Consider the following 144,179-nt stretch of genomic DNA (forward strand, 5'->3'; position numbering starts at 1 on the left):
CAAAACATAAATATTTATTTTCTTATTTGTTTTTTGGTTGAAGAAACCGTATTTAAATGCAAGCTTATTCAGCACAAAAGCAATATTTAACTCAAGAGTCTAAAGTAAGGTCTAAAAATGGTATAAATATTTTGGTATAATATTGGAATTAAAATCAGAACGTCAGTTTCAATGCCGGAATATAGCCTAATGGTCATGCTGTAAAAATTCATATAAAAAGTCTTTCTTAGTCTCTTACAGAATGTTTATTTGCTCTTATTACTGCCATTGAAAGTTTGAAATGTGTCTTTCAAACTTATCTCGAGGAAGTTGCCATCTTACGCCAAATTCTTGTGATCGTTTAAAAAATTATTTAGTTTTTTTAGTTGTTGTATTTTATGTATGATTTGCATTTGTAGAACAAATTCAGCAATGCAAGTAAAAAAAACCCAAAATAAATTTACAATTTTTACTACTACAGTACGTATTTGGCAATGGGGGCATGTTCAGTTTGGAAACGTTTTTATGAGGCTGAGCTAAACCATAAAGCCGATTTCATTTAAATAAGAATATCACAAATTACAGTTCACAAACAAACACCAACCATAGACAAGCAAAATATAGACCTACTATACAGTATAACACAGTAGTCCCCGATTAGTCAGCCCATGTCTGAAGGTGGACACGAAAATTGGCTTCCTTGCCTTCTCGTCCACTTAATATAAATGTTCAACCACCAGGTGTTAGCCTGAATACGATAAACAGTAAGCCCACAATTGTCTGGTCCCGAGATGAGCTTAATAAACTGGGTCTACTGAAGTGTATAATAAGCATCACACAAAAATCACTAACTTTGAAAGGTCTTTTAAGGTCGGGTCGTTTATATCGTAGAACTAAAACAGCTGAAGAGCTCATTGCATAAAATGTCCATCCAATGAAACCATATGCTTCTATAAGCGAATTGATGTCTCCAATGAGAATCAAAATGATGGCAAAGAATGCATTGCAGCAAAGCCCTGGAACCGGTGTTTCTCGTTCAGTATGCAGCATGCTGACAATCTAATAATTATACAAGTACAAACATTGCTTGCTGTATTAAATTAACCAAAAAGAGAATGTTATTTTAGAATGGTTTAGCATACAGAGCTTTTGATTATTTGAAAACATAAGTACTTCTTCTTCGTCGTGTGAGTCTCTGGGGCCGATGATCTGCACTATCTTTTTACCACTCTAGATTCACAATGTTCTCGGACTGGGCTACGTTGGAAGACTACTGGAGAGCAGCCAGTCTTCGGTTTTATCATCCAAGAAACGCAGCCTTTCCACTCCGTTAGGTGGCTTGAAGATGGTACAGTCATTGATGATGTGGTCTGCGGTCTGTTCCTCGGCACCACATTTACAAGAGGAGGAAGAGGCTATTCCCTATTGACACATGGTTGAGCGAAAAAGTCTGATGGCCGCGCGAAGACAGTTGAGGTGCACCCATGCCTGACTGCATGTCTTAGTAGTTTCAGGCCGATGGGGCGTGTGTCGACGGCGGGGAATCTGGTGGAATTTAATTCCAATTTAGAATTCCATTTGCGGTGAATTAGCCGCAGATATGTCTTGTCCATCAGTTTCGTTGATCAGAAGTTGAGCCGTTGTCACAAACATATGTAGGTAAGGTACTGTATAAGATTTTATATCAAATACAGTTATCATTCACTAAAAATCTTAACAGGCTGTGTCAATTTTATTGGTATCATCAGAAGGTTCTTGTTCAAATGGAATCTACAGTGTATTATGAGTGAGAAATGTTTTATTTGCCCTTTCAGCACCAGAAAAAAATCGAGTAGGCCTAATTACACAAATAAAACACATAATATATGGCAGAAAGCGTTGGCAGCACCGAACAACCTTACGGTTTCCTAGTCGAGGTGCTGCCTGTCATTAAAGTAACAGCAATAGTATCCTTTCAATAAATTGACAAGCGTTATCAAATTGACAATCACTACATGTAGCACGTATAAAGGTTCATAATCTGCAGTGAATATGCTTTAACTTTTATACAACTAGGCGGACATGATCAGTTGACGAGTAAGATCATTAGAATAAGTGATAAATTTAATCTTAGGCTACTTAGGAAATTCAACAGTTAGCGACATTGTGTGCTTCAAAGTAAACAGCATATCGAATAGCTGTAGGCTACGACACATAGACTACTCCTTATTGGGATGTAGGGCGAAACCAAGCATTATAACAAATGTTACACACACACTTTCTTCCATTTGGAAACGAGAAGGCTATTCATGAGTCAAGTAAAACGTTTTTGTAATGTCGTTGAAGAGTTCACATGCCATTTTTTTATTGTTTGGTTAATTTTAGTCCTAATTTTGATGCCTGGATGAGACAGCAAGTTTTGTGCAAACGCTTTGTTTACTTGTGGAAGAAAAAACACAGCTTTCTAACTGTCTATACTCTATAATGTTGTAAGCGTGTACATTCTGAATTTCGATAAAGAGTTTTTTAAAAACGCGTGGAAGATTGTTGTTGATGAGTTGATGCATGAATTTTGCGAGTTCCAGTTTGTAGATATCTTCCCGTTTTAATAATTGTAATGACTTGTATAGATTATTGAGAAGGTAAAATTTAGAATTTCTTGTTCTCGTGCGAATAACAGTGTTGAATCTAACCTCAACATCATTGAGTAAATTGTTTGTGACTGCTTCCCAGCCAATAATTCCATTTTGTATGCGACTGTAGCCTACAGTGTACACTAAACTGTAATATAACATATACATAATGTATTTATGTACATATATACATCATGTATATACAGTGGCGCCGGCAGGGGGGGGGCAGGCGGGGCAGCTGCCCCCCCAATGTTTTGGGCATCATCTTTTTTTTTTTTTTTATTAATACATATTAATATTTTTTTTTAATATTTGGATCCCAACCTCAAGTAAGTCAACTCAAGTTGCAAGGGGGGGGGGGGGGGGGGGGGGGGAGGTAAAAGCTCTCTCTTAAAAAAAAGTATGGAAAACTGTAAAACCTTGATGACTAAATTGTACAGTAGATAAAAAGGTTTTCTACAGAAGCAAAGATATAGACTTTTTAAAGTTTTAACTAACATCACATTGATGTAGAAAAATAACAACCTGTTAAATTTTTGATACCTCAAACTCCCATGACTTCTTCTGCGCACATTTTGGCATTGGTTGCTTGCAGTGATCCTTTCACTTAAACAAAACGTTTTGTTTCAGCAGTTTTGAGTTGTTCGATTCTTTAGTTGTAAAGGAGACTCAATTTCTCCAATATTTATCATTTATGTTTCTTTTTTAATCTCAGCAGAGTGTAAAACTTGTAAAAGTTTTTCATCCATACGACGTCATGAATGAAATTATATCTCAAATCGGCGTAATGACGTGACATCATCTAAACATTTTACCGAATAATAAATTAACAAATTCGATCGTCAAAAGTGGTTTGGTGGTGGTAAATATTACGTAATGAAAAAAATGTGATAAGGTTGGAAGACATTACGTCATGTATTTTCAATACAAATATGAAGTTTAAAATTTATTCTTTTGTTCATAGTCGTAATCCACCTTCAAAGCGGTACTACAAAGAACAATTTTCGATAAGGGGGGCATCAAGAATAAGTTGACATGACTTTTAACCCTTAGAAGGTTGGGCTTCTGGAGTCTTGCTTAGTTTGGGGGGGGCTGTCAATTCTTCTTATGCTTTAGGAGTGATATCTCTGTTATTTTGGCACGGTTTCAAAATTTGGGATTCACTTTGTAAAATTATTCACGCTGAGCATATCCGAAAATTAAAACTATGTGAATTTTAGAACTGCTCATATACGTTGAAATGTTGAGGTCACTTATGAGTGTAATTTGTAGCGTGAGTTTACACATTATTTTTTGGTAGAGTAATGAAGAACGTGCATAGTAATGTTGTGATTAATTTTTTTTACATTATTTTACATACAGCCAATGCCCTTTACGCTGTTAAACAGTTAGGATTAACGAGACATGGGCCAAATTAATTACTTTCATCCAGCTGATGGGAAAATGTTTTACAATAGAATATGAAATATTTCAGAGGATGTGCTGAGAAATGCCTTAGCCTATATCTTTCAATTTATAACCTTTATTCGCTCAAAATTTCAGCTCAATAAAGGTGAATAAAAGTTAGGAAAAGTCAAGAAATCTCGTAGTCGCAGCCTCAGTGGTTTTAGAGATACAACTGTTGATACAAAAAAGTTGAATTGGCAGCCCCCCCCAACCTTCAAAGGGTTTGCATTGAGTCAACAGATCTATACCTTAAGGTTTACGTCAGCTCCGGAGATCACTAAAATATAAGGTTGTCATTTTCAGTGCAACAAGACCATTGATTGATTGGTTTAGTGAGGATTCGTAGTCCCATTGCTTTCATTTTGAGTGATCATACTGATTTTCAATTTATTCCCACAAGACGTTACGTAATGAAAAAATATATAACTAAGGTTGGAAGACATTACGTCACGTCTTTTCAATTCAAAATGAAGTTTAAAATTTATTCTTTTGTTCATAGTCGTAATCCTCCTTCAAAGCGGTAATACAAAGCACAATTTTCGATAAGGGGGCATCAAGAATATGTCGACATGACTTTTAAGGTTTACGTCAGCTCAGGAGATCAGTAAAATATAAAGTTCTCATTATCGTGATTGAAGCCGCGGGAATTTTTTTCTCTAAAAAACAGATTCCCGGGAAGCTAAATATTTTTTCCAGCCCTGGTAAAAAACAAGAGAAATTAACATGTCTTGCACCAGTGGCGTAGCCAAGGGAGGAGGGTTCGGGGTTTCAACCTTTCAAATTGAATTTACGGATGTTAATTCATTGTTTACAAGAAAAGTTTTAGCCTATGATGTAATTTCTCGTCAAACTGTGCAAGGATGCAAGCCATCTGCAACTGCTGAGATCGCTTGTTCGATCTAGATTAAAATCTAAACAGCTATTCGTTATACAAAACTTGAATATATCAGAAATAGCCTAAAGTAACTTCATTGTCTCAAAGCTTTTTGTTTGACACTCATCAAGATGTATGACCTCTATGACGTTACATTTTCTAAACTTTGGGTTGACTTCAGAGCATAAAAGTTAGTGACTTACCGGAATAAGATCGTTTTTTGAATCAACCAAGGAGAAAATTGATAAATAATAAAACTGTAATAATCTCGCAAAAAAAGCAATCAACCTATGTCTCTAAAACAAAGTTTGCCTAATTTTAAACGAAACTGCATTAAAAGAGCGAGTTTTGCCAATACCAAACATTCAAATATCTCAGTCTGAAATTAGCAACAAGAAAACATAGAGACTTAGCTTTATTTCCGAAAAATGCCGAAGAAAACATGATCTTATCCTTTTGCTATGCCACCGGACAGCACCATTTTACAGAAATATTCATACCCACAATTTTGTTGAAAATGCTCTCAGAATGCACCAAACTGAAAGTAATTTTTCAAAATTTTCTGGGGGAGGCCCCCCAGACCCCCCGCCGCTAAGTGTCGCCTTCGGCGAACACGCCATCGGGCTTCGCCCGCCGGCTGTCAACACCCCCCCTTTCAAAATTTTTGACTATGCTATTGTCTTGCACTGTCAATATTTTGCCCCTCCAATGTTGAAGGTCTGGCGGCGCCACTGTGTATATACATATATATGATGTATTCATGATGATAATAAAACATACTTAGTGTATTTTGCGATAGTCACGTAAACGACATAAAAGTCCGGAATATCTTGCCAACTGGTGCGATGCATCTTTTTGTGTTAGCCGACCAAGTCAGTTGGTCATTTATAAGCAACTTTAAATGAAACTATGTAATAAACAGTAGAAAAAGCTATCTATATAGTATAACATTTTATTCATAATAGCCCACTTGTACAGTACAGTATAGCCTATTTAAGAAAAAATGCAAGAATTGTCAGATTAATTTCGTTTGTAGCCTCGTTTTACTATGATATTGCGTCATGTTACCTTCGGAAAATACCCCCGTCTACCTGCCACAAAACTAAGTCTTCCATATGTGAGATATGAACCCAATTCTCCTCCAAAAGAACATATACAAATCGTCAACGGAGCCAACCAGAACAACTTTCCAAAAGCCTTATTGGCAAATGTTGCTGCTACTAGCTGTGATTGCATCATCTCTTCAGGGGTTATCACTAAAATACATTTGATTAGTTGTTATTACAACTACTAATGCAACACAGACTTATTTCACTCAGATAAAGTGCTGAGATTCCAAATACATTAATTGGTTACATTAAAAACCAACCAATCAAAAGTTTTGAATTTCGTTTTTTCTTCATGGCGTTTGGGTTATATTTCAAGCCATCATCTCCAGCAGAAGACCAAAGTGGGTCATCATATTCCTTTTTTTACTTGCATTTTCTACGATTATAGGCTGAAACGTGTTGTATTTCCTCTAGTCTAACTTCTGTGAGCTATTATGAAATTTACCACACAACCATAAGCTACTTGTAGAAATTAATGCAGGGACGCTACAAGTCATAGCCTCTTGTCAAAATGTGCTTACCCAGTAAATAGGCGACGTTTAAAAGTAAGTATGAAATTGTGACAATGGCAAGAGTCAACAGAGCTGATGACACAATTGTTTTGCTTCCTTTCACTTCTTCAGATATTTGGGTTAAAACTGTCCATCCATCGTAAGACCACATCACCTAAAACATTGCGTAGGTTATCAAGTATTGACGTTCTTGAAATAAAATAATTCTTTATGAGGCCACTGCCAGCAGTGGATCCGCCGTAGAAAAGCATCTTTGGGAGTACCAGAGTGTCAACAAAGTAGCCTAAAATTTGTAGGCTAAGACAATGTGGACATTGGACAACTGAGGTCAAAAAGGCTGATATCAAAAAAGAAAATTGCTCGGTAAGGGGTCTGGGCAGTGCTGTGTCAAGGAGGTTAAAGAGGGCTCGGCCAGTTTACATTTTACCTGTAATACTTATACAGTGTAGATGGATTCGGCTTCCATAAGTAACTACATTTTTTTGTTAGCGTAGTATTCGTGATAAGATATTTTGTCAAAAAAAACAACGTTGCTTCAGTGAAAACTTGCCATAAAGTGATGTTCGTCTCACCTGATAAAAAGCCGAAGACAAAGAAGCGTAAGTTATTCCATTGATGACGTCTTCATCAAATGCGTTTTGAAAATTAGTGATCCCCACTTGGCTTCCTTTGATTTGAGCGATAACTGCGCCCACCAATATCAAGCCCATTGCTACAAATTTGAAAGCTACGAAAACGCTTTGAATCCGAACGGATAACTTCACGCTCCAACAATTCACAAACACAATCAAAAGCAACGTTGCAATGGATAAGAGTTTGACAGCAAATGGAGGGGAGATCAAGCAATTTTCTGGCAAAAACGGAGATAACGCGTACTTTGAAAACATCATAACCTGTGTGGCATCACCGGTAGGTACTAACACATTCATCCAAGGAACAAGAAAAGCAACCGCTGGCCCAAAAGCAAAGTGGAAATAAACAAAATTTCCTCCGGATTCCGGGATGGAAGTAGCTAGTTCTCCGTAACAAAGGGATGATAAAGCCGCGATGCATCCTCCAAACACCCAGATCAGAAGACTGATTCCTACACTCCCATTTGCCGCTTCTAGAAAGAAAACAAGTCAACGAAAGTAGACTATCTTGTATTCTTGTACAAACCCATAGCTAACAATAGCTTTGCACTGACTGAAACATAGCAACGCTAAACTATTTCTGTGAAGTTAAGCATTTTTGAGTGTCACAATCAATATACGAAGCCTCACGGCAGGCTACATTATATGTTTTAATTAACCAAGCGTACTGTTTTATTTGTACAATCCTTACGAAATGTTATTATCGGTTACTGTGCTATTGTGACCTTTGATTGCGAAATTGCAATTTTTCATTGCAATACCATGGGTAACCTCTGCAGATCATAAAAAGTTTCTAGAGAACATAACCAAGCAAAGTTTTCACTTACTAAAAACACCATTAGGTGAGATAAAAATCCCAGATCCGATTATGACGTTTGCTGACACAAACAAACCACTCCAAAAGCCGATGGTACGTTTAAGACCAAAACTTCTTGAAGATTTTTCATCCTCGTTGTCATCTTCGTTAGATGTTGGATCGCTTGTTTCTACTACATCACCAGTGTTGTCAGCTACTAGCCTATCATTTGCACTGAGGCTAGACATGATCGATAGATAACTTGTTTGTCAGTTTATGTCTGCTTATGTAAAGTTCTGTGCAATCATAAAGTTAGCATATATTCAGATGTGTAGCCTACAATCACAGTGGGCTCAAAGACTTGACGTGCAATCGTGCAATGACCACGACATCTCAGTTCTACATCTTGCTTAGTTCAAAATTAAAAAAAAATTCTTTACTTTGTCTAAGATGCAATGTATTAAGTGGTCGTAGCTACGCACGGAAATGAGATTGAAAGAAAAATAACTGGCTATGGCCACCTATCTCTCACTTTTGCAATAGGCCAAGTAGGCCACAGCTAAACTGAGAACAATCTTGTCTTATCCCGATGTTTTTTTTATCAAGTAGGCTATGGTGTTTATGATTTCAATGAATACAGTAGTGGATCTAGTTAGTGGCACTCCGTCACGTGCCTCCTCTTAAAATTAAAATAAAATAAAAAACACGTAAATTTTGTACAATTTTGCAAAATTTTCTCGCTTGTGAGTTTGACTCGCTCTATCCCATGTTATCAACCCAACAGGTGGTCTTGGCGACGCATGGATTTAAAGAACATAACTGGTAAAGTTTCAAGGGCTCCTCAAAATCCATGATAGGACTGCTAGTACTAATAAAATATTCCAAGTACTATTTCTCTGGTAATAGAGGTATGAGATGAAGCACGCCTTGCATAAGTTGTATAGGGAAAGGTGGGGTCATCTCAAACGGGTTTTCAAAAAATTAATGAAAGCTTACGCAATATTATATCTACAAGTGGGCAAAGGAGACAATTCTCTCTCCTCTTCCAAATCATTTTGCATAAACATTTCATCTTCTGTTACAGCATCAGTAAGTAGAGTTTTACAATGTATTAAGGCTGAAAGTACTCTCAAAATAGGCAATTTTTTGGTATTCAAATTTTTTTGGAGGAAGCCCTCCAGACTCCCCTCTGGGTGCTTAGCTCTCACCAACTTGTTGCTGAGCTCACTGTGCAATAATACTTATTTGCCCTTTGCCCCCGCTCCAAAATGTTTTGCTGGTTATTATGTTCCTGTATAGCCTACTATAAGCCTTTAACAAATAAATTAATGAAATCCTTTCACAGTCGTGAAAGAAAATATACTTAAAATGTAACTTCGATTTTAAGTCAAAGCTTAATTGTCACTCAAATTTCTAAACAAATCCAGTTAATATTAATATGATGATAGGCTACTGGTCAAATACAAAGGTGTCCAAACAACGTCAAATTATCAAAAACTTCTAGAGGGCAATCCTTCCAAACCACCCTGCTAAACTAATTTCCTGTTCCGAAATCGACTTTTACATTGTTTATTTCATTTTACAAATATTCCTTAAAATGTCTTTGAACAGCAGCTGTAAAAATTGATTTGTGAGTAGATGTGAAATCGCCAAACTTTCGTTTTTACTATCACCGGTGCTTGAGTCGAGCCTATATTCATTTTAAAACCGGTCGTGTGAGAAAAAAGGTTGAAAATAGCTGCCTTTATCCATCCAAAATTGTTAAAGTGATGTTTCCGTTTGTTGAAGTGTTGTTGGCTGAGAATGAGAACTATTCCATTGACTTGGAAGCGCTGAATGGGGAGGGAAGCAGACCTTGAAATTCGTTTTTCAAGTCCATTCCCAAGAACAGAATTAAAGTTTCCTAATCTTCGTTTCTTTTTTCAGAAACTTGGTTGGAGTTATACAGGGATTATCGGAGCGGACGTGATGTTTAAAGTCAATAATATTGTGGCCTATCAATAATATCTTTTTCCATCATTTAACAATATTTTTTTTCAACAGGAAGATCATAACATGGAGTGTTGACAAAGCTAATTATTCCGATCAATTTCGTTGATTGAAGTATTGTCGGTGATATTGTCATTGTAATGATTGTATCATGACCAAGCAAAAAAGGTTCAAAGAAGGATCAAGCAAAACATATTGAAAACAAAATCGTTTTACAATATCTGTGTCGAATAGCAACAAATATCACTTATGAAGGTTTCTGGCAACAATGAAGTGACTGGATATCCCAGCCACTGATTTTATAATTATCTACACACTTAAAGGCATACTAAAGGAAAATTTCAAACCGGAATTAAGCATTAAAATGAGTAAACTGAACATTCAAGAATACATTTCAAAAACAATTACCCAAAAAAATTTGTTTTCAATGGCGCTGGCAAGGCCCAAAGTCCAGTGTTTCATTTATTTTCATTTTTTTCAAAATGACCAAAACGTGCAAACACAGCTCAAGAATACGTCATAAAGTCCAGCAATAACAAAAGCCACGTTACCAATCTGATGTTTTGAGCAAACTGTCTGCTGTTTTGATGTTAAAATGTGCTGTTTTGATGTAAATACATACATAGCCTACAGTCAAATCGCCCGCAGTAACAATTATTGCGTGATCGGTTGATTGCTAGACTTTATGACGTAGACTTTATGACGTTCTTTACAGTCGCACGCTTCGTTGCTCAGGCCAATCTCGTTTTGAAAGCTCTGACAAAAGCACGCGCACAATGGTGGTCAGACCGCAATGGGGCAAAATTTTATTGAAAATCGTTTTATGGTAGCATGTTAAACACAAAGAACGTGGAAAATCGCCAAGTCAGGTTTTTCCTTTAATACCCCTTTAATTGTTTCCATCTAGTTGTTTCATAAGTTTCTAAACTTATATCTCGGTCTGATAAACATCGCAAACAAATTTTCCGAGTTCAAAAGAGTGCAGTAGCGTTTTGTAGCACATTACAAGATTATTTGCTAACGATGCTGCTAATACACGTAGTTTACAATTTGTTAGCTTCAAAGTTTGCAGCGGCGTTCGTGTTTGTAGACTTAAGTCTTAAGAATTGCCTGTAAATCATTTACAAACTATGGAAGTGAGTGATAAATCTAAAATCTAACCAGGTAAAGCGTTAGCTTGTGATGCATCTTTTATATGTGTGTTTAGTAGCTCTATTGCTGCTTTATTTTCACAATCGATAGGCCTATCTCTCACGTCAAAGTGACAACCATATTATGCAGTGTATAAGTTGTAATTCTCACAGTCGTGCGCAAACTCATAACTCAAAGCCAGTTTAATTTCTGCCACTATGGTTAAAACAACAATATTCTATAAATCACAAAGCTTAAAAAATCATCGTCTTGCTGGAAAAGAAAACTTCTAAAAACAAAAATTATCCTAAGGTTACCTATGACTGCCATTTATTTAGAAATGTAGGCTAAAATGTTAAATGTCGTAGTAGGGTTTCAATCTATTTATGATTAACAAATGTTAATTGCGTTCTAAAATTATTTTTTTTTCAAAATTAAATCATTATTTAAGTCATAAGCTATTAGGTCTTTTTCAAAATTAAATCATCATTTAGATTTTAGATCATAATAGATCTTTTCAAAATTGAATCATCATTTAAATCATATTAGATCTTAGGTTATTCAATTTTTTTTCAGCAGCGTCTGCAGCGGAGTCGAATGGTGAGAACCCTGGCTCGACAAAACGCTCGAAAGGGCACTTTCGCTCGCACACACACTCGTTGGTTCGACACCGCTCAAGAATATGCTGTTTTGTTTTTGGCAAGACACAGGCATGCCTGAAAGAGGACAAGAGGATTGGATTCATTGCCTTCTCAACCTCTGAGTCTAAATTTTTAACTGTTTTCGTTCCTCACAAAGCATGTCTATTGTCTAACAATGTTTACATCTTAAACTTCTGAAAAATAATTTTCCTTTTTTGCTTGGTGAAGAACCATAATAACTAGCAAACCGTATCTCCTCTGTTGCTACACTCCTGCCATAATATTTTATGCCAATTGAGCTTCTAAGCATGTTGCAAGCCAACTAGGATTCTCCACAATCAAAGAAAACATTGGAAGCATAGAGAGCGAACTTTGAACCAAGATTTAATTTGCTGTGCTGTGTAAAATGCAGCTTTAAATTTGCTGAATGATGCAGAATAAGGTTTATTAAGTAGGCTATCGAATTACTACTTTTTTATATTCGGTAAGCAATTTAAGAGTTGACATGCTTTGTAGCTTATATAGCCTATTAATATAAAATTGCTTGTCATCTTTTGTTATATCATCGGCATCACATTAATCTTTGTTTACCATGATTGCATTCCAGTTCTCTCAACAATTTCCTTGAAAGTCACCGTTGTGGTCGGTCTTGGTATAAGTTGGAGACCATGACCAGGCACTTGTCAAGTTGCTTGGAACGGCCGTATCTAGGCCAACTTGAGATCTGCTTATGAAAACATAGTATGTTTGTTCGAAAGAGTTGGAGCGCGTAAAGGCGGGTTGTTTAAACCAGTGCTTCCCAACCTTTTTCAGTTCGCGACCCACTTTTCATGCAAGTTTTATTGTGCGACCCACAATGAGATATGACATCTTTACTACTGGCGTTCGTACTGAAATAGTTAATGCGACACAACACATCTAATTGCTACATATTTGTTACATTGTTGCATAATTCTTACGTAATGATAATGCAATAGTTTTCCGATTTACTAGAAAACACGGTGCACAATTCATGAAAATTGAAAGTCAACAAATGAAGTGAAGATAAGAGTAGCGATGGCGAAGTAGCCTACTGTTCAAGACCAAACTGCGGCTTATGAGATCCATATAGTAATATCAGTATTTTTTTAGAAAAGTTAACATTCGGTAACATTTAAAAATGCTTCGCGACCCACCTGAAATAGCTTCGCGACCCACCAATGGGTCGCGACCCACCGGTTGGGAAGCACTGATTTAAACTATATTACCTAACTATGTAGAGATATTGGGGGCAGCTGACTTTGGTGACCTTTTGGTCTTTTGCCGCCATCCTCGTTGTTCGAATTAATTATTTGTGTTTATTGTGTTTTGAACATTTTTGTTTATTTGTCAACAGAAGAAAATGAACTAAACTGAACAGAACAATTGAACACAGGCTTATGCTAAAAAATTTCACTTTTATTTCCAGTCAAATTTAGACCTCTCATATATATAAATATAGTAGCGGTATTTGCAATTGCATTTGTTGCGACAAGTTCTGGCAAACATTTGTTTGCTCAACTTCGACCATTGGTTTTGTATTCCTAGGGTGACGTTTTTTGTCGTATGCAGACTTTAGCTCGTCGGTTGAAGATTTAAATCAAGTGGATGGGAAGCGTGTTTGGACTTTAAAGGTCGCTGCAGCAGATGAGTAAACAAAAATAATTTAAAAGTAGGCTAAGTATGAAATTGTGACAATGGCAAGAGTCAAAAGAGCTGACGACACAATTGTTTTGCTTCCTTTCACCTCTTCAGATATTTGGGTTAAAACTGCCCATCCATCGTAAGACCACATCACTTAAAATATTGCGTAGGTTATCAGCAGGTATTGACTCTCTCAAAATGGAATAACTCTGTACAAAGTTGGTGTCAGTAGCGCTGTAGCGGATCCAGGTAAAATATTGAGGTGTGCAAGAGTTTTAACAAAGTAGCCTGAAATTTGAAAATTTACAATGCAAAGTTTAATATTCGCAAAATGACTTAGATTGACAGGAAGTCTAACCCTAACCCAGAAATGTTGACAAGTTTTACCTTGTTTTGGTCGTTTTTTTTTGTGCGTATTTTTGGTCAAATATTGTTTTATCAAGATGTGTTTTTGACCATTTTCATCAATTTGAAACTGACTTTCGTAAACATTCCAGTTATAAATTTTGGTTTAATTAATGTTGAAGTTACGTTTTAAATTTTTTTTCTGCGACTATTAAGAAAGATATCAAATAACAAGAAAATAGGCTACAGTTGACAATAATACAATCCACTCGCTTACATGGAAAATGTTTTTCAATAGTTGACTAGGACAATAGAATATGACTTGTCCGAAATTAAAGGCCCATGAAATAGCGACGATGTTGGATATTGGCAGTGATGTACGCGCATACAAAAAATATTGACGCCGTCAGCGTAAACGCAACGTTCGAAAAACCATACGCCGTATGCGTCAACGTAACTTCTAAAAAAAGTTGTCAGCGTCAGCGCATAGACTAGCGTAATCTCATTTTATTTGCTAGGTGCCAAACATTCACACGGTATAAACTACTCGAAACAAACAAGTTATATTTTGAATTTCTACGAAGAAACACAAGCATCTAAAAGTGTTCATCTGACATTTTGCTACGTTTTGGTTTCAATATGTCTTTGCCCATTGAAAACATTCTTTCAACAGTAGCGCTGGAAGGTATTGGCGTGTAGTAGCAAAAAAAAGACATTAAAACGTATGCGTTGACGCTAGCCTATACGCTAAAAAACCGCGAAAACTTTACGGCGTAGCCTCAAGCGACAACTATCCAAAAAAATGTGGCCGTAAGCGTTAGCGTAAACAAAAAGTCTACGCCGCAAGTCTACGGCGTAGAATTTGCGGCGTATACATATTTCTCTGGATATTGGCAACCCAGTAGCGTTGACAGGGATGGTCTTGGGTAGGCTATAGCCTACTTTTAGACCCCTGATGATTTTATTAGCTCAAAGTATTTTTGGAAAGCCTACTATTGGATGGAAGCTCCACAACGCCAAACTGTTTGGAGTAGCCTGATTACGCTGGATTTGCCAATTTTGCAGTCACCCCATCGTCTTAGGCAGGGGCGCGGAACGATTTTTGACTGGGGGGGGGGGGCAGGATTATGGAAAAAGGGCACTTTTGTGGCGGAAAGGCCAATTTTTTTAAGTCTTAAAATAAGATATAGCGATAATGTTGATGTATCAGCTCATTATCGAGTGATGGTATAGGTGTCCGTCGTCCGGTATATAAAGAAAAATGGCACGGAAGGGCATCATGCTATGTTATAATGATGTAACCTACTGTGATATACAAATTTGTGTCGTGAATATTATTTTGAGGCAAAATGAAAGATTTTAATTAGGCTAAAATCGAATAGCAGAAATTGTCATATTGCCAAATATGCAGTAGCTTGCATGACCTCAAAAGGGCACCATTGCCCCTCCTGCCCCCCCATCCACAGAAAAATTGAGCGCCCTTGGTCTTATGTTATTAAAGAGAAACGCCTCCTCATCTTTTTGTACCCCCACCCCTGCCTCTATGCTGGCGATTTTAATTGCCAGCACGTCGACTGGGGATCTTCTTCTTCTCTCGTTTGACTTGTAGTTGCTTAGATTGGCAATGACTCCTCGTGCAGCCAAGATACGGTAGTTGAGTCCAGTTGTCGAATACCAATGATTTCACTTGGGGGGCGTAAGATGGAACATTCGTGGAGTATGTGTTGCATTGTTTGTTCTACCACTCCGCAGACACATATCGGCGTATCATGCAACCCCCACCTAAACAGATTAGCTCCAGTGCAGCTAACGTCACATCTGATTCTGTTCAATGTGACCCATGCCTTTCTTGAGAGGTCTGCTTCATGAGGGATGGAGAGTGCTGGTATAACTGAAAACTGGGGAGGGATATGTGGCAGCTCGTTTCATTCCTGGGCCCATGTCTCCATGCAGCTGAAGTTCTTATCCACAAAGCTATGTAGCATATCGATGGAATGGGCCCTTGATGATAGGCGTTGAGGTCTGACTAGTCCTTTTCTTTGGGAGTGACTGTGGAGAAGGTGTTGAGGATCGAGTCTTGCATGCAAAGCCAGTTTGTGAGAGGCTTCTTCCCTACGGACATGAGCAGGAGCAATGCCAGCCAAAGTTATCAGATAAGCAGTAGGTGTGGGGCGGAGACAGGCAGTGATGATGCGCAAGGTATCGTTAATGCATACATCCATCTTTTTTGTGTGTCTGCTGCGGTTCCACACAGCTGAGGCATATTCGGCTGAGCTGTAGACCAAGGCTAGTGCACTTGTACGCAAGGTTGATGCTCGGGCTTCCCATCCTGTTCCTGCAAGGCTTCTCAATAGGTTATTTCGCGAGGTAACCTTGGCACGGAGTGACTCGATGTGGGGTCTGTAGGTCAACTGCCGGTCAACTGGGGATACTGCATCACCAGTCCTTCTGGTGCATGTCTGGCTAACTGGGCATCAAATAACAACTATGCTCCACTGTATAACCCCAAAGACGAAGCCAGCTTCACATCCGGGCGATGGGGCACTGGAACAAACCCAGACATGACCTTTGCTAGCATTGGCAACGACAATCAGCTTCCGGACAGACGTGTGCTACAGAAGTTCCCTCGGTCCCAACACCGACCTTCTCTCATTACCGCAATACCGCCCAAGACACCAATTCCGAGTGAACCAGTCAAGCGGTGGAACTTCCGTAAAGCCAACTGGAATCGCTTTAGCGTCCTTACCAACAAGTTCACAAATGAGTTACCTCCACCTAATTGTCACAAAGTGGACGAGGCCTACCAGAACTTTTGCAACACCATCTTAACATGTGCCAAACAAGCCATCCCTCGCGGTTGTAGAAGTAATTACACTCCGTGCTGGGATGCAGAGTGCGAGTGCCTCTACCAATCTTTTTTTAGCTCTTTAGATGGTCAAACAACACCCTCAGCCGCCAAGGCTCTTCTGAAAAGACTCGATGCAAAAAGAAAAGAACGCTGGACAAAGACCAACCAATCTCTCGCACTCAAGCCTTACAGCGTGGAGCACACTCAATAACCTTACGGGACGATCAAGACAATCACCCCGACAATGTCCCATTCCTGCTAATAAGATCTCATCGCAGGAAATAAAAAATGGGATATATAAGCCGTGTGACCGTACCTCCGAACGGTTTGTTACCAAAGAAGTGACAAAGCTTTGGAAGATCAACACACCCGACCAGGAGAGTATTTCTAGCTCCTTCTCACGGAGCGAATTAAATGCTGCCCTCAAGCACCTAAAACCTGGTAAGGCCCCTGGTCCAGATAGGATATGTCCAGAGCTTATCATGCACGCTGGTTATGTTCTAAAGTCTTGGTTATACGATTTCCTGTCGTCCTGCGTGCGCCGTCTGAGGATTCCTAAAGTATGGAGAAGATCTCTGGTCGTTGCGATCCCTAAGCTAAACAAACCACTAGACGATGCAAAGAGTGCCCTATCTCCTTGCTCTGCATCCCTTTCAAAATCCTTGAGAGACTGATCTACGCCCGTGTCGAACCAATAATCGACCCACTGCTTCCCAAAGAACAAGCTGGTTTCCGACACGGGAGGTCAACTGTAGACCAAGTCACACTACTAACTCAGGATATTGAGGAGAGTTTCTCGGCAAAAAAGAAAGCGGGTGCTGTTTTTATCGACCTAACAGCAGCCTATACGACACTGTTTGGCACCGTGGCCTAGTCTACAAGCTACTACGCCTACTCCCTGACAGGCACATGGTCAAAATGATCATGGAACTCATTCACAACAGGAGTTTTACCCTTACCACCGGAAGCGGAAAACCAAGTAGACTGTGGCGACTCAAAAACGGTGTCTTACAGAGATCAGTCTTGGCTCCTCTCCTTTTCAACGTCTATACGCACGATCTACCAACAACAACATCATCTGACACATATGCATATGCTGATGACTTGGCCATCTTGTACTCTGCGAAAGACTGGCAATCATTACAAACGACATTGAGCCAATACATGACGACCATATCTCAATACCTTCATCAATGGAAACTAAAGCTCAGCGAAAGTAAAACTGTGACGGCAGCCTTCCATCTCAACAACAGGGAAGCAAAACGTGACCTGAAAGTGACCGTTAACGGCAAAATTCTGCCGCCCTGCCCAGAACCAACATACCTTGGGGTTACACTTGACAGGTCACTCACATACCGTCACCATTTACAGTCACTACGCAAAAAGCTGACATCTCGCGTCGCCCTGCTGAGACGTCTGGCAGGCACAACTCGGGGTGCAGGTTAGGGTGCATCATCTGCCCCTCATTTTTTTCTTTGATTTCTGCAGTGGATTAAAATGTTCCTTTTTATGATTGTTGAAGATGTGCAACTTTTTAGAAGAATTCATTAACATCTAGGGGTACCACAATTGGATTAAGTTATGTCATTTTTTGTTATTTTGGGGTCATTTCATGGCTACTGGTAGCCTACAGTTGTGGAACCATATGTCGTAGGTTTTTATAAAATTTCATATGTAGAAACTCTGTGCAATTCTGAGAAAAGTGATACCAATTTTACCAAAATCGGCCCAGTACTTTTCGAGATATCGATGATTGAAAATTGGCCCTTTTCGTGATCGCTCATGCGTAAAAATTTACTGCAAATTTTGTTTGACTTATTAGGCTATTATGAAGGTGTTTCAAATGGTAACTTGAAAATTCCAATGCATATGAGTTATCCAAAGTAAGGAGGTTCTGAAAAGATATATTTTTTGTTTGTTGTTATATCACTATAGGCCACCAAATGGCTAGTTTCACACATGACTCTTTGTGATCAGTCATGCATGACGAAACTTTGATCGCTTATAGCAAAAAACTCTCTACTTCGATTTTTCTGCAACTTCCTTGGCTTTCTAGCTTCCAAATATGAAGTGGGATAATTGAGTAGAAATGAGGTAGTTTGTTGTAGTAAGTGTACCATGCATTTTTAAAAGTGAAAGAAGGATAGGTAGCACAGTTTAAACAACTGACTGAGGGGAGACGTTAAAACCAATTTCGTGGCCGGTTACAATGTCTTATACAACAGTTACAACGTTAAATTGGGATTCTCATGAATTAGACAAACACAAACTGAATGGGTTCTGGAAGCTCCTGCCAAAACGCACCATTTTGGCCTTAATGTGCAAAATTTTGACAAACCAATCTTCATATCTGGTTGTCTCTTTTTAAACTCCTGATACAACTCATTTAGTGTCACCAAAACCAATCTTCCAAAACCTCAACCTGCCTCAACCACGTCGACAAAGGGCTTTCCCTCAAGAGATTATTGATTCCGTGTTGAAGTTCTATAAAGATGATGAATTTAGTAGGTTACTTCCAGGTCAAAAGGATAAAGTGTCTGTGGGCAAAAAATGCTATCAACAAAACAGATTGGTTTTGGTGACACTAAGTGAATTGTATCAGGAGTTTAAAAAGAGACAACCAGATATCAAGATTGGTTTGTCAAAATTTTGCACATTAAGGCCAAAATGGTGCGTTTTGGCAGGAGCTTCCGGAACCCATTCAGTTTGTGTTTGTCTAATTCATGAGAATCCCAAAGTTACTGATAGAGGCGGGAAATTTGGCAGAATCTTACAGACTTGCATTCTTTAATGGTCTGTGATATTACCTCAAGAGAATGCATGTTTTGCAAGTGTGACCACTGTCCATCTTCAGAAGTTTTGAGAAGCCACCTTAACTCGCTGTTTGAGGATCATGATGAAGACATCACTTTTAACAGTGGACAACAGTTGATAGAGCAGAAATTGTTACGATGATCAGTTGATCACGAGTGTTTCAGATTTCATAGAAACCTTGATTGAGAAGCTGGTCTAACTTCTTTCATATAGTTGTGTGTCCAAAGCACAATCAAATTATTACAAGTCCAGAAAAGAAAATTTGCAAGAAGGTGAAGTTTTGATTGCAATGGACTTTTCAGAGAATTATTCTTTTCATGTGCAAAATGAAATCCAGGGCTTTCACTGGACACATGCCCAAGCAACTGTAGCCTACATCCAGTATTTTGCTATCACAAAAACACCGACTCCGACATGGTTGAACACTTATCCCTTTGCATTCTATCAGACATACTGGTTCATGACGTGCAAATGGTGTATTACATTCAAATTGCAAAGTTTCAGCGTCTTGTCAAATTTATCTTGCCGTGCTATGGCTGGTACTGGTTTTTAGCACCGTGCCAAGTCAACGCACCAACAAACAACTTGCGCTTTATTGAAGTCTTACACCAATACAAAGAAGAAGACAAGCTGGTAGCAGAGGTAGCGCTCAAATATTTCATGCTACACACATGGTACTTGTCTGGAGAACTTGCTCCCTTTGCCCTTTTCAGCACCAAGACACTGCCAGCTGAGAAAGCAGCAATGGCAAGAGCAATACTAAAGAAAATGAAAAGTTTCAGACAGCCATTAAAAAGATTTGTAGAAGGTTTTGGAAAACCAAGGTTGATTCAAATGTTGTCAGCCACCAAGTTGGCTGATCTAATCAATGAAGATTCCTGGTTCCTTTTGGCGGCACTAAAGCTTGGCCATTGTACAAGTTTCATGGACGAAGATGTTCTTCAGTGAGACAGCTGTCCTTCATATGCAGCTTGCTACACAGTTGTAAGGCAGCTGAGAGTAGTGAATGATGCAGCTGAACGGGGCGGCGTCAAGCTGGGATGCGACTATCTTTCATCGGCAAAGTCTGAACAGAGATTCCCAACTGTTCTGCAGACTGTTGAATGCAGCGATCCGCAGTGTCCGAATTTACGGAAGAAGGAAATGAACAACAATGTTTAATGGATACTGCATATTTTGTTGAGCAGGAAACTGTGCCTTTTCTAACTGTGTTATTTCAATTCGGAAAATACATAATTTTGCAAATTCAGCAAAACAATGTGCATTTATTGGTGTTTTGTGACCAAAACAGTAAATGTTAAAGTTTAGATAAAGTTCAGCGAATAATTTTTTGCAATAAAATGATCAAAAGGTGTGCAGTTTAGAGGGAAAAACCCTAAAATGAATGATTTAACGCTTTTGGACTAACGGTAGGCTACATTATGTGCACCACAGACATGCCATCTGAAACTAGGCTTTTTGCATGTTTCGCTTGACGTCTATATGTCAAAAATTCATTTGCGATGTGGTAGGCTACCCCTAGATCCAAATCATTTCGCATAAAACTTCACAGGTGTGTTTACTTTGACAAAAGGAACACTTCTGACAACTGCAGAACAAAATTTAAACGAAAAAGGGCAGATGATGCACCCTAGTGCAGGTGCTGACACCTTGCGCACTGCAACCCTGGGTCTGGTTCACTCCACTGCTGAATACTGCGCTCCTGCCTGGTGCCTCAGTGCCCACACCCGCCTTATCGACAGCCCAATCAACGACGCATTGCGAACTGTGACTGGATGCCTGCACCCAACTCCAACAGAGTAATTACCAATCCTTGCAGGCATCCAACCTGCTGAGCTCCGCCGAAAGGGAGCCATCATACACCTGGCTCGCCGGCGGGGAATCCTAACCACTTGCTTCATGCAAAACTCAACATTCCACCTCAGGAATCCCCCCGGCAACTAAAGTCAAGACACCCCTTTGTGCCAGCTGCTGTTGAATTACTACATCTATTCAGCGATCATGCTATCAGCGCAGCACACTTCATGGAAGATACTTGTAATGCAGCGTGGTGCGCCACCGACACCAAACTACATGGTTTTATACCCCACCCGGTGGCGCGTCCCTCTGGTATGGACCTGCCTCGGCCGACTTGGGTCAAGCTCAACAGAATCCAAACCGGAGTCGGTCGCTTCCATTCCAACATGCACAAGTGGGGTCTGGTTCCCTCATCGGCCTGCGAATGCGGCGCGGAGGAACAAACTGCTGACCATGTCGTTCTCGAATGTCCCATCTACAAGGCACCAAATGGAACGCATGGTATAGCAACGCTGGACGAAGCTACACTCACTTAGCTCTCCACCACCTGCCCTGAAATTTGATCTAGTCTTAAACAAAAGAAGAAGATCTTTTTTCATGTATTTAGCCTATTTTTCGTGTTTCAAAAGTGATGCAATTGCAAGTTTTGGAGACGGCATATTTCATTCGTCACAACCCCAAGTATCCTCTTAAACTGCCCTGTTCACAGCATTATGCTGAAACCAGCCATAGAAGGAAAAAATTTAATTTTTTACTATCCCTGCACTGCACGAGCTTACGCCTTTATGTAATGCTTCCTTATCCCATTTAAAAAGGTACATGCAGTGGCGGCTCGATGATCATTGGTATTGGAAAGACTACCGTCTTGATTCGATATGTGACTAGTTATTGCGCGTCCTGTATGCTAGGTATTGCCAATTGAGCACTTTACTGCTGCAGGTCACATTGCTATTGCATTGTGCATAGCTCGCACTGCTTGAAGTTTGAGCGCTTTGGTGAGGTACTACCGTAGGCAAAAGTAGGACACCATTTTTTGCAGTTATGGCGAAAGTTTCGATGTTTGCAGTTGTATTTTTTATTGTAGGTTATGTGGCTGCAATGCGAAACGATCAGGTCCTATAAACGTCTCCATGTCTAATGCGCTAATGTCATGTGAACAAAGGTTTGCAAACATCTTGTACGATAGCAAAAGATATGAAAGCGTTTAACTTTGACCGGATCCAAATGTCAAAAAACATAGGAAACGGATCGGATCAGGATTTCAAAATTCTTGAATCGGTGCAGGCGCAGGCTTACACTTTTGAAATCTGAATTTGCCTCAGAGAGACATTGAACGCAAACCGCAAGTCTACAGCAGATCCGAAATTTTGTTGAAAAAAAAACAGGATCCAGGAGTGCAAGTTGCTGTTTAAGAGTTTTTTCAAACCAATTTACAAATGACTCAACTGAAAACAACAAAAAGAATTATCATTGACACTTTTTACTTTCACATGATCAATAGACCTTTCCCACAGCCAACCAATGAAGCGTGACGTTGAAAACAAACAACTTCAAGAACTGAAATCGTAGTAGTGAAGCACAGTTTTTGAATGTTTTGATCGAACCATCGCTTATTTTAGTCGTACACTTTGCACTAAAAGTACTTTTTTGACTGAGTACTACAATTAAGTTATTTATTTTCAGAAAAAAATTGAATTTACTGCAGGGCCTTAGCCCATGGGCCTAACTACCGCCGGCACAGCGCTATAGCCTACTGCACGGGACTATTGAACGAAAGGACCTCGCATTGATAAATTTTACTTCAAAAATATTTGAGTTAACAAGTAAAGTAGGTAGCCTAAACGTGTTATCATTTCATTTAGAATGTACACTTATATTTTTTTCATACAGCATTTTCGCTTATTACTTGATATTTTTGTCCTAGCTTATAAGCTTACGTGGGTTCGAATTGCGGTGAGTTCGAAGGCGGTGAGATGGCGCAACGGATAAGGCGTTGGCTTTCCAATTATGCAAACCTGGTTCTACTCCCGGCTTATGCTGGTTGTTGACAAACACCGCTCACCTCTACCCAGGGTGTAATAAATTGGGTGGGCGTAGTTGCTGAAGTAAAGGCGGCCGAGAGAAAGGAACTGGCCACCATACTCTCGTTACTGCCGAAGGCTTAGTACAATGAGAACCTTATCTTCTCATCCCCCGATGCTTGAATCAAGTATGGGACCCACCTTTACCATAAGCTTACCCTATGCTTTTGGTCACTCCAGGTTTCTAGCCACTTATGTTTGTGTTTGGTTTGGCTTCTTTTATTCTTATGGAACTAATATATTGACACAGAATGAGACAGTATAAGCCTATATGTATTTTTGGCAATTATTACTTTCTGTCGAAATAGGAATAATCACATCACAAGTTTGCAACACACACGCATATATTTTAAATTGGACTAGCCTACAGCGCAAGTGGAATCTCCAATACTATACTTTTTGGTTAGACTAATAGAATTTTATTAAATTATTAGTCTACTAACTGTTGTTTAAAATTTTAGTAAACTTTTTAACATTATAAAACTCTAATTAAATACAGACAATTTATAATAATGTAGCAACTGCATGGTTGAGTGGTGAAAAAGTTTGCGTGACGTTCGCAAAGGACGTCGGTTAGACACCGCTCCAGAGTTTGCGGCTGTGTCTCGGCAAAGACACTTAATGGCATGCTAAAATAAGGATAGCAGCTGACTCGACAACTAGGCTATAAGCTATATTTCTTCGTTGCTTCTTATTGTGTTGCAGTTGTTATCGCAGCAAAGGCTACGTAGCCTACTTATCTATAGCCTACCTATGTTGTTGCAATAGGAGCAAAAAAACGTGATTAGGCTCGCCTATTATTGGACTTCATGTCAACTTTACTGGGTGGCTTATATGAAACTGGGTAGGCTAAACAAACAAATAATTGAAATCCTTCTGGGGTCGGAAAAAAAGATTAAAACCGTAGCTTCGATTTCATATCTAAAGTAATCACCAAACTTCTGCGGAAATCCAGTTTTTATTGGATAAGTTTGGGCAAATGCGAAGTGTGTGCCCTTACGTCTTCATCAATAGGTTGACCGTTAGGCAATTGAGCCAGCCAAAATGCGGCCAAAACAAGGTATAAGCCTATAGTAACAATAAATGTTTGTCAACAGCTGATTGTAGCAAGAATTAACAGCAATAGACAGTTAGACACTGGTGTTTCGTGGTCTGCAGCTCGTGCGAGGTTTACATATGTCATTTCTACGTTCTATATAATTGCCTAACCACAGAAACAAATGGAGACCTCATTGTATCGGAGCCCCAACTGACGAAGTTAGGCTACGCAGGGCCCACAAGAGGGGGGGACAACCGGTGCATTGCACCGAGGCCCGGTGAGCTCAGGGGGGCCCGACAACATGTCTAAATTCACGCGCTAAAAATTTCAACAACTTTGCATAAAATATTGTTTTTATATTTGTTCCGTGTTTCGATTGGGCCCCCTCATGGGTGTGCCCTTATTTAAAACTACAGAATTTTCAATTATTTCAGTTCAGGGGAGCCCGACAAAATGTTAAAATTTGCATTGGTTTAAATTGTGCAAAGGTTGATTTTTCATAAAATATTGTTTTTTATGTTACAGTAGTTCCGTGTTTCGATTGGGCCCCCTCTGGAGTATGCCCTTTTTTAAAAATACATATCATAATTTTCAATTTTTTTAGTTCAAGGGGGCCAGCAAAATGTTTAAATTTGCATGCTGAAGTCGATTTTGTATAAAATATTGTTTTTTATATATATTAGTTTTGTATTTCGATTGACCCATCATGGGCATTCCTTTTTAAAAAACTACAGAATTTTCAATTTTTTTAGTTCAGGGGGGCCCGACAAAATGTTTATATTTTAGCGCTAAGGTCTCTGGTCTTGTTGATTTGGCCAGGCTAACCATCGAATCAAAACTAGCCAAAACAATTGATTTTGACACATCAGAAATTTTTCTGGTAGAAAGACTAGCAAAGTTCCTCTAAAAAATATAGGCTTTATGTGAATAGGCTTGTTTCAGAGAGTAGATTTTATGTGATATTTCAGTGTGTGCCGGCCTTAAATTTGCAGTTTTTGTGGAGGTCCAACTGAACTGCCTCCTTCGGCTTGTTAAAAATGCAACACCAAGTCAAATTAAATCATTTGCAGATTTTCATTGTCTATTGTAAACACTTCAAGGCTACTACTGGTAAACAAGCAGTGCTAATGAGCAGGTCAGCACCATCTGCCAGAGAGATACCCTGAGACAACTTCCAAAATGTATAACTGTACATTCTTACTCTACAATTAACACTAGTTAGATCAGATGTGCAGTCACTGCTTTGTAATCCTGTTGGAAGTCTAGGTGTAATCATGACAGAGACTAGCGAACATGTCCACCGGCAAGGCCTGCAAGACCTGCATAGTTGAATGTGGTGGAAATGTCTGTCAAGGATTTGGAGGGCTGTATGTGTGTTTTATTGTGAATATTTCAGTGTTTATGTTTAATGCAAATATTGCAGTGTGAGTGAATATTTCAGTTTATTTCAATGTTTTAATTTCAGTGTTAGTCTGGGTGCTTTAATGTGAATATTTGGGTGTGTATGTTTTAATCAGCAGTTGATTGATCAGGGTAGGTTACAGTAATTACACAGAAAGTATTCCTTGCATGTTTCTGACAAATTGTCAATTTATGACACTTAAGCAAGCAGTGACAGTTATGTGTATTGAAATATTGTCAGAGTTGCTGAGCAAGATGTTCTCACTGTCACTTTTTCAGTACGGTACAAAACTGTTCAAGTGTTTTTTTTGGGTTACAAATTATTGAAGTAGCTATTTTTACCCACTTGTTGCCATGGTTACAATCCGGTGTTACCAGAGTTAAGATTAAAGTCAGGAAGGGTTAAGGTAAAGGTTAGGAATAAGGTTAGGGTTTTGATCTTTGCCCAGGACTAACAAAAATTTCCACAATACAAGTTTTTGTCTTCAACAGCTTTAAACTTTTCTCAAATAAAGGCAGAATTCCTTATCTGGCAACGCTACTGAGGCTATATTTACACTATAGTATATAGTGTAAATATATCTAAACACAGCCTACAATTATATTGAAATCATGAAACTTCTCTGATCTCTGATATACAGTACAATATTTTTGAGTTTTTAGGGTTTGTTGAATCATTTTGCTATATTAATGCAAGCAAGTTTCATAAAAGCAGTGCTGGAAAATAATTTTTGTCCTTGTAGCAGGGCCAAATGTCATAAGAGTCTAACAAAAATTTTAAAAATAAAGGTAAAAGATGAGTGAAAGTGTGATATTTGAGTAAAAATCATAGATCTTCACTTCTGTTGAAGTATATACAAGTACTTTTAACTCTAGACAGAATTAGAAGTGTCCTAGTTGCAGTGCAACCTACTTTTTCCAGCACTGCAGAAAGGTGCTAATTTTCAAAAATATGTTTAGTATATCAACAAATATATATATATTTTTTTCTTAAGTTTTTCTTTTCGTTTGTTTTCACTATTTATTTCTTAGCAGTCTTTTTTGGCCAGGCTATTCCAATCTTATTCTTGAATTTCAGGAACAGTGTCAATATTTACTCAAACAGGCATTCTGTAGTTATGCAAGGTGTCTGTAAAGTCTCGATACATAGTATAGTGATAAATGTAGGTACATCTACATCATTGGTAGATTGAAAATAGAAATATATTCAACTTTGTTTTCTACTGAGTACTGACCACTTGCTGTGGAAATGAAGAGAAAGTGACCTCAAATCCTGCTTAAATGCAATTTTACTCAAACAAGCAAAGAAAACCAAAGGAGTGAAAATAAAAAGCAACAGCCTATTGAGTACTGATCCAGAAATGAACTTGGTATTTCTTAATGTCATGAACCAATAGCAATGCATTCTTCATGTATTTATGAATTTAAAGTTGTAAACACCACTACAATACTGCATTCTTTGTGAAATAATGGAGTGTTAAACCTAATGTATTCTTTGTAGGCTATTATATTTTAAACACAGGCCTTAAAACTCGTTTTTATTTCCGGCAGCCATCGTGGCCTACCGGGAGCTCCTTCTCGGCGGCCAAATCTGCGTGCTTGGAGGCCAAAATACAAATTAAAAATTCGCATTTTGTCCTGCTAGCTGTCTCTGCGCTGCTCAGTAAATTGTTTCAGCTGCAGTGCATACCGCCTTTCATGAAACCTGACCATTTATACCGTTATGATGTCACCATTGAGGGTGTGAAGTCACTAACACACAGCGGGAACATTTCTCAACTATGAAGACACGTGTTTTCCTCTTGGATATCAACTAAACCAGTTCTCCTTTTTAACAACGATTCTATGTCTGACAACATTGAATCAACATAAAAACGACAATATTTTTAGCCGATGTAAAATAGCACTTCGGATTCTTCTTCTTTTCTCGTTTGACTTGTAGTAGCTTAGATTGGCAATGCCTCCTCGTGCAGCCATGATACGGTAGTTGCACGACCTACTAAAACAGTTCTAGTAGGCCGTGGTAGTTGGGTCCAGTTATCGAATACCAATGATTCCACTTGGGGGCCGTAAGATGGGACATTCGTGGAGAATGTGTTGCATTGTTTGTTCTACCGCTCCGCAGACACATACTACCGCTCCGCAGCACTTCGGATTAACACTTCGTTGAAACAAACGTCGGGAATTATAAACAAGACTTACAGCTGGTGATCGCAGCTGGATATATTCCATACAATAGCAAATGTTCCCGCACAACAACAGTGGTGATTATGACGCGCTGACCTAATTCTGCATCACTCTTTGATACTACATATTTTCGACAGTTAATCCACAATCATTCTATTGCAAAATTAAATAATTGGCTAGAACAGACCGGCGGCCAAACTTGGCCGACCGAGGAGGTAGCACCGGCGGTCATTCAAGCACTACCTAGCGGCCATGGCCGCGATGGCCGCCGGCTGCTTAAAGGCTTGTAAACAGATCTGATATTAAAATAGAAACACTGATCAGAACACCATGTGTGCATTGGCCTTGTGGATTAACCCGCACCACAAATTTTGCTTGTGATTTGTGAGATCATGCGACATGTCGCGCTAGGGGGGCCCGGCAGCAACATCTGCACCGGGGCCCGGCAAGGCTCTTGGAGGCCCTGAGGCTACGGCCCTGATTGAATAGCAGTCCAGCTTATTAGCCTACTTCAGTTGATTCATATTAAGTGCAAGTAGGCCATAAGTGATAGGCTGCATTAATTTCACAGGTAAAGAAGCAAAAAAAGGCTACAAACTCAAACCCACTTAGCCTACTTATTGTAGCAAATAAGACAGTAATTCTCACTTATTATTATAAAGACACAGTAGCTAAAGCAGAAAGAAATTTCAAGTCTATCAGAATTGCAGACCAACAGCGTTTTGCTTAGACATTAACACATTACCAGCAGTTCCTTCAAGCGCCATAGCTTATGCGCAGTTACTAGAGCCCATTAAATAAGTGGCTTATCATTGTATCGTTTGGCTTGTTTTTCATATAAAAGTAACTTGAATAAAACTTAAGTCAGATCCTTGTTTTTTAACGTTGATTTCATGTTTTTACGAAGATTCTACTAACTACTCAAGTAACTCAACAAGTTATGAAGTATTCACAAGTAATTTGGTGCTTGACAATGAAGCAGCCACCGTGATTGTTTTCAACGTCACGCTTCATTGCACAGAGCGGAAATAAATTTCCGATTGGCAACTCTATTTTGACTATCCTATCATTTACAAATTCAAATCCATTTGTTTTTGCATTGATTCATTGTGTGCAAACGTAACATTGATTCATCGTTGTGGAAGAAAAACAGAAGTTAAACTCTTGAATCTGACAGTGACATTGCAAAAGAGAAAGAATACTTATGTTCAGTGGTGCCCCTAGTGTTTTTCCACTAGATCTAGTGTTTTTGGGTTGCATCTAGTGTTTTTTAGCGATTTACGGTACCGGTACTGCTATGTTGGTGTGCATAAGTTTGGACAGTGTTCAAAGTAGCCCCCACCTATTTTTTGTTTGGCTGCATCAATGTGTTTGTAGTGCTTTTCAAAGTGGACAGTGAGTTTTTTGTCTGGTTACACCCAATGATGAATATATTTGAGATATTTAGCATAAAAAATACACACAAATGACTGTAAAAAGTGTTCAAACTAGACTAAAGTAGGTAGCGTAGCCTACCATGTGGTAGGCTAGGCTTACACTTGATGAGTGTGAAGTTATTAGATTACCGGTACCTACACTACCTCAGAGATTGTAAGTATAATAATATTGCGTTTTTGACAATAGATATATTTGCAAAGCCCAAATTTGGGGAAAATTTTGTTCGCCCCCCAAAATGTTTTACTCTCCTACGGCTATGACGTCAGGGCTCTCACTTTCAAGGAAATTCAGTTTTATTTTGAAATTTCAAGGACTTTTTACTCTCGCTAACGCCATTAGATGTCATTTTTGTACATTGTGCATGTAAATGATCATGTAGCCTGTTTATGATCCTAGTGTTTTTTTTTGTGAATCTAGTGTTTTTTTCAGTCAAATCTAGTAATTTTCCATGACAAGAGAGTGGCAACATTGCTTATGTTTCGACTGTTGCGAGAATAATACTGTACAATTATACACAATACAAAGCAGCTAAAGACTACATCAGTCATTGAGTCAGCTGCTTTATCACCATTTCTCAAAGGCACAAATTGAATTTCCAAAACAATGCACCCAACGTACACTGGTACACAATATGTTATATCCAGTAATCCATGCCATAAGGTGCATGAATAGGTGAAATACAGACACAAACTATAATTTTAATACCAATTTGTTTTTGACAAAAAATTATTAACAAAAAATTAATGACAAGCTGAAAGTATAACTGAGCATCCTCTATCAATGTTTGCATCAAATCAAGATTTAAGCAAGCTTATGGCAATACAGTTCTGTACTTCTCTAGTAACCTTATTTAAGCTATTTTGATCTGTCTTACATGAATCTTTTGATGTGGCACTGCGTGTATTGGTGGTAAACGGAACATCAGATCTTTCATGTTTGGTAAAAAATATTGAAAAAGTATTTTTGTAGTAATAGCTGAAAAAATCTGATGTGATAGAAGAAAGTTCGTTACAACTTCAGGTTAAAAAAACACAAATTGATATAACCAGTTCTCTAAAAACGATCAAATTACATGTTTTTTAAACGTCTAACAATGTAGTAACAATGAAAAATGATGCACTAAATTAAACTTGGCAAATGCTTTAACCAAACAAAAAGCGCCCTTATGTTGAACGCTGCTTGTCAAATAGTTTCGTATGATTAACAAGGGACCTGGTTAAATTTTATATCTTATGCTCAATTATGATAAGTGACGAGTTTGCACAAAACCTTTATTAATTTTTCAGAAACCCCAATAATGATGTTCTTTTCTTCCCTTTATACCCCAGTTGCCAATCATGGTGGCCTTTTATACCTTGATATAACAATATGGTTGAGATTGGATTGATTTAATCTTTAAAAAGGTATAATGAATCTTTATATATATACTTTAAATTATGCTCGTTCAAAACTTTCCTTAATAGTTTTGTGCTAGAATCGTCTGGCAGAAACTTTCATATTTTGGCCACATAATGAGAAGCAAATCAATGGAAAAGACATCACGCTTGGTTTGGTCAGCAGAGGAAGGGGGCGCCCAAAAACAAGATGGCTTGACACAATCTTAAATGACTGTGGTATGGGATTGCATGAATTGAAGGAGAATGCGTGGGGTCGAGAGATGTGGAGAAAGATGACATATAGAGTGACCGAGAGTCGTAAACGACTGAACAGATGAAGAAAAGAGAGAGCTGGGCCACTAAGAATAATTTAGCCCTGTACCAATGAGACCCTCAGGCCCCGAATCAAGACATTTTAAGAAACACGCGTTATGTCCAAAGAATACATGGTGGTTTTGTCAACTTCTCGGACCAGAATCCAAAAATTTCTTCTGGACCCCCCCTGTCAATGCTACTGGTTTTATGCAGCTAACGTCAAACTTAGCATTCAATTTAACTTTTTAAAAATATCAAAACTGCTTGTTTGTGCAACATGAAAGTATCGGCAGCCTAAAAAAGTGATATCGGTGAAAATATTAGTATTGGTACGTCTCTAGTATTTTGTAAAACTTTCATGGTCAGATTGGAGTCAAAAATATGTAACATTTGTGGCACAAAGCAGCTGAATCTGTTTTCGGGATTTTGCTTTACTTTAGTACCACAAACCTAAGTTGTTTCTAACAAAATGTAGGCTAATGTTTTGTAATATTTAATAGACTGTTTTTTTCTCCAGATTTTACAGGTATAAAACATCATGTCTTCATTACTTAGGCTTTCAGGTAAAATATCTATAATTACTGGAGCTGCCAGTGGCATTGGACTTGCTGCATCCAAAAGATTTGCTGAAGAAGGTTCAAAGATAATGATGGTTGATTCTAATGAGAAAGGCCTAGTTGAAGCATGTAACAGCATTTCTAAGAGCCATGGAGACAAAATATGCTATTATATGAATGGGGATGTTTCCCAAAAAGATTTTGCTTTGAAAACAATGTTGTCAACTACGAATCACTTCGGTAAACCTGCTTCAGTTTTGTTGAATTGTGCCGGAATATTTAGAGAATCCTACATGCTAAACATGACAGAAAAGCAGTATAAAGATATAGTTAATGTAAATCTTGATGGAACTTTTTTTTTTGTTCAAGCATTTCTTCAACAGCTCAAGGAAAAAACCACGGATAGCAAAACTTTCAACTCGAGTATTGTAAATGTATCAAGTTTGGCTGGGAAGCTTGGGATGATCCAAAATGTTCATTATGCAGCATCAAAAGCTGGAGTGATTGGTTTGACTAAAAGTGTTTGCATCGAAATGGGAAAGTATGGTGTTAGATGCAATGCTGTTTTACCTGGTATCATTGAAACACCCATGATGAACTCAGTAGTGGGCTCGAACAAGCTTGAATATTATATCCGTAATAATCCGATGAGACGTCTTGGACAACCTGAAGAGGTTGCAAATGCTTGTTTGTTTTTGGCCTCTGATGAAAGTTCTTATGTTAACGGTGCTTGCTTGGAAGTCGGTGGGGGTACAGGTGCATAACTGTACGAACCTGTATTCTTTCATATTTTTGAATATTATTAATTGTTTCCTCTTGAGATTTTTTCAGATTTATCTGTGTATAACGTTATGAAGACTTAATTTTTAAGACAAAATGAATCATAAATAACAGTTAACCTCTCAAGTACATGTAGCTCCACACAGAGTGAAATTTACATGCCTTTTGACTCTTTTTTATTTCTTTAAAAATATTATTGACTCAAAAAGAATGTCTAAAAAGACATTACGAAAAGTAAGTTACTTTCCGTAGTTACTTTTCGTAATGTCTTTTTAGACATTCTTTTTGAGTCAATAATACTTTTAAAGAAATAGTAAATTTCACTCTGTGTCGAGCTACATGTACTTGAGAGGTTAACTGTTATTTTTTTATTCACTTGTTGATTCATTCATATCAGTTTGTATCCTCTGGGGATCCTTCTCTTGTATCATGGGCCAATCCTATAGATGTTTGCTGGTACACCCCTTCATTTTCTTAAAATGAATCATGTTTGATTATTGTATTGATTTTTAGCTCTTCCATTGAATTTTTCCACTGTTTGCTATCATGCCTATTGCCTATGTTCCAACATCATGAATTAAGAATGATGCAGACATGCAGTTATTTTTCATCGTATACTGTAATCTAATGGCCAAGTAACTTCTTTTTGTCAAATATTTTTAACAGCCTTTTTATTGTTAAAACATTCTTAATTTTGTCAGTGTTACGTGTTTTAGATGTCCCACTTGGATACACGACTTAATGCGCGGTCCGAATAACGCCAACCCTACGCCGCAAGGCAAGAATGTTGCAAGGCCTGAATGACGCGAGACTGTTATTTTTTTAATATGGCAGTAATTTTGCACTTACCGGTAACTAAAATCTAATTGTTTATTTTTTTTAATACGGTAGTAATTTGCTAAGATTTGATTTGCTCAATCTATATTATCAGCTAATTCCTTTGAGTAAACAGATGCCGCTGTAGATTTTTAAAAATCTCCGATTTATATCAGACCAGTAATTTACAGCAGTTTGATTTCTGTTGTGATTGTTTCTTGATGAATTTATCTATGCAATGTAGTTGTTTCTCTTTTGTTAGTGGAGTTACGTTATAGATTTATTCTATGAGTGTGCATCTCTAGCAATAATAAATAACGAAAAGGTGACAATTATTTCCTTGTGTCTTCATTCATTAAATGTGTACCGTTTGCAGTGACTGCAGTCGGTACAAATGCATGACGTTCTCGCTGGCCCACAGCCCTCACATTGAAGTCAGTGGCCGAAAGGTACATACAGTAGAAGTGTTCTGCTACCTTCCCATTGCAAAGAATTTACCAATTGGGAGGAGGGGGCAGTTCTAAAAATATGCTGTGTCAAAAGTAATAGAAGAATGCCGTGGGGTGACCAACATTTTTAATTTTGCTGTGTGGCAAAGAAAATGCAGAAATGTATGTTTGCTTGAGCCTTGACGAATGTGGCAAACTAGACTGAAGTGTTGCCAGTGTCATTGGTATAATAGAATGTAGCCTCGCCTACTATGCATTTGGTATGTTTGGTTGGTTTTTGTTTTTCTTAAATTTGTTACTTGTAGACTGTAGAGGCTCTTGACGCATGGCCGGTTACCGAGATTGACAGAGTAAAGTTTTCTGATTGTTGAAGTATTGTTGCCAAGGGATTATTCTATTCACTAGGTGCCGCTGAATGGAGAGCACTCCTGAAATGCGTTGTTCAAGCGCACATCCCGAGAGTCAAACGTAACCACTGAGCTAACGGGGCGTATGTAAACCTACCTCTTTTAAATTGAGAGTTGAGACACCTCTCTTTTTCTTGCGCTTAAAACAATCATTATATGAAAGCTTTGATGCAAAGGCCTGCAGTTTAACTCAATGAGGAAAAGATTTTACAAACGTATCGCAAGCCATGGTCGCCTCAATAGGCTACGCAACAATAGCATTTGTCTTAGCCTTTATTTATTCAGTTTGAAACATTTTCCAGCTTCAACAAAATTCTTCCGTTTTCTGTAAATCTCATAATGGATCATAGCTTCTCAAACTGTGTGCACGAAAGTCTGGTGAATTGAATGTTTCAGCCGCAGCGCAAAGTGTCAAATTTATTTAGAAAGAGCATTTGCTTACGTGTTGTCTTAGGTTGCTTCAAATTGCCGACAATTAACTGCGTTAATCGCTTGATCATGTGATGTTCACTTGAAAGTGTAGCGACAATTCGCAATGAGAATTCACGTGGACAAGAGTTTCCACCCTGCTCACATTGCAGTAAAAGTAAATGATTTTACTTCTATCATGTATAGTTTGTTTAACGTTGCAGCTTCGATCAAAACGTTGGTGAATGGCAATATTTCGACAAAGATTAAACAGTGACGCAAGAAGGTTAATGAGCTGCAGTAGATTCCGAAATTCTCTGGTGTGCCGTAAGTCAAAAAGCTTTGAAAACCGCTGTTCTAGATCGTATACCGAACTCACCTCTCTTATATCCCGGAGTAACTTTTTGTTCAATACATTCGTTAGGCTATTTGCAAACTCAAAGCGTGTTCAAGTGATACTGACCACCACACTGCAGCATGGATAGATTCTTTGCGTGAGATCCGCAAGCAAACAATATTCTTCCACTTTAGTCCAGAGGTTAAGCGCCCAACTTTGTACACAAAGAAAGCTCAACGTCAAACGACACTGGTTCGGGTTGTGCGCTTGAGCAACACATTTCAGGACTGCCCCCCAGTCAGCCCAGTGGATATAATTCACAGGCAACAACAATCGGAAACTTCACTCTGTCAATCTTGGTTCTGTGGTTCTCTAAGTCTCTACATGTATGCGAAACTGCCTGAAATAACCTATCAGAAACTTTATTAGATCCCTAGGATAAAGATTCCAAACTAACCAATTCCAAAACAAAGAAGCTTCAAAATCAAGGCGCTGGTTCGAATTTCGAGGTGTACGCTTGAGCATTGCACGTTAAGGAATAAAGACTGCTGTAGTGCTTTCCATTCAGCAGTAGGCCTACCTAGTGGATGGAATAATCCCTCTGCAACAAGACTTCAACAATCGGAAACTTCACTCTGTCAATCTCTGTGACCGGGCCTGCGTCAAGAGCCTCTACAAGTATGCGAAACTGCCAGGAATAACCAATCAAGGCTTTGTCAGTCCGAGGATAAAGATTTAAAACCAACCATCCATAATCGTGCATCTTGCGGTAGCGATTCAAAATTCCCTTTCACTCAAGACCCAATAGGGGCCTACAACATTATGAAATAAAAAGCCCAAGGATATTGAAAAAGCGAACAAATAGCAAAATTTTCAAATTTGTCAAAATTGGTTAGCGCGTCACTTCTGGAACGAAGAAGCTTCAAGATCAAGAGGCGCTGATTTGACTCTCGGTGTGTGCGCTTGAGCAACGCACGTTAAGGACTGCTCTCCATTCAGCGTCATCTAATGGATGGAATAGTTTCCTGGCAACAAGACTTCAACAATCGGAAACTTCACTCTGTCAATCTCGGTGACCGGGCCTGCGTCAGTGGTTCAAAGCCTCGACAAGTATGCGAGACTGCCAGGATTAAGCTCTCAAAGAAGCTTCTCCAGTCTGAGGATAAAGATTCAATCAATCAATTTTCCACTTGAATAAAGTTCAGCCGATGCTTCAGTTAAAGTGTAATTTTATGCAGAAAAAAGTGCTAAACCTGTTAGATAAAAATACACATGCTATGACTTTACATTGAAGACACAAAATGAAAAAGACAAGTAGGCTAGGCCTAAGTTACAACCTGGGGTGAAAAACTACCACGTTGCAATATAACCAACGTGTCATCAAACGGATTGTGAAGAAAATGGTCATGTGTTATTTGAAGAGAACCTGATGCTAAGTTAGAAGTATAAATCATAGTCGTACATCATCAATTCTTTGGTGTCTATGGTTCTGTCTGTTGTGAGGCTGAAAGATGTCAGGTTTCTTGGGTGAAAATGATGTTGTTGAGAAGAAAAATTACTTTTTCCTGCAGTTGCTGCGTAAAATGCCAAACCCTCAGCTTCGTTTGAAACTTCAACGAGTCTCTGTTGGTGCCTTTTGAAACAGCCGAGAAGCAATTTCCAACGAAGCGTGTCAACACCATACGCCAAGAGATGAACACATGGACACCAAATTAACAGCACCACGAAAATGCAGGGAATCGATACTGTTGGATTGGTTCCATAATCTAATATGACGTAATCAGGAGTAAATCCAGCACCCCAACGGTAAATATGGAACAGAAAAAATATCAGATAAAAGAAAAAGGGATAGATGACGTGTAATAGACGAACAGTGACGTTTGTTACAAACACGTCAATTATCATCACGATTCCAATGACGTAGGTGAAGTTGACATTGTCACTGCAAGAAAAAAATAAGATTAATTCAGGCGACGTATGAATGCCATTGTTGATATGCCGTTGCGTAGCCGTTTTGAAAGCGGTTTACATCGAAACTGAAACTTTTTTAAAAAGGTTTTTCGTTCGAAATAAAATTCTTCAAAAGAGAAATCATTCAAAATGTCATCATGACAAAAAAATTCGTAACCTTCTAAAACAAACCTTTGTTTTAAAAAAACGTTCAACATATTCTTGTTTTAGCCACATAGGCCAATGCTACCCCTGCTTGATTAATTGCTAGCCTATAGGTTACAGCTGTAATTTTTTTAAGATCAGGGAATGCCACTTTTTATACTATGTAGGCCTATGAAAGAAAAAAATATCACAATAAGATTAATGCTAAATATTACAACTATTTATTCTTGACAAAACCATTGACAGAACTATTGACTAGGGCGCCAGGCTATAAAGTTACACGCTCAGCTTTTTCTACTTCCTCCGATAAATGTCACTTTCAAAATGTACTTTTTACCTTGTAAAGATTAGAAACCATTCTTGTGCAGTTTGGTCATCGGCAAACTTAGCCATGGCATAAACTATAGAGCCGATGAAACAAAGGACTGATCCATTGAAGACAACCGACTGAAGAACCCAAGAGACTTGGTGGTACCTAAACATTTATGTTTATTGGTAGCCTACAAGTGTTGCAACAGATATGGTTTGAAGTAGCAAAAAGGCAGTTATCTTCTCACTTTTGGTCAGACGTTAAGATATTTTTATTTACATCTTTTTTTCCAGTAGGCTAATTAACCAGTTACCAATAACAATACGATCTATAGTTACCATCAAGTTGATGGATAGATATAAATCGGACATTGTTGGCTCAGTTTTTACAAAAAATCCCATTGTTGAGTGTTTTATGAGTTGTCTTATTGTGTTATCGTGTATTCCTCCCTAGTCCTTAACTGCTGTAATTCTATTTAGTTCTGTGTTTGTTTGTGTGCTAGTAGAAAAACGGTTGAAAGCTTAAAACATTCACAGAACATCTGTGCAGGGGCGCGGGAAGTAGGGGTGCTCAAGGGGCTGCAGCCCCCCCACCTAAAGCAAATTCAGCCCCCCTAGAAAATTCTTACAATTTAAGGCACGTAACATATTTTCAGAAAAAATTTCGAACAATAATTGCTACGATGAATCGAGTTCCTGTTACGTGTGGTCGCGCTCATCATTTGCAATAAAGAGTCGTCAATCATAGGGAGCTATAGCCTACCTCGCAGTGGCGGTACTTGCCACCCTCCCTACTAACACGGCGGTCCATCGTTTATTGGACATCATTCTGCAATATTTACATTTCATGCCTATTTCTGAACATTACAATAATATATCATATTGCTTTGTCATGTCTGACCGACATGACAGAAGATAGTGCAATGAGAGGAGACGCACGTGCAAAGATATTTGGCTTGGTAAAACAAGCACGCACGATGCGGCTTTATCTTGCAATTAGGCTACCTGCAGCGGCGCAGTTTTTCAGCCTGCAGAAGCCGTCGTAAGACAGCTCCAATAAAACAAGAAGACCTCTGCTTCTTCATTTTTGGAATCAATCATCATTCTCCGCAAACGGATCAAAAATCTCAGAAAAGATTAATCCGTTTCTAAGCTGATGGAAGTAGCGAACGTCCTCGCGTCTGTCAATAACCTAAAGACGCCAAAAGATCCCCGAGACCCCGAGTGAGCAAAACTCGATTTCGAAACACAAAGAAATCGGATGCTTTGTCGTCTGCGGGAGAAGAAGCGTGGAAACTGGAAACGGCAATAAGGCCTGCATCGAAGCCTTTGATTTGGTTCAAGCTGAGCTTGATCGAAGATTCGACCAGGCGGATCAGCTTAGGTTACGGTACAGCAGTCAACAGAGAGAAGGTGTTGGCCCTTCTGAGCTGTGCAAACGGTGAGAAAAGATTTGATACTGAGATCAGCTTACCCGGTGCTATCAGAAAAGATCGCCTACAAACGGAACTTACTATGCTCAGCGATGTTGTAAGTGGAAAATCTGCAAACTCCGTTAAAAAGGTTGCTGAGATACTGTCGCAACTAAACCCTCAAACACTAGATCTTTTCAAAGAAACGCGAGAATTCATGGAGCTCTGCCTTTGCCTCTCGGTTTTAGCTGCATCATCAGAACGTCCTTTTTCTGCTGTAGATGCCTGAAAACTTGGTTGAGAAGCTTAATGACACAAAAAAGACTAATTCATCTTGCGTTGATGCATGTTCACCAAAACATTTTGAACACTGTCGATGTCAAAGAACTCATGACACAGTTCATAGAGAAAACACTTGAGCGAAAATCAATCTTCGAAAGCGTGTGAAAGCTCATTTCCACAAACCGTAGTTTTCATATCACTTTCTAGTTTGTTCGTTTTCGTTTTAATTTCCTGAATCGCAGCTTTGTTGTTGCTGTTCTTCATTTGATAGCTCTCCCACACCTAAGGGGGTCTGGGCGGCAAAGCCCCCCAGAAGGTGACAACAATACGGCAGATTCAGCCTTCTCTACAGAAAAATAGTTCTCGCGCCACTGCATCTGTGCATAATGTAGCAGATAGCTTTTAAGTGATTTGTTAATGTTTGATTGGAAAATGAGAAATTGCAAAAGGTCGTGCTGTTGTGTAATACGGGCAACGTGATTTTGTGTTGTAGCTATGGGCTATAGTGGCCCGTATTACACCACTTGCAGTGAGACTATATTTATAGCAAAGTTTAATAAAAATGTAAATATAAAAACCAGGACCAAGAATGGGCACAAGAGGCCTATGGTGATCGAACTCAGGCAAAGTTATATTTCTGCGACAATGGGCAACAACTTTTTTACTATTTGTGTTTCAACTTGTATGCTGTGTGATGTGTTTTTAGTTTATTGTTTTGATTACGCTCTTTTAATTATTAAATTATTTTTATACATGTAAAAACTAGATAGCTAAGTTAATTAATTGAATCAACATTAAACAAGGAACAGAAAATTCGGTGGTCCATATTGCACAGTGTGGTCAAAATTTAAAGGCACTTTGTGCCAGCAGTGCAAAGTTTTCAGTGTTGGTTTTCTAGCTACTTCTTCGATACTAAAGCCTTTATCAACAAGTCGGGTCCGTGAAAAAATAAGTTGATTTTAAGAGAGCTATCGCAATTTTTGCTCAGGTGGCCAATATTAACCTCTTTTCCCCTACCAGTTTGCATGTATTTTACTACTTCTTCAGCAGTAGATTATATTCAAATTGTTTCCTTATCTCTTTCAAAGATTATTACATTAAAGAACACAAACTGAATTGTTTTTCGTTTGCTTAAACTTTAATGTCGCAGCCCTAGACAACAAATCGTTACTATTCAATGTCGAACCATGAGAGATCATCGTTGCAAAGGCAATCGTGGAAGCATTCCAAAATTGTGAAAAGCAATGAAAACGTATGGTAAAGACCGTAGAGAATGAAAGTCCAAGCTGGCAGTGTCATTATCCACGGCATCTGGAAGGAAACAATCAAGTAAATCGAAAGAACCCGCTGTGGCGAACGGAGAAGTTAAACAACTAGATGAAGTGTAGGATCGATTGTGGAAATCTTTGTCTACGGACTGACAAAACTTCTTTGAAAGCTTAGCCCTGGCAGTTTCATACTTGTAGAGCAGTGGTTTTCAACCAGGGTTCCGCGGAACCCTAAGGTTCCGCCAGTAAGTCTAGGGGTTCCGCAAGTTTACATTCAAAGCCGAGAGTCTAATTTATTATTATATGCATATTGTTTAAATATAGTCAAATATTGATTAGTTTTGCCACTATTATTAAATTTGCTACACTTTAACACGTTCGCTGCAATCCCGAATTTTCGTTGTTTTCTTGTGGTCCGATTACCTTCAACTTTCTGCTTTTCCGCCGAATTTCGTCGACATGTTTTCTTCGCTTCAAGGAGTTCTTATTAATAAACGATGTTTTTGCATAAGGCAATTAATTAAGTATTGAACAGGGGTTCCTCGAGCTTTTGGAATGTTTCATTGGGTTCCGTTCCACCAAAAAGGTTGAAAACCACTGTTGTAGAGGCCTTGTACCGCTGGCGCTGACTCAAGCCCGGTCACCGAGATTGACAGAGTGAAGTTTCCGATTGCTGTCTCTAAATTATTTTGTGTCGCTAATTAAAGAAAGCTATCATTGAAGTATGTTTTTCAACCGCACCCCCCGAGAGTTAAACCAGCGTTGCTTGATCTTGTGGTTTCTTTATACATAAGTCGAGTGCTTAAACCACTGCTTTACTTAGTTTAGTTGAACATATTTTTGATCAATCGATAAAGGTCGAGAATGCCTTTTACGTTTGATATTTTGTGGTAGCCTGCTCGTATCTTCTCCTTCATTGGGCTATGACAAGTAGGTGAAAACTGTGACTGTGAAACATGAAGCTAACTGTGAAACATGAAGCTAACTGTGAAACATGAAGCTAACTGTGAAACATGAAGCTATTGTAGGCTACTAGGCACGGAACAGGTGCGAACTGTTCCTCTATTTCAAAATGTAAAATTCGTCCTCAAATTTATGTTTGGTTTATAATTTTGGTCAAAATGCATTATTTTCATCAACCTTATGGCTGACGAAAATATATGTGGCTGCATACTTACACCAGCATCATCTTCTTGATTGCTTTCATCGTAAGCTTTCCACATTAAAACAGCGATGGCATGGATAAATGTCAAGCATCTGTATCCAAGGTAAGGAATTTGTGATCTCATCCACTGAAAGCATAATTTGTATGATTGAGGCCTGCATGCTTCTGAACGATTAAAATATTAATTTATATCAGAGGTGACGAACCTGCGGGCCGCATGCGGCCCGTCAAATAATTTTGTGCGGCCCGCAAAACAATTTGACAATCGCTCATGCATTAAGGACAAAAGACATCTCAAAGCTGTTTTATGCCTTCACTGGTACACCTTTCCTTTACTATTTTCTTGCCCTAAGCTGTCACTAAGTATTTAAACGACATAAATGTACAACTTCAAGTGCCAGATCAACTGTTGCACTCGATGTTTTTTGAGGTCAAATCTTTCATATCAATGCTGGGCCTTTGGGGAAATCAGTTGAAAGATAACAACTGCACGCATTTTCCCACATTGAAAAAGCACAATCCAACTTCATGTACTCGATACGCTTTGGAATGTTAAAGTCTTTTGGGAAGTTTTAATGTTAGATTTCAGGATATCAAAAGCAAAGAACTGGAGCTTGATGTCTTTTCTATGGTTAAATTGGTTTTCTATGGTTATAGGCAAATTGTTCGTAAGCAATTGTTCGTAAAGCAATTGTTCGTAAGCAATTGTTCGTAAAACAATTGTTTGTAAAACAAATGTTCGTAAACTGTTTTTCGTAAAATGAAATCCGTAAAACAATTCTTCGTAAAGCATTTCTTCGTATACATCAAATTTTAACTGCATGCACGAAAAAATGCTTTAGGAAGAATTGTTTTACGAAGAATTAATTTTACGAACAATTGTTTTACGAAAAATTGCTTACGAACAATTGCTTTACGAACAATTTGTCGGACACCCTTTTCTATCTCCTTCAATGTTACACCTGCTTCTGCACCCTATGAGTTCCAATTTGAACTCATAAAACTACAGAGTGATGACACGCTAAAAGCGATGTATGTGAACAAGCCGTTGCTTAAATTTTATCGTGTATGTTTATCAAAAGAAGAGTTTCCAAACTTGAGAGCTCACGCTCTCAAATGGGCATCTGTTTTCGGCAGCACGTACCTATGTGAACAGTTCTTTTCAAAAATGCACTTTAGAAAAAGTCGTTACAGGTCGAGGCTGACAGATGAAAATCTCAGTATGCAGTTAAGAATTGCCACATCGTCTGCAAAAAACTTTCCAAAAATCCCACTAAGCAAAAATATTCAATGCTTCAATGTTATTTTTTAATATTTTATGCTTCAATGCTGCATTAGATAGCTTCAGCTGTATGATTCGCATGGGCTTTTGTTTGTTGTTTGAAAAAGAAATTTCATTGACTGATTTGTTGTTTCGGAGCATAATGGTCGAAACATTTAGTCAACTTGAACAAAAAGGATATACCCAAAAAAAGAAGAAATCATAATGAAAGCAAACGCTTCGAAAATTAAACTGTCTTCATTATCAATGCAAGTACTGTTGCTCTATCTTTTTTGCTCAAGTTGGTTTGTTTTTATTTTTGCTGTTGTATGTTTCGATTCTGCGTAAAATAATTTCAACTGTGTGGGTTTTATTACTTTTATCTGCCGTTTTTCACTTTTCATGAATAATATCTTGAGTCACTTCTAAAAGATTTCATAGTAGTTTACGATTAAAAAGTTGTGTGGCCCGATAACTCATGTGTAATTGACAAAGTGGCCCGCGACCGCAAAAAGGTTCGTCACCCCTGATTTATATCATCATAAAATCCTGTCAGTAATTGATTTTGAAACGGATTGCTGTATCTAACTTGTACAAAATGGTAAAAAAAACTAGAAAGTTCGAACACAATGGTGTGACAATGTAACTGCAAATGCAATTGTAACGCAGTGGGCACCAGCAGTAATTTTATGAGAATGGATTTCGCTTTCTATTCACAGCAACTGGGCCTATAATTGTCGTTTTCAACGTCGTATCAAAGACATCCGCTCACAAGACAAAAGTATGAAACAACTTTTCATGAGCATAAAACATCAACAGATTTGCTCGTAAAACTACAATAGTCTACTCTATGTTTTAGAAATGTTGGCCCATGTGGAGATGACATTCAAAGAGTCAATTTTAGCATCTCATCATTTTAACCAAATAAAACATTTAATTCTTTACTTTCAATTATATCCTACTGTAGATTTTCCATATCTCTGTAACTGAAAGCCAACAACATTTCAAGGCCTATCATATATCGGTCTATGGTTGATCACCACGTTTTGTCTGAAGGTGTGAGAACATGTTTCACACAATAAAAACTTTGGTAATTTGATAGCATGAAGTTCTGTTTCTATTGTTGAAAATACAACATACTTCAATAATTACGGGATCGTCACTATCTCAACAATCATTTCTGCCATTTCTTTTTCAACATTACCACACCTTTTACACATCTATAATTTCCACAACTTCTTCAAACCAATTGCACTTTTTTGTTATTTGTAGCCTATGTGACATATTAAAAACAATGAAAACTATTAATACTACAAAAAGTGCTCAATGCTAAGCAAAAAAGCAAAGTAGAGCGAATTAAATCAAATATAGTTATTACTATCTGAAGCCTTTACAAATTGTTTCACCTTTAACGGATCATCAGAAGGGTCTTATTCAAATAGAATCTATTTATTTATTTATATTGATTCTATTTGAATAAGACCCTTCTGATGATCCGTTAAAGGTGAAACAGGCTGTTAAGGATTCAAATAGTAATAACTATATTTGACATATTATAATATAATATGTCATAAAGTTAGTTTTGGAGATTGAAAAATCACCTTAGGTTATATAATTCAGGAATATTTACTAGGTATATCTGATGTAATTTCTACACAAAGTAATTACAAGTAGCCTATAATTAAACAGAAGTCTCTCAACTTCTGTTCTAGTTCCTCGACGTTATTGAGGATAAAAAGTTATACAAGGATCCTTCACTTTATGCAATCGAACAATTAAACACAACAAGTAAACAAAATCGGTCAAGCTCGGAAACTTGCATAAGTTATTGATAAAGCTTTGTTGAAATTGAAAAAACGGTAATCTCACCGATGTTGTAGCAAATTTGGCAGGATTGTTCTCCTGTAAACCAAACATCTTTGGGTCGATCTCTTTTCGTAATCTACTTTTGTAATCGTACAAAGTTTGTTTCGATTTTTGGTACGCTCTTCGACTTTGAAGTGCACGCCGCAAGGAATCTTGATCAAGCACGGTGGGTTGTTTCGAATTATTACTGAATTCTGTCATTTTTCTGTTTCAGGATCAAGCATTAAAATGATTTTTGAAGTGCTACACTAAAAAATAAAAGTGTTTTAAAATCTCAAAAATACTGCTTGTAAAAAAAAAAACTCTGCTTATATCACTGAACTGAATGCATGCTTGGTTGGTTATTCTCGGACTGGTAATGTATTTGCTTTTGAAATCTTAAACAACAGATAGGCCTAAATGTTTAGTCTTTGCTGCATACCAGCATTCTTTAAAATTGCTTTCCTGTCGTAATCGCTGCACCTGTAGGCTAGTAACTAAAAGTGCTGTTACCTAGTTCCCTTGTAGATTACTGAAATTTACCTTCTGTAATTGACTGCATTCTTGCATAATATGCATAATACGCATATTATGCCACAGGCTAATGGCACAGCAATGGAAGCATGCGAATGTCACGCTTACAGTAGTAAACCTAAGTGGTAATATTGTGATCATGGTCTTTCATTGCAGTCTATTTTTCGTCATTTGTAATTTCATACATAATTAAAATCTCACGCCCAGCTTATAGTGTTTACCTTGAAAACATTCTTATTTATCAGGGAATCTAGTGTCATTTTACAATAATGCTATGAACGATGTAAAGTGTGTAAACATACAAGCGATGTACGCCATCTAGAGGAAAAAAATGACACGAGTTAATTCAAGATGCAAAATGAGTTTTATAGCAATAACGAGATAAAAAATTGTTGCATTACTTTCTACGCTGTTTAATTTTAAAAACTTTACATTTTTGCAATCAATTAGGTATGTATTAATCAACTTTCATGTAGGCCTACTAAATATTGTGGTCACGTAGAAAATATAGGCCATTGCAACCGCTGTTTAAGCTTCTCCATAAAACCATTGAAAAACCACATCGTTTGTTTCAGTTTAAAAGATAAGTTTGAAACGTAGAATGTAAGATTTTTAAACTTTATTCAATTTACACAACATAAGGAAAAGTACTATGTCATCCACTAATGCTGTCAACATTAATGCTGTCATCAAAATATACTGCCCCGATAGCTCAGTTGGTTAGCGAGTGACTTCTGGAATGAAGAAACTTCAAGATCAAGCGGCGCTGGTTCGACTCTCGGGGCGTGTGCTTGAGCAACCCACGTTAAGGACTGCTCTCCATTCAGCGGCACCTAGTGAATGGAATAGTTCCCCGGCAACAAGACTTCAACAATCGAAAACTTCACTCTGTCAATCTCGGTGACCGGGCCTGCGTCAGTGATTCAAAGCCTCTACAAGTATGCGAAACTGCCAGGATTAAGCTCTACAAGAAGCTTTCCCAGTCCGAGGATAAAGATTCAATCAGTCAATCAATCATGCTCAAGCTATACCGAACAGTCTTTCTTACCGTTTTTGCTTATGCCTTTGAAACATGGAAGCCAACTTTAAAACTTCCAAATGCCATTAACACATTCCACACACAATCATTAAGAAGAATTTTCAAAATTTCATGGACTGAACATATTGACAATGTTTGTTTGTTTGTTTTTTCATATCCTTATCCTGCATTGCGGGAAAGCGGACTTGAGCGCTATGCATCGGTGTACGCCTTCCGACGTACACCTGACCCACGCTGCAGCTGACTGCAATGTCTGTTTCCGGTTGTCTACTCTAGTTATGACTTAAATTTGGTACTGCCCATTACTCGAAATCGATCACTAGGTAGAGGCAATTATCGTAAAGTTTCTTGCCCAGAGAAACAACAGCAAGTGCGGGTGGCTGGAGTCGAACATGCAGGCTCTCGACTGCGAGCCCAACGCGCTAACCACTCGGCCACTGCTACCGATGACTTGTTATGATGGTTCTGTAGGAGACTTGTTATATGTTAGTTCTGTAGGAGAAACGTTCTGTAGGAGAAACTCCCCTGCTTCAACAAGTCAGCAAACATCAACTTCTCTGGTTGGTTGGGACATAGAATACGACATCTAATAAACTCAGTTTATAATGAAACTATCCTATTATCAAAACTGATCAAAGGCAAACGAAACCAAGGAAGGCCAGAAGAAACTTTCATGCGAAGGGTTCGATCTCCTACAAAGCACAGCCAGGAAGAACTGTGACAGTTATCTGAAAATCGCCAATTATGGAGACTTTTTATTGACGTTATTTTGCACTCAACTGGTGTTAAATAAATTATTATTATTATTCAGGTGGTTTTAGCATTTCAAAGTTAGTTTGATAGTTTTTTTTTCTGGCTCTATGTGGGAGCGCGTTGTCATGCTGAAATTGTCATAAATGCAAAGCTTCAGTTCGACGTGTGCATTTAACAATTTCCAGAAAAGATAGTTTAGATATAAACCCATTCGTGAATGCAATTCATATGATCGAAGATATGTGATGGTGTTAGGCTTTAAAGTAAACGAAGCATGATTGTTTATTGCAACTAGAAAAATTATAAAAACAGTTAGCCTGCAGACATTGAAGATACGCATATCAATGGACTTGATATCGACAGTGGCAACACTGCCTAGAAATTACTTTTGCATAAATTTATGGAAAGTTCAACGAACAATGAGTCTGTGGCATATTTTTAAAACAATTGTAAATTTTGTCACGCACCTGAGACCTGATGCTTAGTTCCTTTAGCATTAACTAAATACTAAAACAACAGACAAGTAGAGACGTAGCCTACAGCAGCATCATTATAAAAAAAATATAAACACCACACATTTATTTCTTGAATGCGAGTTAATTTTTACTTGAAGTGGTTTAAGACCCCAAAAGGTATTGGTCATCAGAAAGAAGCTGCAACCTTCAAATGTTGTCGTGACAAACTGTTGTTTAACCGTTTGTTGCATCAAGTTAATGAATTGTGCAAAAACCATTTCCGGATCGTGTTTAGTTGAAATCAATCAAATTTGTTTCGGTTGTCAACTTAATTGCAACGTTTAATTTATTTCTATCTGAACGACAACGACAAACTGCTAGCAGTAGTAGGCAGTGTTACAACCCAGTCTGTAGGCTATAGCTGGGTAGTCGCTGTTCAACCCTCTGAGGTATTTGGGTTAACAGTGAAAGGTAGTGCTAACGATGTCTGGTGCCATAAACATAGGCCTATACAATACCATATTTTCATAGTCCTAAAAGAAGACATGTTTCGTAAGCAAGCAAAGTAGCTCACAATTGAATTTTTAAGTTTGAAGAATTTCTTTCATCTTCTTGAAATTGGATAATTAGCCTATAAGCCTATTCAGCAAACTTTACAACTAAAAAACAAAACATTTATGTGTCAGATTCAGCCCATGAATTTTTGCTGTCCACTTTAACAAAGGCGTTTTACTTGCAAGCCATTGCCCATTGCAGCAGACGAAAAAGTGTGCGTTCTTTAACAAAAAAATTATACAGTTTTAGGACCCACCACGATAGCTCAGTTGGTTATCGCATTGCGTTACTCCTAGAACGAAGAAGCGAAGCTTCAAGATCAAGTGGTGCTAGTCCGACTCTCTGGTTCGACTCTCGGGGTGTGCGTTTGAGCAACGCACGGACTGCTCTTCATTCAGCGGCGGCAAACAAGACTTCAACAATCGAAAACTTCACTCTGTCAATCTCGGTGACCGGGCCTGCGTCAGTGATTCAAATCCTCCACAAGTATGCGAGACTGCCAGGATTAAGCTCTGCAAGAAGCTTTCCCAGTCCGAGGTTAAAAATTCAATCAATCAATTTTTCATACGCCATCACTTTGAAAAAAGCGAATGTATCTGTTTTGAGGCAACTCTGCACAAATTTGGGCAAGCTTTGGCATCAGTTTGGCATCATCAATGCCAACACTTTCTCTGCTAGATGGGCTACTTCACACGCAGCTGAAAGATATCTTATGGACAGCTCACAGAAAACGGACTTTTCATTGTTGTTATTATTGCTTCAAGGCCTTATTTAACTTTCCCCGAAAAGTCACATAAACATAAAGTTTTGTTGCGAAATATGCAAACACATTAATAATGCAAAAAGGGAGCATTTGGGCATTTTTAAGTGTCCTCGGAGGACAATTAGTTTTCTTGGAAAAAGAGGAAAAGTCTTCTTAAAGAGGGCATATGGTAGCCTGACATAAACCGGATCCTGAGAGCTGAAGTCAAAATTAAAGAATTTGTGACAACACTGTGCGAGAATGACGTCATCAAGAATAAGCTTTGTTGGCAAACTATAAGCATGTTTTCAGCTGTTTTTCTTCGAACGATTGATTAATTCTGGTTATGACGTATTACATGGCTGTGGTTGAAGGACAAACGTATAATTTCTTGCATGCATCTATCTCTCTGAACTTGACAGAACACGTGCCTTTACCTTATTTTTGAACATTAAAACGGGTATACCAGTGGTTCTCAAAGTGGGGTCTGCGAAGAACTTTCGAAAAAACGTTGTGAGGTTTTCTTAAACTTTTAGACGCGCTTGCAATATCCAAGTTAGCAAACTTCATATTTTCTTTCTTACGCCAGACAATCGCGTTTTCACGTCATCTTCATTACGGCAGATTGAGCCGTGGACAGCCTTTTTTGCTGATGACATAGGCCTAACAGCAATTGAAATCTGCTTTACCATTTTTGGAGACAAGCCACCACACGTTTCCATTCATGGAGATAAAATTTACCCTTATTTTTCCAACCTACAGGGTTTTTAAAAGTAGTTTTATCAACAACTCGTTTGAAACAAATGTTAGCAATCTTCCTTCGGAAGACAACTTAATTCAAAAAATTTATTGGTTTAGCATTGCTTGAAGTTGTTTTGAATTTACAAATAATGTAAAGGTTTCTACTGCATTATAATTTAAATCTATTTTCTTAAGCTGAGTTAATAGGCCACATGCTATCAGATAGAAATGTATTGCTATAAAAAGAAACAAATTTTATATTTTTCATAAAGATTTCTATCAAACTGCTGATAACGGAAAGTAATAATGACGTATCTATATGAAAGTATCGACTAACAATACTTCAAGACTATATTCTTATGTGTTAAACTTTCAAATCATATCATAGACCCCTTAAGACTTAAGTAAAGGACTGGAATGTTACGATCTCGGGATTTGTAACTTGAGTCCGAATGATTAACTTGCGTTCTGGGCTGAAATGACTTCTAGAGAAGCTAGAAACACAATCTTGGAATCCATATTAGGGTTTTTGAGGATGGCGAGTTCAATAGTGTTACTTTCAACAAAGTTTGAGGTCATTTTCAAGGTCAAAATATTATATCTTAAGGTCAAATTACTGAATTTTGGTAATTTTTGCCCATTTTTGCGTTTGACTCGTAAAGCAAAACATTTTTAAAGAAGTCGTGACGAAATACGTTATTACATAAACAACAGATGTATTTCTCAACACTATGGCTTTTACCTAAAGGAGTCTATGATTACAATATAATACACAAAGTGACAATACATAACAACATGACACCATAATAGACAATGTCTATCACTAGTTGGAAAGCTTTTCTTGCCTCCTGAGGCATCCCAAAGACTTTTCTTTGTCACTTACATTGAGACCATAAGCTTTCAATAGAATGTTGGCTAAAGTAGTACAAGCAGCATTAGGCTATTATTAGCTAAAGGTGCATCTACAAAGGATGACAGCTCAGCAAAATGAAACCGGTAATGCATTTCAGTCTTGTCATGCAAATTACAGGCATTATGTACAAAAAAGACAGTTGACAACAATCTCTCAAACCACAATTCCGAGTGATTCCACAAGATTCAAATGCTGTTATAATTCAGCTATAGCAAATGAAAATAACGCGTTACGATACGTCGAAAATACGTAGATCATTCGCAATAAAATTTTGTCATTAAGTAAGCCTTTTTTCAAGTGGACCCAGCGCGTACAAAGCTGATAGATATGTCAGACGTTTTAATACAAAGCAAAAGCCAAATTAGCAATCAATTTGTACTCACATGAAGAAATCTCTTTCAAGCTGCTTATCCGAATTCTACAAATCTCGGCTTACTAAATAAGTCCGAACTGGCTGACAAAAAGGTGTCACAATCCAAGCTCACAAATGAACAGAACTCTTGCCCCACATTTCCAGTTAATCAATTGCAGTTGATGAATCGTGACGAAAAAGCTGCTATCAGTTCAGTTCAGTTGTTTTTTTATTTCTGACCATCATATCAAAACAATACACATCAACATAGCAAAGGTCAAGAAAAGGTAGAAGCGACAAAACGCGAACGTTCTATGCCGCCAAAAAGGGCATTTATCAATATATCGCCATTCACATGAACTTCAAACAAGTTAGGCAGTGTAGAGAAAATATCTTACACAACCCAGGTAGCAAAAGCTGTCATTTTTCCATTCATTCAACGTCTGCAGATTTCAAATCAATAGAAAAAGTGCGGATTTTGCTAGCTGGGAATAGCGTAGACGCAGTAGGTACACAATATCATGTTTCGTCACGACGTTTTTCCAAACAGTTTTGCTTTACGAGTTAGACTCAAAAATTACCAAAATTCTGTAATTTAACCTTAAAATATAATATTTTGACCTTAAAAATGACCTCAAATGGTGTTGAAAATAATACTGTTGAACTCGCCATCCTCAAAAAACCTAATATGGATTCTAAGATTGTGTCTCTAGCTTTTCTAGAAGTCATTTTTGCCCAGGACTCAAGTTAATCATTCGGACTCAAGTTACAAACCCCGAGCATGGGAAGTTCCAGTCCTTTACTTAAGGAGTCTATGAATCATATACATATACGTGCGTATATAGAAGGTTGCAAATAGCTCGAAACTGCAGGTTTTCGTCTGACTCTCTTCACGAGCTAACACAGGGGTTCTTAACCTTTTTTGTCTCGTTTACCTTGCCTAATGAAAAAAAGTAAAATTTACCCCCACCGTTTTGGTGGCCCCTTGTGATGTCATCGTGTCCAGTCAACCATGTGAAAAAATGCGCAATAAAGGAAGATCCAATCTTAGCAGAGTTGCAATCCACTTTGTTGTCGAAGTCCTAACTAGGTTGTGTACAGTAAAAATGTAGCACACACACGTTGCTGAAATGAAACTGGTAGTCTACTTGAGTGGCGATAAAAAAAAGACGAAAACTTACATTAAGCATAAATTTGAATCAAAATCGACTGCAACACTACCAGTTTTTAACTGAAAAACTGAAGTTTGCTTTAATTTGTGATTCAGTAAATTTACCCCCTCTGTAGATGAAATTTATCCCCGGTTAAGAATAAGAACCTCTGCTAACATCAGCATAAACTGAACCTAAATGTGGTGAAATTTTTATAGTAGCCTACCGTCCGTAGAAAAAAAAAATTATAGCAGACAAGAGATTTATAGTAAAAGTTTAGTACCACCAATCGATTCAAATACCCGGTACAAAATCATCAGCAGACTACAAAATACGATCAATATTTAACAAAAATAGGGTCAAACTTGTCTTCAGGTTAGAATAAAAATGTTCCCAGATCTTATTTAAATGGTGTTTGTTGAACTAATTTGCATGTTGAAAAATATACTGTGGACTTGAATTGGTGGAAGTAGTCTGGTTTTCATGATGGAGCAATCCCGCACCACACAAGCAGTGCCAATCAACGAACAAGAAAGTTCAAGAAATGCCAACAATGTTACCGTGTCTCCAACAAGGGCGCTTGCTTCAGGTGATCATGAAAGCAAACAGTAAAATTTAAGATAATTTTTTCGATAAAAACTTAACAATTTATGTTATTCTAATTATAAAATGAATTAAGCTAAATTTAAGACTTTAAACAAAAAGTGCATAGAATTAACTTTGTGGTTTGATCATAAGTTTGTGGAGCTAAAGGCACCAGCAGCTCTGATGCGTTCCACAATGTTCTGCGCTGGCGAGACTATACCTAAGTTTGCTAAATCTAAAAGACAAGAACAAATGTTTTTCGTTTAGGCTGTTCGCTAGTCGTATTAACAAATGTATTTAAGCTATATAGGCCTATTCGTACTTTATTGAATGCGGCAGCGTTTGTTCGCCCATTTAGCTCTGCGGCTAAGCGCCAGATTTTGTAACGAAACAATCTCAAGCGGCGCTAGTTCGACTCTCGGGGTGTGGGCGGTTGAGTAACGCATTTCAAAAACAGCTTTCTATTTAGCTGTACTTGGTGAATAGAATAATTCACAAGCAACAACACTTCAACAACAATCAGAAAACTTCATTCTGTGAGTTTCGGTCTAACCCAGCGTAAAAAGCCTCGAATTATGCAAAACTACTAGAATAACCTATCAAGGCTTTGTCAGTCCGAGGATAACAATTTAAACCAACCAAATGAAATAAGCAATCCAAACGAGTAACATACACACAGCCAATTATTCAATTCCAGGTGATAAATCTCATAGTGGATTGAAAATGGGAGCATGCATTTTTCTTATTCTTCTTATCATTGTTGCATTTTGCCTTGGAATAACAGCGTTGGTTAAAGTGAGTTGAAAACGAACACTTTTACTGCCAAATGACAGGATATCCTGTCATTTGTGATGTAATTTATCACCCCATGACATCATAATGCCCCAAAAGGGCTTGCTGTGTTGCCAATCCTGGGGCCTGACAGGTTGCTTCAATTTTAAATTAAAACGTTTTTTAACCCATTTCCCTGTCAAATCTTTAAAAATTAAACAGAAATCAAAACACCAATCAGTGTGAAAAAAGCTTGAAATTCAGCAATGACTTCTAGGTCTAGAGCAGGGGGGACGAACCTTTTTGCGATCGCGAGCCACTTTGTCAATTACACATGAGTTATCGGGCCACACAACTTTTTAATTGTAACCTACTATGAAACGTTTTAGAAGCGAGTCAAGATATTATTCATGAAAAGTAACAAACGGCAAATGAAAGTAATAAAACCCACACAGTTGAAATTATCTTAAGCAGAATCGAAACATACAACACTAAAAATAAAAACAAATCAACTTGAGCTAAAAGGATAGAGCAACAGTACTTGCACTGAAGACAGTTTAATTTTCTAAGTTTAATTTTCCAGTTTAAGCGTTTGCTTTCATATGAGTAGCTTATGATTTTCTCTTTTGTTGGCTCTATCCTTTTTGCTCAAGTTGACCAAATGTTTCAACCATTATGCTCCGAAACAACAAATCAGTTAAAGAAATTTCTTTTTCAAACAACAAACATAGTACGGATAGTACTGTTACGGACAATTTTCATATCAAATGTCATATAAAACCGTTCAGGTCTACTGAATCTTAGCGTATTACGTCATGGAAATTTCTAAGAAATGAGCAGATTGCAAGACCTGTAAAACATTGCAGCTGCAGCATAACATTACATCATTGTTAAATCTTGAATTGCACAATCGTTTGAACACCTGCTGAAACATTACATCATTGTTAAATCTTTAATTGCGAGACAGGTGTGGGCCAGGCTTGAACAGGTGTTAGCCAAACTTGAAACAGGTGCTTGAATAGTTTATCATTGCTTATCGTTATTACGTCACATAAGATGCTTACGTGCGATTTGGAATATTGCAAATTATTCTTTCATTCGTAAAATTGTAGCTTGAAAGTTGGTCGCATATTTAACTGTTTTGCTTAGTGCTTGCTAGCTGAACGAAATTTCCGTCTTTATCCAAGTAATCTGTTCTGTAGTGACAAGTTTTAGTGACGTACGGTGTTGCGTTCCAATTTCGACAGCCTTGGGCTATTTTTACAGAAATACACTTTTTGAATAGACGTTTTCAAAGGAGTGTTTCTTTCGGTCATTGCATACAGACGAACTGATCCGAGAATCTTATGTTACTATTTTCCCACGAAGAGATTATGGTTTACCGTTGTGACCATAAATAATAAAGACGTGGCTTGTTAGTTGGTAGGCCAAGAAAAACTTAGAAGCACAAAAATAATAAAGACGAGTTCTTGTTAGTTGGTAGGCTACAAAACCACATAAATAATAAAGACGAAGTTGTTGGTTGGTAGTCTACAGAAGCAAAAAATTAAAGCCGTTTTCTTCTCAGTTGGTGCAGAAGAACTTAACCCTTTGCTTTTCAACGTTTTTTTGGAAGTTAACTGCTCAAGGGGGGGCCGTTTTTGGATCAAATTCAATCAGCTGTTACGTGTTATCCGCTGATGCTATTTGAACAGAAGTTGCACTGGTGTGAAAGCAAATCATTTGTATATAAGTTTGAAAAGTCATTATTTTAAAATTTTATATGTTAAACTTGATATTTCAATTTTTGCAAAGGTACCCAAAAACGACAATTTTGATTTAACTTGCCGCTATTTAATTACCGTGCTAATCCGATTTCATGCAAACTTCTGAATAACAAAGAGCTCGATCGAACGCACGAAGTGTGTGTGCGGTGTGCCGAATCATTGCATTGATTAGAATTTACGACTTGCGAGCAAATCTTATTGTAAGCTACTCACTGATTCTAAAATAGTTACAATCAAAGTAACATTGTTACACGAATTTGAAAAAAAAACAAAACTGCGTTTGTTGTCTTACATTTTTATCCTAAACTAATGCATTCCCAAACTCATGGCTAGCTTCTAGTTTTATGGAACCAAATTTCTCATAAGTAACACCTTAGCCTGCTTGAATAGCTGTTTACATCTTCGTTTGTGTATTTAGGTCTACAATTGAGTTTGTAGTATGAATATTTTTAGTAGAGAGAAGACAGTTGAACAAGTTGTTGAAATTATCTGAAATTTCTAAGTTCAAATTAGGTGCTTTTGAAATTGTGGATTTGTGTCAAGTCGCATCACAAATATCATGCAGGCCACATCATAAGTCATTTCGCTTACGGGTGTTTATAAACATGACTCATAAATTACATCCACAAAAAATACAGCATTTATATCAACAAAGCTAAGTTCGAAGCTCACTTTTTATTGAAGATTGTGTCAATCAATTCGAAATAATGCAACAGCGAATTGCCGCCAGCGTCGAAATAATGCAACAGCGAATTGAGGAACGTGCGTAAACAAAGGAAATGTGAAATAACCCACAGTCAGCAAATCTACATAAATTTAACGTTTACAAATGTTGAATCAATGTAAAAGGACTGGATTGCTGACTGGGTCCTTATTGTTTGAAGCACTAAAAATACGCGTAATATCGACAACATCAGCAAGGCAGTGATTATGTTTCTGGCCAAAAAAAAAAAAATAACTTTTGACTTCAAAGATAAAAATGATTATAACGAAGCTTCAAAGTTTGTCGTAAAACATTTTACAGAGATACAATAAACATAATCATTTTGTGCCAGATTGTGAGAAGACTTCCTAGATTCTTTCCAACCATTTGCATGATTGCAAATTATTTTCTATAACTCTATATTGCTAAAAAATGGCTTCTTTGTTGAAACAACGTGGCTACAATTCTATAAGAAATTCTTAGGCCTACTACATTGAAGTAATGAAATTTTTTTTGTGATTTTGCTGATGACGTTTTACAATATCCGAGAAGTAAAAAATAATAATGATGAATTATTTTATAAAACCGTGGTTTGCAAGTGCTTCACAAAAAATTGTTGAGGGAAAATTTACTATTAGACGTAAAACGTTTGTAAAAGAAAATTGTCGGTTTACGTATTTATAATGTTTATTGCGCTGTTATCGAATTATAAACTGCCTGTATTGTCTACCTTTGTGGTTGCCGGCCAGCTTAGAGCAGCATGCAAACCATGCGTTTTTGGTATTTGCATCGTGTTATGATTCTCGAAAATCTCCCACAAGGTCTTTATTTTTATCGTGATATTTTTGTGCCTTGTCTGTCCTGAACTTGAAGTCATTGTGCAGCACAATCCACATCGGTTTTTAGACTCAGTCTTCATTGAAAATCTTTTGTGTGGTGCATCATTTCAAGTAGTGTCTTCCCCTAAACTGTTACACAAATCGCCCAGAACCAGAACCATCGTGTTATCTTACAGCAGTTGAGAGCCCGTTATTGTATGTGTGGAATTATTACTGTAGATGTCTGACTAAATTCATGCCAAAGTTGAGCAAATTCTGCTTTCGGGATCCTTGCCGTTATTTACGGTATTTTTTGTTGATAAGTTTGGGCAGCATTTTTCCAAGATAAATGAAGACATCGGTATTGTTCGTCACTTAGATTTAGTTTTCTCAGCATTGTTTATTCATTCTTTGATCCACTAGTTTGTCCCACTTTTGGTATAATCGGATCGTTTATAGCCTAAATGGCGGGTCTTCACAATAGCCGGCCTCTTATACATTGGCGCAACGTATTCAGATGTTGAATCAATGATGAAGAAAGCTGATTTGTTGTTTGTCTTATGTGACGCCTAACTTTATGCCTCGTCTACAGTACAAAATATTTTGTAATGTACATTGTGTACATTGTACATTTTGTTTGTAGGCCTACATTACAAAATATTTTGTAATGTAGATGAAGCATTATCATCTTTATTTTGCGCTCTTTGGAACAAAACACAGTGCACTGTGAAACAAAAATACAGGACATAACAACAAGTAGGCGACATAAATCAGTGAAGGGACGCCATCGAGTTAGCTGCTACGTGTAAATGAAGCCTATCTCATAATTTTGAGTATCTCACAATTACTGTTTGCAAAAACGCTATTTCTCCGGCTTCTCCCAAAAGCATTTGCAGTGATACATTTCCTCAATTGCAAGTTTTGTCAATGAGAGCATTTCCATAGAACGTTTATTTCGAAACCAAGTTTTCGTGTCTTTATCCAAGAGAAGATTTCTTATTGTAACGTTTTTTATTCGTCAATGAATATTATCTGCTTGAAACAACTGTTTTGAATAGTTTGTGGCCTCCATAGTCTACTATTTTGATCGTGGATTGCTATTCTTCTTTGTAGAGCTGATAACGCAAAAAACGTTTGCTATTATTGTTTCTAATTAACAGCTTTGCGATCACTGGCTTTTCTTTGTAGCATAAGAAATAACGCGCTTTGTATTATTGAGGTCAAACCAAACAAAAGAAAGCAAGAGAATGCTTCTCTCTGCTCGCGCATATCGATGCACGAAGCAATTATGAGCTTATGGCTTGTCATCGCAATGTAATCCATTTCACGCTTTGCTGGAAGTTAGCTAGAAATAGCAAAAATTCACCAAAATCTTGAATTTACAAGAAAACTACACAACTTTTAGCATCAAATTTAATATCATCAGATCCGCCTGGCAATTTTAGGAAAAGTCAAGAAAAACCAAGTGCATGGCGTTACTGTGCTTCAAATAATTAAAGGAAATATGAGGGGGGGGCCAAATCCGGCCTCCCTTTGAGGAGCAAAGTGTTAAAGCACAAGAAAATTAAAGACTTTTCTTCTCAGTTGGTACTGAAGAACTTCAAGCTGAAAATTAAAGGCGTTTCTTTGTTGGTTCTTGTTGGTTCTGGTTCTGAAATTTAAATTCTTTTTGTATTTTTATGATTTTTGCAGTTAAGTTTTTTATAACTTAATATTTCGTGTGTTTGTGTAACTTAATTTTTTAATTGTTAAATTTAGCCCCAACATTTAATATGTCTACACTCGGTGGCGACAGAGACTCGGCCGTCGTCGACTTGACTGAGTTTAAGCCTGATGATGTTCTTTGCGGTCGGACAGGCCATTCTGGGGAGGGACCCAGTAACGATGAGGTTAAGTCAGTTCGAGAGGCCCATAATCTTAGAAGGGATATTTTGACTCAAATTGGGGAACTTTCTGTAGCCCTAGGTTCTTTGAGTGATAAGCGGGAACTGTTAATTTTTCGATCTAACTTATCTACTTTAGAAGAGGAATTAAGGCATTTCCATGCTCTTTTGAGTAAAATTTTTAACTTTGCAATTTTGGCAGAACTTCGTGATAGGGTAGATCCCGAATTTAACTCGTTAAAAAATAACTTCGAACAAAAAGTAAGTGGGTTCTCAGGTATGTTGGATGCTGACATACATCCTGAGGATAGCGCCTCAAATGTAAGCACTAGGATGTCTGAGAGCTCGTCACGGATAGTTGCACAAATTAACCTGCAGCTAAGACAAGAGGAGCTCCAGATACAAGCCGAGGTCGAAGCGAGAGCTGCTGAGGCCGCCGCCAAAGCTGAGGCCATACGAGCTGAGGCCATACGAGCTGAGGCCATACGAGCTGAGGCCATACGAGCTGAGGCCATACGAGCTGAGGCTATACTGCTGAGTTTGCACTCAAAGACGCCCAGTTGAGAGCTGAACAACGTAAAGAGGTAGTTTTAGCTGAATATCAATCAGAGGCGGGCTCCCGACGTAGCTCTAAGAAGGGCTCTTTTAGCCATTCCAGAAGTAAACATCAATCACAGTTTAATTTACATAACCTTTTCCAGACGCCTGTTCAATCCGTGGGTGTACCAGTGCAATCCACACGTTTTCAAGCTGTTTCAGGAGGTCTCAAGGCCGCGGCTAAGGGTCTTTCGAAAGATTTAGAGCCAAGGCCTGCGAATTTTAGCCGAACTCCTCCCCCAGAGCGTACAGGTCACGGAGCCGCCATTAGCAATAATGTTTTGCCCTCTTCACAGTTTTCTGCGCCGCTAGGTTTTGATCGCCCAGTTACACGTAGTTTGCGTGATTGTGAGAAGCGTATCGCGTGTCCTGATTTTAACGTTTGTGAGGATCGTGATCGGGCTGTGCATGTGACTGAGCCCCCTCAGCCCCTTAAGGGATATAGCTTGTCTTCTCCCGCTAAATCGAGTTCTCAACAACAGGATTGCTTTTTTGAATACCAAAATAATAGGACGTTTTTCGATAAGGCGGCCTTGATTGGTTACGTCGGTGTCACAATCAAGGTGCAATGCCTCGCGATGGCTTGCTTTGTATCTTCAACGAGCGTGTTGTTTTGGTTGTAGAATTCTGGTGCGATGTGTTATTATCGGTTATGACCTGAAGTAACCTCTGATTACGAAATCTGTATTATGTAAAATGTGTTTTCTGGAATCATTTTCCCTACGTGACCTTCTAGAGATTTCTGTTGTTTACATTTAAATGCTACGTGACCGAACGATGAGTTCGTGTGATGCAACATTACGTAACCTTCTCGAAGTTAGTGGACTGAACAACCAACTATAAATAGTGGTGTAGTTTGTGTAATGTTTATTTATTATGATGATTATTATTGAGTTGGTTATGAGAGTTGTGCTATGAGTTGTGGATTGGTAGTTGATGCAGAAATTAGAGTTATTTGAGAAGCCGTTCGTTAAAGTTCTTCAAGAAGTCAGATTATCATTTCGCTAGTAGAATTATTCGACATTTAATTGACTGCTTTTCGGTTATAACCCATTAAACTACGTCATTGAATCTTTCCAAGTCTTTTTCCTGGTAAGAGATAGAAAGAAAGCGTGACATTCTGGGGGCTCGTCCGGGATAACCGAAAAACCGAAGAATACCGAAAGATTTATTGAAAGAATAATAAATTAACAACAAGCTGTCAAAATGGCGGATGCCGTCAAACATGAGATGATTGAAGGCTTACGGAGCATGGCTGAACGAATGGGGCTGAGTGACAATGAAAAGTCTCAATTTGTGATGGAAGAGTATCACAAGATAATGGCCCAAAAAGCTCAGCGAGAAGCTGACGAAAGAGAAGATAGAAGAGCTGCTCGTGAGATAAGGAAAGCAGAACTTGAAGCTGAGGAAAAGCGAGCACAACTTGAAGCTGAGGAAAAGCGAGCACAACTTGAAGCTGATGAAAAACAAGCACAACGAGAAGCTGAGGAAAAACGTGCACAACGGCAGTACGAAGCAGAAGTTGAAGAAAGAAGAGCGCAGCGCGAAGCAGAAGCTGAAGAAAGAAGAGCGCAATATGAATTGGAAAAGTTAAAACTTGAATTAGAAAGACAAAAGCTGGACATTGGTGAGCGATCTAATTCTACTAATGATAATGCTCGAGATGTTATTGTGGCGCAAGTTGGACGTCCAGATTTGCCATCATTTGTTGAAGAAAAAGATGAGTTGGATAGTTATTTGTTAAGATTTGAAAGATATGCTACAATAGCCAAATTAGAGAAGTCGACGTGGGCTACCCAGCTGAGCATGTTATTATCGGGACAAGCTCTTCATGTATATTTAAGACTTTCGCAAGAAGAAGCCATGAATTACGACAGATTGCAGTTAGCTCTGTTAAAGCGATACAATTTTACTGAGCATGGATACCGTCAAAGATTCCGTGAGGCAAAGCCTGAACGACACGAAAGCCCAGATCAATTTATCGAACGTTTAAGAAACCTTTTGTTAAAATGGTTTGAACTTTCGGGGGCCGAACAATCATTGGACGGATTGGCAGACCTTATAGTTAAGGAACAATTCACAGATTTATGTTCAAAAGATCTGTCTGTTTATTTAATGGAGAGAAGTCCAAAGACTTTAGAAGACATAGCCAGTGTGGCGGAACAGTATTTAGTTGCTCATGATGAGAAGTTGTCGACTGAAGAAACGTTGTCATGCGATAATGACGAGGAGCAAACAAATAATTTTAAAGGGGGTGCTGTTCCAAGAGAAGTACGTTGTTTTAATTGTAATGGCTTAGGTCATAAGTCTGTTAACTGCCGGAGAAAGACTAATAGAAATCATCAGGAATCGAGGAAGTGGTGCAATCGTTGCAATGGGCAAGGACACGAAGCGAAGGAATGCAAGAACAAGTCGTTTTCCCTATTCAATCAGTCTGGAAAAGATAAAGACACGGACGTTTATCGATGCGGTTGTGCGTTAATGATTCCTGAACCCACGCTTGACGAGGAGAAACCGGATAAAGATGTTTGCGGAAAAATAATACCTGAAGATTACCTGCCAGTAGTAGATGGAAAAGTTGGAAAAAAAAAAGGTAAAAGTTTTACGTGATTCTGGTTCTACGGGTATAATAGTGAGGAGAGATTTGGTTAAAGACAGTCAATTAACGGGAAAAACTGGAATTGTGATGTCAATAAATAACACTTCAATCCAAGGACCGTTAGCGAAGATATATATCGAAACTCCATATTGTAGTGGGACTGTGAAAGCGTTATGTTTACAAAACTCTTTAGTTGATCTTATAATCGGAAATGTTATTGAGAGAGATTCTGAAGTTACTTGTTATTCTTGTGGCAAGAATGGTCACTTTGCTCGAGATTGTTCTGCAGATAATCAGCAACGATCTCACGATCGCGGATGCTACGAGCGCGAAGAACCGAGAAGAGGCAGGCGACGACCATTTGGAGTTTGCTATAGATGCGGTAGGCGCGGACATTTCGCCAGGGAGTGCGTTGCTGACGGCGGACATTCGGAAAACAGACGTTGCCGTGACAACCATTGCTACCGATGTGGGGAGATTGGACACATAGCCAGGAGCTGCCCTTTTGATGAAAAGGCTTGCTACAACTGTCACAGAGAAGGTCATCCCGCCAAGGACTGTCCGGAGAGGAGGTGTTTCCGATGTAGGAAGATGGGTCATCTCGCTCGCCGATGCACTGAAGATGTTGAGGACGTTGGAGACTTTCGCCGAAAACGTGACTATTGTTTTGAGAAAAACTATCGTTGGTAGATCATGCAACGATGGACTTATGAGAATTGATTATTGAGTAATTAATTGTTTTGTGGTGTGTTTTGTATTGATTGTGTTGTTATATTGTTTGCAACAATATTCTAAGGGGGGGCGTATGACACAATCAAGGTGCAATGCCTCGCGATGGCTTGCTTTGTATCTTCAACGAGCGTGTTGTTTTGGTTGTAGAATTCTGGTGCGATGTGTTATTATCGGTTATGACCTGAAGTAACCTCTGATTACGAAATCTGTATTATGTAAAATGTGTTTTCTGGAATCATTTTCCCTACGTGACCTTCTAGAGATTTCTGTTGTTTACATTTAAATGCTACGTGACCGAACGATGAGTTCGTGTGATGCAACATTACGTAACCTTCTCGAAGTTACTGGACTGAACAACCAACTATAAATAGTGGTGTAGTTTGTGTAATGTTTATTTATTATGATGATTATTATTGAGTTGGTTATGAGAGTTGTGCTATGAGTTGTGGATTGGTAGTTGATGCAGAAATTAGAGTTATTTGAGAAGTCGTTCGTTAAAGTTCTTCAAGAAGTCAGATTATCATTTCGCTAGTAGAATTATTCGACATTTAATTGACTGCTTTTCGGTTATAACCCATTAAACTACGTCATTGAATCTTTCCAAGTCTTTTTCCTGGTAAGAGATAGAAAGAAAGCGTGACAGATGGTAATAATATGCCATTTGTCTTCTTTAAAAATCGTGTTACGGCCTTGATGGCAGCTTCTCCCTGTAAAGGGACTCGTTTGACTTTGTTACAAGCAGCTTGTGTTAGAACAGCTGCGCAAACGATTGCTAATTTGGTTTCCGACACTCCTGGCTTGTCAGAGGAAGACAGGATAGAAATGTCGTTAGCTCGCTTGTCCCAACGTTTTGGAGTTCGTGGAGGTCTTTTTGCCGAACCAGAAATTAGAAAGTATCGCTATGGTAGCAAATTGACTTCGATCTCTTCAAGTGATTTGAAAGAGTTTAAAGATGAATTGTCGCAGTGTCTGCTTTACGCGCAAGCTTATGGTCAGTGTGATAAATTGGAAGGACGTTTTGTTTTGGGTTTGGCTAAGCGACTCCTGTTTGACGCTTAGCAGCGTTATCTTGACTTTTTAGGTGATCAGTATGGTGGCACTGATGAGCCTACGTTTCAGAGTTTATTCGATTTTGTAGTACGGGAGGAAACGCGTTAGTCGACTGATTTTAGCATTATGCTAATGGGCGATTCTGGTGAGTCGCAGCATTTTAAAAAGTTTGGCAAAGGAAAATTGCCTTCATGTCCGGTTAGGCAGACGTCAGTAAAACCCCATGATAATGTGATTTCAGGTAGTCCGCAGTACTCGACTGCTGTTGGCGCACCGCGCGGTGGTGAGGCCAGACGTAAAAACCTATCGGCATGTATTTATTGTTCGTCACGTGGTCAAGTTGAATATCATTTTTTGTCTACTTGTAAAGATTTTTTGCGCTTGATACCTAAAGATCGGAGAGATGTTATTGTGAAAGCTGGAAAATGCTTGAATTGTTTGCGCCAGCATATGGTTAGGGACTGTAATCATGCAAACAACTGTCGTCAGTGTGGGCCTAACAACGATAGGAAACACTATTTTCTTCTGCATGATTTTTATGTGACACCACGTGAATCTCTGGATTTGATCGGCAAAGATGATGCTGGTGCCAGAGTTCCTGTGCGTAATGTTAAGATTGGAAATGTTAAAGCAGCCTTTAACCGCGTTACTGCTGCTCGTGTTTTGAATCCAATGACTGGCAAATCGAAGTTGGTGTATTGTCAGCATGATCCTGGTTCGCAGTTGACATTTGTTTCGAGTGATTTGGTGTGCGAACTTGACCTTATACCGTACGATAAAGCGTCGTTTAAAATGGATACTCTGGCTGGTCAGAAACCTACTTGTGCTGACCTTGTTAAACTCAACATCCAGTCGTTAGAGACGGATGAACTGTTTTGTGATATAACTTCGGTGGTTAACCCGCTTGGGCTGACGATGTTAAAACTTTACCGCATAAGCAGGATTTAAGTGGCTTCTGTCATTTTCATGACGTGAATATGTTTCATTTGAATGATTGTAGTAACCGCATGCTTTACTCACTCCTCTCGGTTGGTTGGCTTGTGGTGGTAAGTCACCCTTAGATGAAAGCGTTGCTAATGTGTGCAGAGTGCAGACGTCTTCAGAGTCGGATGTCATCTCTGGCTTTCCGCGTAAAATTGAGTCTCGTGATATGGAAATAGCAGACCTGAATAAAGTCATTCAGGATTTGACCTTGCAAAATGAAACCTGTGAATTGTCTCGCAATGACATTTTGGCTAGAGAACTTGTTGAACCGAATATTGAGTTGAAAGATGGTCGATTTGAGATACCTGTACCGTTGAAGGAAGATATTGATTTACCTAACAATTTTGTGTTGACGTCAGATAGAGCAGCTGCTTTATAGAAGAAGGCTTTAAAACAACCTGAACTTCGTGATTTCCTTACCGACACCATGAAGGATCTTACATCTAATGGCTATATTGAGCGTGCTGGTGAAGCAGGAAGTGTAAAGGGATTTGAGTGGTATTTACCATACTTTGTGACATCACAATTAAAAAAGCGTATTGTTTACGATGGCAAGTCTGAATTTCGAGGAACTTGTGTTAATGATGTAATGTTTTCGTGTCTTGATTTGTTAAACCTTCTGGCAGATGTTTTGGCTAGATTTCGGCTTGGTAGGTTTGGTTTCATGGCAGATGTGACTAAACACTTTTTTCACATTTTGGACACTTCAATACGCAAGTCCAATTTTATTGAACTGCTTACGTACACAGGCAGTGCCGTTCGGATCGTGAACGAACGCCCCTTGGTACCTTTGACTGACGACCCTAGGGATTTTACTGTCATCACCCCTGCCTCACTTTTGCCCCCATACTTAGACCCATACTGTGCTGTCGGGAAATCACATGATCGTGACCAATTAAGAAGGGATTATCGGTTCAATTTGTCACTTTCTCAGCAGTTTTGGAGTAAATGGATCGATTTTTACTTGCCAGGGCTTCAGGGCCGGAAAAAATAGTTAAAAATGGCCGAGAATTTGGAGCCTGGTCAACTTGTAGTGGTGGGTTCTCTCCAAGACATTGGTAAACGTGGGAAGTATCAACTTGGGAGGGTGCATGAGGTGGTCCCACAAATTAGGAAAGGGAAGCCTGTGGTTCGTAGAGCTAAAGTTGCCCTCTGCAACTATGATGAGAGTACAGGGAAAGTGAAAGTAGACTACGTGTTGAGGGATATTTCGTGCCTCGCCCCGTAAAGAACACTTAAGTGTTAGGGTTTGAGCCTGGTTCTGTCTGCGGTGGCCAACCCTTGTCTGAGCCCAGAACAGTCGGTTATTATCGCAACCATTGTATATAGCGTCATTTTTGCGTGTACCTATGGTACCAGTTTCATGTATCGTCGTGTATTATTCTTATTGCTGTTCATTTTTTTGCATGCCCTTTGTATTTGCGTATTAACTTAAACGTGAGTGATTCAAACAATTTGTGTATCGTGTGTTTTTGTTTATTGGCTCAAAATTGTCCTTACATTCTTTTTTAGTTATGCCATGTTAGACTGTCACAACTAGGGGCCCCTATGTTACGGACAATTTTCATATCAAACGTCATATAAAACCGTTCAGGTCTACTGAATCTTAGCGTATTACGTCATGGAAATTTCTAAGAAATGAGCAGATTGCAAGACCTGTAAAACATTGCAGCTGCAGCATAACATTACATCATCGTTAAATCTTGAATTGTACAATCGTTTGAACACCTGCTGAAACATTACATCATCGTCAAATCTTTAATTGCGAGGCAGGTGTGGGCCAGGCTTGAACAGGTGTTAGCCAAACTTGAAACAGGTGCTTGAATAGTTTATCATTGCTGATCATTATTACGTCACATAAGATGCTTACGTGCGATTTGGAATATTGCAAATTATTCTCTCATTCGTAAAATTGTAGCTTGAAAGTTGGTCGCATATTTAACTGTTTTGCTTAGTGCTTGCTAGCTGAACGAAATTTCCGTCTTTATCCAAGTAATCTGTTCTGTAATGACAATTTTTAGTGGCGTACAGTGTTGCGTCCCAATTTCGACAGCCTTGGGCTATTTTTACAGAAATACACTTTTTGAATAGACGTTTTCAAAGGAGTGTTTCTTTCGGTCATTGCATACAGACAAACGGATCCGAGAATCTTATGCTACAATTTTCCCACGAAGAGATTATGGTTTACCGTTGTGACCAAGTACAATCAATGTACCAGAATGCTATGAGCTATGTGCTTGTTGGGGATGGACACAGTAACACTTTCAAAGTAGGCGTAGGTGTGAATCAGGGTTCTGTATTGAGTCCACTGCTCTTCATCATTGTCCTGGAGGCCCTGGCACTCGAACTGCGCAGAGGCTGCCCTTGGGAGCTGTTGTACGCTGATGACCTTGCCATTATCGACACCTCATTAGAGTCACTAGTTGACAGAACCGCCGCCTGGAAGAAGGGAATGGAAGCAAAGCCTAAGAGTGAATATGGGTAAGACCAAAATAATGATCACTGGCATCAACCAGAACTCCCTAAGAAGATCAGGAAAGCACCCTTGCTCGGTATGCCTAAGTGGAACCGGTAGCAACTTTATCTTCTGCACCAATTGCTCCCACTGGGTCCACAAAAAGTGTAGTGGAATTAAAGGGTCACTCAGATCGGACCCACACTACTCATGCCCACGCTGTCTAGGCACAGCAAGACTAATACATTACAGGCCGGTAAGCGAGGTTGAGGTTGAAGGTGGCACACTTGACGTAGTAGCTGACTTTTGCTGCCTTGGTGATACCGTTTTCTAGAAGGGGTGTGAGCATGCGGCTATAACACGGTGCAAGTCAGCCTGGAAAAAGTTTAGAGAACTCCTCCTTATCCTCACAAGCAAGCAACTTCCTTCTGCAACCAGAGGTCAGTTTACTCCAGTTGTGTGAGGAGTGTCATGCTCTATGGCTCTGAAACGTGGGCTACTTTAGCAAGCACCGTCAAGCGCCTACAACGTAATGACAGAGCGATGGTAAGATGGACCTGCCTAGTCAAGCCTGAAAACAAAATCCAGTTTCGGACTCTTCTATCAAAGCTCAAAATAAAATACATCAGTGAAGTCCTCCAATTAGGCAGACTGAGATGGCCTGATCACGTTGAGCGCAGCTCAAGCTGGATCTCACAGGTCAGATGTGTCAATATCGCAGCACAGCGGGGTCAAGGTAGACCAAAACTTTCTTGGGAAGAACTTGTAAAACGTGACCTTGTAGCCCTGAACATGGACTCTGCCAACCCAATAAATCACGAGGTGTGGAGGGGAAGACTTCGTTCTCGACAGACAGACAGGCCACACCCTCGACATGAGGATTAATTTATGGCCTGATGTATAATCAAAATTGGTTGATGATGATGATGATGAAACAAAAGCCCATGCGAATCATACAGCTGAAGCTATCTAATGCAGCATTGAAGCATAAAATATTAAAAAATAACATTGAAGCATTGAATTTTTTTGCTTAGTGAGATTTTTAGAAGGTTTTTTGCTTGACTAAGCGTTCAATATTAGGTCGAACAGACGATGTGGCAACTCTCAAATGTACACTAAGATTTTCATCTATCAGCCTCGACCTGTAACGACCTGTAGCAAAGGAAAGGTGTACCAGTGAAGGCATAAAACAGCTTTGAGATGTCTTTTGTCTTTAATGCATGAGCGATTGTCAAATTGTTTTGCGGCCCCACAAAATTCTTTGACGGGCCGCATGCGGCCCGCGGGCCGCAGGTTCGTCACCTCTGGTCTAGAGATTCGTAAACTGGGCAGTCCATCATGATGCCAGGCTACTAGTGTATTGAGTCAAACAAAGTGTATTGATCAATGCACATTGATCAATACGCTTTGTTTGATACACTTATGCCTATACACTTATGCCTAGTGGATAGAATATTTCACCAACAAAAACACTTCAAATGTAAGAAGAAATTTCATTTTGTCAATCTCAGTAACCGGCCTTACGTTAGTGGTTCAAATTCTCTACAAGTATGCGAAATTGCCAGAGATAACCTATCAGAGGATTTCTCAGTCCGAAGATTGAAAATTCAACCAACAAGTGTGAGGTACCTAGGCACAAGTTAAGGTCTCCAGCGTGACCGGCCTCAAGCATGCGGCAACTAAACCAATAAGTGTACGTCGGAAAGGCGTACACCGATGCATAGCGCTCAAGTCCACTTTCCCGCAATGCAGGATAAAGATATGAAAAACAAAAACAAATAATTTTGAAGAGGATCTGAGGTGTTGACTATCACTTTATTTTTTATGGAAGGTTGTAAAAAAATTCCAATGATCTGTTTCTATCATTCTTGTGTATATCGCATATGTAAAAGCATGCGTCGCCACGAATAATGTGTGGAAATATATAACATGTTTATTTTTAGGTTTGTAATTTAAAATCTTATTATAGAGATATATAATGTAGCGTTAGACTTCAAGCTATAGTAGCACCTATTTTTTTAAATTTTCTATCACTTTTATTTCTTTCTTAGGTTTCCAACGATACACAAAATGAGATTCAAGTTATTCAGCAAGGTGAGCAAGAACTAACGCATGAATTTGTGCACATGAACAAAACCTTTTCTGCACAAGCTAAACGGCGCTGATAGTGTTGTAAATGGATTAATCTATCCCATTAGATACAATGCACCATTCATACTAGTTCTTTTTTTAGTTGAAGCGCTGCAGTGTTCCTAACTCATAGGCTGTTGTACGCTTATCGCTATGACATAATTGAATATTTTTTTAACGTTTATTTAGCGTACAATCTCGAAAAAACATTTTTTATCTTTTACAGAAAACGCCCTGCTCGAAATCAGCAGTGGAAAGTTATATACGGAAAACAGGAAGCTGGAATTAACTTGCGCAAACCTTTCAAGTAAATAATATACAATGATTATCATGGGTTTGTGTAGCTTGTTATCTGCGGTCAGCAAAACTTTGAGTTTTAAGATTTAACAAATCTTCTCCATATGTGCTGGCTATATTCCTTGGCGTTTTCCAAAGTTTCAAATAAATAAACATGGAATACTTTCTTCAATCCAATTTACCTCAATTTTTGTTTGTTGTCAATATTTTGTGATTTGATAACGAAACCTCTTGCACTTGTGAAGCAGATACACATTTTTTAAACCTTGTCTTGTTTTTTGTTTTTCCACCTCTGGGTTATTGTGGTGTATTTACTAACATTTATGTCAGAGATAGCAATGCAGTGATTTGTATGGCTTGAGTGTAGGCCTACTACCCGAAATCTGCCTACTGGAAGCGATTAGAGCAATATACAATACATGTATCTGTGATGAATACATTGTTGCATTAAACACACATTGAAGTAAAATAGCATTCTACATTATGCAAAGACTATCAACCAGTAGCCTATCAACTATCAAGGTACGTTTGCAAATAACAAAAACTTATTAGAAACTTATTGAAGGCAGAAAACTCTTGGAGGAATTTTTGTTTCTATCTGAAATAAAAACATGTCAACATAATTGATTATCAGGTTCGCTACCTTCGTTTAACAACAATACACTTACAACTTATATTTTCATTTAGATGTTCTGTCAAAACTTCAAGATGACGTCATGAAGGAAAGAACTCAATACATTCATAACGGTACGAAAACCACTAACCTGGTGTGTTTACAAAATACACGCCATTGAAAACAATGCCTCTCCGCGTTAGGTCGTGCGACAAACACTCGTTCCTTCATCCGCAGATCAAACATCAATGTTTGCAACTTTGATGAGGCGCACACGCAATATCGTGGCAACCTTCACCATCATGTACAAACAAACCAGTCCCGACTCCTTCCTGCAGGTTCTAGGAGTTTCATTGTGGAACTTAGTTATGGGCTGGTGTAGCAGTAACATGGCTTTTACTTTTTGTTTGTTGTGTACATGGCCACCTGGAGATGCGGCCTGATTTGTCACATTTTGCAGATTTTGATTACAGCTCCTGCTAGTGTGTGACTGACATTTTTTGATGTCTCCTGATGATATAAAAGCTTTTTGTTGCCTTGGAGAAGCAGTAGCAAATGAGAAAAAGTAAGTTGGAAAAACTCAATCAGACTGTTATTGAAAAACTAACAGTCTGACTGGAATCTTCGAAATCAAATTGTCTTTGTTTTTCAACATGTGAGGATGTTAAAACCTATTGTGTCATCTGGGGAAAACAGTAAAGAAAGCGTTAAAATATAATTTTTAGGAAAATTTATTTAACGATTCGCACAAAGCTAGCAAAATCTGGAAATTTATGCAAAATGTGACAAATCAGGTCGTATTTTTAGGTAGCCATGGTTGTTACAATTCTTTTCTTCAAATATTATCGGTTATTTTCTTGACTCTGTTGCGTTAAAACGTTTTTAAATGATGATTTTTTGTTCATTTGTCGTTTCCATAATATATTTTCAACTTAACGACTGTGCAGTGGACGGTGTACGGCAATACTTGGTCTATTGAGTTTCAGTAAACCTTCCTGTACCATTATTTTCATGTCGGTTACATATTTCAACTTTACTAACATTCGGTCATTCAACTAACATTTATTTTACATTTCAGATGCAGAGTTGAAGGAAAACTTGACGAGATTGCACCAAACGTTCAATAATTTTAATGTGACTGTGCCAGGTTAGATATAATTAGAATTTCGTTGAATTATAAACCTACCGGATTTAACGGTGAAGTTTTACAAAAAGCTCTAGCCCTATAGGCCTACCGCATAACACAATCATGTAAGAAAATCACTTAGAACCTAACTTACAGTATAACTTTTTAGTTTCAGTAGAGAATTCGCTTTTTGATATACCACAAAAAGGAAAGGCACAACAACACAACAGAGTTGAGCACAATACAAATATTGTTACACATATTTACAAATAATTTTAGCATTCAAACGTTTTTGTTTTAACCTTCCGCATTTTTTAGGTTATTGCGTGGCAAATAATATTTAAACATTGAACAATTTTATATAAACCTCCAATCAACACAGAAGCCGAGCCTGACCCTGGATGGTATACACCTGGTAATGGTTATCAGTATCGCTTGACACCTCAATCAAGAAGATGGAGAGATAGCAGAACATCCTGCCAAACTATGAATGGGGATTTAGCTTCGGTTGGAATGAGAGATTTTGACATACGCATGTGAGTGATTCATTCACTGAATAGGCCTACAATGTAGCCTATCCATGTAACAAACCAGCAGAGTTTTTTTCATAAAATAAAATTTTGTTAGCCTAAACGCTCTAAATAAGTAAAGACAGGTAGAACTCCACAAGGTTTCGAGGGATCTCCTGAAACAAAATTCTGAAAATGATCTGATTCGGTTAAGGACATGTTGCGATGAGCAGCTTTTTTCTGTATGATTTGCTGCATTTTTGCGTTGCTGAGAATATGGAGCAAAAACAGAATCGACTCCCAGATGTCAGTAGGGAAGGACAAGATTGTTGAAGTAATTTTTTGATTTATTTTTGCTTGATATGTCACACAAGCGATAAAATATGTGAAATTTGTAAACAATCACACTCAAGAAGATATTATTCCTATTCTCGAAAAACTTATTGTCGCAAGATGGCGTATGTGACCATCCATGTAACTTCCGGACTTCCGGAGGCCTAACGTTCTTGGGAAGAATTACAAACACTGAAAGTTTCTTAAAATTTGTTTATAACTAATGATTAATAGAATGAATAGGTATTTTTTTGTCGTATCCAAGCTTTCGTCGAGTGGTTGAAGATTTGCATGTAATTATAGTGATCGAAGATTTGAAAAGCAAGAAAACCAATCTTCGTGTCCTCCTTCGGGCATGCCAATAGGTGTCTTACCAAAGACACAGGTACATGGTCTTGAGCGGTGTCGAACTGGCATCGCGTAGTACCAGGGCTTTCACCACTCGGCAATGCACCGACACTCCGACAGTGATGGATGGCGATATATTGTAGGCTATCTTTCTAAATGGTTTGAGCACGCTTCTCCAATCAGCCTTATGTTTTCCTCAGTGTAACGGTTCATAAGTTACAAAGTTTACCAACAGATTTATTTTATAATTTCCAGATGGACTGCAATGCACCAATATACCAAATGAAAAGTTATAACTAGAGCCAGTAAAAGTCAAGTCATATTTTGAATAAAACTAGCCTACGCTGTTATGAGCTCTATTTAGGAAGTTATAAAGTCATAAAAAGTTATATTTTCTGTTTTAGGTCATGAAATGTGACTTTTAATCTTTACTTTAAAATGTAAAGATTGCACTCGAGTAACTTTGTAAATGTAGTTCAAGCAACTTCTGTAGACATTGAAATTTAATAATGATTGGATGAGAAAGGCAATGAGAGTCCAGCCAATGCTATAAGTTTAATAGACTGACAAACTTATATCTCAAAATATAAAGGCAATCCTGAGAAGAACGGAAAGGTCAATGGTGAGAGCAATGTGTGGGGTGAAAACGAGAAGGGAAAAAAGGACTAAAGAATAGTTGGATATGCTAGAGATGAGAGAGACCATAGACCAACTGGCAAGGGCAAATGGAGTAAGATGGTATGGACATGTGATAAGGAGGGAAGAAGTTTTCTTAGAAAGACACTAGATCTAAAGGTGGATGGGAAGAGGAAACGCGGTCGTCCAAGAAGAATGTGGAAACAACAAGTGAAGGATGAATTTAAAAAAGTCGGACTGAAGGAGGAAGATGCAAGGGACAGGGTGAAATGGAGAAAAGGGATTAAAACAATTGCTGCGAGGAAACAATCGGCCACCCCCACTAGTGGGGAACAAACCGACGATGGATTATGATGATGATGATGATAAAGTTGCATATACACAGTTCAGGAGGCCTATGATGATATTAATTCCCTTGATTTGGGAAGCGACCCAGTGCAACTGAGAAAATAGATGAAAAACGCAAAAAATGATGTAAAAGCAATTGTGGAGCTGAGTATAGACCTGATATTTCTTCAGCATTGTAAGCTATACAAAATTGCTAAACTTTCAGCCTACTTCGGCATCTGTGGAGCGATCATTTTCTTTTTTGAAATCCATGCTTCGTCCAAACAGAAACTTTGCATAATTAATTAATTATTTAATAATTATTTAATTATGCAAACATTGTGTAAGCCTACTACATGAAATTGTACTTGAATGCTTAGGGGAGAGTGGGGTTAGTTGGAAGGCGGGGTTAGTTGAAAAATGGTCATTTTTTTAACTCTTGATAACTTTTTTAAATATTTGTTGCCAACATGTGAAGTAGTTTATAAAAACACATAATCCATGTTAGTTTCGATTTGTTGAGTCAAGGTATACCTGTTTGGCTGACAATTTTGTATTTTCTTACTTTCGAAGTAAAATTTTTGGCGTATTGAAAAACATCTTATGCGTCGATATCGTTAAAGATAGGCAGAAGTTTTTTAGTGTGTGTCAGCTGTAGGTGTTCTACAACACTAAGAAATAAACAAATTTTAGTCCAACGCACCATGCTTCAATATTTTAAGAAAATAGTTTGTCATATGTTAATGGGGCTAGTTGGAAAATAGTGGGTGGGGTTAGTTGGAAAACGTTTTGATAACGGTATGACTATGTAGTATGATACGAGTATATCGTCGTGGTATGATAATAAGTAGTATAAGCTCCAATGTACTTGTTTTAAGCAGATATACATTGTAAAATTTTAATTTGAATAACTTGGAAAGTGCTACATATGCGGCATCACAAGTTTTAACAATGCGTTTATTAAAAAATGTTTTTACGATGATTTGATGTAGAATTCATTGCATTTTGATTTTAAAGCAAGTTAACATATTTGCTTACAACCCCATGTTAATGTTTGTTGGTTGAAAAAATAGTATCCAGTTCATTGGTGGGCATCAAACTGACGTTTTTCAACTAACCCCAGACATGGGGTTAGTTGAAAAATCCATTGTATGTTTGTTTATTTTAAATTTTTATTAAAAGCTTAATTGACTCAATACTTATTTTTGGTTGTATGATAGAGGACACCATAGGTGATAATTTAAGCCGCTTCAAGTTGTCAGGTTATGCACGAATTGTTTTAAATTTCACTTTAAAAAAAAATCTTTCCGACTAGCCCCACTCTCCCCTATTGTTTACACTTAAAATCAAACAACCAAAGGTTTTAAACTGTAGTCAAGCAGTGCATCGCTTTCATTGCAAGGGTGGTAAAAGGCAAAGCCCCTCGACCCTTGGAGTGGCGAAGAAGGTTCAAACGAAGAAGAAGATTGCAATTAATTAGTTTCTATAGGCTAATCACATTTTGAATGATCACAATCAGTGGCAGCTTGTCCTAATTAGCTGCAAGGCTGAAGTCTGCCCTGCGAGGCTAGGATTTGGGTTTTTGAATCTATATCTTTTGTCTTGGTGTAGCTTACATTCTTCTTCTTCGTTTAAACCTTCTTCGCCACTGATTCGGCCAGAGATTCATAGTAAAGGGATCGCCAACCCGGCTGGATATCTGCCAAGCGGAGTGTGAAAATGTTGCCAGATATTTTTAAAATTTTTTAGAAGTAGTAGTTGCCCAAAACTTGCCCGTAAACAAACGGAGAAGCTTTGGGCGAGCACTACTCTTTAAAAATGCCACAAAAATAATTTTTCTAAAAAATTAAAAAATATTTGGCATCACTTTTACACTCCGCTTGTCAGATATCTAGCCGAGTTGATCATCCCTATACTATGAATCCCTGGATTCGGCTCTGCCTTTTACCACACTTGGTAAAATTAGCCTACATTTATGTACCATCATAACACAAGTGCGCAATTTAGTTAACAATGATGCTAATCCTTGGTATAGTAAGTTTTTAAGTTCTTTCAGTAAAACATTTTTGCAGACTATTCATTAAAACTAGCCACGAGGCGGCAGTAATCACAATACTCATTTCAATCTTCGTTTTAGTTTAAAACAATTACGCTTGTTTATACAAATTTACAATAAAATTGAATAAAATTTCTTAAAACTTTTGGTCTGCAGTAACTCGTAAACACTTTCACCTGCTTAATACAAATGCTCCTCAGGATCAGGGTGTTACACGTGGCCTACCCTTACAACACTGTTCTATTATTTTGTTACGGTTGAATGTCTTCCACGCTTTCGACCGCGTGATCCATTCAGGATTCAACTTGAAGTCATAGTAACACCAACCACCAGTTCTTCATTTTGAGTTAGTTGCTGCATAGCATTTTTTCACATATAGCCTAAGCTAGGTGGGCAATTGTCCACCTAGTCCCTTCGCTTGACCCCCTAGCCCTTTTTTTGCCCCCCTAGTTTGAAAGTAGGTGGGCAATTTTTAAGACGTAATTTTTGTTTAAGTTTGATCCTAGTTTTATCTTAAAACAGCAAATCTGTAGTTTTTCTACATTGTTATTGAACACACTTTACTTTTGCGATTTATCAGCGCTACCGAACGCGGGAATTCGTTGTATTTCATTGCAGTTATTTTTATATATTTATGCTATAGCAACATTAGGTGGCATCACTAGATGCCTACATCATTTCTTAGGAACGAAACCTGTCTGCCAACGCAGCTACATCGCGATTCTCACAGCTTTTACCATTAATGACTCATAGACCCAGGAAGCTGACTTGAGAGTGTAACCCTACCCCTATGTCATCAAAATAGTCCTTTCCAATTTTAATAAAAGTGATTCGGCAATTGCTTCTTAACGAAAAATGATAGGGAATATGTTTTGGTACGATGAGAATCGTTGCATTTTTATATTTTTAACTGGCTAGCAACATGATCTTCTAAATTTCCAAAAGACATGGAAAATGATTTGCAAGACTAAACAATAGCCAGGTACCCAAACCTTAATCATCAATGACAAAAGAACAAGAAAAGTGATAGGACAAGCTCAGGGCCGTTGACAGGATTTCTCGGGCCCAGTACCAATTTATTTTCGGGCCCCTTCATCGACAAAGTTATGAATACAAAGGTTGTGTACAAACTTTTATTGATGTCGCTTAACCCTCTGTCTACCGAAAAAAAATATACAAGTTTTACTATTGGGGTCCATTGGACCCCAAATTTCCAAGTACTTGTTTTGGACAAAAAAAATCTGCTCAGATGATGAAATTAAAGCTCATTAGCAAAGGACGTAAGAGACTTCAAAAATCATAGCTTATAAACACTGTAGAAAAACCAAAAGTACTCGAAATTTAACAAACAAGTCATACAGTAGCCCATGCACAAACCAAACTGATACGGAATTGGTCTATTCATGAGCAATGGTCAAACTGTTGAGAGATTTGATTTTTGGATTTGGCTAAAAAACGCATATTAGGCCTACATATTAGTTCACAAGAAATATTGTGAGTTTATAATTATATTATCGCATTCATTGCAAATGAATTGCGAATTTTCTAGGCAAACGTTGAGTTTGCAAATAGTAGGCTACAGAATTGTCTGCATTTTTGGCTTTATGTCGAAGCTGGTAATCCAGCAAGCTCTTTTCCTAGTTGGATCTAAAATTTTCTTCTCTTTCATGCAGGCATGCTTCAACGTTGTGCTGCTATTTTCGCCTTGCAATTGATGCCTATATCACAAAAGCATTGACAGCAGTGACATCGATTATAATTATTGTAAAATAGAGCTCTCGGCCATCTTCTCGTCATTCTTTTGGAACTGTATTTGCTAAAAATTCTGTCAATAGTGTCGACTACTCTTTTAGTACTGTTGTGATACAAGATTACTTCGAATGCAGCAGGCTTGGGGTCCATTGAACCCCACGGTACAAGATACTATTATTTTTTTCTATGCTACAAAATTTTGTTTGAGATCAATAATTATTATATGGTCCTAAAAAACAAGAAAAGCTGTGAAAAGTTAAAATAAATCAATATCGTATCTGCTATATGTCCTGAGAAATCGCAGACCAAAATTTGTTTTGGGGTCCATTGGACCCCACGGTAGACAGAGGGTTAAGCATGGTCATTTAACAAATCTTGCGCAATCTTAAAACTTCTTGAACCGCAAAACTTACTATCTCCATCTAGTGATTGCTTTTTTGAACTTTTATTTGTCACATGGCGCTAGAGTATTACTTCCCGATTTCATTGATGTTTCACTGGTCATTCTAGGCTCACCAGAAGAGAATTTATAGCACTGCAGACAGTCAGAAAGTTTTCAATTTGATTTGGGAAAGGTGTTTGGGCCTAGGTCAAACATTTGCTGATTGCTGCAATCTGAAAAGCCGTTTTGGTCTAATTTTTAGTGCAGAAATAGGAATAATAATCTTCTTATCTGTGCTATTTCAGTTTTTGAGTTTGAACAGATATTAACCAGTTTATTTTGAAATTCGTGTTTCGAGTAATATTTGTGGTTAGGGAAATCACTAGACTTATACTAGACTAAATTCTTATTTTACTGTTTGGTGGCAAAAGTGGCTATTTTACCACCAGAAAGCCGAAGTGGGCCCGATACCCAAAAGGGGGCCCGGTACTTTACCATCTGACGGCTGAAATGGTTGTTTTAACCTCTGATGGCAATTCTATTAGATCTGATTATATTAAGATCTTGATAATATTTGAAGTCGTGGGGAATTTTTTTAATCCGGGCATCCTAAATATTTCGGGCCCGGGTCCAAAAGTACTACCTAGACCCCCCTGTCAACGCCCCTGGACAAGCTGCATAACAGGTTGTGCATTATTTTTTATTTCAAAAATAATTTTTTAATAAGCATAACAGTTGGGAGAAACTTTGCAGCTTTTATCGATTGAACTTTTTAGATTATAAAAGTGATCAAGTAACGTTTTTGATACTGTTCACATTTTGAACTATTATATTTCTTTGTCAGTTAAAGAATGAACAGCTAAATGGAAAGCTTCAGCAATCAGCATACATCTAGAACTTATGAGCCTGCCTTTGACCTTACTTATAATATTGGTAATGTTCCATTCAAGCAGATTATTATCAATTTGTGTTGTGAGTAGGCTACCTCAAATTTTGTGTGAGATTTTAAAAGTTTGAATTATCGAAGTTGTTGCCTGATTTTCATCAAAATGAAATACCAGCTCTTTAGAATCATCTAATTCTGCAAAGATGCAACTCACTATGATATCTTAGCAATTGTGTGTCATATTATTAATTATCATAGTTGTTTCTTTGTACTTTAGTACAAGAGACCTCTGCAACTAAATGTTGCTAGATTAAATTTTATTAGGCTACATTATTATTTAGAAGATATTGTGGGCGATAATGAGTATAGGAATCAATTATAGGCTATATAGGTCCCAAAGTTTAGCCTAAGTACAATATGTCTTTTTACTCACAATTTGCCTAAGCAATCTATATTTTTACTTGTTTTACGCTCGGAAAAATGCCCTTTTTCCCACCATTTACGCGCGAAAAGTGCCCTTTTTAACATAATTCGCTCGCTAAAAATGACCTTTTTTGAAAATTTGTCCACTTAGTCCCAATTTGTGAAAAGATGCTATGAGTTGCTGTGGGGATGGCCTAGTGCTAATAAAATTTGTAGACACACAGATATTACACAAGAGAGTTAACTACCATAATGCCACTATGTAAGATAATGTAGGGCTTGTAGGCTACAATACACAAGCTAAGCAACGTCTTGGCTATTGGATTTACAAATTGTTTATATTGTCAGCGCCATAGGACGAGGACTAAGACTCAGACGGAGCGCATGGATAGGTGTCCATGATGTATCAAAAGGCGAAGGGAGCTTTGTTTGGGTCGATGGAGTTGCAGGCACTGAAGCGAACATCGTTTGGCAAAAAGATGAACCAAATAACGTTGGTGGGAATGAAGACTGTGTTGAAATCCACCCTTCTGCATCGTTGTCGTTCGGAGCAAATGATGCTCCATGTCACCTCAGGTTCATTGCCATATGCGAAAAAGTTTTGGATTAGAAATGCCAAAATCATTTATTGATCATCTGTTTATCTTAAACGTAACAAATCGTATATTTCCATGGTAGACCTATATATTGAGCAACAGTTTTTATTATGATACCAAAGCTAACTTAAATTTGATTCAACGGATGGATTGCCGTGTTTTTCAAATCACATCTTTTTATAGTTTTTCACTATCAAAAGTAAGTGAAATCAAACGAGCAGAGATCGTAACTATCTATCCAGACCAGATAAATTACTTCGCCATGCTTCAGCTAATCTCGTGTACGAAATTATTCCAAATGAAATGAAATCCAGACAAAGGCATTGTGTGAACAGACAGTTCATTTCAAAGTAGGCTGCTTCAGTTTAGTTTTGAAGTGAGCTACCTGTGGCTTTGTGTTTAGACCACATTTAATTACAGTATTATTTTTGTTATTCTACTGTATACATAGCTTAGATTGTTATGTAAATACTTGAACAAATTAACATAATAGCCTACTCATACTCACTGATGGAAATTTGTATTGTTTAATGCGTGGTATCAGTATCACATCAACTAAGTTAAAGAAATCATTTTCAAATAATACTGATTCTTAGTGATTTAATCACTGTCACTCAGTAGAGTCAGCCTCGACTAAATAGGTCAGAGAGATTAACTGAGAAAACACAAAAGAAACGTGTACATTACTATAGCTTTTATAGTGTAGAATAAAATATTTTCGTTCACCCACTTAGTATGGTAATATTGTCACAGCTCAGGGAGTGTCCAAACTTTTTTCCAGGCGGGCCAAATATGATAATGCGGAAGTGCCCGCCGGCCAACAATCTTGATATCTTACTTTGCTAGAATAGTGCATTAGCTATCAGTGGCGTAGCCAAGGGGGGGTTGGGGGTTACAACCCCCCCCTTTGGCACGCGTGTGAAGTCACGATATTGAGAATGATGCTTTTAGTCAAAAAAAAATTGCCTAATTTTAAACAAAATTGCATTAAAAGAGCATGTTTTGCCAATACCAAACATTCAAACATCTCAGCCAGGAATTGGCAACAAGAAAACATAGAGACTTAGCTTTATTTCCGAAAAATGCCGAAGAAAACATGATCTTATCCTTTTGCTATGCCACCGGACAGCACTATTTTACAAGAATATTCATAACCACATCTTTGTTGAAAATGCTCTCAGAATGCACCAAATTAAAAGTAATTTTTCAAAATTTTCTGGGGAGGCCCCCCAGACCCTCGTCGCTGGGTCGTCAAACCCCCCCCCCTTTCAAAATTTCTGGCTACGCTACTGTTAGCTACTGTAGTAATATCGTGGTATTAAATATTATTTTCATACCACAAAGCAATATGCAGGTTTAAGTATTTGGTTATAAAAGTTACATACCACGAGATGTGGTATGTTATCACATCAGCTTTTCCGTTATAAATTAAAGCACTCAGAAATTTTGTAAAACACAGCTGTGTTGATGTGAAAGATGAAACTGACGTCTTGATTTCAATACCCAGGGCAAGTCTGATTCGAGGTTAATGGTAGACAAGCCTACACATCACGCTCACACATGCGAGAGTCGCTCAGTTTTGATCTCAAGCGATTCTTGTTCAAGTTCATAACCGAGACACGTCTGCTCACACAAATATGTTGATCCGAACAAGCTCAACGTTTTCTCTGCAAAGCGTTCGCATGTTTGGAATTTTATTTAATAATAACAATGTAAAGGTTTTATTTATTGCCGCTCTACAACAGCTAAGGTCTTTTACAGACAGGGTTTAGTTTTAAATTTTATATCAGGTTTACGATGTCACCAGATTATTACCCGACTTATCCTCACTGCGTTATGCAAGAAAGAACATAATCGGTACCGTTTTCAAAGTCTTTGGTTTGATCCGACCTGGAATCGATTTAAAATCTACCAGAACCAGGACCGAAACCACTCGGCCAATGAGCTGGTAGAATTTTATTTAATCCAGCTGCTTGTAAAAAGCAGGAGGGAAAGGTGTTGTCGGCTTCGCCGTCGCAGAGGAGCTCAATTAGCTGCAGGCGAACCGAAGCCTCATCAGGGTTCACGCAGAAAAAAAAAAAGAATAGCAATATAAGTCATCCTTTTACATTTTGCGGCAAAATCTCGAAAATGGTCGTTGAATTTGCAAGCAAGGAAATGAATGAACACTCGCCAATTACTGATAGTCATTACTATACTCTTTACTGTCTTCAGGATAATAATAGCTGATTTCTCAATTAAAGGGGACCTGAAATGAAAAATGAAAATTTTTTTGTTAATTCTTTGGTGTTAAAGTATTACCTTTTTTGAAAAATTTTTTTGATAAACTTTTTTGTTTGGCAAATATAACAAAAAGAAAATCAGCCACCGGATGGCGCTATGTGCCTTATGACGTAGTTGGTTGTTCACTCAGTTGGTAGCTTCATACAATAACAGTTCAGTTGAGTTCTTTTTATTTCTGACCATCATATCAAAACAATACACGTCAGCATAGCAAAGGTCGAGAAAGGGGTAGAAGCGACAAAACGCGAACGTTAAAACGTGCTTGCACAATTCGTAATCTTTAAAGATGTCTGAATTCAAAAAAGGATTTTTGTTTGAACCAAAAAGACAGCGCTTTGACAGAGATGACTGTGATTCGGATTCGAGCTACGACAGTGCCAGCTCCGACAGCAGTCGGATGAAGAATTGAAATGGTGTCGGTGTGGAAATTGTGCCATCATGCCAACAATAATGGAAAATGAATGTTGCCAGTAGCCAGATAAAAATTTTAATTTTATAAATTTAGAAAAAGAGAAAAAAAGGCTAGTGAGTTTATTTCTTTAAAAAAATTCTAAATTTATAAAAATTTATTAAGGTGTTGCGACCGTGCCATATTTTAAACTGATTGTCCTGCTTTTGTATCATGTACGCTGTAATGTCCGCGTTTTGTCGCTTCTACTTTTTTCTAGACCTCTGCTATGTTTGTCATATACTGGTTTTACGTTGTGATGGTCAGAAATAAAAGCAAACTTAACACGGCCACAAAAAATGCGCAGTCTAACGATTGAGTCACTTCGGGTTAGAATTTACTTTAAAAGAAAAACACCTCCTGGTGGTATCGAACTAATATCCTTGGTATTATGAGCCAGACAAAGATCGAACGCGCCACTGATGCACTTAGCCAAAACAGTTGAATTTAGAAGTTATAAATGCACTTTTTTTCATTTGTTCGTCTTTTACTTTGAAGAGAAGGTAAAAGAAAAATGTGCAGCAACAGCGCGAATACGCGGTGAAAGTGATGTAAAGATTAAAAAAGGCATAGAACGGCTACATCTACGGCACCGTAAGCATAGCCACTTCCGGCCAGAAAATGGTCGCTGCACATACGGCAGTGCTTGTTGACTGGTGGGTTTTTGAGTTTCATCGCAGAGATCCATTTCTTAAGCTTGTCTTGATTATTCAGAGGTAAACGATGAAATAGTACCCCTTTCATGTTTCTTCTATTACTACAACCGGGAGCCATACAAAAAACCATCTCAACGCGTAAAACTCAAGTATAAAATTGTTCTTTGTATATGTAGCCCACTTGTTTATAGTTTATTTGTATGCAAACTAGTGGTTCTGAATTCTGCCTGAACAACCAAGTACGTCATCAAAGATTTTGACCAATCAGAATCCTTTAAATCAATATCCCTTTTATTAGATTTTTGAGCTAATGACAAACCCCAAAAAAATTTTATTGCTACAAATCGCTTTTTCTCATAAAGATCTATGAATACAAAAGCTATATATTTTCGTTGCAGTGCACTTTTAAGACGCAATAATGATTCTAACTTTTCTCTCTTGCCTGTGAAAAAATTTTGTCTTTTTATCTTTAATTAACTTTTTTAAATGCAAGTTGAATTTGTATGATTTCTGTGTGTTTGTGGGCCAAAAACAACACATTATGCAACAGCAGGCGCGGCCATACGAAAACGCATCGGGGGCCGGACTTTGCATATCCTTGCTTGCCATAGCTCATGCCCAAAGACGTTTATAAATAACTTGTATGATATTATTTTGCCTGCCGGTATTACCAAAAATGTACAATTTAAATTCACTTGTCAAGCGACACGGCTCATATTTTATTCTCACGTTTTATAGAAATGTAATTTTTAAACTTATATTAACTCGTTTTTCTTGCATGATATGCGGTATCGAAGTCACTAGAGAAGGTAGCATTTAGATTTACAGAAGAATGTTTTGGATTTTATACACAGATCATGTCACAAATGCAGAAATTTTTATTCACCTACAACAAAACAGGAATCTTAGTAACAAAACTCAGACAACTCAAATTTCTGAGACATAACATCGGTGTTATTATCGGCTACAAAGCATCAGCTACAAAGCATACAACAGCGACGTAGTAGGCTAAAACAAAAGCAGGTTACGTTACCGACGAAGCCTATTTCAAAATAAATGTTTAATTAAGTTTATCCAAAAGCGTCCAACTATCTCAAACTGTTGGATAACGCTTGAGACCTCACTGCAATGCAACCAGTGAAGCACGACCAAAGCACTTCAGTCAAATGTAAAACACAAAGTGAAGATATCTTCTTTGTTTGAACGTTTTATGAAGGTCCGATCGGAATTCAGCATGATATCTTCCTGAACTCCTTATGATTCCTCTGCCAGTGGATTGATGAAAAGTTTTAGAATTTGTAAAAATTGTTTTTTGCTTACTATGATAGCTACAAAAGCTCCCTTCTTACTGCGTTATGGCAGTATGTTGAAGGAAATATTTTTTATCAGCTGCTAACACAGCAGTTGCTGCTCAATCGTTTTGCAGCCCATGCAGAGCTTCTGTGAAGGCCAAATATTCTACTACAGCGCTGTCGTGTACGGAATGATTGTGCAAAATTATAGCTTACTAGCTTGACTTTGCGAAATAAAAAATAAAGCATATAATGCGTTGAAACCGCTGGAATTGATAAACATACCATCATCCAATCTTGTTTAAAAGATGTGCTTTTGATAGACTTTAGAGGCAGCACTTTTGTGCAAGTTTTGTAATGTGATCTTAGATTTCAGTGTTTAACACTGTTTAACACAGATTCTATTTGAATAAGAACTGAAGATGCTCATTATGTAGCGAAATATATATTCTTTTTAAACATGAGGCTGGTTGAACTTTATTTTAATAATTCTCAAAAAAAAAAGTGTTTAACACTGATACGAATCCAGCACAAAAATTCAAACTTTGGCATCAGCGGATGTGATGACGTCATTTCGATGTTCCAACCCAAAGTATTGATTCGAATATGATGACGTCATCCCTCATCGTCGAGTTCTTGGACCGACCTACTTTGTTGCTTCCAACGAAGGCTGTTGCCGGCCTGGTGGAATAAAACGCATTTAAACTTGTGAAGTTTTTGGGTGACTTCAATAAGAGGTGCGATTAAGACTAACAATTGTTTGCTTATAAACAAAATGATGGAGACTTGTTTTAAATTGTAAAATAATTACCACTCAGTGTGGAATTAACACCTCTCAAATATATTAGCAAATTTACACAATTGAACTAAAATTTCATTTTTATGAATATTAACACCGAAATTAATTAGCTTAATCAAATAAAAGTTATAAAATACATTGTTGAGTTTATGAACTAAACTGACATGGTGAAAATTCCTTATTTTGTGTAATTTAAATTAACTGCAAGAACGTTTTTCAATCTTTTAAAAATGTGCGAAGGAATTGTCTTAATTATTATGTGAAGTCGTAGAGCAGACATTTCAGCATGCCTGCGACATTGTAGAAAGATATAAACCATCCAATTATAGATATAACATTTACAGATCAGGGATTTATTTTAAGTTTATAAAAATACCTAAAAAATACCTGATAGTTCTTATAAGCAGGACTAAAGCATTCAGGTTCTTTTAAACCTAAAATTGCGTCTAATTTTTCTCTTGCGTTCTTCAAGCCGTTTTCTAGTTTGGAATTTTCTTCGTGTCTTTTTTCCTTTTTGGTTTTGTTTCTGTGAAATGAAAATGCAATAAAAGGAAATTTGAGACTTAAACATTTTTGTCTGTTTGCTCACAGTTTTTATGACAACATTCAAATGAGAAAGTTACAAAAGTTTAATGCTTGAGTGCATGGTCGCTGAAAAAAAAAAACAAAAAAAAACAGTTGTCCAAAGTTACATAGTATGTAAACCATTGTTACAGAGCAACCAGTTGTCATGAAAGTCAAAAACCACCTTTTGAGGCCGTTAATGTTTCCCATTCCTGATTTGGTTGACTGAAAACCATTTGAGAGTTTGATTTGGCTATGGCTGGTAGCTGAACTTTCATTGCTTGACGTTGTAAAAGCGTCGGAATGTTCACATTCCAACGGGTGATTGTTTGGAGTGGAGTGGCACTCTGCAATAGAACCCCCACTGCCTTCTTTGGGCTTGCTTTCGACCTGAAAATATTATTAAAGCGCAACATTCACTAAAGATAAGCAGAAAATAAAATGTTTGTATCACCGCATCCAAATGTCATGATGAGCATGCGTTTCACAAGTGGCGCCATAACTTTCTAATTATTAGTCTCCAAGCTACTGTATTAACAAAATCCTTTAAACTCTGTTCAGAAGCATACTTTTACAACGCTAACAGGCTGCATAACTGTAATTCATCTTTGCTCATGTTACATGGAGATTCTTAAAGTATAACTTCTTTGCTGCCTTTATTGATTCGAACATTTCTATGCTCTTCTCTGACATATCTGATTATGACAAAATCAACGGTGGAAATGACATCATAGATACGTTGCCAGATGAGTACGCAATGAAACAAGGAACTTCAGGTCGGCCTCTGGTGTGTTTCTTGTTAGACGTGGCTGGCTTAGCATCCTACTTCATCTGTACTGAACACAAGCTAGTCCTCAGGAAAAAGCATCAACGAAATAAATTTTTAAAGGAACTTGTCATTTTGTTATGCACTTCTTATTTTTTTGGAAGGTTTGAGAAGGTTCTATATAAGAAAGTGCTGCTTATGCTGAATAGGGGTATTGTTGTCGTAACAGAGGTAAGCGTAGAAGCAGATGGCTGATAGTAAAGTTTAGCACTGAGCATATTTTGATACAAGTAATTTTTTTCAATTTTCATAAAAATGTGTCAGATGTGTGTTATTTAAATCAATAATCACTCGGAATAAAACGATGGCACACCGAGTGGATGTAGGCTACCAAATAAGTACAAACAAATATTTAACTTAATTAAGATGTCATTTTTCGTCAGTCAAATCTCACCTTTAAATTTTTTGCTTTTATCATATTTCGTAATCTATCTTTGTTCCTCTTCCTCTCTTCCATTAAAGTTTCTTGGACGACTGCTCTAACATCATCAGATCTAGGGGATCTCTCGGTGCCACAAAGGTGGTTCCCTACGTGATGCAAATCAATTTTACATTCGGAGCATTAAACAACCGAGTAACAGCAATGCAAATCAAGTGAGTTTATTTTGCAACAATTGAAGTCAAGTCAATTTATTTTGCAACAATTGTAGTCAAGTCAATTTATTTTGCAACAATTGAAGTCAAGTCAATTTATTTTGCAACAATTGAAGTCAAGTCAATTTATTTTGCAACAATTGAAGTCAAGTCAATTTACAGTATTTTGCAACAATTGTAGTCAAGTCAATTTATTTTGCAACAATTGAAGTCAATTTATTTTGCAACAATTGAAGTCAAGTCAATTTATTTTGCAACAATTGTAGTCAAGTCAATTTATTTCATTTCAATAGCGCCACATATATAAGCAATTAACAAACAAGCAGAGTAAATGAAAAGTAAAGGCAATGCATTGTAAGTTACAGCTGTTGGTTTGATTACGGCGCAATCAGGATGGTAGGGAAAGACCATAAGCCGTCAGCATCTAGTCAGCCACCACCCTATAAAATAAATCTAACCACACATTCATGCACACGCCTGTGCAGTCACGTACACTATTTCATTAAATAAAAATGGTTTAGCCACTGATAAATTACAAACTAAATTACAATAAACGCTAGCAACAAAGGCGATTTAAATTTTATTGCACAAAAAAAAGAAAAAAGTGATGACAAGTTTTCAAAACTTTTCACTTTGAAATTTTAAAGAAAATTGGCTATTACAAAAATAAAAGGCTCAGCAAGACTGAACAACCGAGTAATAGCAATGCATTAGTTGTTGCTGCCACACTATTTGTAGGTTATATGACTCTGCAACTAATTGATCGGGAAAATTGTATAAATAACTAAAAAGTGTTGCTCACTTCATTCCGTGTTTGTTTATTTTGTCTTAAAAATTGATTTATGTTTTACAACAGTAGCTACTTACGATTCCTTTGTTAAATATTCTAATATTGAAAACTTCGAAGATCAAAAGGTAACACTCACCAACTTGAATGGATTCCTGCAAAACAGGCTGCATCATCACAGGATTGTCCTGGAATAGTATATTGGATCAGCACAAATTTCAAGTAATAAAAACGCTGGTAAGCATTGCACGAATTGTTATAAATTTAATATACATTTCCTTCACAACACAAAAACTAGGAATGTTATAAATTGTTGCTGAAACTCTGAAATCGAAATACGGCAAAAAGGGCTTTTAAACAATCCTGGAAGAATGGGTTGCGAAATTTCTTCAAAGTAAAAACAAATATCTTGAAATGTGTTTCGGGTGGAGGATTTATCCTGTTACCAACTTAACCTTGCTGTGTTTTCCATGACTACACCAAGAGGTTACTCAAAAATAATCTGTCTCTGATACAGTCGACCAGAATGATTGGACCAAAGGCTTTTTGTCGAAGAGTTGCTACTCTATTGGTAGATGCAAAATAATGCAATCGTTTGTGATACGGTTTATGGTCTGTTAATTAGCACGCTTGCAAAAAGAAGAATTTGTTACAATGCAAACGAATTTGTTTTCATATAACTGAGTCGTTCATATTAAGCATTATTATGGGTTTGACACCTGTCAGAAAATATTTCATTTTTTTGATATTTATTACAATTGGAATATTGGTGAGTGCATTAGCTTGTTTTGACTACAAGAATTAAGTTATTAGTAAAAACATTAAAAATGTTTAGTTTTGTTTTACCTTTTTTCACTTAAATATTTTGCAAAACCAAACATGCTACGCAATCGGTAAAGCAGACTTAGAACTCACTTTGATCGGAAGGGAAGGAAGAAAGGACAAGGAGCTGTTTCGTAGGTTACATCCAATTCCAACTTTTTGAATGTTTCTATCTTCAAATTTTGAAAACGTCGGTTCAACTTTGGTTGAGTGCAATACATGTTCGTGGTCCTAATGACGCATATCAACAAGTTGATTGGTAGCCTTAAAAGATTACATCACTTCCCAGACAGCAAATCAACCGTTTTTTACATTGATTCAACGTCTGCAGTCTTGATTTGCTATTTGAGATGATCTAATAACTTATAAATATAAAACTGCCTGTTTCGAAAATGATATGTTCGCACGAGCAGTTTCGAGTGGGAGAGATAGTTTGGCAGCACTGCTCGTCAACCAAGGGACATTTCTTCACAGCGAAGGCGAGTGACTTGAAAGCTTGTGAATATATTGTCCAATTGTGTGGGATGCGTGTGTCCACTTTCAGTTGAGTGGTAACTGTATCCCCTTCGTGGCTTGTTTAAAGGGATGAACTTGATGATAAGTTTAAATAGATGCGGGTTGACTGGTCAGGGTATTCACTAAACCTTCCGTCGAGTCGCGTTCAATTAATTTTTTGCAACACATCCATTCGTGCTTTATGTTTCGAGTTTGTCATGTAAGAAATACGTGTTAACTGCTATAAACCTAGACGTGGTTTAGAGTCTCTCGTAGACCACTTTTTGTCAGATTTTGACCCAATTAAAGTTGCAGCTTGGCACCAACACACAAAAAGTAAACAATGTGGCGTCACGATCATGGTATAGGCTGCAAGATTGTGAACCCAATTATGTACCCACTCGTTCAGTTACCGGGTAGGCTACAGCGCTGTAAAGAAAGTAGAAATCGAAAGTGTAACATCAAAACAAGGCTTCTCAACTTTACTGTTTATTGCAAAAGTCCAAATATGATAAAAAAGATTTAACAAAACAGTGATGTTACAAAAAAACAAAATAGGCGTATAGTGGTATAAAGATCGTATTCAATGAAAGTCTGTTTTTTTTTGCCCTTCATACCGCTAATTTACCTTGCAATTGTTTACTTGGGATGTCTGGACTGCTGTACTTTTCGTGCGGACAGGAATTGCCGTAGATTGCATTGGCTCAGTTTGTTGGTGTTTTGATACTTGAAGCAAGACAATTTTTTTACTCAAGTCTTCTTTCAAACGAGCTTCTTTGGTTTGAACATACTTGGATTTCAATCTGGTTGACAAAATTAATCGCAAATAAAACAAGAAAGGAAATTTCACGTAATGAATGAAGCAAAAATCTAAACTGTGTAAGCCTAATATCAAATGCAGGGCTGTGTTAACCGTGTACCGCGCCGCTCGCGAATGATTTTTTTTAACTGGTAGACTAACATTTTAAATCAAACCTTCTACCCAAATCCAATTTTATTTGATGAATTTACTTACATGCAAAGCAACCTATGGTTACATGCAATGTGTATCTTGATAAAAAAATATATTGCGCCAAAAATGGCCAAAACAAGATTATATTTGTCAAAAATTGTCGGGGGCAAGACCCCGACACCTCCTATCCAGCTTTATTTTTTTTTGCACATGACGTGTTGCATTGTCTATTTATCTTATGGATTTTGTTTTGTGAAAACTCTTGTCCTTTCCCAAGTTTTTTCCACCTCCGCTACCGTACTGTATTGTCGGCATATTTACTTTTTTTTCTAAAAGATCTTAAAAGTTGTTTACTCATTGCTGAAATGAGGACTGTAAATTTTTTCCATACAGTGAAAGAGTTTATGGTCACAACGCTTTCATTGCCTATTTTTAAGAGCCACCACCAAACATAAGGGCCCACTAGTGGATTTCGGGGGAAAGAGCAAGATGGTGCTCACATGGCCGTGGTTAAGTGAAACGGTGAACAAGCATTGTATATTAACTTTTACATTAAATTTGTAGCTTAAATGTTTTATAAAGAATTAATTTTCTGCTTATTCTATATACTTCATTCTATTCAGAAAACTTAATGATGCTTCTTTAGAAGATGCAGTTTCAGTAACAGAGTGATTTCAACAATACAGATTGAACTTAGCTATGCAATCTAAACATTTTAAAAATCATTTGCATCTTTAGCAAAGCGTTAGAAAATATAAGCGAATGATTGTTCGTCTATGAACGCAAATCATGCACTTAGTTTCTAAACTACATTCAAATCCTACACTTCAAAGTAATCCAAACCTAAATCCAAACACTAACGTAACCCTGGAAACACAACAAAAGTGAGATCACAGTGATAAATATCAAGTTGCAGATCAAACTAACCGGAGAGAGATCACGGTTTACAAGGTGGAACCCAAATCAAAGCATCTCACTTTGTGGTGCTGAGATTACATATCAGAGCAGCAGTGAGTTAACATTTTGCTTTTGGTTCATCTTCTAAGCTTTCCTGATTTCTTAACACTCATAGTTTCTTTCATATGTTATGGCGCTGAAGCGGTGAAACAAGAAACAAAATGCAGCATTTCGAAAGTGAGATCCGTAAATGTAGCCTACCTTGTTGGGTGCAACACTACTAGAAGAAGGAGACGAAAACATTTCTGCAATTTTGTTTTAGAAGTAGTCAAGCTAAAGCACTTACATCTTGCTCGAAGCAACTGATTGAACGGCTGGTTGAGTCGTGAGAAACGAATCTGTTTGCTGAGTTTGAGATACTTGATTAAAATTATTCTTATTGCTGCTGTTTGCACGACTTCCAATCCACACGTCGTTGGTTTGAACATATTTACTCGCTGAGCTGCATAATAATAAAATCAAAGAACTAAGATTGTTTGACAAAATATATTCCCAATTATTTCATGATTTGATAATTACAATTATAGAAAATAACTTTTATTTTTTCTCAAATAGCGGCAATTGTCTATATACATTTAACTGATTTTTATATAAACGATATTTTGCTTGCGTTGTTTTTACAAAATAAGAGACTTACTCGTATACAAATGATGCAATATCATGGCGATCTATACTACTGGCCATCCCAACGTGGCAACAGCCAAATAATGTGGGGGCCTATACGAAAATTCAATTTACCAACTGAGATAAGTGTTACAACATATAATCAGCAATTTTTGTTGGTCAAGTAATGTCTTGAGCCTAAAAATTGTAAATACAGTGCCAAAAGGTAATTAAGATGTAGTAATATGATTAAATAAGTGGCAAGAAAGCAGGACAATAGCTACATGTTAAGAATACAATGAGAATCAATCAAGGTATCAACAGAATCAAGGAACATGAAATCAAGAGTGACCCAACTTTCAAAACACTCAGTATGTTAAAATTCGTTTTCTAATCCAGAAGTATTTGTTTGTTAGTAATAAATCATGCAAAGACGCCTTTTTTACGCCTAATATCTGTTAGTTGCCAAAACTTAATAGGCCCCCACATTATTTGGCTGTTGCCACGATGGTATGGCCAGTAGTATAGATCGCCATGTGCAATATGCAATGCTAAATACCAAATAACAATAATGTGTCAAGTCAATAGTTTTGATAATATTTGTGCATTCTTGACGTTGTTTAGTAAAAAGTTCATAAATATTTGCCATCTTTCGTTGTTATCCACTTACGATTCAGTTTTATGATTGAATTATAGCATGACATAAATACGATAAGTAGTGTGGATGCGTCACAATTCATTTCATGACGAGTAAGTAACCATGACGATAACGAACTTTATCGTTTTGTGGTTATCCTCCTTTGTTAGAATGCATTGCGAGCCAAGGAGAGCTTTCATTGAATCAGCGGAAGAGGCTGCTTCCATCTCGTCTTCAAAGCTCTTCATTCCTCTGACCTTGTTGTCAATCTGGAACATGCATTGAATCTTACACGTGAAGGTTTTGGAACACCTCTTAAAGCATGAAAAGAAAAAACGTCACAAACCAAAATGACAAATACAGATCCTTCAGCAAAATTAGCAAAGCGTATTCCATTGAACGTAGGTAATCAAAAGTTGTAACACAGAAATTAATACAAGCCGCGTTAATTTTGCTACTACGAAAGCTTTCCGAGCAGTATCGCCATATACAAATTTTAAGAAATTTTAAGGTATCAGGAAACTGCGATAGCGGAAATTCAAAAGTTCCTGGAACCAAAAGCCCTGATGCAGCGTCAAACCAACGACCTTTCTAAAGATCACTACAAAATTGGCAAAAAAGCAGGACGTGAAAAAAGGAAAAACGTTTTTTTAATTTAAGATGCGATCGACTGTAGCAAATTGGGATGTTGATATCCTATCCAGTAAGCTACTCGGTATGCTTCTGCAGTTTCCACAATATAAAGCCTACCAAAAGCCAAATAAGTCAGCTATCATCTTGGATAATATCATGCTGTTTCAATTAAAAAATATTTGGTGAAAATAAATGTTATTAATGGAAGATTTGTATAAACACTAATATTGATTAAATATAGAACTTTTCGCAAATTTGAATGAATACGTTATCAAGTACAACAGCTATATGTTTTTAATCTACTTTAACGTGCACCTTTGAACTTCTAAAATGATATTTCCAAAAAAGACAGAATAAAAATAGAGTGAACAAAATTCCTGGAAGTACCCAAGGAGCTATGGCATCTGCAACAAAGTAAGGTGGTTGTTACTTCTATCCATATATCAAACTAAATTACTAAAAAATTTGCGTGAGTTATTAATGTCCAAGTTGTAGACTAAAAATGCAAAGCAAGGTAAGCTGTAGGCTATTGTGAATCATGTAATAAACCTATTGAAAAATTTAAACACTTTGTTGCATTGAAAAAGGCGATAAATTTATTTTGTTTGTGTTAAATCAACACAAACATAAGTTATATTCTGACATCATCTTCACCATTATAATATCATTCATCAACCAAGTTCAGAGCTTATACTCCTCCTGACTTCCCATATACATATACAGCCTAAGACTAGAGTTAAATTTCAATTTATAAACTTTATAGAATGCTCACTGGTTAAATTTTCCTGTTCCACCACTGTTGCTGTCATCGAGATGCAGATCACACCATTGCTTCCAATACCTACTTCAATAAGACATTGAGCCAATCCTTACTTACAACTGGTTGAATACTATATTGGACCAGTAAACAACTAAATGCAAATACTGAAGTCTAAGTTGGTTTAGAGTAGATTAAGCACTGAAATAGCATAATACCAAAGATCTAAACAGCACATGACACTCTCTGTGACACGAGCAAAGCCAAAATTTGTAATTTGCCGCAACATTTAAATTAACGAACTTTAATTTTGTTTGTAATAACAAAGAATCGAACTTGATATTTTTTAACTTAAGATATTTTAATCACTTTTGAAAGTTTTATTCTAGTAATTTGTTGCATCAAAAATAATAAAGACTAGCATCAAAAACCAACTCCTGCAGATTTGTTTTGTAAGCCACTTGACTCCTCGACCACTGATTTAGTTTTCGATGATAGAGAGCAAAGTACCTACACTTGAAAAAAGTGGTTGGAAAAGTTTTAAGTTTTGTTAATTCAACCAGCTAAGAAAGGTTGTTCAAGTGCTTGATAGGTTCTCTAGGTCTGCTTACTTTCCCGTCAGTTGCTTTTGAAGAAATAGGAAACAGTAAAACAACACCAATGCGATTTCTAGCGTTGAAAAAAGTTCATCCATTTGAAAAGCAACTGTAATGTAATAGAAGATATCAATCAAGTTATAACGCAAGCCACAACTTGTTGTCAATGCGCAGTATCCAAATTATACAACAGTTTCGTGTTATCCCGGATATGGTCGATATTCGATTAATTTCTAGTTTTCTTTCTAATCAAATCACACAAATCCTCAATTAGGCTACTTGCAGTTGCAAAACATACTCACATTTACGACGTCCACGTTTTGTCGCTTCTACCTTTTTCTGGACCTCTGCTATGTTTTGGCAATATTATTTTCGTTGTGAATTGTGATGGTTAAAAATAAAAACAAACTGATCTGAACTGATTTCTTTTCTTTGTCTTTATGGGTCCCTAACACGTTTACATAATAAAGTAGCCTACTGATCTAAATAATTCAGAAGCTTGACTTATAAGCATTCTCGCGCACAACCAATAAAATTATAAATTTTTGTCAAAACATTTCTTCCCCACTCCAGAATGCAAATAAATTTGATGTAAAGAGATTTCAAAGAGAGCTCTGGTCAATCGTACCTTCGTTGAGGTCACCACTCTTTGATTTGTAACCCCGTGAAGTTGTTACTGCAAGCCTCGCTCTAGAAGTCAAGCTCTAGAACTTAAACTAGATTAGAATTAGTTTGACGCAGTCGTCACATATCTTTTTCTATTTGCATAAAAACGCTAATATGGCAACTCATGGGATGGGCAACTCTAGATCAAAGTGTGGTTCCCCATTAGGGTGTACCATTTTGCAAAAAGTTTTTAGAAATTATTGCGGCTATGTATTACGGGTTTCCACTTTTGTTAAAAAGCATTTTGGTAGAGTTTCACAATTTTCCCGCCAAAACTGTGGTTCTGCCGCCATTTTGAAAAAATGGCGTCCAGATAAGATATTATGAAAATCTGCAGCCTTAAACTGGCATAATGTGATCATATAATATGTCGATTACGGGGTTTTTGGGGTCGCAGAACACGAATCTGAAGTCAAAAGTGCTCTACGACAACAATTTTGCAAAGTGAAATTTTACCACTTGAAATTTATGGTGAAATTTTGCAGACATGGACACAACCTGACCAAGAATACCTCACCCCAGAATGAGCATTCCTGAAATATTGTCAAACTGTTGAAATAACAACACGATTCATTTACAAACAAATTGAGTTAATCACTCTCAAACACGATCCATCCCTGTTTCTTCTGCATGCTATTCTTTATGCTTCAGTCCTGATTGATTTCAATTCTCAGTATTTCATCAACACAATAGCCTACCAAAGTTATGCAAGCACTCAATTCACTGAATTTTTGAAGAATTTCTTTAACAATTGAGTTTGGCTAAGGTACCTTTTTTGTAATTTGAGAACTGTGCCTTTGCATGGCAAGCAAGAGAGCTTGCCGGTGGCTTTCGTCAGAACACCTGTCAAAAAAATCAGTGATTAGCTTAATCCCGCGTTCCGCAATATCGTTGACCATCCTTACGTTCAAAACGAATTTGCTTAGTTTCTTATAATCACTGAAGTTTTTCCATTCTGATACTGGCATTTGTTGCCACTCTTGATCAGTAAGTTCCAAATTGCTTTCCCAATTGTTGCCTCCAGCAATGTAGCCTACAAGTACCTTGCCACTTCCCTGAATTGACGGCAGTCGTATCAAATAAATCCATCAATGACACCTTTCTCTCTCCAGTCTTCCACCAATTTTATAATGGCCTGTTCCTGAGATGATCTGGTGCCGTCTGGTCTCATGCACCCCCAGAAGCTTTCATTTCTGCATTACCTTCATCATCAAAACTAACGCCAGATACATATACACAGCACTGTTCTGATGAAACATTTCCTCTCATTTTCAGAATTTTACCGGCCCAGTGAATTATTGCCAAATCAGGGGCCTGGAACTCATCTCTGATAATTAATTTGGGAGTGAGAGGACCTATAGTCTTATTAGCCAGTCTATGAGCTGCTGTGACTGATATTAGTATCTTCGACTTGTATGCCGGACGCTTGAGCCACATAGCGAACATTGTTCTTTGCCGATAGCTCATCCAAGTCGATCAGATGTTAAAGGTATAGGCTAGGCGACGTAATACCCATTTTCTTTTCCATTCAGGAGTTTTCCAGTTGTCACTGTCACTTTCTGTTTCTTCATCTGCACTTAAGTTCAACTTCACGGTTTTCAGATTGTCAGCAACATCCTCTTTCTGTTTCCTTTCACCAGATGCACTGTGTCATTTTTCTCTAGCTCAGTCCCGTCTCTTCTACAGAGCATCTCTGCCCAATGCGCAACCTAGCCTACTTGATCTCTCTGGAGCTAATTTTTCAGATGTTCCAAATCTGTCTCCCAGTCAATAATACCGGAATGCATGAGAATTGATCGCTAAGTAGTCTTACATATATTCAGAGGATCCTTGAGCTTTTCTTCCATATCACGCAAACGTTTTTTTAAATGAATCACTATTATTCCTCTCACGCCTGGCATCAAGTTCTAGATACCAAGTTTCATACAAATTCTTCAGATGCCGGTCTATATCCGCATTTTTAACAATAACCTTTCACGATTACTTCTCTTTTCCAGATTGTTCTCGTTTTTCTTGCCAAATACCTAACCCACGCCAAAATGATGTTTCCATACCAGGGGAATTTCCTTCCTTGCTATCACGATGGATTGGTTGATCGTTCTGTGACTTTCGTCTCTGAGGAACAATAGCCTAGCAAGAACGTCAGAGCTTTTAGGAAGCTTTGGAACACCTATAGTCTTTCGCTAGTGTTCCCAATGAGGAAGAACTTTCTTTTTGGTTTTTGAGCCAGTGAGTGGTGTGCTTCACCGGCCGTCTCATTTAGTGCCATTTATTACTGATCGGAATCTTGTAACTTGCGTACGATCACTAGCTACTCTTCGAGTCACTGAGCTAATGATGATCTTCGTCGTGTAGAAGTAAAGCATTTACCCAGTTGGGAGAGTTCACTTCGGCTTTTCGAACTTTTTGGTCTGCCATGGGGTACTCTGTTGCCGTCCATTAGTTAATAAGCAGGTAGGTTAGTAACTAAGTACAGGCTATAGGCTATACTGTGGACTAGTTAGTAGATTTTCATCGGATGTGAAAGTACACAAGAAAGTACATGTTAATTTTTCCCTCATACTGATTGATATAATCACACCGACTAGAAAAGTTTATGCATAGCCTACATGCATTTCAAGGTTAAAATGACAATAAGATGCTCTTTTCATGTAAATCTGCGGTCCAAAACAGTGTGGTCACATCTATATGTCAAAATTCACTTTGCAAAATTGTTGCCGTAGAGTGTTTTTAACTTCAAATTCGAGTTCTGCGACCCCAAAAACCCCGTAATCGACATATTATATGATCACATTGCGCCAGTTTACAGCTGTAGACTTTCATAATATCCTATCTGGACGCCATTTTTTCAAAATGGCGGCAGAACCACAGTTTTGGCGGGAAAATTCTGAAACTCTACCAAAATACTTTTTAACAAAAGTGGAAACCCGTAATACATAGCCGCAATAATTTCTAAAAACTTTTTGCAAAATGGTACACCCTATTCCCCATCCCTGCACCAAAACCATTTACGTCACAATAGACATTGTCATGTAGAAGGCATCCGCCCCCCTGACCCCCGCTTCCGGCGCCCCTGGGCAGAGCAGGTTCAACTCCTTTGGGGATTGTTACAGGGAACTTAAGAACAACTCTTCGTTCCGCTGCATTTAGTGCGAAGAATTGTTGGTTCGTTTTGAATCTTTACCTCGGACTGACAAGGCTTGATAGGTTATTCCTTTCAATCTCATCAGATGAACATTGCAACTAGTGCTACTCTACAAACGATAATTGTCCTGATGATTGTGATGAACACCCAAACTTTTCAGTATTCAGGTTATTCCTGGTAGTTTTGCATACTGGTAGAGGCTTTTGACCCAGGGCTGGATTGACAGAGTGAAGTTTTCCGATTGTTGAAGTGTTGTTGTCGGGGAATTATTCCATACATTAGGTGCCGCTGAATGGAGAGCAGTCCTTAGAATGCGTTGCTTAAGCGCACACCCTGATAGTCGAACCAGCGCCGCTTGATTTCGAAGCTTCTTTGTTTACAAAATCACACGCTAACCAGCTGAGCTAATATACAGGAATCACAAGTGAACAAAACAACTTTGCCAATCTCAGTGACTGAGTCTAAGTCGTCAGTTCAAAAAGTCTCTAGTCTCTGCAAGGACACGAACATGCAGTGGCGTACCTATGCAAAATGGCGCCCATGGCAAAGTTTAAATGTGCGCCCTTTTTAACAATCTAACTTGAAAATTGCATACAAGTCTTTTATGAACAAATCACGAAAAAAAAATGTGTTATTGCCGTTTTATTATATTCAAAGGTAGTCACGTGAGATTGTTTCGTCGTGCAAGTTTTGTTCTGTCTGCGGAGTTAATCATTTTGATAGAATGCTGCGCTTTGTGTCTTATAAATTATAGTTATTTTATAATTATTATTTGGAATTAAAAAGGTTAACAAATAAAAGTTAATAAAAATAGAGAGAGACTGTCACCAGGCATTTGATAATTAAAGTAATTTGCGTTCTTCTGGTGACTATTTACTAGGTTACCTTCTGATGTTAAATGATAACTAGCTTTTTGTATTTCCGACGTTTCGTCAGTCAGCACGACTGACTTTATCAAGGTGGCTAAAACAGGTTAACACAACCTGTTCAACAACGATGGCATAACACAAAAACGTACTGATAAATTGAATAAAGTAAAGCAACAAGAATCAGAGTTAAAACACGCAACAAGATACCTATAGAGGTTAAACTGAACACAGTGAATGCCTAAAACCAGTAGACTACTTTCCAACAGCGTAAATTTATCATCTGTGTACAAAAATTACTTTAACTTCATCTTTTCCTTTTAGTGTAGGCATATTTGTAATTTCGTGTTTTTTTTTGTTAAAAGCAAAAACTCACTTGTTTTTGAAAGAAAACATGATAAGCTTAAAAAAAAATTAGGGTGGCATTTTTTCTGAACATTTTTGGGCCACGAAATCCAAAATGGCGTCCAAAATGGGGCACAACAATAATTATGCAATGTTTTCGCAAGTATATAGGCTACAATTACAAATAAAATATCTGAATATACGTTTTCTGAGCCAGGAAATCTAATGGGATCATCGAATTTATGTTTCATATAAATGATATACATGTGCCAAATTTTAAAATGTTATTCAAAATACCCCCCGCGCACCCGAAACGTATGCTAAGCTACCTACGTAATTTTGTGATTTTACACAAAGGACTGTATTAACTTAAATGCATGCATTTTCACAAAGAATACGCAACTAGAAAGCCAATGAACTGATATAAATACAATGAAACTTGAATTAATGTTCGATCCTTTAAGTCGTATTACACGCGAAAGATGTAAGAAGTCTTAGGCCTTCTGATTAAATGGCAGTTATCGTTAACAACCGACATCTACGGAATTTATAATATTTATTGAATGTCAAAGAAAGCAATTCATCTTCAAATTTTCAGTCTTCATTTATCACTGGTTGGATAGTTTTGTTTTTACAGCTGAGACCACAGCCACAGACTTCTGTAGGCTACATGGAATATTGTTCTTGTGGCAGCTGCACCTTTCTTCGCATCTACGTTTCCTTCGCATCTTCGCATCCAAGTCTTTGGTTCTGCCAGCAAATCTCCCAGTCATATCGGAACCAGTCAGAGCATGAAAACCTAGAAGTGCAGAAGCACGCTTTGGTCCCAAGTTGTTGTATAGTTGTTGTACATGAACAAGTTGTAGGCCTACATGTTGTACATGAACACGTTGTACAAGTTGTTGTACATGAACAAAGGCTTCAAATATTTCAGTAAAATGTGCAAAATACACTTCTTCAATAATCAAGAGCTATAAAAACGACATCCACTACCTGACTATGTTAATTGTTATTATTGTTTGTAGTATCTGTATTTGTTTTGTTTTTTCTGTTCTTCCTTCCTTCTTCCTTTTTGTGTCAATTTGCAACAATATTAACAACGCAATACTTTCTTTCGTATAACTATTTGAATGAGAGAGTGCAGACTCGACGACCTCCTACGCCTTCAGGGCTACGGTCTTTCGCACTCTCTCATTGGATGCACACTGTCAGTTTTTGTTTTATGTGTGTTTCGGCGTTTCGCATCCAAACAAAAATAAAATGACCATCCATCCATATGTTTCGCACACAAATGTCCCTCTTTAATCTGCCCTTTCCCGTAAGGAAAGTTTTAGACCCGGGTAAGTGTGGATACATGTAGATGAGCAACAACAAGATGTCCGAGTCTGGGGAACTGACAGCCAGTTCTGTTTCATTGGGAACAGTTAGAGCGCGCAGAACAATCAAAGTGTTTGCCTCTTCTTGGCTGTGAGTCAGGAGCGAGTCTGGAATATTAACATTGCCCTTGGTTTGTGTTTCCGATGTCACCAGTAGTTTTTCAGTCTGTTGTTGGAGCTCTTGCTGTAATGTACAACCTTTTCAGCTAAATACTCGGTCAGTTCTCCTTTGGTGCGGATATCTGAGAGAAAGTCCTTCAGGGAAATATTCTAGATTAAAGTGTTGTCTTTCACGTGGTAATATATCCCTTTCATTCATCTTGTATCATATATGATACATTTTTCAAAGTCTTGTTCTGCAGCCCCTTATTATTTTTTATTTGTCAACTAACTTGGTATCATGCCTGAATGAGTGTGGGAATGAAATTCAACCAAGTGTGACGAGTGATTTCCTGCTTGGCAAGAATTACTGGTGGTCAAAGTACAAGGTTGTTGACTTAGGCTATGTGCATGTCAACTTAGCCCTGTATTTCCATCTGTACAGCTTGAAATGTTTCGATTTGTAGTGGGGGGACATTAGAGACTTCGTACCATGTTATTTAGCAGGTATTAGACTAGATTCTCATAAATTATTGGTACTTTTTGACATGTGTATCAAATATGATACAGAATGACTCAATGGTTGTGGAAAATAAAATGAAAGATACTTGTTGCACATCAAAATTTTGCATAAAATGCATGTTTGAGCTAAAATAGAAACTGTTTTCATCACTTCCATTCATTTTATATCTAATGTGTGTATGTAATATGTTTGTTAGGATCATTTTCTGCTATTTGCTTCTTTTTTTGGGTAAGCCAAAGGCTTTTTAGCCAATGCTTGGTAAAATTTTGGGGGAGAGCTGCCTGCAGGGGGGGTTGCAAAATGCAAAAAACATGTTATAATGTCTTGCAGTTTGGTAGTAAATGCAATGTAAGCTTTCTAAGCTATAAATATAAGCTAAAATGTTATCATTTCTTACATATCCTGTGTTTTGTTGTAAGACACAATTTTGTCATTTTGCACCCATGTAGTCATATTGTATCATATACGATACAAGCAATATCTGCCGAAGTAAAAATTTTTGGAATACAAAATGTGGTTAATAATGTTCAGTGTACTCAATTTACCCAGAATTACACAAAAAATAATAAAAAAAGAGAAAAAAAAATTCATGATTGAAAGGGATATTGACTTTCCCTTGGTCCTCTTTGTCCGCATCTGTTGCTTGAGTGATGTTTCGATGTACCGGTCAAACACCAACCTGATCTCGTCATGCTATGTACCCATGTTACAAATTATCTGAAGAAAGGCTTCGGCAAAGTCTTGGCATGTTTTCATTTGTTCCGTTTTGATAACTGCGTTTACCGTAGCCCTCCCATCAATGATGATCACTTCATTCACTTGGTGAGTTGTCAGTTCATCTGGTAGGTCCACAGTGGTATATTCAACTGCTGTGTCTGTCATCTTTAAAAGTACTTGGAATTAACGGTTATCAGACCGCTGAGTAACAGTTACCTCATTCTTGTCAACTTGTACCCGTTGTCTGTTACTACCGGTATCCAGCGCAGCTTCTCAAAATAACTGAGTGTTGATGCCTTATCATATGCCAGCAGGAGGGATCCATCTGAAGCAAACAGGGATCGGGGCACCACACCAAACTCATACGTTCCGATTCATTCCTTGAGGTCCATCTCCGGTCGACTTCTTGATATTACAATGAAACGCTGCAACAGTCCTCGCTCTTCTTTAATTTTGATTACCTTGTCTCCAATGCTGATTTTTGCAATTGCATTGGCACTTTCGAATATAGACAGTTTCTTTCTGATCATTTTGTCCCACACGGAAAGTTTTCCTTCTACAAGACGTTCACTCGTTCAATGACGAAATTTTCGAAAATCTGTTGCCCAATCTCATCACGCCGAAGGATGTCGTTGGTAGCAGTTTCGTTCATAACTGCTTTGGTGAGCAAATTGTAAATTTCATCTTCGTCAGAGGATTCAAATGGGTTTCTACGCTCGTGAAATACTACGCTGAGTTTGATAGCATTTTGCGTTATTCGAGAGAGTTTTCTTCCTGTGAGCTCATGGTGTTGCGTTTTCTTTGCCTTGCAACCAGAGTAGTACTTTTTCTCAAAGTCATGCTGCAAATTTGAGAGTTTGGGTGCGATGAGAAAGTATTTGTCCAGTGACTTTTGATTCTGTGCAATTCCAACTATGCCTCCAATAACCTTGAGTTCACGATTTTCTTGTTCAATTCCTTGGTCTGCACGTATTGATGTGAATCCAGCAACACCTTTGGTTACGCAGAAATTCCCTTTCATGAACTCTGCCAAGATCTCTGGGTGCTCCTTTTCTGCTTGCTGCATTGTAGAAATGTAAAGTGGTAAAAGGCGTGCATAATTTAAATGATCATGGGCAATAGTGGTTTATTTGTGCATCACATGTTATCATTAGACACTCTGGCTACTCGCAGACTGTTTGCTTCGCAGATCATCGCCAGAAACTATTTCTACATAAAAAGCAGCTACTATGAGTTCTTCAATTTATTGAAAGATTTTAACAGGCTGTTTCGCCCTTTACTCCAGCATCACTTCTTTGTTATTTTTATCCAGCAGCCTGAGTAAACCTGTAAAAACCAGGGTTGTCAGATTAGTTGCAGCCTTCCCTTCCAGATTGCATGTCAGTTTGATTCTAATTATTCTAAAATTTATTCTAGACATTTCATTTTAAGTCTAGAACAAAATACCATTAAATACGCAGTGTACGTTGTAAATATACAAGTAGTGGCAAGAATCTTCCTGTTGAAATGAAAATATCCCTGCGATAAGATGGTGCCAGCACATTTTTTTTATGAAGTTTGTCGCCTTTGTTCGCCCCATTTTTATATCTGTGCCTGCGTACTTGTTGAAAAAGTTTGTCAAATGATTAGCAGTGTTGAACGATGTATCCTAACAAATGAACACAGTAAGTTAAAGAGCAACTGTTTTTTCTTTGTATCATTAGAATTCTTGAAAAATGTACGTAGGGTTGCCTCCTGCTGAGAAACCTTGCCCAGTTTTTGCCCGTTCGTGTAAGAGCTACCTGTAAGTTAATAGCTGTTTATCTGCTAATAAATTTCATACGAATATTACCCTAAAAGTGTTTCCAGAAAGCACTTTAATCCATTATTTGAGTGTAACTTTGCAAAAATTTTTCGGGGGGCATGACCTCGGACCCCCCTAGAATACGCGTACCTTCGGCACGTTATTACCCTCCACGAGTTTTATTGTTTCCCTTCAATGCCTTGCTCAACCCACCAGGATACGCCACTGCGTAGAGCCATATTCTTCCTACAATAAACTTCATGTAGGCTACTCTTGGATTTTTGAACTTCTTATCTAACTTCTTCGATGCAACAAAATATGAAAATCAATAAATACCGTACTTAACAATAATTACGGTGTAACAACCTCAAAACATAACAGATTAAAACTAGTAAACTTAACATACATGGAAATATAACCCAGTGTTAGTGTGCGGAAAGTCCTGTCAGCTAACTGGGTTGCGTCACATTTCTCATAGACAGGCGTTCGCGCCAGAGAACGTGCAATTTAGCAACAAAGTTTCAAACAAAGAGACGGAACTAGTGCAGAAAGTTACCCGCACGCGTTGCAGCTACTAAATGCAATGAAAAAAAAGACAATTACCGAAACAATCTAGACTTGTCTAAACCAGGGTTGTCCAAACTTTATGGGACGCGGGACGCATTCGGCAAGGAAATTAGATCGCTGGCCGCAGTTGACATTTTTCCTCTTATACACTGTCTCACCGTACCAGATGTAAAGTAAAACACGTACATGTGTAAATGAATCTTTATATTTATCATAAAAACATATTGGGGAATAGATTAAAGAAGCTAAGATGTGAATACTACGAATAAGAGAGTTTTGGAAATTTTAAGCAACGTCAGTAGACCAGGAAACCTTAAAAATAACTGACAAGTATGAATAAGAATAAACCATAAATTTATTCTTAAAAAAAATTTAAGGAAGTACGTAAAACGGTACAGTTTACTTAAAATTCAGTGAGATGGGTGTGCCTGTATTTTGGAAGCCAGCTCCTTTGTGTCAATGTCAACTGAGGTTAAGGCTAAACGAAGGCAGGCTTCGAGAGATGTTTGTTTAAGTAGATTCCTCTCTTTGGATTTAATCGACTTCATTGCGGAAAATGCTGCTTCACAAAGGTAGGTACTGCCAAACATTGACAGCAAGTGCAATCCAAAACGGCGTAAATTAGGATAATGCTCTTCAGAAAGAAGAGGCCAAAATTGAGTGATTGGCAGTGTAGCTTTGCTTAATAAAAACTGGTCACTTTGCAAGTCACACAATTCAAGCTGCAAATCGTCATCGGCTTCTGATATAGTTATAGTCAGCGGAGCATTGAATACATTGAAGTTTTTCTCAAGGTGCCGGAAATCTTGAAATCGCTTGTTGAAGTCTTCAATCAGGGTATCAGGGTATCATACTTGGTTGTTATGTCACTTATATGCGGATTTTTATAAATTTACCATTTTAAGGTTGTTTTTCTAGGGTCGGCTTATATGCGAGGATATACGGTAATTTTTAAAAGTTTTCTAGAAGAGGCGGCGGGCCGCATTGAAGGAGGTCGCGGGCCGCATGCGGCCCGCGGGCCAGGCTTTGGACAACCCTGGTCTAAACAATCCCAATTTGCTTCTAAAAATTATTCCAGATTCCAGACATTTTTTTCCCTACTAGACAGTTCGTTTTGCTTCCAGATCTGGAATCAATTATTCCAAACTGACAACCCTGGTAAAAACCGTTATACAAGCTTGGGTTCTCTCTGGTAGCCCAATGTCATTCATCTATGACGTCACAAATTATAAAAAACAGCTCATTAAAATGATTCAATAAGCTTGCTGTATGTGCGTCACAAAGTAACTTTGTTACAAAGTATTTACGTCATAAAGTACTTTTATAAATTTTTTACTGTTGATGAATGGGGCCAAAATTGCATTTTGGCCATTTTGATAGGGGATTTCTGGTCATTAGAGTGCACAGAAAAAATGCCACCCTAATTTTTTTTCATCTTTATTGTATCATCTGACAAAATCAAGAAAGTTTTTGCTTTTAACAACAAAAAAACACGAAACCTTTTTTCATGACAAATGTGCCTACACTATTTGCTCAGTGCTTTTTCTCAATCATTGTAATTGCTAATCCCTTTTTTTCTGTCTTGTCTGATATCTTTTCAACGTTTCTTGACGGTGGCCCTAAAGATGATAAATTTACGCTGTTGGAAAGTAGCCTACTGGTTTTAGGCATTTACTATGTTCAGTTTAACCTCTAAGTATCTTGTTGCGTGTTTTAACTCTGATTTTTGCTGCTTTACTTTATTCAATTTATCAGTACGTTTTTGTGTTATGCCATCATTGCTGAACAGGTTGTGTTAACCTGTTTTAGCCACCTTGATAAAGTCAGTCGTGCTGACTGACGAAACGTCGGAAATACAAAAAGCTAGTTATCATCTTTAACATCAGGAGGTAACCTAGTAAATAGTCACTAGAAGAACGCAAATTACTTTAAATAAAAGTTAAATTAAAAAATAGGCTTGGTCTATAATCATAATATATAAGCCTACATGGAAAAAATGTTTTCATAGTCTTTTACGTATAGGCCCAGGCCCGCAACCAGCAAATATTTTCGGGGGGGTGATTTAATTTTTTTCAAAGAACAAACATTAAAATGATGCATTGTGACATTTTTATGTTGATGTCCACGCCCATTGATATAGTGTGTGGCACTACCGGTACCATGCTACGGTTCAGTGGTCATAACTTATGTCAATCACGTTTTTATTTAGTACAGCATTAAAGGAAACTAGCCTTTGTAACCTTTTCTCATTTAGCTATGACTACCCAAGGAAGAAAATTACGATATCACAGTAATGTGTTCAGTCGGTTACAAATAAAATACAACATCTGTAGGCTACGAACTGCATTGGCACGACTGGAGTCATAAATTAATCGATAACATATATTTACATCAACATAAACAAACAGATACATATGAATAAACTCAACACAGTAATTACAAATTACAATCCTGAAACATTTTGTTGGCTCAACAAGTTTTTATGTTTGTAGGCCCAAAGAATTTGACTTTGCAAATGCAAAATAACATTTTAATTTAGAGCATAATGTCTAACTTTCTACTTGATTTGGCAAGTTCGTTTAACACCAATTCCGCGCTTGGAATTTGAGTACGATGGATTTGCATGAGAGCTAGTCCAGAAAGCCTGTCCTGCCCCATAGTGTTTCTAAGGCAGTGGTTCCCAACCTGGGGTTCGCGGACCCCTTGGGGGTTCGTGAGAAAGCATTTGGGGGTCCGTGATTACCTTGATGAATTTTGGAGAAAAAAAACGAAAAGCGATCTTTTTACTTTCATTTCTCTTTTTAAATGCAAATGTGTCAAGCTCAAGCCCGCGAGAATAAATTGTAGGCTACCGGCATGCATTCAAATAAATCTAACTGCTGCTTACAGTGTGTACAGTGACCTTAAACTACATCTACCACAACGCATGTCGATTAGGCTACAGTCAAATCTGGATTGGCTCGTCTATTACGTTATAGCTCGTTTATTATCGCCTGGACGTTGAAGATGACATGCGTGTTGCATTGTCAAAAACTCAACCACAATTCAGTCGTTTAGGAAAAGGCAGAAACAGCCTCTCATTAAATTTGCTTACGTTGAAAAAGTTTCGGCATGGCGCTTTGGGTCACCTTAATATTCAAATACTGCTAACATTTCTTGAACAATTCATTCATTTTTTTATTTGAGCAACTGTTTAACCTGATATTTGCCGCAGGAGTCATAGCGGCAATGCAATATGACACAGTACGGTAGTTGAGTAGCATAATTACAATAGTCAATAGTATGTTAATTGAGTTTCAGGCCAAATTTAGGTAGGGGTCCGCAGAATTAATAATTTGTCTAAAGGGGTCCGTGACAACAAAAAGGTTGGGAACCACTGTTCTAAGGTAACTTTTCAAGCGTCGTAGACAGCTAAATGTTCTTTCTGCAGAAGCAATTGTGACTGGAAGTGTAGCCAAAATTATCAAGAGTTTGTAAATGTTTGGATAAAACTCTTTTTGGGATTCTATTGCTGACACCGCATCAATCGCACTTGCTGGCCTTTCACTTTCAAGAATTCATTTAAAATCAGATTTACAAATGCCTAAGCCCAACTGAGTAGCTTATTCACCACGCTATCGCAGCTGCTTTTGATCTCGAATTATTTAGTTGTTTTTAAACGCTTTTTATGGTGATGATGGATGCTGGCATTATGTATACGCTAACGAAACAGATAATGAGGATGCCAGCCTAATTTATCGAACAAAATTGTTAGCATAGCTTCCAACCAGCGTAGCCTACTTTCGGTTTCGATAGTCTACACTCTACAGTACGTGCACGGACATTTTGCCGAAAGGACATTTTGCCGAAAGACATTTTGCCGAAAGACATTTTGCCGAAAAGACATTTTGCCGAAACTCATTTTGACGACAGGACTAATTACCGAATTCTATAATTTCGCCAATTTGTCTAATCGGCATTTAGTCCTTTCGGCAAAATAAGTTTCGAAAAAATGTCTATTCGGCAAAATGTCTATTCGGCAAAATGTCCTTTCGGCAAAATGTCCTTTCGACAAAATGTCCGGGTACCCTACAGTATGGCTGTACGTGTACGACGTATAGTAGGGCCTACATTTCATACTGCATAAAACGCTTAAAAATTTTTCAAAAAATTTCGGGGGGGGGCAAATGCCCCCAATGCCCCCCCTGGTTGCGGGCTTGTATAGGCCTACTTAAAATTCATCTCAATAGAGCGCTGTGTTGATGCGACCGGCGGTGACCGACCTATGGATACGGGTATTTTTGTCGGATAACTGCGGATAAAAATAAAACGACCCAAGTCCGGCAGATTTTTTCAAAAACTAATATTAATTAATTTAATTTGTCGCCGACATTTGTTGGCGCGTCGACGGGTTTTGTGACCGTTGGGTTGTATGGTAACTAAAGATTAGAGAAACTGATCGCGAATCATTCCCAATCCCAACATTGGTGTGTTCTACTACGAATTGAGTTCTTTTTATCCGTTTGATAACTTGAGGAAGTTTAGGTAAAAGTACGGTACCGTATATTCATAAAGCACAGCTTGTGAAGTTGTGAATGAACCTCAAAACTTCAGACTGCTATCTGCTAAGCAGCGCCAGCACAGCACGTAAAAATAAATCATACCTAGCCTAATTCATGGTCTCAAAATTTCATATAATCATGCTTATAGGCTCAATAATACTTTAATGCTAATTTCTTCCCAGAACAGACTGAGTGCTTTGGTCAGGCCAAATTGAAGTCATAAAACACATTAGATTTATAAATTCTTATAAAAATGAATAAGTAAGTTCTGGTGCTACTTCTAAGCTGTTTTTTTTAAATCTTTATCCTCGGACTGGCAAAGCCTTGATTCGTTATTCCTGGTAGTTTCGCATACTTGTAGAGGCTCTTGACGCAGGGCCGGTTACCAAGATTGGCAGAGTGAAGTTTTCCGATTGTTGAAGTATTGCTGCCGGGGAATTATTCCATTCACTAGGTGCTGCTGAATGGAGAGCAGTCCTGAAATGCGTTGCTCAAGCGCACACACCGAGAGTCGAACTTGCACCGCTTGATCTTGAGCCGGGCGAGTAACCACTGGTCGAGCTATCGGGACGGACAACACTTAAGCTTCAACTAATCGCTCATTAGCGACTTTACTAAACTTCCAATTGTTGCTGACTGAACGCAAAATGAGCCAGGAGAGGCACAATGCCGCTCTTGCAACGTCACAATTTCATTGTTCAACAATGGCTACAGCAAAGAGAGACTCCTTTTCGATTTTTGTATTAAGCGCAAATTAAATTTTGAAGAAAGTGTAAGTCACAAATTTTAATTTTTACCAACCGATTTTTGCGCCCCTATCAATGTGGCGCCCATGGCTCGAGCCATGCCTGCCATACCCTAGGTACGCTACTGCGAACATGGTAGGATTAAACTTTCAAAAATCTTTTTTTGTCCGAGAATAAAGATTCCCAATCAATAATAACGAAATCTGTTATGAATCTGTGATGTTTGAACAAACTAATGATGATATATTTAATAGAAATTAGAAGAATCAAGAAACGTGAGAAATATTAACGTTATTGCAATCTAATTTTGTCTCGAATTTCTAGTGGTCTTCAGTGCTTCGAATTTATGTTTATTGTTGGAAGTTTTTTACGTAATTTAACGTCGAAAGTAACCACACATCATTAGCCAATCTTTAAAACATTGTGTTCTATTTCTCTTGCCTTCAATCGCACTTTTTTCTGTTGGTCATCACTGCTTCGAATTTTTATGTTTATTGTTGGAAGTTTTTACGTAATTTAACGTGGAAAGTAACCGCTCACACATCATTGGCCAATTTTTTAAAAATATTGCGTGTTTTATATTTTTTTCTTGCCTTCAATCGCACTGCAGTATATAATCTGGTGAAATTTTATTTTGTATGTTATTCGCTCTGAGGATGCGCATTGTCATGGTGCGCGAAACGTCAGTGAAGCAATAAACCATCTTGTTTGTTGTTAATTTTACTTTCAATTTCATCAGATGAACGTTGCAACTAGTGCTAGAAACGATAATTGTCCTGATGAACACCCAAACTTTTTAGTATTCATAATAAAGCTATTACGTATTGAACGTGGGATAACTTTTTACCCAAACGATTAAATGGAAAAACCATTAGTTGACACACGTCGGAGGATATGAAGTGTTGGATATGAATAGGTTTAAAACAATTTTAATGCTTTTGTTTGAATGGGCCTTTACTTGGATACCTGTAATCACCAGAGCTAACAACAAAAGATATTCGTCAAATGTGTCTTATTATTGCAATTACGTGTTATGACTTTATGAATAATTTACTCAAAAAAAGGTAATTATTTTTTCTACAGTAATACAATGCCAAAAAGTGAATAGGCTACGTTTTAACATTATGGTTTTATGACGTGAAGCTTGTTTGTTCTATAATTTTACTTGCACTCATTCATGGAAGGATTGCTCAATAATGTGTTGTTTCGCAAAGATGTGCTCTAATTATTGTGTTTGCTTAATTTTTGTTATTCTACATCGAATGTGCATTTGGTGATTCCAACGATTTGTTGTGGTGTCGGCAACACGCTGATGTCGAAGCTTTTTTTCCTAATCAGTGGCGAAAAGCCAGAGAGAGGTGCTGTTTTTAAACTTTGAAATAGGCTAAGCAAGATTTAAATGAATCTATTCATAGGTTCTTAGCTGATAGTTTAGCATTTTTGGTGGAATAGTCCACAAAACCACGTTGTTTTAATTTGGCAAGAAGTCCATGCAGGTATTGGGACCAATGCTCTGGTCAGAGGTTCCAAGTAGGCTAAAAAACTTATCATTTCATTGTTTCAAAAAAGAGATCAAAACGTTAATTTTACAAAGCTACAGTGCATCGTAAGTGATATGTTATGGAAACCAACTTGTCAGTTGCTTCGGAAACTTTATTATTCTCTGCTTGCTTCATGGAATTTTGTGTTTTGGCCTACGTTATCATCAATATGTTTTTTTTGTGCGTATGCTGTTGTTGAAGCGCGGGAACGTTTCAATTATTATTTTTCTCTTGTAAGCTTATTTTAAATGGCAAAATCGTAATTTCCGTAGGGTGGCAATTGACTAGTAGACCGTATGGTCGTCTCGTTGTCTCCCTGTCGGTATGGGAACTTGTGTAACTTTTGTACTGTGTATATTGCATATTTCAAACATGTACCTATGTTCCTGTTACTGACAAATAAAACATTGATTGATTGATTGAAAGAAGTTACTACAGCTAATAATGCACATAGTTTGTTATAGTCTTTGACATAAATTGTCTTATGCTGTTTCGGATCAAGCAATGCATAGCGTAGGACTGTTGCTAAGAGTGCATTGAGGAAAGATGTCACCAGTGTTGAATAGCTAGTAGCATCGTTCAGCTGGAATGTTGTATTCAGTCTTGTAATGTTTGCCAAAAAGATAACAACATGCTTACAGCAATATTGGTATTTTAAGACGAGATTTTAGGCTAGGCCTACTACCCAAGACTCAAACTCAATTTTTAGCTTTCTTTTTAGCCTACCAAGCGGCCAAGCTACAGTATGCAACATGACTAACGATAAGTTGGTAGCATGCTATCGCTACACAGATTAAGGCTAATTCTATTTTTTAGTCTGCATTGACAAGCCAAGTGGGTTTTTTGTATCTTTTCAAAACTGAACTTTAGAAGAATCACTTTTGTAAGAACATTCTGTAGTTAGTTGTTAACTTGTGAAATGCATCTCAAGTTTCAGTTTGAGAAAATCTTGTAGGACAACAGAAGCATGTTAACGGAGGCTACAGTTCGACACTCGACAGAACAAACCAGCATAAGTTTGTTCCAGGGTTGCCAGATTTTAAATTGAAAAAAAAGCCAAAAAAGGCCAATAAAACTGTAAAAAAAAGCCAAACATTAAACTAAAAAAGGCCAAAAACCAGCCAAACAAGTCACTTGTAAAAACCAAGTTTGATAGGTAATACTCACGTTGCGTTCTAACAGTTTGTAATTCATTAAAAAAAAGCAACAGGAGCTGGTAATTAGTGATGATTTTAGCTGTTGCAGTATGCTAGAATGCTACCCTTTGCATTTGCAACAATTATGTCTTGGAAATGGTCAATTGCATTGATAGAGCTGTGGCATGCGACAGACAATGCTAGTTTCAGCTCAATCTTCTTTTTGCTTTTTCAGAATCAAGTGCAGTAGCTGCAAGTGTATCAAATAATAAAGAATTTTGAGCTTGTACTGGAAGTTTACGTTTATGCTTCGTTGTCTTTTCATGGTTATTAAAATTACTTTTCTTTGGGACAATGGTTGCTTGGCATAACTTGCAAAAAGCATCACCTGTGCGCAGGCCCGTAGCCAGCCGGGGGCCAGGGGGCCTCGCCCCCCCTGAAAAAAATTTTGCCCTTCCTGGCAAAATCCCAACATTCTCGAGCAACAGCTACAATTATAATGATTTTGCCCATCTTTCCCCTTGCAGAGCTTTTTCGGCCCCCCTAAAAAAAAGGTTGGCCCCCCTTGCTCTGCGGTCTGGCTATGGCCCTGCCTGTGCGTTCATCTTTTTTAAGCTAAGAAAACTCATTTTTCCCATTCAGGTAGATATTTCCTGCTGCTATCATACATTGCCTTCCACTTTCGTTTTGACATATTATCAACAGCTACAATACTTTTGAACAGATAATAATTAATGCGGTACTTTAAATAATAGCCTGTCAAAATGGTCACTTTATAAAAATTAACAAGCATCGCCAAAAGAGCAAGACTTCATCCTTGCACACGCTGTCAGTCTGCCCCTGCAGTCTCTGCACAGTGCACATGCGCATTAACAAATAGCAATTCCTCAATCCACAGAGAAAGAATAAAGGACAAGTGTTGCCATTGTTGTTTCAATCTTACAAAATACAGTAAATGTAAAAAAAGCCAAACAAATAATTTGCGGCCAAACCAATATGAAAAAAAAACCCAAAATAAAGCCAAAAAGCCAAACCCAAATTTTGTGGCCAAACGACTTCAAAAAAGGCCAAATTTGTGAAATTTGGCCGTAAAAAAGCCAATCTGGCAAGCCTGGTTTGTTCACAAAGCGCATCATAAACAATGCGTTCCTGTTTCGTGCACAAGTAAGCCGTGTTTCCGTCGCAAGCTGAAAAATATTTTTAGACAAGAGGCTCCCAATGGGTCACTCGTCAATTGTTTAAATGAAATTCGGGAATGAAATGCAAAAAGAATCTACAGCCGCTGGTCTCAACTTAACCTTTTCGTTTTGTCCCTCACGAAAGCTTTACATGCTACATTTTACAATGTTGGAAAAGTAACTGGCCTTTCCAGTGAAATACTGTTGTTAGTTGCTGCAGTCTGATAAACAAAGGTTTAAATTTGTAGCTTTTTTAGCTGTCGTTTTGACTAATACTAATCATTTTCGCCCCGATAGCTCAATTGGTTAGCGCGTCACTTCTGGAACGAAGAAACTTCAAGATCAAGCGGCGCTGGTTCGACTCTCGGGGTGTGCGCTTGAGCAACGCACGTTAAGGACTGCTCTCCATTCAGCGTCATCTAATGGATGGAATAGTTCCCCGGCAACAAGACTTCAACAATCGGAAACTTCACTCTGTCAATCTCGGTGACCGGGCCTGCGTCAGTGATCCGAAGCCTCTACAAGTATTCGAAACTGCCAGGATTAAGCTCTGCAAGAAGTTTTCCCAGTCCGAGGATAAAGATTCATTCAATCAATCAATCAATCAATTTTCACATTTGTATTTTTACACAGCGTGTGATTAAAATGTTTTCAAAGTAAATGTGGCACATTTGAAAGAAAAAAGAATGCAACAATTCACTGTTGTTTCATCAAAGTCATGTCTAAGATTGTGGTTTGTTCTGGGATTATTCATAACTTCCTCAATCTCATATCCTGAAGTTGATGTCAGGTAGAAAAGCATTTATTTTTAATTCTAATGCATAGCTTAATCTTAGAGAAGTTGTGGTAGGCTGACTGTTTCAAACAGGTTACGAACATGTTCATCTTCAACAAAAACGACTATACTTTGAGTAAGGTTGTTTTTGATAAACGCTTAGAAAGTTTAATTCACTCCATTATTTTCAACTCCTTGTTCTCTTGCTTGACAATCGTGCTATAAAGACAGGTTGTACTCAACTTATAAAACACTATAATCTTACTATTTAGGCCTAATACCTAGGCTACAGCCTTTTGAATGAAACGTATTTACTTCTCAGCACATGGACTATACTGAATAGAAGTAGAAAGATTTTGGGGTTATGTCAACTGCCAAAAGACGAATACTTGGCTGGAAGAGTGGTAGAAATTGTTGACGACTATTTTGGGCCGGCACTTTTCTTCAGGTACTGGTGCAGTATGTAACTATGGTATGTAGCCAGATCGGCTGGCGCGTATGTCAGTGTTACCTTAGATTAGACATAAGGGTCTCGCTAAGTCTTGTACTTCGTTTTAGATGCGTGTGTTTGGTACTGATGACTTTATACACTGAATTAAGATTTGACGTTGGATGGCGCTGTTTCTCTGACATGATGTTGGAAGCGACAGTGATCTGAGATGGAGTGAAACGTATTTTCACAAATAAATTTGAAGCTCAGTGAATAGAGATGATTGAATTAACACTTTTTTTTATAATTTATAACGTTTTTTGTTCACTTTGTACTATACCTTGTCAACAGAGAGTCCATCTTCAGCACAGCACATGACCTGGCAATTCCATTACCATTCAGCATTCGCTCAGTGACTTTTCTTGGTGGAAAATTTTATGTCATTAGAGATGACGTCACTGATCTCAATCCTACACTATATTCCATCCAGGACTATCAGCTAATTGGTGGTTATTTGTTTTGGTTCAAAATGGCAAATAAACAATGCGAGGTTTGCTCTAATGCTGATTTACCTCCATATTTTAGTTTGAAATTCTCACATCCAACCTGTAATGGGTAAGTAAATGGCAATTAGAAAATAATTGTGTGATTATGTCATAGACAGATCATTGATAGCAACTTGGTAGGGTTGAATTGCATGATTCAAAAACAATACATAAAAATAAAAAGTAACTTTATAAATTTGAACGTTTTCGGCAAAACTTTCTGCCCTCGTCAGGAAAATAACTTAATTCATCCAAACAAAAATGTTAATAATTAATAAATGAGTGAAATTAATTACAATTTTCACTGAGTTACGTACAAACACAAAAGGTGTTAACATTCTGTTGCAAACTATGCGGGAGTGTGGTCACAAGACAAGATAGCGAGCGGTAACAACATTATAAAGTCAAGGAAAACAACACAAAACAAACGTAATTTAGTATAAATTCAACAAGATGCCCCTCCAGCAAATAATTGCTTGCTGAGCTTAGGGTTGTGCTGCTTTATTTGGAATGCCTCGTGAATGTTAGTTTCAAATTCTGATTGAAAGTTGCGAATTATTTTGAATGAATCCAATGTAAATTTGATGTTGGAACGAATACTGCAGTCATATATATGTGGTCTTTAATTGCACTATGTTTGTTGATGTCTGTTAAATTCACGTGTTCCGTTGCTCTTGTAACCAAGTGTCTTGTGGACATACCTATGTATGTCATGTTCGTGTCACACGAACAAGTGAATTTATAGACAATGTTAGAACGAAGAGACTGAGGAACGCGAGATTTCAACAAAAATATCTACTGACTTTAAAACTTTTGTACAGAAGAACAACGTCGATATTACATTTGCGTTTAATGAGTTTAGATGGTTTTATAGCGTATACGAGTGATTTCTTTTCTAGGAAAGGTATATAGAAATAAAAGGTTTCTGCAGACTCTTAACCTCAGTTCTGGCTTCTCGGTGTTATGGGAATTGTTAATCATCAATAATTGTAGGATCCATGTGAGAGGATTCAACCAAACGTATAATAATCAATAAAAAATCAACCAGGTTTGGTAACTACAAAAATTTATTGGTATAAATTTTTGTAGTTACCAAACCTGGTTGATTTTTTATTGATTAAGGTATATAGAGTTATGGAAATCTATGACGTCAGTATTCGGTGAAGATACTGAATTGAAACGTTGTAAAACCTTATTAAAAAACTGCCCGGAATATCTATTACCACATACAATAGATTTAATTTTAGCGATTTCATTCATGTAGTGGGATTTGTCTAAGCAGATAGAACGAGCACGATTATTTAAACCTAAAACTAACCCAAATTTCCATTTCCTAGGACACACTGCGTTGAAATTTAATAATAATCCAGTGTTACGTGGTTTTCGCCAAACCCATGTATTAAAAGTACTTTCGTTAACCTTTAGTTCAACATCCAAAATGGTATAGTTTCTCTAGCTTTTTCCTCTGTGAATTTATGTTTTCAATGTCACTTGTGAATTTTGTGAGTGTTAAATCACAAGAGCAAATAATTAATTGATGCTGCACAACAACTTTCTCAACAACAACTCAACTTTCTCCAATTGTTTTCAACGTGAAGTTTCTACAAAGCGATTAGATTCCAAAACTAATTGTGTAAACAATTTTTCAATCTATTTAGGTTGGGGGGTTCTTCAATCTGCTCAGTGGACCTGGATGTGCTTTACATGAAAGAAAGGCTGTCATTGCTTTTGACAAACACTTCATCTGCTTTCCAGCTGTTTCAAAACCTTGAAAATAAATTTACTCTTACAAGTAATTCTATGGATTTAGAAGAAAGAGCTTGGTTATGGACTACAGAATGGACACCAGTAAATATTAAAATGCAGATTAAGAATTTTATTTTATAAACATTCTTAACGCTAATTGTGCCTTTGAGCTACATTAAGTTAAACTCAAGATCGATTTTGAATGTATGTTGGTGTCTTTGATGCTTTCTTTTCACAGGTGAAAGCCACTAACTTTATTTTTTACGTAGTAGGCCTACTTTGCTCAGGGCTCGTGCTTTTTCAAAATCACCTCAGAAATAAGTAGCGTCTAGCTAGGTCTGCAGCTGCGGTGGTCAAGTGTGTCGCTAGATGTTTTGTAAGGTATCATTGTTTTTTCTTGATTGTTGATGTCTTGTGAACACTGCTACCCTCCCTTGCAGTGGCGGTTCGTGCCATGGGGCTGCAGGGCTGCAGCCCCATCCTGAAAGAAAGAGAAGAGGGAAAATATGTTTTCCTCTGTGTTTGTCCGACCCGGTTACTTTTTTCACTTAAGAATTGCGGATCGAAAATTAAAATATTAAAAGTTTCGTTTGGCAACACCGATTTTGCACAAACTTCTTTCCAGCCCGAAATTCTAGATTTCAAGCGCTCTGATTGGCTAAAAATTACCCTTGAAGCTCCACCTCTTTCAGTATTTACAGCAATTTTTGAATCTGTTGGGGCTGCATCGAAAACAGCCCCACCTAACCGAATAACTTTACAGACTTTTTAAAGTTAGTTTTTATTTTGCAGAGTAGCGATGAGCCATGAATGTAGAAGTGTTAGCTGTAGGGTTAGGGTATTCAACAGGTTATAGGAAGTGCAAGAACATCTCAAAATCACTTGAACCTTGTATGCAACGGCCATTATAGGCTAGTCAAGACTAAGCTCAATACTATTAAAGTTTGTCTCCAAAGCAATACTGCTAGTTTTTTTTTAAATACAGCTTAGAAATACATCAACTTTTCAACAAAGTTTGAATGCATTTTTCAAAATTTGGGATAAAAGCATGCTCACAACGCACAAAATTTAATGGGATTTTTTAAATTTTTCTGGGGGGGGACCCTCTAGCGAAATCGTTTGCAGCCCCACTGCTCACAAGCAGCACCAGCCGCCACTGCTCCCTTGGATTTGCTGCTGTCTGCTGACCATGGGGAGATTTAAGCATCATAAAAGTTGAACAAGTTATACTATTCACACTTACTTTATTACACAATATCATTAATTACACGTAGGTGATGTGAGAAGTACTGCCAGATGTTAGTCGTCCAATTTAACCATTCAAGTGACATTCGCTTATTTCAGCACACCCATTCTATAAACCGGTTTACAAGCGTCCACGGCTTGTTTTTGGAAGATCGATTGATTGTTAACCAGCCAAACTTTCTTCCAATGATAATGGACGACACCGACGCTCCACCAACGTTGCTAACAACTAATCCGGGTCCTACGCAATTTACTTCCATTACCTCGTTTGAAAACGGAGGGGAAACTTATATTGTTGGGCACATGAACAAAATTTTAATGCTTGTGAATTACAAAAGAGGAACAACAATCAAGGTGAATATGATAACTTTTAATGCGAACTAATCGCGATTGTTTTATATTCAGGCTACATGGCCTTGAACAAATGTACTATTTTAATTGTGTAATACTGCTAAGGCGTTTCGTTGATGACTGTTCTGTAGTAACCTTTAATTGTGTAATCTTTTATTGCAAAACTTGCTTCTAGAAGATTTAGCGTTCGTGCGATTCTAGAAACGTCTCTGACTTGTTGACCAGAAAACCAAGTTTTGTGTTGTAATGTGACCATAGCTTCTAGATGCTTCTAGTCGAAGCAAACCTGCTATAGATAGCCGCGTGAATGAAAAGTATGTTGAAGACGATTGTAGAATTCTAACCGATATTGAATAGTTTGTAAAAGTGAAAGTTATTACCGATTGTAAAGTTGCTACTGCAAGTGGTAGTATTTATCTATTTTAAAATTTAAAGTCGAAGAAATTGCTGTTCAGAACTTGATTTCTATGTGTGCTGCACTATTTGTTGAGTCATTCACGGATTTCTGAAAACAATCTCAATAGAAGAACTATTTGACTGGACTGCTTCACGTTTGATATCCCAATAAACTACGTCATCAAGTTTTTCAAAGTTTTTTTTAAGAGTTAGAGAGAACTGTGACGCAGTTGTTATCATAATTATGCATGAAAAAGCCATGTGAGTTTTCGCCATTCTTATAATAAAAAGTGGCTTCTCAGTTAAAATATTGTCTCAACAAAAAAAAATCAATCTTTTTACATTGTTTTAACGTTCGAAAACTTTCTCCAACAAGTCCCAAACTTTCTTTCCTACTATTGTTTGCTTTATCGCATTTTATTTTGTGCTGTGCAGTTCTAAACAAGACTCTCTACAACTTTTTCCCTATTGGTCACTTCCTTATAATACAAGTTATTTACGAGATTTTCTGTCATCCAGTTTCAACCAACATGCTTGTCATATTACTATCCATTTGCTTCATCTAATCCTTTGAAAATCAAGTTTACATATAACTGGTAGTGCTATTTCTTTACGGCATGTTTTGAAACCGCGAAGCAGTTATCACTCTTTACAATTATCTTCCTTGCAAAGTATCAACCTAGCAGAGCAATTTTTGTTTTTCATCATCATTTTGTCCCTTCCTCGTATGGAGGGTTGGATACAATGCGCCATTGTTCTCGACCATGAGCTGTGCGTACTGCACATTCATAAGTTAATTTTGTCCATTTTGTGATGTTTGTTGTCCAAATCATTCTTGGTCTGCCTTTACTTCTTTTACCGTTTATCTTCCCTTCTATTAATGATCTTTGTAATGAATTTTGCCTTATTGTGTGTCCGAAATAATTCAATTTTCTTCTTTTGACTGTTTGTAAGAGCATTTTGCTTGAATTGAATTTGGAGAGTACTTCATCGTTAGTGATCTTTTGTTTCCATGAAATTTTTAACATTTGCCTGTATGTCCAGAGCTCGAAGGCATCGATCCGTTTCTCCATTTTTGTGACATTGTCCAAGTTTCGGAATTGTATAATAGGGTCGACCAGATATAGCATTTTGATATCCTGGGACGAGTTGATAAGTTTAAACGTTGATTGGTTAAAATATTTTTCATTTTTCCAAATGTAGTTCTTGCAATTTCTATCCGTCTAAGAATTTTCATGGTTTATTTCATGGTTTTTACCAGCAAGCAATTATACCGTTTGAAAATTAGGTGTCGATTATTGCAAAACCATCTATTAATGTCCGCTCTTCTTTTATATTCCTACCTCATACTTTCCTGTAACTCCATACGATGTTGGCTCACATTGCTTCAAGAGTATGTCTTTGCTTCAAAAAAAAAGAGGTCCTATGCGTTTGAGACATAAGGTGTTGACCTGATATCTTTCCACTTATTTTGGCTTTGGACAAGTTACTTTCCAGACCAGATAGACCAAAACTAACTAGTCAGCATCTGTCTAATTGGCTTGGTTATATTATTATTATTGTAACTGTCTCCGCCGCCAGTGTAGCCAAATCGTTTGGCATCCGCTGGCTTCGATCAGTCTTTCAACAAGGTTGATAGGATCTCCATTCTGTTTTGTCCTTTGCGATGTTTTGCAATCGATGGAGATGTGGTGTGCTGAGCAGGGATCCCAGGCCAGCTTTTCTGATGTCAGATCTCAGCAGTTGTAATAACTTGGTACGGTGACGTCCGGTTCGGCCTTGGTACTTTTTGCTGCCAACTATTGCAAATTCAAGGGCTTTCTGAGGAGGTGAGTCCTGGTGGAGTCTCAGAATGTGTCCAAACATGTTCCATCTCATGGTGGAGATCTTGCAAGACAATGGTTCACTGTTGCATATTTTGTAGAGATTTTTGTTTGAGATAAGACTGTTTGGCCAAGTATGACCAGTTATGACACGTAAATGTCTTCGATGACAGGCATCCAATCTTTCAAGACTTGCTTTGGTAACAGACCAGCTATTACAGTTGTAGATCATAATTGGGATGCAGTACGCGTTGTACAATTTTAGTCGCAACTGTAATGGGATTCTCGATCTCTTGCTCCATAGTTTCCAGTGTGATCTGAAAGCGACATTGCCTAAATTGCAGCGGGATTTGACATCGGCAGTGCTGCACAATAATGATCCCAAAAGTTTGTGTGTACGCCATTTTTCGTTTCCTCGAATCGGTAGGCTATCAGTATCAGTTTCATTTGTGTCTGCAAGAAATATGTGGGTGAATTCAGTTTTATTCTCATTCATGAAAAGATTGTAGTTTTTCAGGTTCTTTGTAGCAATAGATTGTAGCATATCAAGTGGCTGCCTTTCCTCATCCAGAAACTCAATATCGTCTGCATACTCCATTTCCAAAGGCATGCATGTGTCAGATATAGGGGGGTTTGGTCTGGAGGACTGCTCTCGCACTGAGCTCAATGCTGCAGATAGGTAGCAGGTGAAGAGTATTGGGGAGAGGCTGTCTCCTTGAGGGGAACCGATGGTAGTCTCAAAGTTTGCGGACGTTTCGTTGTTAATGCGCACATACAGTTTCGTGCCAGCTAGCAGGGTGCGGGTTAGTCGCAGTTCATCTTCATCACAGCCAGCTTGGTCTAAAATTTGAAGGATTTTTTTTGCGTTTGATGGTGTCAAAGGCTTTGGACATATCTATTCCCATTTTGTGGAAGTCCCATTTTCTAGCCATTACCACTGAAACGAGCATACGTTGTGCCCAGACAATGTCAGCACAGCTTCTGCCACGTTTGAAACCGCTTTGGAAGGGTCCAGTGAAGCTGTCAATTTTGTCTCTAATCCGATGCAAAATGATGATGGAGAGGATTTTTCTGATGCTATTGAATCTTGGTTATAGGCATGGTTATGTCATGTCATGGTTGTCATGTCAATGTCATGGTTATAGGCATGTAATTATTTGCTACCAATATAAAAGCGAAGGAATTCAGTCTTTTACAAATGAATTTATTTAGATTAAAGTTTTCACTATATCAAAACTGTTTATTTTTGTCTAAACCAGTACAGAGCAACCGACACCACCGCTAGCAAACGTCTATAATTATTATCAGTAGCAACATTGTAGCGAACCCAACAACTAAATTTGATTCAGAAGAACAGGCTCTAATTGTCATTCAAAACAGAGCAGTCCCTTGTGCTGTAAGACTATAGGTATTTTTTCTCACACTCAACAAGTCATATTGACTAATTTGTATGATTCTGTGAATCCACTTTATGTAGACATGGCAATATTTCGTTGCGAAGGTTACAGAGGTGAGGAAGTACATGTCGAGAAGTTGTATTCTTGTACAGATGATATACCGCTTCGTGTACAGATGTAAATCACCTTTAAATAAATGAAACATCGACTTGGTTTTAAAAGTTTCTTGTACATCGACTTGGTTTTATAAGCCACCCGGAAAGGCTCGAAGTGTTCGAACTCCAACAAACATCCTTGCTGTAAAAGAGTCAATTTAGCAATCTTTGAGTCATTCAGCTCGCAAGCACGCCTCGTCATTGAGGCTTTTGAGGGAAATGAGCGAAATACATCAAATGGTAACCTTTTTACTTTGAGATGAGACAATAAATGTTTTGATTGCTTATAAATTTTGTCTTTTTTTTCTAGTTTGAAATGTGGTAGGTTTTTCTGACGCAGCCTGTACGTTTCACCATTATGTTAAAACGTTGATTAAACTCAAGCTTCAAGTGAAGATGTTTCAGTTTGGGGTTAATTCTATTGATTACTGATCATCGTTCAAAGTAGATAACTATTAAATTTGGAATGTTTTTAGGTCGGAAAGATGTCGAACTATTTCAGGAATTTATTTATCTTGGAAAACAATGGCATCATCGGCCAAGACATCAATTACAACTTGTATTACTCATCCAGCTTTGTTTCAGGTACGAGCAATCTCGCATGAATAAGTGCCGGGCTTAAATCGACTCACGTTCAGATACCTTTTTCTTTAAATCAAGTTTTAGAATAAAATAATTTCTCACATCAAAATTGGCCACAATATCCATTAACGATATAAACTAGTTTTCTTGTTCTTTTCTTCAAGCGGTTTTTTGTTGGTTTGACCAAAACATACTTTCGCATTTTTGTAAAAAAAAAAAAAACAGGAATGCAGCCTACATTCAGATTGATTCAAATGCACTTTACCATTTGTCGTAAAACTAAGGCATTTGGTGTGCTACCATTATTGCCGGGTTTTTGTTTATGTGTACACACTGTAGATACAATATACAAGGCAAAACCATGAATTGAAAAAACTACTGTAAACTATACAATTGTGGTACGACACAGCAAATCCGGTTTCCAGATGTTACTTTATTTCGGGACTGAAAACATAATTTGTTTTCTGTAAGAATAGAAATATCGATTTGTCTAGCTGAGCAACCCAATATCGGAAACTCCCACTTTGAAAGTGAAATAGGCTACTGTCAACCAATAAGTGTGAAGATTAGATAACCTTCCTTGCACTATTTGTAGCCTATATTATGTCAATTTATATGCTTAACCATCAACACATATGTATTACCTGAACAGATGTTTTATCACCTCTCGTGCTTTGTGCAAACCAAGGAATTCCAACAAGTCAGGGTTGCAGCACATACTTTGATATTGAATTGCCCTTTTCTTACAAGATAGCAAATAGAAAATGTTTTCAACGGTCATCTGCATTCTATGAGGGCAGCACCAAGTTTTCTTCAAGAACTGTTCATGCTTCCGATGCAAGTAGGTTTATATTTATGCAAGAATATATTATAGCCAACTTTAGCTCAGTGGGAAAGCGCTCGACCCAAGACCAAGCGGCACTGGTTCGATTCTTAAGGTGTGCGCTTGAGCAAACCATAAAGACTGAACTCCATTCCGGTATCTAGTGGATGGAATAGCTCACAGACAACAACACTTCAACAACTATGGAAACTTCACTCTGACAATCTCCGTCACCTGCCTTACGTCAGTTGTTCAAAGTCTCTACATCTACAAGCATGCGAAACTCCCACGTAAAACCTATCAAAGGCTTTGTCAGTCCGAGGATAAAGATTCAAACACCAAACTAATACATTCATGTACTTGGCAAGATGGGTCAGTTTTTATAGTGGCCGGTGATTCTTGTGCTATTTGGTGAAGACACTGGTTGAAATGTTGCTTTGATCAGCTGCCACTCAGTCCACTAGCGGTTGTCCGTTTAACTGTTAGGCCACAGTGATTGGGATGTCTATCACCATACACTCAAATTCTGATGACTATAGATTTCGTGGTTGTGATAAATTTCTACTTTTTTAAAAGTTTAAAAATAAAATTGTATTGGTGTATTTTTGCTGTTTATTTTGGCGTAAAGTTTATACCTATGCTTATTGCACCTTTATAAAAATAAAAAAGTCTATTTGCTAAAGAAAGACGCATTTCACATTTGGTGAACCAAAGATAAGTATAAGAAAGGAGCTGAGTCAACCTGCCGGGGTACGGTCTCCGCAAAGGCATTCGACGCTTCGGATCCTTGACCCACAAATGGGGTCTATTGGCATCTGTGGCATGCAACTGTGGTGCAGAAGAACAAATCGCATATACCACATACTCTATTGCTTCCCGATTTTTTCTCCACCAAGGGCAGTTGGTCTACCAATAATCATCATCATCATCATCGTGTTTTTTATTTCCAACCATCAAAGCAAAATGGTGGACGATTGTATCATCAAGTGGCTGATCGACGAATGCCCAGACATCTGACCCCGATGAAACGAGGTCTACAGAAAGAAACTTTTCATACGAAACATGAAGAAACTAAAAAGAAATCATTATAATAGCATTTGTTGAAATAAAATCAAATAACATTTATTTTTGGAAAATCACGTACGTTACAGAATTTTTGTGTATTTTAGACTGGCATGCTTTTGAGAACTATCATCACTATTATATCAGTACCATGATGATGTCATTCCAAGGTGCTTCTTCCTATTGTTCCCAGTTCCACAACGAAAAAGATGCTTCACATCTAGCGATTGTTGATGACTTAAATGTGGCAACATTTCTTGCATCCAACCCAAATTTCCAATCACCTCCGTTTGGGAAATATTGGGTTGGGGGTTCAGTAATGGATCAAAATAACACTGAATGGAAATGGTTGAATGGTGTCCCGATTAAAGGCATAAATGATTCAGCAGTCTCTGGGGAAGATTGTTTATATGCAGAAACGCCAGATTCAACAAACATTACGTGGGGACTAACATCTTGTTCACAGAAAGCATACTTTATTTGTGAAAAATGTAAGTACGTATTGCTTGCAGTTGATTTGATGTATTAAATCCAATGTTATTTAATGTTTATTATATGCATCAGCAGTAACGAATTTATAGAAAAAAATTCTAGGCTTCTTATAGTTTCAACGAAGTCATATTTGTAAGACAAAATGGACTACACAAAATGGGCTATACAGTCTATACCGGTATCTATTTAAGTTAACCATAAATTTTCCTGACGAAATTGATAAGCTGTCGCCGATTTCAACGTTATTTGAGAAGCTAAACACAAGATGGACTTTGCAATACTATACGAATATGCTACGTAGCCTACATTCAAGCAAACTTGTCGGGTTGTCGCCCGTACAAAGTAATTAGTTTGCAAGAGAGAGAAGCTATTCGGAGTCATGTTCGTGTGAAGTGATTTAATAAGCAAAAATAGTTAAGAGAAGAGTAGCCTACATGCAGCAGCCAAACTATAGGATTGGCAGCTTTATTGAATGGGCTTCTCTGACACACAACCAGTCACTTACATACCGAGGTGACCGACTCCAGCTTTAAGCTGGCTGAGTGACACTTAGTCTCGTTTTTAGGGTTCGTAATCAATATAGGGGACAACCAAGAGAGGTAGGAAGAAATCCGGTGCAGTTGTTAAATTTGTTGCAGCAATGAGCTTTTTAGATATGAGATCCGTCCAACACAACAACTAGTATACATATTTCTATATAGGCTGCAGTCCTATATCTGCAACGGGTATGTATTGCTTTCAACGTTTTGTAAACAGCCTTAGCCCAGCCTTGTTAAATCTCCTTCCTCCCAACCCCCACAATGCTGAGTGCCAAACGGAAATGGAATAGAATGCAATGGTGGAAGGTGTTTGATATTGTGTGACGGAATATCAACTCAAGTTTAGCTGCCGGTGCTCAAACGCAGAATGCTCTAGTCTATTGAATATGTGACCGTCACGTTCTTCCTCAGTGTTCTTTTTGGGCACCTCAAGAGTTCAGTTTTTTTGTTTGTTTGTACCAACCGGATTTAGATTTTCTAAAGCTGAACCAGCCTTAATTATTATTCCATCTATACACTTTAATTTTCTAATCTGTTTCAATTTATTTTACAGATAAAGTCTGTTGGGATATTTTTCCCAATGTGAAGCTTGATATGTTGGATTTAATGTCAACACCTGATGACGAAGACATATCTTTCATATTCAATTTTGGAACAATAAGCTCAGGTTATGAGAATCCTATCAAAGAATGTGGTCAATTGTGTCAAAATAAAATTTCCCAGGGTTGCATCTCATTCACTTACATTGAAGCTGGGTAAGTTTAATGAACAGATTTTACTTACTTTTCACTGTTTATTGTGTTGGATACTTTCTTCGCTATCTTATTACATTGATGTTACAACCAATATGGATGTGCATGAAACAAAGTGAGCCAAGCAGCATCAACATCTGCTATTTGATTGAAATAGCTACTTTCAGATGTTTGAATATGTTAGTAAATTTGTGATTAAATAGCTTGTAATAATTGTGCTGCTATTTAAACGATGTGTATTTAAGCAAAATCAAAAAAATAAAGCTCATTTTAACAACTCCACTATATGTTTTGATAGAAAGAATATACCCAGTAGCCTTATGTCCAATTTAAAATACTGTAGGCTACATCTCTAAACATTGTCAGATCGGAAATAGCAAACAAGACAACAGAATGGGTGTACGTGAATGTGTACTATTGTTATATACGTTTGTTTTTGCTCGGTTAAAGACATAAAACTGAATCCATCGTAAGCGTGTGAACTACTTATCACCGTTATTATTGCTTTGATCAGCTCTGGAGATTGGTCTGGGAAATGCTTTGGAAGGAATGGGCAGAATATGACGGAATCCTTTATGCAAAGTTCGCCGTTACATTTCTCAGGAATTTTGCGCCAATGTGCAAGTAAGTTTGGTTAGGATGGTATGGTTTCAGACAAATCTCAGTATCGTAATAGTTTCAAACAAAAATTGTTATATACTGAATGTCGGTGGAGCTCTGCCAGTAGGTCTTGCTTACAAAGCAAGATTATTATGACGTGGTGGACAAGAATTAAAACAGTTTTTAACTGAATTATATAGTTGTTACTTGAAGACTGTATAGTAGAAAAGTAGAAAACTATATAGGCTACAGTTAGAAATATGTTTCATAAAACTGAGTACGTTTGTTCTACAAGACCTACAGAGAACCTAACATGGACCTCGAAAATGTTTAAATCTAAATTCAAAATGTTGCTGATGGTTGTGTCTTATTTTGGTCTCTTAGAAATATGTTTTGAACTTCTACAACTTTTTCGCTTGCCACTGCACAATGCTACCCTACTCTCGTTAGTACCGATGGCCTAGTTGCCCTAGTGTGATGAGAACCTTATCTTCTCATTTCCAAAAGCTCAGTAACTGGGTATGAGACCTTTATCTCTATCTTACTGATCAATGCAGAATTTTAATTTCAAAATCATAGCGCCAGTAGGTTGGCTCACCAATGAAACTTAACAGACCGTGAAGCGGATGAATATCACGAGACTGAAGTCATTGGGGATAAGAAACATGTGCAAAAGAACTGACGAATATTGAAATATTAGTTTTTATGAAAAGATTTTTACACCTGTAAAAAAACACCTGTAAAAAAACAAGTTAAAAAAACAAATTATACGATTAATGTTTCAAGCTAAGAACATAGTAATTTAAATCAAAATCGTTAAAAAAGTTCTGATAAGCTCATAATTGAAATTTGTTAGGTCTTCTCTTCTTTATTGGGAAATCTTGCTTCAAAAGACTAAATTTTAATTACTCCTGGGGTTTACAGCAATGCCATTGTAAGACACAAGAGAGATTCGCTTTTCTGGTCATCCATTGAATTATTCTATTGTTGATTAGTTTGTCTACAATCTGTTTTAGAGCGCCGTTTGAGGAAATGTTTTTTGTTGCAATTGCGCATTGTTAAGGTGCGTCTACACGACGACTGTTTTCTTGCTTAAGCTAGCCAAACTTCTTGTTTCTTTAAGTTAATCGCAGTTTGTGCCGCTTACTTTTAAGAAAATGGGCGAGTAAGCGAGCCGTTGAGAAAAAATACGCTCCAGAGCGAAAAACTGGGCGCTTAAGTGAGTTCTCTTGCTTAGAAATGTTTTTCCCGCCAAAATCTCAGGTCTCCTCTCAGCTCAGTATCCAGACAGGGCAGGGCGGTATCGTTAAAGGATTTTGTTAAGTTTTGATTCCAACCCGTTCTTATTAATGTTGTGGGCTGAACTGGCGGTGACCGTTTTCGAAACAGCCCATAGATAGCACAATATTTTCCAATTTCAAATCCAAAACAGGATCTCAGCAGAAAACCATTGCCATTGCACACCGGGTAATAAAAATAGCGGAGGAATGATCTTGCTGGTTGTTACCAGTCACCCACGCTGACACGAAATTCTGTTTCCAACATTTCAACCTCACTGAGGTGTCTGAATGCTTCAATAAGCAGTAAATTGCGGGTTTGCATCCTTCGCTTTTTGCAGCATTTTTTACACAACTTCTGGGAAGCCATGACTGAAAGACTGCAACAACTTCAAATGCCAGCTTACACCAACTAGAGAACAGTCAGTTGCTTGGTCTACTCTGCTGTACTTTAGCGCGAACTGCTATGCTTTTGGCGCAAACTTTTTAAAACGTGACGTCATTGAGGATTAGATACTCACGTGACCGCGATTCAAGCGAGCACAATCTTCGTCGAGATTGCCAGTGTAGACGAAACGAGCTTAATCACTAGCTTAAGCAAGAATTTCTAAGCAAGAACACTTTCTCGTGTAGACGCACCTTTAAGCAGGAAAGGTTGGAATGAACGTTTTCCAATTTTAGCTCTCTGTAAAGAACTGAAAAGTACGAATACTGAAGTCAGAGTTAAATCTAAAGGATTGGACATTAGCAGAGTTTTTTTCCATTTCACTTTTCACTTGTTCATCCGTTGTCATAGCTGGAGAAACAGCTTCACTCGTATGCATATTGCATAGGATAATGATTTGAAGACAGAAAAAGACTTTTCGAAAGACTCGAGTGTTCACATAGCGAAAATCGCTTGTTTCAATTTCCATTAAACAAACGACACAAAGGCATTATATGATAATTAATTATAGGTCAGGTGAAAGTTTCATAATAACGAACACAAAAAAGATTGTTGATTGGCATCCACAAGTATGGATACACACTTATATTGCACACAGCACAAGCGATGACAGATTTTTGTGAGGTGATTTTAAAGCCACTATGATGTAGGCTACATTGAAAAAACAAGTTGGCGATTACGAATTTTTATCTTTTTTTGGTAGAAAATTAACAATTTAGTTTGGAGCAAGTAGATGCCCTTTCTTGTCTTAATAATTGTTGATAAGAAGTGCATTAAGTTAAAGGGAGAGTCTTGACTATAACTCTGATAAAACCAATGTCTATGTTTTCATGTATCTTTCAGGTGTGTCTGTTCGGGCAGCAACTCACTTTACCCAAAATGCTAGAGAAGGTAGGTGCTTTTCTGTTTGTTTACTTATCTATTTAAAATGCTTTAATTTTTGTATTAAAGATTGTTTAATTATTATATTTAATTTTTTTCTTTCGTATTGCTAAGAAAATTGCTTCAGTTTATCAGCAGCAATTGTATCATTGAAACTTAGATTTTACTCTAAAAGAGCCTACTATCAGCCACAAACGTTTCTTTGACATCATCTGTTGTAGAATTCATCCTTTTGACGATGATGATGATGATGATAATAACTATGATGATAATGATGATGGTGGTGTTTTGTTTTTTGATTTGACGTACATTTTGCTAAGTTTTTCATTATAAGCCTACTACGTTCAATTCATTTTTTTTATTGTGCTCTATCATTGGCTACTCCTGTTGTCTGACGTTGAGTTGTTCTGTTCAGTTTTGGAATTGAATTCTCATTTGCAATTTTTGGTATTGGGCCACGCTTAGCTATATTACAAAAAAAGAATATTGCCATTTCTGCTTTCACATTTCTTCGTATGTCTCCCTGAAAGCAACACACATCGATTACGTTTCTTTCTTTTATGTATTACATTGATGTAAGTGTACTGTTACTTGGTTTATGTACTGGCATCAAAATGTTTATAAATTTTTAAAACTTACGTTTTTATAATACATAGTTTGTTGTCTGCTGCATAGCGGAGTGGAGGGAGCAATGTTTCGACACCGCTCATGAGCATGTGGCTGTGTCTTTAGCAGGGCACTAAAAGCCATGCCGTCGATTGCAGAATGGCGCCCCTTCGGCTGTTGCCCCTGATTTCTTCCACGATTATGAACAGCACGGTGCTTTAGAGAGAAATGCCTACGCCCTTCTTAAGGCCTGCGGAACAGAACTGTTTACTTATGGCCTGTCGGCTCTTTGTGGTCTAAAAGTTTACTTATGGCCTGCTAAACTAAACTGTCTCTATTTAGGTTTACTCCCTGTAGTTAATCTTTCAAGTGTCCTGCTAAAGACACAGCCACCTGCTCTTGAGCCGGGTTTAACCTCCGCCGAACGTCAAACCAGACCTCTTACTACTCTGCTACGGAGGAGACTAATGCTTCATAAGTGAAAGCCATAACAATGTAAACGCAGGTTAATTGTTTTTTATTTAAACAATATAGGCTACTTTACTACAAATACAACAAATCATCGAAAACGTTTAATACTTTTCAGTTAGCTGTTCGGTTCCGGGAGCAAACACAGTCTTCAAGAGAGAAGTGTTTTCTGTCGTTTGTGGCACCAACTGTAGATCTCACCCTAAAGCAATCCACGGATCAGACCCATACTCTGGTTGGTCTAGTATATGTCGGTCAGCGATCCATGCTGGGGTGATAAATGGTAATGCAGCATATTATTATAAAATGAGTAAGCAAGTTTAACATGACTCATCAAAAGTTGTAAAGACAATCTGCTGAATGCTATGAACCAAACATTCGTGCAGTTATCTTAGTAATGGCGTAATATTTCTAAACGTACAGTATAATTGTCTGCTCCCTGGATGTTGCGCTAGTTCAGCTCTCGGAGTGTGCGCTTGAGCAACGCGTTTCAAGGACTGCTCTCCATTCAACGCACCACGTGGATGGAATAATTCACAGACACCAAAATTGCAACAATGAAAACTTCATTTTGTCAAACTCGGAGACCGAGCCTGCGTCTGTTGTTCAAAACCTTCACAAATATGCGAAACTGCTTGTCTGTCTGAAGATAAAGATTCCCACATTCATCAAACAAACTTCCTCCTGGCTGTCAAGATTGGAAGGATTCATAAGTCTGCATCTTATCTTGCAACTAATTCAGAATAACTGAGGGTTGCCATTGCGTGATCGTTGAAGGGTTTGTTGTGTCAGCTTCTTGCAAATGGTCATTATCCACTTTAAATAGTTAGTTGCTACCAAAGCATTGGAATATAATGGCATCACATAAAACTTTTAGCTGAAATTATCAAATCTCAAAATTTACTTTAACTCTTCAAATTTTTCTTTAACAACGGAAGAATTTTGCTTCAGTAGCCTAACTCAATAGTAAAAGTAGGCTATATGGAATTGCTGCATAAATCACTTGAAAGAAAATTAGCCCGACAATAGCTAACAGAGCTGTTTTATTTATCATAAGCACACGGAAGAAGCAAACAACATGTTGAGAAGTAAAGTTTCAAAAAACAATCATCTTTGATAAATTGTTTCGATCAGACCGCTTTAAACTTTTATAACGTAAACAATACTTGATTTGTGTTGTTTTCACTTGACGTTCTAGATACTGGAGGAAGAATCAATGCATACGTATATAGTGGCCAGTATCAAAACGTCGGCTCCACCAAACATGGGATAACAAGCAATAGAAATCTTGCCACAGCCACTTCTTTCACATTTGGTATGTTTCTATGAATTTGGTACATTTAATAACACACCCACTTGAAGTTATGAAAGATAGCCTATCTAATAAAAAAAGAGTGTTGCCAAAAGCAAGTTCAACGTCGTTATGGAGTTTAGTATAACAAACAAATTCTATGATGTAGCGCAGAGCCTCTGAGAGAAATTTTCACTAGGGGTACGAAGAGTCATTCCGGCCCCCCTTTCACTACGGGCCCCCTTTGTCTCGGACAAAATAAGGCATATTGCACAGCATACAACATTTTACTGCAGAATTGGACATCTGTGCACAATAAGAGTATCAGGCTGCAATAAAACTATTATTTTGTGAAATGCATATCATGTGATCTGTTCCTCGCCGATTTGTGTATCCTCCATTGAATTCGTGTGTCAGTTGTTGATGGTGCTGTTGAGAGGTTTAGCTTGTACACTGTACAGCTTTAACCCTTTACAGGCGGCAAAGACTATCTCTCGTTATTAGTTCGTGATTTTTTTGTATATTGTAGTTTTTAGTCTAACTAAGAACATTTTATGAAAAAAATTTAAAATTGTTATTTCTTTGTTTGTTTTTTATTATGTTCCCAAAATGGAAACGTTGGCATGTAAAAGTACCAAAAAATATCGTATCGTGTTTTGTATTTGAATATGACGTAAACTTGGGTAGCCTACTTTATTCGATACAATAGCATTGAAAAAGACAATAAACAAAAGTACACACGTTTAAGAGATCCACAAACAACAATTGTACTTTCTACCACTGTACTTTCTACCATGCAACTGTACTTTCTACAACTACCCTGTCACTAACTTTATTTGTGGTGGTATGCGTCACTGCATAACTTATGCATCCGTTTTTCACATTTTGTGCATTGCAACCTTGTATGTTTCATACACACTACACATCTTCCTTGTGATGATGATACAAGCAAATGATTCAACGAGTCGAATCGCGCGGTTGCAGACGGATGTGCAGTAGGTTGCCCAAGTCGATGCCTAGGTTTCTCCACTTCCACCAATGACGGAGCAATCTCGCGCCTAAACTGAAGGTGGTTTTCAGAACATTGATTTACGTGATTATAAAACCGGAATGCAGCTACAATTGAGAGGTCGATAATATGGGCAAAAAGATTCCACCACCATTTTTTTGATCGAAGTCGTGGCCGGTAAGAAGATAGCAACCTGTCACATACATCTACACCCCCCCATTCCTTGATTGTAGGCTACTTATCAATCAGAAATGGCTGTGTCACTGATTTTTTCTTCTCATGTTTCACTCTTCGTTGAACTTTTTGAGTTGGTGCTACACCGTCGTAATTACTTGCAACAGTGACAGCACAATTATCGTTCCATCGGGCACAAATTACAGTGCTGTCTGATCGGTAATCAAATTCTCCTCTAGGCTCTTTCTAGAAGGTTTTCTTACTGGAGAGAGGACAGGAACCGGTCCTGTTCTCTCTAATTGTACCACATGCTCTGATGTTTTCTCCAGCAAGATCAGTAAGTAGTTGATGGCTTGTGAAAAAATTGTCAAAGAGAATAATATGTTGGTCTTTGTCGGCAACACATGACAGCACTGTCTCAACTAAGTGTGCTTCCAAAGGTTTAGTTCTTCTTTCATCTTTACCGCAGTAGATTTCGAAACTGTTGGGATAACCATCGGAGCTACACAACATCCATAACTTGTAACCAAACTTTACTGGCTTTCCTTTTATATATTGTTTTGCACTGTGTAGTCCTCGATAAGGAACCATCGATTAGTCAATGCTTAGTAACTCTGCCTAACTGGTGAAATGTACCAAATTGTTGACAATTTGACCTTAGCAGATCTAACAGCGGCAGTGCCTTCGCCATTTTAGACTGAGCTAGATTATGATTGTCAGCCAGGTGCAAGTACGTTTTTATATTGCGGAAACGGTCTCTGCTCATGGTCTTAGAAAATATTGGTGCCTCCATGCCATCTGCTGTGCACTTATAGTCATTTTCTGATAGAAGACTGTGGTAACCATTGATAGTAAGCAGTGTTGTACGTTGACGGCGTCAACTTTTTGTTAATGCTGAGACTAGCACCGCCAGTTAGCGCCGTCAACTATTTTGCTGATATATTTAGCGTCACGCGCTATGCGCCATTTTATGTTTTCACAAAAAATCTCGTTTCACGATGAGAGTTAAATTTTGTTGGACGTTTTGACTTTCAGACTGAAAGAAATGAACAATCTTTTTCTGTGGTAGCTGTTCGTCTATCCAATTAGGCAGTTCCAATTTTGTTTATCGTATCCTGGGTTAATCTGACTCGAGAAAAGACGAAATCGTCTTTCACAGCTCGAAACAGTCTCAAAAACCAATCTCGTTAGAGGTCGAATACACAAGAATGGCGCACTATAACGATAAAGAACCTTTGTCTATGCCAGTAGTTGATGATCTATCCCAGAGGTCGCGAACCTATGGCTCTTTTGATAATGGCGTCTTTAGCTCTCCGATATAATCTAAGATGGCACTTCTTGACCTGGCAATTGGCTAAAATAGCACTTGAAATTAGCGTTGACCCTTCAATTTTTTTGAGAACTTACGCAGTACTTGACGCCGTGAAGTTTTTAGGCAATTCGCGCTGACGCTGACGTCGTCAATTTATTTCATTGACGCGTACAACACTGATAGTAAGCCAATAAGTTTTCTCATATCAACCTCATCAACTTTAAAGTTTATCCTATTCTTGTCTCTCCTTGTAGTATATAAGCTTGTTTTCTCTACGAGTAAAGAGGAACATGTCATCAGTAAAGAACAGAAAAAATATCTCAAACATGCTTTCCCTCCATAAGCTTGAACCTTATCGGATGGCTGCAGTTCTTTCGGGTCGCTCAGTGATGCTTTATCTTTTTTTCGCCATCTGTAAGCTCTTTTCGTTCCTTCGATAGAGGTCATAGAAGTGCTTTCTGCTTAAGATCAAGCTGTGACAGCATCAAGCTGTGAAAATGTTCTCTTAGAGTAGTGAGAACTTTTTTGAGATAAACTCTGTTATTTGTGTATCACATGTTGCCAACGTTCCCATTTTGGGAACAACGTATAAATTTAATTATGTGAAGAAAAATGTTAAATATAACGAAACAAATGGCAGGGGAAACAAGTTATTAGTAATAATCTCACATAAAAAACGCAAATATTGTGAAAAAAAGTTTGATTTGTGTTTTCGTGAAGCACTTTTTTCCGAATGATGAAAAATATGATTTTTGACTAAATCCATCGCTTTCATAAAGGAACAATTTTGCAAATACTATTTTTTCAACAAATGCATCTGAAACATTAATCATTCAACAACAATATCTAAAACAATTTTTTTTAAAATAAGGTCTGTGTAAAGCTGTGCGCGACTTCAACCCCATGTTCCCATTTTGGGAACGTTGGCGTGTAAAGGGTCAATGTAAAATTCTCAGATTGATTTATTTATTTCTCTTAGATGTAGCCTATATATAATTATTCCTGATGAGGACACTATGTGGTGTTGAAAAAATTGGATTTAGTAGTTTTTTTCTTGTTTTTTTTGTGTGTATTTAAAAAAAATGTTATGTCCGTTGTTAGGCCTATTGAACAATCGTGTTACATGTATCTGGTACAAGTCAAGCTCTCTACCAAGGCTCAAACATAACATCTTGTTAAACATAATCAAATTAATCATCTGATCAATAACCTTTCTTCAATAACTTTTACATTCACCACATGCAGTGCCGGTCTTTGGGGTGTGCAAACCGTGTGATCGCACAGGGCCCGCATATTAGGGAGCCCGCAATTTACTCAGAAAATGCAGTAATTTTTGTTGAACATGCTCTCAGAATGCACCAAATTCAAAGTAATTCTTCAAAATGTTCTGGGGGAGGCCCCCCAGACCTCCGCCTGCTGGGTATCGCATTCAGGCCCCCCTCTCCTTTCAAAATATCTAGCTGCACTATTGAATTGGATCATTGTCATTGGGGCCCGCAAAAGCATATTCCGCACAGGGCTCGAAATACCCTAAGACCGGCACTGACCACATGCCCAGCAGAGGTGAACGATGGAAGTCACTTTTTCTTGGGCCCCTAATTTGCTCGCAATGCACTCAATTACCTTTCCGGGCCCTTTTGCTACATTACGGGCCCCCAGGACTAAAGAATGACAACTTTTATGCTTGAATTTAGTCGTTTGGGATGGTTTTAACCAAAAATTTTTGCGCGTAAACTATAAAATCACAATTTCGGGCCCCCCAACAAACACAGGCCTGGGCCCTCAAGGGTACGCCGTACCCTCCGTAACCCCTCTCATAGGCCTTGGCACTGAGTAGCCTACACTGTACTTCTACAATTATATGTCGAATCGTTTACCTCTCAAGTTAAGTTCAAGCGATGAATAATTTTTTTAATGTTTAACACGATTTAAAGGTTTGTTGATAAATTTAATGTGTTTGTTGAATCACAAAGCGAACAAATGCGCGACAAAACAAGAGTAGAGTGTTTCAGCATCAAACATTGTCATGAATTAACCCTTTGAGGACCATTAGTTTTCCCGAAAAAATGTTTAGGTAAAATTTGTTAGTTTACACTTCATATGTCATACAAAACACAACTACCCGAAAAAATTAAAAAAAAAATATTGCTTCATTTAATTTGAAGGATAGGCATCTAATAGCATCCTACGTTAGGGTATCAGCAGTGGCAATTTTTTTTAAAGTTAACTGCGGGGTAATCGGCTAAGTGCATGGGACATATATGTCCCAGCGGTCCTCAAAAAAATACTAAATTGACGAAAAAAAAGCTAAAAATCGTTTGTTTTTTTTGATTGGAGAAACATTTTCAAGATGACATGTAAATTATTTCAAAAAAATAAATTGCTTGACAATGCCCGAACAAACGTTACAAGCGTAACCTTTTGGCATTTGCTGTGAATAAGCTTGGCTTCTAACGTATATAGGTCATAGTTTAGTTTATGGATCGTATGTATGCCTATCGTGTTGCTCGGACAGCTCTGTTGGTATTCGACATTGTGCACAAAGAAACTTCAAGATCAAGCGACGCTGGTTCGGCACCCCGAGATGGGCTTTAGCAATGCGTTGTGAGGAATGCCGCCCATTTAGCATAACCTGGTGGAATGTGGATGAAATTATTTACAGACAACAACAATCGGAAAACTTTACTCTGTCAATCTAGGGAACCGGGCCTGTGTCAGTGGTTCAAAACCTCTACAAGCATGCAAAACAGCCGGGATTAACTCTCAAAGAAGCTTTGTCAGTCCGAGAAAAGATTTTTATAATTAATCAATGTTGTTGCAGATAAAACTTGCCTTTTTCTTAGGCCGTCCGCTTCCACGTGTGTTTTATTTATTTTAAATCCTAGGTGTATTTTCCCATTCAAACATGCCCAAACCATCCTACCTCAGGAAAGGTAGCTCGCCAATTAAATAATGGATTATTAGGACTTGGCATTATACTAAATAGGATCAAACATTAAAACTTTAGATTTGGTTTGATTTTCATCTAAAGGAGCTAAATCAGTTTGAGATTCAATGACTAAAAATTGAGAATTTTGTTTGCTTCTTTATTCAGATCCTGACTTTATACCAACTCCCATTAATTGCTCAGCTGCTGGTGTGCCCTACCTGCGCCCATGCGCCCCGTCTGGGGCTACTGATGCGTTTTGCTTGGCTCGCGGATGTTGTCCTGGAAATGTTGCGGACTCAAAAGGCAGGACTTGCTACCACCGACGTTTTTCAGGTAATTACTGAACGAGAAATCGTCAAACAGATGAAACTAGGCACCAGGGATTTATGTAGTAATGATGCTAATGGTTTCTACAAGCTTTACAGCAGAGTAGACAATTCAGCATTCCTTGAAAACGGCAACAATCAACTACAACTTTGACAGTTACAAATGCGAGAAAAAAATATTTTTTTTGTTCTTAACGTATCCTACATATATCATCTTTGTGATTCATACAACACGCCGAATGTGTTCTCAGCGTAGGTGACTATTAACGTATGTGCATTAGAATGATAATTTGTGGTTTACATCATCATGTGATACCTAGTATTATTTTTGTCTTAATTTCATCAAAAAATAAGGAGTACAAAATGTAGATGCTAAACTCATGCTCGTCGTCGTCATGTTACACTTTGGGGCCGACAGTCCATGCTTTCGCTACCTCAAATTCACGATGTTCCCGGACTATACTGGAAAGCTACTAGAGAGCAGCCAGTTTTTGGTTTCAACACCCAAAACCTGCGGACCTTGCATTTTATTACGTGGCTTGAAGATGGAAGAATCGTTGATGATATCCTCTGCGATCTGTTCATCAACACCACATTCACAAGAAGAGGAAGAGGCCATTTCCCATTGATGCATGGTTGAGCGGAAATGTCGGACGTCCGTACAAAGGCGGTTGAAACGCATCCACACCTGTATCTGTAATGTCAGGCTCAGACTGGTGTCAGTGTCGGGGATGAACGAATGAAATCCGGTTGTGCTTGAATTCCATTTATGATCCAACCAATTACATTTACAATTACAGTGAAATTACTGTAGCCCAATTTGTCCATCAGCTTCGTTGATTAAAAATTGGCCGCTGGCACAAATGGATGTCTTGATTTCATTCGACTGAGGTGCTTGTTTGAGAGAGCAGAGACCTTGGAGTGAAGAGGATGGTTGGGCTCCACTGTCTGCCAACCGAGAGACAAAGTGGCGTCTTTGCGACGATGCTCAGCGGGTTGGATCCAGCAAGAACAGGGAGACGGTCTGATGGTGTTGGACGTAGGCATCTGGTCAATGTAAGCCGAGCGCTGTTGATGGCAGTGTCGATGTTGTAGCAGATGCCACCCCATGCTACACATGAGTTTAGTATCTACATTTTGAGATCTTTACTTTTTACTAAATTGACCAGGCGTTCTAATCATTTTGCTCTAAGTTTTTGACTTATTTCACAAATAAACAGTTTATCGTTCAACTGAAGAGTTGTGTTACGGTACAAGCCCAGCTAAAATTTTAAAACACATTTTTTTACGCACGTACAAACAAGATTTAAGGCCTATGATAATATTTAGAGATTTGTCCTAGACAGAGTAAATTCCAGGGCTTGATATTGAATCTACTGGAACCTTCAAGGAATCAAACGCACACGTAGGCTACTAAGATTTACTTTTAGTACAAGACGCCATGTGAAACTTGAAAGAAATTTTAAGATTAAACAAAACTATGTTCAACAATCACTTTGACGCTAAACAAAAACGGTCATTTTGATGTGATGATAAGTGCAGCACCTTGAATGAGCATGGATTGTACTGTAGACAAGTATGACGTCATAATGCATCAAGCCCTGACTCACCTGTGGATTACAACATTTGACAAAGCTTGGTGGACTTCTAACTTTTTTAACAAACAAACTATTTCAGTAGTTTTATTGCAACAGCTGACAAAAATAACCGCTTTTAAAATGATAGCCTTCTAAAGTGGCTGAAAATCAACTCCTGCACTGCGCACACCTTTCAGCGGGTAGAATACGATAGGTATTTCAAAAGAACTCTGTTAATTCATATAAGTATTGTGCTACAGAAGCAAAGTTTTACTAACTATCTGATGGCAATTTTTGCTGTTACTGATCAAATTGAGTCCAATTAAAGACGATGCTGCAGAGCAGAAAACATGAAAACATGAATCGGAATTAGGAAAAAGTTTTCTTTACGAAATTATCTATAACTGTTTAATCTTTTTATTTTTCAAGGTTACAATTATACAACCGATGGTTGGTTAAAGTCTCCGTATAGTAGTTATGAATACGCTGTGGTACATATGAACGGCCTACAAAATATGTCGACTGCCCGTGTTGAATGCCAAAAGTACGGTGACGACCTCGTATATGCAGGTATCAGCGAAGAAACTTCTTACAGGTACATTGACTTAACTTTCTCACTTTTACAGTAATTGAAATAATCTGAGTTGTAGTTTTTTCAGCTTTGTATAGAAACCGTTACATAGGTGTGGTTTAGAACAGGGGTCACCAAACTTTTTTCTTTGAGAGCCAGATTGCTGCGAGATTAACAGCTGCGGGCCGGATGCAAATTGCGAAAAGATATAGGCTACAAGTCTACAACTATCTAGAATCTCCATTGACTTGAATTGAGCACAATAAATAACAAAGTCAGCAGTGGAATAACAAAGTTGTGATGAAAATCGAAAGGTTGCTGGAAAAGTTATCCCCTGCTATGATACACTACAGGGCATCGTGCTGTTGAAAAAACATTACATCTTTCCAAATTTAGCCTAGACTGTCTCCATTTGCCTAATGATAAAAACAGAACAGCCTACCAACGTGTAGGCGGCCTGGTGGAAAAATGTAGCCCAAAAAATTCAACATACAACAACGAACTATAAGAACGAACGATTTTAACAAAGAAGTCTCTATTACACAAAAAGGCAAAGCCAAAGACGCTAATTGCTAATGCCAAAAGAAGCACATGTACAGAATTTATAACAGTGTCTTCTATTACCGGTATTACAGAAAAAGTATTATTGTAAAAACAATTCTTATTTTAGTTTTAGAATGTATAATAATTTGTAGAACTTCAAATAATTTGTGATAGGCACAGGCAACTAATATTGCTATTTGCCAGAATTGTTTCATGAGAAGAAACAATATGGAAAAATGATTAGCAGGTTGCGTGTAGCTCAACAGCAACGTCAGTTCTTTACAAAAAGTTTGGTAACTTTTTTGTAGTTGTAGTGCAGCTGTTATTTCCGCAGCACGTGGCGGCCGGATGAAATCAGTTCGCGGCCCGCGGGCCGTAGTTTGGTGACCCCAGGTTTAGAATTAAAATTCGTCACAGCGTAAAAAGAATATTTTAGTGCTGAAATTCCCGTCTCATTAAAGCTTACATTATACAATTATATATACTTGTCGTCATCAAGTCACCTTGTAAATACTGAAGTGCTTCAACTTATAATTTTAAAATCCGTTCAAGTCCAGCTTAAAACCATCTCTACAATGTTTGAGGGGAATTTGACGATATCCTGGCAAGGCTAATGAGACGTCGCTGCAGCATCGAGCCCGGGTGCACTTTAACGCAATCTTTATGACATCACTGTCATTGGTTTTAGACAACAGCGTCTTTATGTCTTGATACGCCTGATCAATTTAGAACATTTTCCACAAGATAAAGGTTGATGTTTAAGATGTTTAAACTTCAGAATTAGCCAGGATTCTTGTTTCACCAAGTCCCTCGAAGTAATGTACTTGTCAATGCACCAATATCGTATTCTTAGTGTAGCTGACGCTGTAGTCATCACGCGCGCTCATATACAGCGTCAGAGAGGCGGGGACATTCCTGGGCGTAACTGGCAAGGAATGACCGGGACACGAAGTCGTCTTCTATACTGCCTTGTTTATCGACTGAACTTAACAGAATAATGCTTGATTACAAGTAGAGTTCTTCGAGACTGCGTTATTTATTAACTCGACTTCTATCTTCCGAAGGGCAGAATCCATACACACCAAAAATGAAACACCGAACGACTTATAACTCCGCCACCAAAACTTAGTTCAGCATACTGGCGTACTACATTATTAACTTAATTCAAAGGAAAGAACTTTAACTTCGGAAATTGATTGATTGATTGTTATGGTTTGTTTTATGTCGCTTTACAACATCTAAGGTCTTTTAGCGACAGTCATTATTATAATAGCTATTTAGCACAGTTAGAGCACAACAGGGCATAGTGAAGGGTGCAATACGACACAACACAACATAATACGATACAGTAGTTTAAATACATCATTAGTGGAAAAGAAATTCTTGTAGGAGGTTAGGCCCACGAAAGTCAGGTACTTCTTTGGAATTGCACGCTTGGTGTTACAAACTGAAACAAAATAAGGAAAGCCCAGCCAGCAAATCAATCGCCTTCCACACCGATTCAGTGTCCAAAGACGCTGAATCAATGTAAGAGACGATCGATCTCTGGCTGGGAGCAGACACGACACGGGTGCACTACAGTATAACATGGACGATTACAGTGATTAAAATAATAATTTAAATAAGCTTATTGCAGGAGTTTATAAAAGCCAGCAGATGTGTAGTAGTTGGACGATTTTCAGCAAAATTTTTCACCGATATGTTTATTCCATACTTGCTCAGATTTTGTTCAAGACACTTCCTTTGAGTTGCATATTTACTGCAATGAAATAGAAAATGATTCACAGTCTCAGGGCTCTTACATGTGTCGCATAGTCCAGAAGTGTGGCATCCGATCTTGAAGAGGTGTTGGTTTAAACGGCAGTGACCGGTGATGAGTCTAAAGACGGTTGGATGGTCAGGTACTTTGTTTGTTCCTGCACTTTTGGTGTCAGGATATATAGATTTGTAGAGTTGGCCTGTGGTACTGTTTATATAGTGATTATTCCATTTTTGCAGAGCTAGATCTTTGGTGAGGTTTTTGACTTCACTTAGGCTGAGTTTTGTGTTTGCGGAGATGGGGGTAATGGCTGATGTTGGTATTGCTGGTATGGCTCCTGAAGCAAGTTTTGCTAAGAAATCAGCAGTTTCGTTTCCAGGAATGCCTACATGACTAGGAACCCATAAAAACTTTACTTTTGTTGTATTTGATATAATGCTGGAATGAAGCAGAAGTATGTCATTGATTAAGCTGTGTTTTGTCCAGGTTGGATTTGAAATCGTCCGTAGTGCACTTAAGCAGTCGCTAATGATGACCGACTTATTTTGTTTGGTCTCTTTTATCCATATAAGTGCAGCCTTTATTGCAAACAGTTCGGCACTGAACACAGATGCGGATCTATTAATTGTGAAGCAGCGTTTTATTCCATAGCGGTTTACAAAAAAGGAAGATCCGGTTTTCGTGTTGGTCTTGGATCCGTCTGTATATATGTTGAGAAATTCTGAGTAATTTTTTGTGAGGTGCTCAGCGACTATTCCAGAGATGGCATTTGGATGGTCAAGCTGGGAGGTTTCAGTCACAAGGGTGTAGTCAGTTATGGGTATATAGACTTCCCAGGGTGGGATAGATGGTTCTTGGATGAGGTTTACGGTAATATTCGTGTCTATTGTCTCGGTGAGGGAATGGAATGGTTGGTAGTTACTTGTGTTGGTCAAATTTCTTGGCAAACTTTCCTCGAGGATGTCATGTGCTGGGTGGTGTGAAAATGTCAGAATGTGGGCTTTGTAGTTTAGACAAAGTTGCTCGTATCTAAGTGACAAGGGTAATTCATTGCAGTAGTGTTGTAGGTTTGAAATTGGGGTACTTTTCATTGCTCTGGAGCATATTCTTAGAGCTTCATTTTGTAATGTCAGAATTGGTTGGAGTGTGGTTTTGTTTGTGGCAAAATATGCTTCCATACCATATTCAATAACCGATCGTATTATGGCTCTGTAGATGCAAAGCAGTGCTGATTTTCCTGCTCCCCAGTTTGTGTCCTTCAGTACACGAAGGACATTTAGTCTTGATTTGGATTTTTCTGCAACATGTTTAGCATGGATGCTATACTTTCCATTTGACTGAAATGTGATTCCAAGGTATTTGTAGTCTTTTTTGATGGGGATTAACGAATTTTTTATTTCGAGTGTACACGGATCATATTTACGTTTGTTTGTAAAGAGCACAACCGCTGATTTGTTTGCGGAGATCTTGAAGCCCCATTTATCACACCAGTCTTTGGTTTTTGAAAAGTCAGATTTGATTATATTAGACAGAGTTGAGATGTCTTCTCCTGTTTTCCAAAAACAGAAGTCATCTGCAAAAAGTGCTGTAGAAGAGGTAATTAAGTTTGGTAAATCGTTGATCGCTACGTTGAATAGTAATGGACTAATAACGCTGCCTTGAGGAATTCCGTTTTCTAGTTTTCTTGTGGTAGATAAAGCTTTGACAACCTTGACTTGAAAAGTACGATTTGACAGGAAAGATTTGATCCAAGATAGCATGGCTCCTTTGATCCCTAGGTCATATAGTTTTAGGAGGACTGCGTCGTGATAGACCATATCATAAGCTTTCTCAAGGTCAAGAAATACAGTTTGTACTGATTCACCGCAAGATAAGGATTTTTGGATGGTGTCGTGGAGTCTGATAATATGATCTGTCGTTCGACGTCTTTTTCTGAATCCAGACTGTTGAAGATGAAGTAAATTGTTTTGTTCTAGGTACCATCTGAGGCGATTAGTTACTATTTTCTCCATAGTTTTGCAAAGGGTGCTGGTTAAAGAAATTGGTCTGTAGGAGGAGGGTATACCCGTTGGTTTGTTTGGCTTATGAATTGGAATGATGATTGAATGTTTCCATTTGAGTGGCAGTGTACCTGTCGACCAGACGTAGTTAAAGAAGTCGAGGAGGATATTCAAACTGCAAGGGGGTAGATGACATAACATTTGGTAATAAATGCCGTCCGCACCTGCAGCAGTGTTTTTATTACCTTTAAGGACTGTCTTCAACTCGTTCATTTGCAGGGGTGAATTGTAAGATTTATTGTAGAAATGGGTTGCCAGTTTTGATTGTAGATTGTTCGAAA

At 37.8% G+C, this 144,179-nt stretch overlaps 4 protein-coding genes and 1 pseudogene across 4 annotated transcripts in view; 2 read left to right on the forward strand and 3 right to left on the reverse strand.

Moving 5' to 3' along the window:
- Positions 1-8,208, reverse strand: part of LOC145787252 (b(0,+)-type amino acid transporter 1-like) — a 9,259-nt gene extending 1,051 nt beyond the window's left edge. The window contains exons 1-5 of the mRNA XM_082598966.1: positions 7,992-8,208; positions 7,105-7,637; positions 6,542-6,686; positions 5,980-6,167; positions 832-1,038 (exon numbers count right to left, since the gene is read on the reverse strand). Coding sequence (XP_082455092.1) covers positions 832-1,038; positions 5,980-6,167; positions 6,542-6,686; positions 7,105-7,637; positions 7,992-8,208 — 1,290 coding nt within the window. The remainder of the gene's footprint in view (positions 1-831; positions 1,039-5,979; positions 6,168-6,541; positions 6,687-7,104; positions 7,638-7,991) is intronic.
- A 23,349-nt stretch (positions 8,209-31,557) lies between these two features.
- On the forward strand, positions 31,558-32,498 carry LOC145787776 ((3R)-3-hydroxyacyl-CoA dehydrogenase pseudogene; annotated as a pseudogene).
- Positions 32,499-36,028: 3,530 nt separating this feature from the next.
- On the reverse strand, positions 36,029-44,694 carry LOC145787754 (uncharacterized). Its single transcript, XM_082599568.1, has 5 exons — positions 44,459-44,694; positions 41,342-41,455; positions 40,082-40,206; positions 37,230-37,367; positions 36,029-36,719 (listed from the first exon to the last, which is right to left on the reverse strand). Exons 1-5 carry the CDS (start codon positions 44,654-44,656, stop codon positions 36,215-36,217), a joined length of 1,080 nt encoding a protein of 359 aa, XP_082455694.1. The 5' UTR covers positions 44,657-44,694; the 3' UTR covers positions 36,029-36,214.
- Positions 44,695-52,155: 7,461 nt separating this feature from the next.
- On the forward strand, positions 52,156-79,085 carry LOC145787253 (uncharacterized). The gene is made up of 8 exons (XM_082598967.1): positions 52,156-52,258; positions 52,934-53,049; positions 68,664-68,706; positions 68,969-69,049; positions 69,727-69,786; positions 70,731-70,799; positions 71,161-71,314; positions 78,779-79,085. Exons 1-8 carry the CDS (start codon positions 52,156-52,158, stop codon positions 79,038-79,040), a joined length of 888 nt encoding a protein of 295 aa, XP_082455093.1. The 3' UTR covers positions 79,041-79,085.
- A 4,107-nt stretch (positions 79,086-83,192) lies between these two features.
- On the reverse strand, positions 83,193-93,301 carry LOC145787741 (uncharacterized). Its single transcript, XM_082599549.1, has 11 exons — positions 93,147-93,301; positions 92,690-92,778; positions 91,880-92,010; positions 90,788-90,943; positions 89,221-89,395; positions 88,191-88,328; positions 87,415-87,463; positions 86,289-86,422; positions 85,253-85,458; positions 84,892-85,030; positions 83,193-84,386 (listed from the first exon to the last, which is right to left on the reverse strand). Exons 1-11 carry the CDS (start codon positions 93,181-93,183, stop codon positions 84,321-84,323), a joined length of 1,320 nt encoding a protein of 439 aa, XP_082455675.1. The 5' UTR covers positions 93,184-93,301; the 3' UTR covers positions 83,193-84,320.
- Positions 93,302-144,179: the final 50,878 nt, after the last annotated feature.

Source organism: Aplidium turbinatum, chromosome 18 (assembly GCF_918807975.1).
Source record: "Aplidium turbinatum chromosome 18, kaAplTurb1.1, whole genome shotgun sequence".
NCBI classification, from domain to species: Eukaryota; Metazoa; Chordata; class Ascidiacea; order Aplousobranchia; family Polyclinidae; genus Aplidium; species Aplidium turbinatum.

Bases quoted from the DNA above. Each gene is read 5' to 3' on its own strand.
- LOC145787253 (XM_082598967.1), top strand. From the start codon at position 52,156: ATGGAGCAATCCCGCACCACACAAGCAGTGCCAATCAACGAACAAGAA. The intron at 68,707-68,968 runs GTGAGCAAGAAC...TATCTTTTACAG, and splicing joins GATTCAAGTTATTCAGCAAG to AAAACGCCCTGCTCGAAATC. The intron at 69,787-70,730 runs GTACGAAAACCA...TTTACATTTCAG, and splicing joins AACTCAATACATTCATAACG to ATGCAGAGTTGAAGGAAAAC.
- LOC145787754 (XM_082599568.1), bottom strand. From the start codon at position 44,656: ATGACAGAATTCAGTAATAATTCGAAACAACCCACCGTGCTTGATCAA. The intron at 41,456-44,458 runs GTGAGATTACCG...TTATGCTTTCAG, and splicing joins CCAAATTTGCTACAACATCG to TGGATGAGATCACAAATTCC. The intron at 37,368-40,081 runs GTTCGACATTGA...ATAAATGTTTAG, and splicing joins TGCAACGATGATCTCTCATG to GTACCACCAAGTCTCTTGGG.
- LOC145787741 (XM_082599549.1), bottom strand. From the start codon at position 93,183: ATGACAGCAACAGTGGTGGAACAGGAAAATTTAACCA. The intron at 86,423-87,414 runs GTGAGTGTTACC...TGCATCACGTAG, and splicing joins GCAGGAATCCATTCAAGTTG to GGAACCACCTTTGTGGCACC. The intron at 85,031-85,252 runs GTGGTTTTTGAC...TTCATTTCACAG, and splicing joins AACATTAACGGCCTCAAAAG to AAACAAAACCAAAAAGGAAA.